The 112,062-nt window shown below is 35.5% G+C and overlaps 12 protein-coding genes and 1 non-coding gene across 20 annotated transcripts; 3 read left to right on the plus strand and 10 right to left on the minus strand.

Annotated features, from left to right (window-relative positions):
• Positions 1 to 8,461: 8,461 nt before the first annotated feature.
• On the minus strand, positions 8,462 to 16,499 carry LOC110712145 (probable 1-deoxy-D-xylulose-5-phosphate synthase, chloroplastic). Of its 6 annotated transcripts, none has more exons than XM_021890577.1 (10): positions 16,070 to 16,498; positions 13,871 to 13,990; positions 13,561 to 13,725; positions 13,244 to 13,394; positions 12,869 to 13,137; positions 12,449 to 12,728; positions 11,299 to 11,591; positions 10,470 to 10,745; positions 9,859 to 10,143; positions 8,462 to 9,116 (listed from the first exon to the last, which is right to left on the minus strand). In XM_021890577.1, exons 1-10 carry the CDS (start codon positions 16,235 to 16,237, stop codon positions 8,967 to 8,969), a joined length of 2,157 nt encoding a protein of 718 aa, XP_021746269.1. In that variant the 5' UTR covers positions 16,238 to 16,498; the 3' UTR covers positions 8,462 to 8,966. The 6 variants fall into 6 exon arrangements, with proteins under 6 accessions (XP_021746269.1, XP_021746273.1, XP_021746271.1 ...); XM_021890579.1 differs by having other exon boundaries at positions 8,995 to 9,435; positions 16,070 to 16,499; XM_021890578.1 differs by having other exon boundaries at positions 8,995 to 9,642; positions 16,070 to 16,499.
• A 2,100-nt stretch (positions 16,500 to 18,599) lies between these two features.
• On the minus strand, positions 18,600 to 24,109 carry LOC110712148 (26S proteasome regulatory subunit 8 homolog A-like). Its single transcript, XM_021890584.1, has 9 exons — positions 23,830 to 24,109; positions 22,740 to 22,837; positions 22,338 to 22,562; positions 22,172 to 22,234; positions 21,761 to 21,924; positions 21,423 to 21,579; positions 21,227 to 21,325; positions 20,045 to 20,155; positions 18,600 to 18,989 (listed from the first exon to the last, which is right to left on the minus strand). Exons 1-9 carry the CDS (start codon positions 24,008 to 24,010, stop codon positions 18,849 to 18,851), a joined length of 1,239 nt encoding a protein of 412 aa, XP_021746276.1. The 5' UTR covers positions 24,011 to 24,109; the 3' UTR covers positions 18,600 to 18,848.
• Positions 24,110 to 25,607: 1,498 nt separating this feature from the next.
• LOC110712161 (3-ketoacyl-CoA synthase 11-like) lies at positions 25,608 to 28,674 on the minus strand. Of its 2 annotated transcripts, none has more exons than XM_021890603.1 (3): positions 28,099 to 28,674; positions 27,836 to 27,875; positions 25,608 to 27,690 (listed from the first exon to the last, which is right to left on the minus strand). In XM_021890603.1, the coding sequence occupies exon 3, from the start codon at positions 27,599 to 27,601 to the stop codon at positions 26,060 to 26,062; it is 1,542 nt and encodes a 513-aa protein (XP_021746295.1). In that variant the 5' UTR covers positions 27,602 to 27,690; positions 27,836 to 27,875; positions 28,099 to 28,674; the 3' UTR covers positions 25,608 to 26,059. The 2 variants fall into 2 exon arrangements, with proteins under 2 accessions (XP_021746295.1, XP_021746293.1); XM_021890601.1 differs by having other exon boundaries at positions 25,608 to 27,660; positions 28,099 to 28,673.
• An 887-nt stretch (positions 28,675 to 29,561) lies between these two features.
• LOC110712176 (syntaxin-81-like) lies at positions 29,562 to 38,828 on the minus strand. The gene is made up of 7 exons (XM_021890627.1): positions 38,213 to 38,828; positions 37,957 to 38,040; positions 37,754 to 37,858; positions 34,408 to 34,551; positions 32,947 to 33,189; positions 32,708 to 32,839; positions 29,562 to 29,923 (listed from the first exon to the last, which is right to left on the minus strand). The coding sequence occupies exons 1-7, from the start codon at positions 38,288 to 38,290 to the stop codon at positions 29,780 to 29,782; spliced, it is 930 nt and encodes a 309-aa protein (XP_021746319.1). The 5' UTR covers positions 38,291 to 38,828; the 3' UTR covers positions 29,562 to 29,779.
• A 9,526-nt stretch (positions 38,829 to 48,354) lies between these two features.
• Positions 48,355 to 50,317, plus strand: LOC110712188 (chlorophyll a-b binding protein CP29.2, chloroplastic-like). The gene is made up of 2 exons (XM_021890642.1): positions 48,355 to 48,969; positions 49,749 to 50,317. Exons 1-2 carry the CDS (start codon positions 48,463 to 48,465, stop codon positions 50,100 to 50,102), a joined length of 861 nt encoding a protein of 286 aa, XP_021746334.1. The 5' UTR covers positions 48,355 to 48,462; the 3' UTR covers positions 50,103 to 50,317.
• Positions 50,318 to 50,554: 237 nt separating this feature from the next.
• LOC110712187 (carbon catabolite repressor protein 4 homolog 6-like) lies at positions 50,555 to 59,240 on the minus strand. Its single transcript, XM_021890641.1, has 16 exons — positions 59,095 to 59,240; positions 58,672 to 59,020; positions 57,227 to 57,390; positions 56,743 to 56,808; positions 55,992 to 56,044; positions 55,733 to 55,814; positions 55,553 to 55,599; positions 54,934 to 55,015; positions 54,193 to 54,285; positions 54,082 to 54,114; positions 53,905 to 53,996; positions 53,196 to 53,815; positions 52,955 to 53,112; positions 52,125 to 52,210; positions 51,866 to 51,950; positions 50,555 to 50,953 (listed from the first exon to the last, which is right to left on the minus strand). Exons 1-16 carry the CDS (start codon positions 59,197 to 59,199, stop codon positions 50,888 to 50,890), a joined length of 2,181 nt encoding a protein of 726 aa, XP_021746333.1. The 5' UTR covers positions 59,200 to 59,240; the 3' UTR covers positions 50,555 to 50,887.
• Positions 59,241 to 60,496: 1,256 nt separating this feature from the next.
• On the minus strand, positions 60,497 to 65,259 carry LOC110712196. Of its 2 annotated transcripts, none has more exons than XM_021890650.1 (7): positions 64,887 to 65,259; positions 62,847 to 62,889; positions 62,683 to 62,770; positions 62,534 to 62,596; positions 62,332 to 62,427; positions 62,106 to 62,183; positions 60,497 to 60,825 (listed from the first exon to the last, which is right to left on the minus strand). In XM_021890650.1, exons 1-7 carry the CDS (start codon positions 64,963 to 64,965, stop codon positions 60,739 to 60,741), a joined length of 534 nt encoding a protein of 177 aa, XP_021746342.1. In that variant the 5' UTR covers positions 64,966 to 65,259; the 3' UTR covers positions 60,497 to 60,738. The 2 variants fall into 2 exon arrangements, with proteins under 2 accessions (XP_021746342.1, XP_021746341.1); XM_021890649.1 differs by having other exon boundaries at positions 62,683 to 62,775; positions 64,887 to 65,256.
• A 2,918-nt stretch (positions 65,260 to 68,177) lies between these two features.
• Positions 68,178 to 74,050, minus strand: LOC110712162 (N-alpha-acetyltransferase 50-like). The gene is made up of 3 exons (XM_021890604.1): positions 73,728 to 74,050; positions 69,466 to 69,588; positions 68,178 to 68,685 (listed from the first exon to the last, which is right to left on the minus strand). Exons 1-3 carry the CDS (start codon positions 73,870 to 73,872, stop codon positions 68,468 to 68,470), a joined length of 486 nt encoding a protein of 161 aa, XP_021746296.1. The 5' UTR covers positions 73,873 to 74,050; the 3' UTR covers positions 68,178 to 68,467.
• Positions 74,051 to 76,154: 2,104 nt separating this feature from the next.
• On the plus strand, positions 76,155 to 79,229 carry LOC110712262 (6-hydroxynicotinate 3-monooxygenase-like). Its single transcript, XM_021890723.1, has 4 exons — positions 76,155 to 76,588; positions 77,486 to 77,790; positions 77,878 to 78,088; positions 78,502 to 79,229. The coding sequence occupies exons 1-4, from the start codon at positions 76,334 to 76,336 to the stop codon at positions 78,997 to 78,999; spliced, it is 1,269 nt and encodes a 422-aa protein (XP_021746415.1). The 5' UTR covers positions 76,155 to 76,333; the 3' UTR covers positions 79,000 to 79,229.
• TRNAN-GUU lies at positions 76,879 to 76,952 on the minus strand. Its single transcript has one exon. It is a non-coding gene; the product is annotated as a tRNA-Asn (tRNA).
• Positions 79,230 to 81,906: 2,677 nt separating the features above from the next.
• Positions 81,907 to 90,101, minus strand: LOC110712261 (SNF1-related protein kinase catalytic subunit alpha KIN10-like). Its single transcript, XM_021890722.1, has 11 exons — positions 89,917 to 90,101; positions 89,435 to 89,628; positions 88,610 to 88,794; positions 88,337 to 88,519; positions 87,674 to 87,805; positions 85,195 to 85,380; positions 84,815 to 84,904; positions 84,655 to 84,738; positions 84,215 to 84,355; positions 83,285 to 83,521; positions 81,907 to 82,448 (listed from the first exon to the last, which is right to left on the minus strand). Exons 2-11 carry the CDS (start codon positions 89,622 to 89,624, stop codon positions 82,335 to 82,337), a joined length of 1,542 nt encoding a protein of 513 aa, XP_021746414.1. The 5' UTR covers positions 89,625 to 89,628; positions 89,917 to 90,101; the 3' UTR covers positions 81,907 to 82,334.
• Positions 90,102 to 91,726: 1,625 nt separating this feature from the next.
• LOC110712173 (V-type proton ATPase subunit c''2) lies at positions 91,727 to 95,720 on the minus strand. Its single transcript, XM_021890618.1, has 4 exons — positions 95,392 to 95,720; positions 95,222 to 95,299; positions 92,527 to 92,697; positions 91,727 to 92,270 (listed from the first exon to the last, which is right to left on the minus strand). Exons 1-4 carry the CDS (start codon positions 95,505 to 95,507, stop codon positions 92,102 to 92,104), a joined length of 534 nt encoding a protein of 177 aa, XP_021746310.1. The 5' UTR covers positions 95,508 to 95,720; the 3' UTR covers positions 91,727 to 92,101.
• Positions 95,721 to 97,568: 1,848 nt separating this feature from the next.
• Positions 97,569 to 99,747, plus strand: LOC110712198 (protein ECERIFERUM 26-like). Its single transcript, XM_021890657.1, has 2 exons — positions 97,569 to 98,035; positions 98,482 to 99,747. The coding sequence occupies exons 1-2, from the start codon at positions 97,616 to 97,618 to the stop codon at positions 99,403 to 99,405; spliced, it is 1,344 nt and encodes a 447-aa protein (XP_021746349.1). The 5' UTR covers positions 97,569 to 97,615; the 3' UTR covers positions 99,406 to 99,747.
• Positions 99,748 to 112,062: the final 12,315 nt, after the last annotated feature.

Here is a 112,062-nt window from a genome sequence, read left to right on the forward strand (position 1 = left end):
GTGATATGAGTTGAATATGTTCAAAAGACATAATTTCCTGAAGCGATCAAGGATGAGTTAATAGGAACTCTTAATGAAATCTATACTCCAATTTGGAGTGGAATACCAAGCTACAGGAGTACTCTTGATAGATTCACCTATGTGAATGTGGAAGTGAGGCCGCTTCCTATGAAATGTGTGGCAGCATTTCTAGAGCATTCACTATACTGGGATAGACGTGCATGGCCGTAATAGCACGGGTCTTTAACAACACCAAGAATAGGTCGTGTGAGGTACGTTGTCAGAGATAGGGTTCAAAACTTCGAGTTACCCTTGTTAAATCTGAATCGTATTGACTATGCAGAAGTTCAAGTTGAAAAACACTTCTGTGTATGCACAATCTATATGTGTAAGGATTCTGCTCGAAAATGTTTTCAAAAAATTCAAGTGGGGGATTGTTGGAACAACAAGTGTGTAGTGTGTGAATTTTGTGTGTGAATTTTGTGGAAAAAACTCAAAGTCCCACATTGGTGGGAAATGAGAGTTTTACTCTCTTTATAATATAGAGAGTGGGCTAAAGGGGTGTGGCCCTTGGGCTACCCACATTTTGTGGAGAGGGAGGACCTATATGGTAAACCATATATCACACACACGCGCGCCGAACCGAACCGAGCCGAGCCGGGCTGGGCTGGGTCGGGTTTGGGTTTGGGTTATTAAACAAACTTAATTTTTGTTACCGGTTTGATTAATATTCAATTACAAAACGTTTTACTGTTTTGGTTTAAATTTTTCCGTTACATTGCTTGATTCTCGTTGCTGTTTTACTGCTAAACGTTGCACCGTTACACTGATTTAATGCCTTGATTCTTGCTTAACGAATACACTAATTGCAGTAAACGTTGCTAATCTTTCTCCCGTTTTCATGCTTAAGCCGTTACGTATCTTTACCTATAAAAGGACGGTTCCAGCTTTGGTTTTAAACACACGGCAAAAATTACAGAAAACCACTTTGCAAAATATATTTTCTCTTCCTCTCAAAACAGTCGAGCAGTTTCTTTCTGATTTTCTGGTGTTCCGTTGTCCGGTGGTTCGGTGCAAAACCGCCGGTATTTTATACTTGTGAAAGACTGTTTTATCCTGGGGAACATCCGGTTGTTGTACGAGCTGCTTGCACAAATTAAAGGGCAGTACCGTGAATGTTCTAAAGAGAGCGACATAGTCCGCGACTCAGTCTAATTCCCGGTAACTTTGTTCTGTTTTTATTGTTTACAGCAGTTCGGTTTATAACAATTTTAGAACAATTTATTTCTGCCTTTATAATCATCATGTCTACCGAGGAAATTACTATGTCCAATGACCTTAACAAGCCCTTCCGTTTTGAAGGCGCTCATTTTAAAAGGTGGAAACAGAAAATGCAGTTTTTCTTGACTGTTAAAAAAGTGCATTCTGTATTGACTGTCCCTAGGCCTGTTATTCCTGATAACGCTGAACAAGATGATCTAGTGTATTGGAATTCTGAAATTGAAACTTGGAATGAAACCGATTTCATGTGCAAAAACTATATTCTTAATGGTCTGTCTGATAACCTGTATGACTATTATAATCTGGAAAACACCGCTAAGGATTTGTGGGATGCCCTGCAAAAGAAATATGACACCGAAGAAGCCGGTGCCAAAAAGTATGCTGTTAGCAGGTACCTGAAATTCCAGATGACTGATGCTAAGTCCGTGGAAGTGCAGTCCCACGAACTTCAGAAAATTGCCCATGAGATAATTTCCGAAGGTATGGCTCTTGATGAACAATTTCAGATTGCTGTTATAATTGACAAGTTGCCTCCTTCTTGGAAAGATTTCAAAAACAGTCTCAGGCACAAGACTAAGGAATTTTCCTTAGAGAGTTTGATTACTCGGCTCCGTATAGAGGAAGAATCCAGAAAACAGGACCAGAAAGAAGAAGTCTTACAGCTCTCTGCAAACAATGCTCCTAAGCGTTCTGCTGCAGTTCTCAAACCCGCTGGTAAGAACTTCAAGCCTCAGAACCGGAAGAATAACTTCAACAAAAATAAACAGAATGTTCAAAAGAACGATGGAAAGCAACAAACTCAACCCCCTAAGAATGGTACTGGTCAATTCCTATGTTATAGGTGTGGAAAACCAGGCCATATGGCACGAAAGTGCAGGAACATGCCTAACCCTGTACCACAGGCTAGCATGATAGAAGAGCCACTTGTGGCTATGATTACCGAGATCAACCTTATTGGTGGATCAGAAGGGTGGTGGGTAGACACTGGCGCTACACGCCATGTCTGCTATGATCGTCGGATGTTTAAAACTTATTCTGAAAACACCGATGATAAGAAAGTGCAATTGGGTGATTCCCATTCCACTAATGTTGCTGGTATTGGTAATGTTGAGTTGAAGTTTACTTCTGGCAGGACTCTCATTCTGAAAGATGTACTGCACACTCCGGAAATGAGAAAGAACTTAGTTTCTGGTTTTCTTCTTAATAAGGCTGGTTTTACACAAACCATAGGTTCTGATTTATTTACTTTAACTAAGAATGGGATGTTTGTAGGGAAAGGTTATGCTACTGATGGCATGTTTAAACTGAATGTTGAGATTAATAAAATTTCTGATTCTGCTTATATGTTGTCTTCTTCTGTTAATATTTGGCATGCTAGACTCTGTCATGTGAACAAAAGACTCATAAAAAATATGAGCAATTTAGGCCTTATCCCTAATGTTTCCCTCAATGACTTTGATAAATGTGATTTTTGTAGTCAGGCTAAGATTACAAAAACACCTCATAAGTCTGTTGTTAGAAACTCAGAACCGTTAGATTTAATTCATTCTGATATTTGTGAATATAATGGAACGTTGACCAGAAATGGACAACGATATTTCATCACCTTTATTGATGATTGTTCTGATTATACTCGTGTTTATTTGATGAAAAATAAGAGTGATGCTTTTGATATGTTTAAGTTGTTTGTGACAGAGTTTGAGAATCAGTTCAACAAGCAAATAAAAAGGTTGCGTAGTGATCGTGGAACTGAGTATGATACTGATGCTTTTGTAGAGTTTTATAACTCACATGGTACCATACATGAAAGGTCAGCTCCTTATTCTCCAGAAATGAATGGTAAAGCTGAAAGGAAAAATAGAACCTTTACTGAGTTAGTAGTTGCTATTTCTTTAAATTCTGGTGCTGCTGATCATTGGTGGGGAGAAATTCTTCTCACTGTTTGTTATGTCTTGAACCGTATTCCAAAAACTAAGAGTAAGGTTTCTCCTTATGAATTACTTCGTAATAAACAACCTAATATTTCTTATTTCAGAACTTGGGGTTGTCTAGCATATGTTAGGATTCCTGATCCTAAAAGAGTTAAGTTAGCTAGTAGAGCTTATGAATGTGTATTCATTGGCTATGCTGTTAATAGTAAAGCATATAGATTCTTTGATTTAAGTGCACGAGTAATTATTGAATCTAATGATGTTGATTTTTATGAGGACAGGTTTCCTTTCAAATCTAGAAATAGTGGGGGTTCATCCTCTTCTATTATTCCTGTAGTCAGGTCTAACTCACAAGACTTGAATGCTGAACCCGAACTAAGAAGGAGCAAACGGGCTAGAGTAGCAAAAGACTTTGGCCCGGACTTTGAAGTTCTTAATGTAGAGGAGGATCCTTCTACCCTCCAAGAAGCCTTAGCCTCAGTTGATGCAGATTTATGGCAAGAAGCCGTAAATGATGAAATGGACTCACTTGAGTCTAATCGAACTTGGCACCTAACTGAGTTGCCACCAGGTTGCAAAACAATTGGCTGCAAATGGGTCCTAAAAAGAAAGCTGAAAGTTGATGGGACCGTTGATAAGTATAAGGCTCGTTTGGTAGCTAAAGGCTACAGACAAAGGGAGAATGTTGATTTCTTTGATACCTATTCACCTGTAACTAGAGTAACATCTATTAGAGTACTAATATCTCTTGCTTCTGTTTTTAATCTTGTAGTACATCAGATGGATGTAAAGACTGCATTCTTGAACGGTGAATTGGAAGAAGAAATCTACATGGATCAACCGGAAGGATTCGTTGTTCAAGGAAAAGAGCATCTGGTATGTAAGCTAGATAAATCTCTTTATGGTCTCAAACAAGCACCTAAACAATGGCATGAAAAATTTGATAACTTAGTCATCTCACATGGTTTTAAGATAAATGGTAGTGACAAATGCATATATGTAAAATTTGAGAATGATATATGCACTATAATTTGTCTATATGTGGATGACTTGTTAATTTTTGGCTCGAACATTCATGCTGTGAATGATGTAAAGCTATTGTTGAATGCTGAGTTTGACATGAAAGACCTAGGAGAGGCTAATGTAATCCTTGGAATTAAGATTACTAGGACAGAAAATGGAGTTTCCTTGGATCAATCTCATTACATTGAGAAAATCCTAAAGAAATATGGTTACTTTGACTGTAAACCTGCTAATACACCTTATGACTCCAGTGTTAAATTATTTAAGAACACTGGTGATGCCGTAAGGCAATCTGATTATGCGAGCATCATTGGCAGCCTTCGGTATGCCGCTGATTGTACTAGACCCGACATTGCCTATGTCGTGGGATTATTAGGCAGGTTTACTAGTTGTCCTGGTAATGAGCATTGGCATGCTATTGAAAGGGTCATGAGATACCTTAAGAGAACCATGAACCTAGGATTACATTATGAGAGGTTTCCAGCTGTACTAGAAGGCTATAGTGATGCCGACTGGAACACCTTATCAGACGACTCTAAGGCTACTAGTGGATATATTTTCTCTATAGCCGGTGGAGCTGTATCTTGGAAGTCTAAGAAACAGACTATTTTAGCTCAGTCCACCATGGAGTCAGAGATGATAGCACTAGCTACAGCTAGTGAAGAAGCAGGTTGGTTAAGAGACCTGCTAGGTGAGATTCCCTTGTGGGAAAAACCATTACCTGCTGTCTTGATCCATTGTGATAGTACCGCGGCTATTGCAAAAGTTCAGAACCGTTACTACAACGGTAAGAGACGACAAATACGTCGTAAGCACAGCACTGTAAGAGAATATCTTTCTATTGGAGCTGTGAGAGTGGATCATGTACGCACGGAGAATAATTTGGCTGATCCTTTGACGAAAGGATTAGCTAGAGAGAAAGTCCATAATTCGTCTAAGAAAATGGGACTATTGCCGTTGAAATGAGTTACACATAATGGTAACCCAACCTATAGACTGGAGATCCCAAGAAATAGGTTCAATGGGTAATAACAAGTTATGGTGTGATATGAGTTGAATATGTTCAAAAGACATAATTTCCTGAAGCGATCAAGGATGAGTTAATAGGAACTCTTAATGAAATCTATACTCCAATTTGGAGTGGAATACCAAGCTACAGGAGTACTCTTGATAGATTCACCTATGTGAATGTGGAAGTGAGGCCGCTTCCTATGAAATGTGTGGCAGCATTTCTAGAGCATTCACTATACTGGGATAGACGTGCATGGCCGTAATAGCACGGGTCTTTAACAACACCAAGAATAGGTCGTGTGAGGTACGTTGTCAGAGATAGGGTTCAAAACTTCGAGTTACCCTTGTTAAATCTGAATCGTATTGACTATGCAGAAGTTCAAGTTGAAAAACACTTCTGTGTATGCACAATCTATATGTGTAAGGATTCTGCTCGAAAATGTTTTCAAAAAATTCAAGTGGGGGATTGTTGGAACAACAAGTGTGTAGTGTGTGAATTTTGTGTGTGAATTTTGTGGAAAAAACTCAAAGTCCCACATTGGTGGGAAATGAGAGTTTTACTCTCTTTATAATATAGAGAGTGGGCTAAAGGGGTGTGGCCCTTGGGCTACCCACATTTTGTGGAGAGGGAGGACCTATATGGTAAACCATATATCACACACACGCGCGCCGAACCGAGCCGAGCCGGGCTGGGCTGGGTCGGGTTTGGGTTTGGGTTATTAAACAAACTTAATTTTTGTTACCGGTTTGATTAATATTCAATTACAAAACGTTTTACTGTTTTGGTTTAAATTTTTCCGTTACATTGCTTGATTCTCGTTGCTGTTTTACTGCTAAACGTTGCACCGTTACACTGATTTAATGCCTTGATTCTTGCTTAACGAATACACTAATTGCAGTAAACGTTGCTAATCTTTCTCCCGTTTTCATGCTTAAGCCGTTACGTATCTTTACCTATAAAAGGACGGTTCCAGCTTTGGTTTTAAACACACGGCAAAAATTACAGAAAACCACTTTGCAAAATATATTTTCTCTTCCTCTCAAAACAGTCGAGCAGTTTCTTTCTGATTTTCTGGTGTTCCGTTGTCCGGTGGTTCGGTGCAAAACCGCCGGTATTTTATACTTGTGAAAGACTGTTTTATCCTGGGGAACATCCGGTTGTTGTACGAGCTGCTTGCACAAATTAAAGGGCAGTACCGTGAATGTTCTAAAGAGAGCGACATAGTCCGCGACTCAGTCTAATTCCCGGTAACTTTGTTCTGTTTTTATTGTTTACAGCTAAGAATAGCTCCTTCCCCACTTTATCATTCTTTTTGGATATACTGTACAGGTAAGTGTACATGATTATCGTAGGTTCCGCCACACCTAAAATCAGCAGCGGCTGCCCTCCAAATATAGAGAAAATGATTCCACAAATAGCCGTGGAAATAAGTGTTTCCACTGTGCTCAAACTTCCATCTAACAAAGGAATATTAACAATTCAGCAACATGAAATGCAAAAGATCGAGTTTTATTTAAAATATCTAATGACTATAATTCACTAGGCAACATACCTGTATCCCTACTTAATTGCTCTCCAAATACAATTACAGGAAGAGCAGACGCAAAAAATATACAAGTTGTTGGAGCCAATATCCTGCATTTGTTGAGCCAGGGGATATAAATCATCTTATAACCTCTTTTTCGAGGAAAAATGGGTGAGGATCCTTTCCAATTACTGGACCATCTCGTTACTAGAATGAAATAGAAACAGCAGAAAACTTCATTTAAATAACTGAAGAGGATCTCGTTCTGAGGTATTAAGGGTCAAAAAACTTACTTTATACTAGTATCTCCAAGCCAATCATGTCTACAGAAAGGTAATCGTCCCTTAAAATCTCTAGCTATGCCTTCAAACGGGATGGTTGATGTGTCCATTACAATTCATAAAGAACACAAACTACAAACAACATATTGAATTCATTAGTAAGAACCTAAGGACTCTAAGGGCCGGGGGAGTTAAAGCAAATGAGGTCGTACGAGTACATAGTGGCTTTAACATAGGGGGCTTCAAGACAATGCGAACAACTAAAAATTACAAAAACATCAGTTTAAGGTATAAGTTTAAAATCAGCTTTAAGAGATCTGAATTTCCCTCGTAATGTAGAACAAACATCATGCACAAGTAATCCTCCTATTCGAGGCTGGTTTCGAGGCCATATCTAAAATGTGGTTATTCTAGCAAATGAAATCTATAATTTAGAAACGTTGTCTTAACCATCACTCCTAGAACTTTAGAAGAATAATTACGACATGCATTGCTTTCTAAAAATAATTTGTTGGGCTCATATAATTACATGTGTTCATGAAGATCAATATATGCAAACTCTAACAATATTCCTGCAACATAAGATGAGGTAATGCAATACCATGCAATATATTCCATACAATACATTAACATACCTTAAACGATAAACCTAAAATATACTAAACCTGCATATTTAATCTCAATGAAGATGATTACATTACTTTCAATGTAATTTATATGCAAATAATAACCTTAAAATCAATATATAAAAAATAAAAATCTTACAATTTGTTTTTTAATTTTTCAGGAAAATTATCAAATACAGCCCTCTAAAATTTGCACCCGAAATATTGATCTAAGATTGGAATCATTTTTTTTTTTTTCCTGTTTCTTGAAGTCTTTTGAGAAAGCTTGTGGGCTTCTGACACGTGTAATACTGCTACCCATCAGAGATTTTTGACTCCTTTATATGGTGGTTGAATCTTCCATCATCCTGCCAATGATTTTTAACTGTCATTCCATTGCATCGATCCTTGATTGTGTAATATTTTTTTTTTTTTTTTTATATATGGACTATTTTTTAAATTTTTTTTTATCAAAAGACGCTAATAAACCAACACCTCTCACAGGTGAAGCTAGCTCAGCTACACAGGTCGACGCTTAAAAAAAAGGGAGGTAAGAGAATCCCCTAATGCTAAACAATTATAGTTAATAAGGCTTGAACTTGAAGGTCACAAAAGGTGTCTTACCCACCAACTCTGTCAAGCATGCTTGGTTTACGTACACTTTTTGTTAAATTAGACCCCTTAATCTCAAAATGAAAAATACTGTCAAATCTACTAAATTTTTCCACTAAAAAAAATCTACTAAATTTTGTAGTACATAAAAAAATTTGGGTATTGGCTTCATACAAGTCGCGGTAAGTACGTGTGGTAATTCTCAATTCATTGATTTACTTTTAGCAAAAATTTCAATTGACAGAACATTACAACTTTACAAGGCTCATCAACTTGCTACAGACTATCATATTACCATTCAAAATACAAAATATTACAACATAGCAGACAATACGTTGTACTTCATAATAATGTACAAGATGCTAACTTGTCTATAGGAAATATAAGGCTCATATAAAAAAGATGACCAATTTAGAAGAGCAACCAGTGTGGAGCATATACCGAAGCAACTTCATTGCAGACTACGAGCCTTTTGTATGTTCATCCTTTCTCAGGTAGCCAGTAACTTCCCTCAGAACAAATAGAAACTAGGTAATCACATCGAAAAAAGTTTACAGGATGTACAGAATAAAACATGATCGTGATCCAATGGTTCAGTATGCCCTCATGAACTTTCGCCACTCTTCCAGTGTCCTTTGTAATGGCCAGAAAGTTAATATCAGTCACTCCTTGATGATCAATAACAAAATCCAGAATCTAGCACATCAAAAGAAGGGCTTCCCGGGTTCGACCAAGTAAAGACAATACAGTGGCAGCAATATGATGGCCAGTCAGCCCTGCACGTGTAAGCTGTTCGTTTGGAGATGCATGTTCTATGTAGGTGTCCGGCAATACAATTGGTCTCCACTGAAAGAGTCACAGATATCACAAAATTAAGAGCACTGACTGCATCTGCTCAAGGTTAAACACTTGAACTAGGATATGCCATTTGCACAACAGAAGCAGAGATGTGAAAGGAAAGAAGGTGACAACACATTGCTCCAGCATTATACTCCGGGAAATATATATTGTGTAAACTTGTTTCCACAAAGATAGGCTTCTCAGCTTACCCCCTCAACATCACTTTCTCTATACACCGTGTCACTGTATCTCGGTATCAATAAAAAAATTGAACTGTACAAGTGCCTCCAAATTTGTTTTGACATGATACAAGCACAGCAGTTTCCTAGAGAAGAGGTGAAATGAGGAAAATATATCCCAGCATGCAAATCCCATGGCTCAAACTTGCAATCTCATTTATGAATATTTAGCCCAAACGGCCAAACATGTACACACCAATAGAAACAGTAGGTCATGGAACCTTAAAAGTCATTCCACTCCATAAGTAATCATTGATAGGCTTGGAAATGGCTAAAGCTAAATGCAGAGGTTTCTACAGGCGATAACTGAGATAAATCAGAGTATGGTCAAGCACTTAGCTGTGTCGGAAAGAATTCCACAAACATAGATCATGTAAAGTTCCTCAAATATCATACATTCGAGTTTTAAAAGGGAAAAAAAAAAAAAAAAGTCGAAAGGGGTGTAGGATTGATTTATTAGCTTAAATTTTATCAATAAAATTTAACAGAAAATCAGTTTAAAGATTTACCTTAACTCTTCCATCAAGCTTCCCATCAAGTGCAATGAATTGGGCAACATGGGACCCAAATCCTCCAACAGATCCTTCCTCTACAGTAATCAGAAAGGCATGATTTTCACAAAGATCTCTCACAAGCTTAATGTCTAGGGGCTTGCAGAATCTTGCATCCGCAACAGTAACTTCTACTCCAAGCTTTGAAAGGAGAGACTGAGCCAAAAGGCAGTTCTGAACCATGGCTCCATATCCTAATAAAGCAACATCTTTTCCTTCAATGAGGACTTTCCCCTTGCCAATCTATTCTACAGAAAACGGTTCACAACTAAGGCAATGGTGCACTAAACTTACAAGTATCAATCACATTAAATATAGAAATAAAAGTCAAACATAAAATAACATACGTTAAGGCAGAAAAATAATCAGCAGTAATAGGGATATTAGACCAAAAGGTCTAAACAGAACAAAACAGATGCATCGCCAATCCATGTTTAGCAATCTATCTGAAGTATTTTACAGGAGATAACAAAGTGGAAACAATAATTTTATTTATCAGGTTTTTCAACTTACTACTGTGCTCATTTAATTGATAAAGTAAAGAGCACACTTTCAGAGTGAAGTACTACCTCAATTGGCGTTCTACACTTGGGGTTATCTATGCCAACAATAGAGCCTCTGGGATACCGGAAGCACACTGGTTGATCATCAATTTGTGCTGCAGTGGCTACCATACGAGCAAGTTCAAACTCATCAGAGGGAGCCATCACAATCATGTTGGGCAAGCAGGACATGAAAGTTACATCAAATGAGCCAGAGCACACTGGTCCATCGGAACCTACCATGCCTGCCTTTGTGATAGCAAAACGCACTGGAACTTTCTGTCTATCAACATCGTGAACAATCTGTCAACAGGAGAGACAAATGAGCACATGTTTTTCAACTCTCCTTTGACCAATTTGCAGCCATTTCAGATAATTTAATTTTTAGCAGCTTACAAGAAATCAATGTATCAGGCAGCAAATAGTAATTAAAATCATCATGAAGGCTAAGGCAAGGCATCTTAAGACATGATAATGAAGGGTGAGCCAAGACATGAATGAGATAATTCCGGGCACCAAGTAGGCTTCCTTGGGCGCTTTGGGAACCCCGGGAAGGACCTCGATGCATGATCTTGCCGGGTCCAAAACTGTGCTCTGGAGGCCAAGTTTGAAGGCTATAATACACAAAATTGGACTATTTTCGGAGATTTCGGGACAGAGTGTCAAAAATTCAAGGGATGGTAGGGGATGCCCAGGGTCATATAATGTTGTTTGGAATCATTTATGGCCAAGCTTGTTTCCCAGAGTCAAGCAACTGTCATGTTTTAGTATCTTTAAGATAGGCCTAAAGTGAGTAATAATAAACAAAAGATTAGACAAATGCGGGAGAAAAGGTGAGGGGGTGGAGAGACGAGACCTGGTCATAAGCTCGCTGTAGGAAAGCAGACGGAATGATACAAAATGGTTTGAGTCCTCCACATGCTAGACCAGCAGAAAATGTAACAGCATGCTGTTCGGCCATTCCAACATCAAAAAACCTATCTGGAAAGTTCTCTTGGAACAACTGAATTGATGACTCCATCCTCATTCCTGCATGAACTGCCACTATATCCTTGTCCTTCTCTGCCTCCAATGATAAAGCCTCTATAAAGTAGTGGTCATATGTTTGAGGGCCAATTCTAGCTATCAATGAATCAATATCACTTGAGCCTGAAATGTAAAGAAAAGGATAAGCATTGAAAAAATGTTGGCTATTATGGCGATTTAAAATTATATATGCTGTTACTAATAAGACGATTGGCTTTGTTTTCTCCTGAACCATTAAAATATTGCCTTCACTAAAAGATTGGAATCTGGTATATGCAAGTACATAAACAAATCTCCAAGACTCCTAGTCACTACAACTATTTTAATATTCCAGGAATTGTCAAACAGCTTAAGTGGAGAATGGACACCAAGGATTCGAGCATATATCAGTTAGTAAATGTAATCAAGATCCACACCTTCCTCAAGTTGCAACATAGTGTGCTTTTCTTCATTGCAATTGATCTCAGCTAGAGTTTTTGAGAGCATGAAAACATAAAGAGCAATAACAAATTGAAGTCCTTAAACAACAGTGATAACCTGACAGCTAGAAAAGGTCTAACCTTTCCTCATTGTGGCACATGCATGCGTAAAAAGAAAGAAATTCCAAGTTTTTTTCAATTCAGAAACCTGCCACTTAACTGAGCATTATTAAAGTGGAAACGTAATACTTTACTCAATTGAAAATCAAGATGTTATCAGCTTAACCATGCTAGCAAAACAAATTCAGTATCCATCTCTACTAGTGGAAGCAAACAATTGAAAGGCATAAAAGAGTCAAAACAATAGTATTGTATTGTATCGTATCACAGGCTAAAAAAGCTGAAATAACTAAGACCAAGACACTGATTAGAATATAACTGAGAAAACTCGTCAAAGCATTAGACGGAATCATCCTGACAGATATGCATATATATAGAATCCAGCCATAATGTACAAAACTGATGTTGAAGAGCAATAAAGGTAAATACTGAATAAATTACCTTCATCAAGATTTTCCACAGTTTCACTCATTTTCTTAGGTTGTCCAATGTTTTCATCTGTCATGACATGAATCAATACAGGGCCCATAGAATCCAACGAAGCTACTTCTTGTAGCACACAAATTAGATCTTCAATGTGATGCCCATCTACTGGACCAATGTAGTACAGTCCCAACTCCTCAAAGAGTGTTGATCCTGTAGGACCCAGCATACCACGGGCATACTCATCGACTTTGGCAGCCCATTCATACAAACCTTTACCAACTCTCTTAGTAAGACCCTAAAGGAAAAAGATAACAAAAAACTCATTAATACAACAATGGAACAAAATTATGACTTTCATTGAAACAGGGGATGCTAACTCATTCTCTTAAAAATTGTTCAGTTTATTTTCAGTAAGGACCACCAAGAGAACCATACCTTAGCAACTTCTCTGAACCTTCGGAAAGTTTTGCTGGATTGCACCTTGCTCCAAGAACTAGAGAGTGCAGTAATTGGTGTCCTGGAATCCTCATCAGGCTTAAGATGCAAAGAGTGGCAATTATCATTTAAGATTACCACCAAATTTGAATCTAAGTATCCAGCATTACTCATTGCCTCGTAGACCTGACCAGCAGTAGTTGTTTCATTGCTGATAACAGAAACTACACGCTCACGTTTCCCTTTGATATCTCTTGCAACTGCCAAACCTGAAATAAGTGGATATAATGGAGGTGTGGTTATGTTTATTTAGCAATATTTTCACTTTTCCTACAGAAATAAGCATATCTATTAGTAAGAAAATTTAAAATCTACCAAGTCCAGCAGAGATACTGTTGCATCCATGAGCAGCACCAAAGGGGTCAAATTCACTCTCAAAACGGGAAGTATAACCAGAAAGTCCATTTTTTTGTCCCAGCGTACTTATCAGGGATCTTCTTCCTGTGAGTAACTTATGTGCATACGTCTGCTCAAATGCAGAAGGCATCAAATTTAGTATAAATATGTGTTGAACTCCCTTCATAATATCACATCTCAATTATCAAAAAATGGAAGAAATGAAAACAAATGGGAGCAACAGAACAGCCGAGCCAAGAGAATTCCATAATGATAAAAAGGGCCTGATAACTCACTTGGTCCCCTATATCCCACAAAATCTTGTCCATTGGTGCATGAAAAACATAATGAATTGCAACAGTCAGCTCCACCACAGACAGACTAGCTTTTAAATTTTTCTGTCCTTTTGATACCATGAGAGACAGCTCTCCACGGATTTCATCAGATAATTGTTTCAGCTCCTGTTGCACCAGGACTCTAATCAATTGGCATAAAACTTCAATCTACTGCTTGTTTGTTTTCATCTTATAAAGACACTAAGTTTCAATATTATTATTCATAATTGTACCAAATGGTGTAAAGAAAAAGGTACCATGACTTCTCAACCTTTCGTGACAAATTTTTCATGTTAATGGGGTTCTCAACCATATCAAGAATAGGTGTAGGCACGTCTTCCCAGAAAAAGTCACTGTTATTGGCAAGAGCTCGAATTCTTCCTGCATGTCCCTGCATTCAAGAAGACAAGATATATCACATAGCACTCTGTACATAAAAGGGTGCTGTTTAGTTCACATAAAGAGGGGGGAGAGGGGGGGGGGGGGGAAGCTTCATAAAAGTGCACAATAGTCCGAAAAATAACAAGAAAAGAAAAACCGAACACCAAAAAGTTTGCCCTAAAGGGTAAAACATAACAATATTTAACAACATAAATGCTATCGTATATATCCACTTTGATTTTATAAGCCAACTAAAGTCTTCTTTTAGGACTATGGTTCTCTAATGCAGTTAATCGAAAGTTATATCACGCGGAAATAAACACAGGAAATGACAAAAAGCAACAAACAATGATTTTACATCGAAAGTTATGTCAAGGCTCTCAAGATCACCCTTGGTCCCACGAGAGTTCCGCACCCAACCTAATCATTTAAGGTACTAAAAAATCCTTATTGAATCTTCCTCATTTTTAACCCAAAGTCCCAAACACTCCATCTTGTCTTTCTACCTACCTACATATGTGCTTAAACACCTAGACTCGTATTACAGCTAGTATAAGTAATACTAATCAAAGTCAACTTCTTATATATTGATTCGACTAGGAAATAGATAAGATCCTAAAGCTACGAAATTGCCAACTAGCAACTTTGATCACTTGTTGCTTCTTGTCTCATGGGAAAACACTTTTCATAGCCCAACAAGTGCCAACCACTCCACGCAAATAGGCTCCAGCATAGAAGTGGCCCAAATTTGTAGCTTGGCTCCAAGACCCAATACCCACACAATACACAACAGCCTCCATAACCCAACAATTTTCCAACCGAAGACTTGTTTACAAGAAGACACCCATCAAGAAGAAAGCATATCACCATTGCACATCCACCTAGGGAATCATCTTCCTAATTCACCAAGGAAGATACAACTTGACCAACAGTCTACACCATGCAAGTCAGGGGACAATAACCTCACCTAAAGCACCACCATGCTCCCAAGTCCCATCCAGATGAGAACATATTATCGGACTCGAATTTGCTAGTTTCCCACACACTACCCATGTGTAGTGCCCTCACCCACAAATCCAAAAAATTACCTGAGAGCGATCATGTGTACACAAATCACACCTTTATAAAAACTCGTTATAATAACCTTGTCATTCAACCGAATAACAGAACACAACATGCTTCCATAAACCCACCCTGCAAGGACATGACAGCCTGACTCACGCATGTGAACCCCATCATTCACGGAATTGAATTTCATCTTCCAGCAGTTTCCTGATTTAAATTACCACTCGTTTAAGCTGTGATGACTGACGACAAATTAAACCATAGGAAAAATGAAGAGTAGCCCACTAACCCCAAATGTTTGTCAACTTCCTGTCAATCTTCCAATGTTGTGCCATTTTCCCTTTCACACACACATGGAACATTCCCCACATTTCTTTCATAAGCTTTGCATTCTAAAGAATACCACGAGCCAGCTCGCCTAACCACGCTTGAAGTTTGTTTCTTACTTATCCAAATCTAATTTATTGGTGGTACATACTCTTCAAGTCCAAAGGTACTTCATTGTCAATAATTCCACCCCACTCCCTATCACAATATCAATAGTCCACAATTTTTTGCAACAATAATAGGCTTTAAGCTACAATAGTCAAAAATGACTTCTTATAGCTGATAATCTACACTTTATACTATAAACGGAGTATGAAGCAATCTTTAGAGGGTGAATTCAGATGAATTTTGTCCTATAGAATTCCATAATCATGTCGAACACGACCATATGTCCAAATGCTAGACTCGGCTATATCACCAAACAATTCCATGTTTTTGACCAAATTGAAGCATTAAGTATTCGTGCCAATGTTGGAGTGTCAAGGATCAGACGGTATTTGAAATAAAATGAAGAGTCTAAACAGAACTAGTAGAAAACAACTGCTCTAATATCACCCTAAAAAGGTTGCAACAACATTAATGACTGTAATCTTCTGATGATTAAAAAAACAAACTCCATATTCATGATAATTCAGTAACTTTATAAACAAATAAACATGATTACACATAGCAAAATCGTATGAATGTATGATAATACCTTGAATGTAAAGCTGGAATTTAAGGGTGAACAGGCATGTTTTCTGCAAAACTCAAAATTTGATTGATAGCTGAAGCTTCTTGATTCCAATTTATGAAGAAAATCTTTAGAATTTCCAAGAGATTGAACAGAAATTCCAAATGGGTTTTCAAGATAAGCCATACCCATCTAGAAAATCAAACACCCCACAAAAATTGAACCAGAAATTTACCACCAAATTGCCATCAAAATACACAAGTACCCATCTTTTCAGCAGAAAATCGAGCAAGTTTTGCGCGAGTAATAAGAACTTTGAATCCCAGAAATTGAAATTGAAGTGTCACAAATTATGACAAAGAAAGAGTTCTAGTGGTATGCAGAAAATGAAAGGGTACAAGTTTGAGTGGAGACAAATGAAGCACTATCAGTTGCATAGTGTTGAGATAGTATTGGCTGTTTCTACTGCCTAGAGCTGGATGGATAAAAACTGAGCACGTTGCTGTGAACTGTTGGGGCCTGCTGATGAGCTTGTTTAAGTCGAGGTGGCAATTGGATTGTTCGGGTCGTTCACAACAGGGTTAGATTATTGTTGGATACTTGGATCTATATGGATAGGTCATATGGAGTAACTCGGTTGGGTATGTTTCGGGTCCAATTAGAATTAGTTTTTTGCTGCAATTATCAAAGAAAAAATAAGTTTGTTATGAATATATATTAAATTACAATAGAGTTTTATGGTTTTCTGAAAACAGGAGTCCAGTTTTATTTAAATTCTATTGCTAGTTTTCTGTCGAGTTAAAATCCATATAAAAGTGGTTCATCATAATTGTTAATATGCTTCGGGTTCAAGTCGTAGTAAAGTTTATGCTTGATTTGGTGATATGTAAATCTGAGTAATCGAGTATGAATTATTTTTGCACGTCTAGTTGTTAGACCATCAATAATTCAATATACAATAGTGGGGAGTATCTTAAATGGGGTTTTTGTTATCGCTCCTGTACTCTACTTCATCATTAATTCAGTATCTCCTAAGAGTCACCCTTGCAGGTTTTGTACCTCTTTTAAATTATTTTTTCTTATATGCAATCACATTCAAAACGCAACAATAAGTTCAAGTTGATGTTGTTTTATGCTTAGTTAGCAATATGTCACGAGACTAGCACAAATCTCCCATGCAGCACCTAGACTCAATCTAATTATCTAAGCCATCCCTCCTCATATGCACAACAATCTATTATAGTCCAAGACTCCAAGTTGATGTTGAGCTTGTGTGTAGGGATATTCATAGTGTAGTTAGTTAGGTATGGTTGTACCGTTGTAGGGATATTCAAGGTCTAGTTCGACGCGGTTTTGCACCCAAAAATTGTGAACGAGTCAATCCAACTCAAGTTCATTACAGTCAGGGTCAATCAGATCATGTACCTTTTTTTTTTTTTTGAAATAATCAATTAATTAATCATATCATGTACTTTAAGGTGTAGGTTTGTATCGGTAATTAAGGCCTTGATTTCTTTCTCTTGAAATAATAATATTCCCGTAAAAAAAATTAGTTTAGTAAAAACAAAATTAGTTCAGCAAAAAAAAAAAAATCAATAAAAATAAAAATAATTTTTAATGCATAAAAATCAGTAACTTTATAGAACAAAGAATCTATAACTTTACAGAACAAAGAATCAGTAAAAATAATAATAATAATAATAATAATAATAATAAAATTAAGTTTAGTAAAATTAATTTCAATTCTACAAAAATAAGGTGAAGAAAACGAAAAAATACAAAAGTTAATATCCTATCTAAGCGAGAATGAGAGATAGATCAAGTAGTTAAAGCTTCCCTCCTGATTCTAGATGATCCTAAGATTGATTCTCATTACTCTCCCTTGTGTCTCTCTAAACACCAAAAAAAATATCCGCTAGTTGTTTATGGATAGTATTGTAAATTATCTAACATTAGAGCTTCAACCATAGAGATCTTCAACAATGGAGCTCAATCTCCGCTTCTTCGCCACCACAACAACCGCCACTTATCACGATGAGAATCATGTTATGAGCAATTTTATAGTTAAATAGTCTTTACCTTCTTCAATTATCTTCAAACCCCACCGAACTAAAGCTTTCTTCAAGCTCTAATAGATGCTCCATTGTTAAAGACTTAAAACCCATGTGCCCTCAACAATACCTACCATTTTGGGTTAACCAAACCATTCCCTTAATTTGTATTTTTTTTTTTTCCAAGGGGGTTGTTTGTGGTGTTGATGAAGGAAGAAGATGCAAGTCCAATGTTTTTTGTTTTTTGATGAAACAATTGTGCTACTGTGCGTGAGTTTAAATTAAAGGAAGAAGATGAAAGAAATATGTTTTTTTATTGTTGATATTAACATAGTTTGTTAATATAGGATACAAACTGAGTCTAGCTCTGAAGAAAACATGGCCTAATTAATATGGGTCAATTTTATCGGATCTAATTGATCTTCCAGTAATGTAAATTTACTGCTAGATATACAAGCTGTGTTCTTTTGTTTACCAAATACAGTAAAATTTTCTGGATGAAATGGACAGGAGCACTGCAGAAGAACTATAACACTTCAAATAATTTACCACCAGCCTCTAGCTAATACATATTAGCAATTAAAGCTTCAAATACCAACCAACCAAACCAGAGAAAAAATATATAGGAAGGAATTCATTCATCTGTTCTCTGCTATTCAGTTTGCTAGTAACTAGTTTAAGATTTTCTTGTTTCGTCAATTTTTCAATGGGAAAATCAATGCTGCCAGAAAAAATACAAGGACATGAAGTTTTTACTTCCACAATTTCCTCAAGGACATATTCTTTTCTGTATCCTTCTTCATCACCTTTGCCACAGCCATTTCAAAATCTTCCTGTGTTACGTGAATCCTCCTCTCTCTCAAAGCAAACATACCTGCTTCAGTACATACACCCTGCACACTCCAGAGTAGAGGAATTTGGTTACATACATGTATAAATCACCGACAGGAAAAATCATATAGACCAAGATATCTATGTTTACATAGTTCAACTTCAAAAATAACTTACTACAGGATCATAAATGAACAGGGAGAAAAGAGGAGGTTGGGGGGGGGGGGGGGGGGATCAATTAGATAAACTGTTTCGATTCATATGCTAACAGGTATGCAGCCAAACACAGATTCACATATGCAAATGTCAATTCATTGGCTATTAAAGCAGTTAGTAAGATTCAATAGCTTATCACAGCCAACTTCTAGATTATTGTTTTGTAAACATTGTACTTGTAATTAAGTCATGCTAGCACAAATTCTGTTAGTTTCAGCAACTGACAATAGAATACTAGAAATTCCCTTTTCTGGGTTCCATTAAAATGAAAACTCAAAGCTCACAATGATAACATATATGCTCTTAGACACATGTTTGTAAGGAAATTTCTGCATCGCAACTCCCAAGTCTCAATTACATTTTACCAATAAACTAGCTTAAGATTCAGAAAATCAGCACAGCACAACTTTCATCACGTTTCAGGGGAAAGCAACAATAACTTGCGACTCTTGCAGACCTAAATCTCAAATTTTCACTAGTGTCGTGTTTCTGCAGGATAGCACAAAAACAAAGTATATCTACGAGACTGACAAAAATCCAATGTTCCTTACAAGCCAAACTTTGTCACCTTTCTCTCTCTTACACCCTTTTCTGGTGCCAAAAAGGCAAAAGCATTTCAGTTTATCCCAATAAACAAACAAACAAAAAAGCCTAAGCATATAATTAATGATCGGCATTTCCAATATGGAAGGAAACAGCATTGTCTGATAGCTTTAGTCTCATTATAATGCCAATGGTTTGTCTAAGTATGGTTTAGGGATGGCATGTATAGCATGTTTCATGTTGTAAGAAATCATAATCCTTTGGAAACTCTGTATCATTTGAAAAGCTCTAGAATTTAATACTCATTTTACACCGAAAAATTATATAAGATGCTGAAGGAAAATAACAGTTTGCAAACCTTTAACTCTGCACCAGAAGCGCCGTTCATCTTTTCAGCAATCTTCTTCAAATCAATCCCACGCATCAAGTTCATTCTTCTAGAGTGGATCTTCAAGATGTCACAACGAGACTGAAAAGATGCAATGAAGTCATTTAGAAAAATGTAGAAGCACTGTTAACATGTTGGGGAATTTCAGATACAATTTTATTAAATTATCTAAATTTATAAATGCAAGGGAAACAGCTCATTCTAAATTTCTACTTGCTTGGTAATGCATGTCCATAAACCAAATAACATATGTATTTCAAAAATGCATTACCAAATGCTTGGCACTACATTTAAAGGACAAAGACCACCTTGTCAAAGCAAAGAAAGGGTGAGCACCCTGAATTTGGTACATCGATAGATGTAACTATATGAGTCACTAAGTGGCAAAGTGCTTTCTTTTGATTACAATGTTCTTCCATGTCATTAGGGAATAAAAATATAACAAAATCTTCCTTCTTCCATAGATCAACAAGACTTTAAATGTTGTTTTTAACACCGCACCTAAGAATATTTTATAAACCAATGAGGCAATGAGTGCATTATACCCAAACAACTACTGCCACTTGATTCGGATCATTAATTATTTACTTGTAATCCTTTATAGGCAGATTCAAGTTTTTAAATTTACTTCGTGTTACATGCCACCATTATTTTCTCTCATCGTTATGTGAATACCCACAAAGTCACAAAAAAAAAAAAAAAAAAAAAAAAAAAAAAAAAAAATCTCCACTTAATACTTAATGACAAAAGACAGCGCATCATAATAACACTTTCCCTATCTTTCCCCTCAATCCAATCCAAAAAAGGTATAATAAAAAAAAGTTTCTAAGCCTTTCCAAAAGAAGACAACAGCATCAGCACTTTGGGTTAATCTATGAAAGGAACTTCAAGAGGAAGCCTAGAAAAGAAAACAGATTGGTGAAAGTGTCTCCATGCCCTCCAAACTTACTGAACTTGCCTACTTGGATCAACAAGGGTCCTTTCAGTCCATAAAGCAGAATACAAAGCAGGAGACTCATTTAGCTACATGATCTTCAGGGAGGGGGTAAAGCACTTGCTTGACAGTTAATTGAGTTAAAGAAGGAAATATGCAAATACGAAGCGCACCACAAAGCTGTGGAATAAAGAAAGAAGCCAATATATTAAACTCACATCTTCGTTAGGATTGGGGAACTCAATCTTCCTATCAATCCTTCCAGGTCTAAGGAGAGCTGGGTCCAGTATGTCAATCCGGTTTGTGGCCATCAAAACCTGAGGATAATTATGCCACATCAATTACAATGAAATATAAGGTATTAATAGACCAATAATACAACTAAGAACAATTCAGAAAACAACTCATAAGTACTTTAATCTTTTTTGATGCTTCAAATCCATCTAATTGATTGAGAAGCTCCAACATAGTTCTTTGAACTTCACTATCTCCATTTCCAGATCCGGATTCCATTCTTGCTGATCCAATACTATCAATTTCATCCATGAAAATGATAGACGGAGCATGTTCTCTGCACAACAGCAACATCGAAGAGTCATGCACATTGTTCATTCAGACTAAATCAGCACAAACAAATAATGTAAGTTTAAAAACCTTCTGATGCAATGTCAAATAGGATATCAACATAGTATAGCAGTCAAATAAGGATATCAACTTAGTATAGCAGGCTTTAAACAAAAAATGTAACAAACCTGGCCATAACAAAAAGTTCTCTAACCATTCGGGAACCCTCTCCAATATACTTCTGCACCAACTCCGATCCAGAAACCCTTATGAATGTACAGTCAGTGTGATGTGCCACTGCCCTAGCAAGCAGAGTTTTTCCAGTACCGGGTGGACCATAGAGCAAAACTCCCTGTACAAAACAAAAGACAGATGCAGTCGTGATTAAAAATGATGGTTAGACACCCATAGAAGAAATAAACACACTATAGAAATGAAAGTCTCCCACAAGCCCATAAATATGAAGAGGAGAAGGGGGTTGATGTCAACAAACACATGTCTTCACTCTTCAGAACCAGAGACAAAATTTTAAATCATTCAACATAATGAGGTATTGAGGTTCAAGTAGGTCGAAACCAGAAAATGTTCAGTAATTTCACCTTAGGTTGAGCAATACCAAGACTCTCAAACAATTCAGGATGCTTGATTGGAAGCTCGATAACCTGAAACAATTTTTAAAGAGTTAGACTGCCCTCTTTATTTATCAAAAGCAATCTACCCATAAACTGTTGTCATTGGGTGGGGGTGAACATGGTGACAGCTAACCTCCTTTATCTCTTTAATTTGCTGGTCTAAACCTCCAATCATGTCATAAGTAGAATCAGGAACTTTCTCAACTTTCATAAGGTTCACCAAAGGATCAACTTTACTAGGTAAGACTAGATGGAGGACATAGCTGTCATTGCGAAGAGCAACTCTAGTGGAAGGTGTGAGTTTTGTTATGTCAATGTTCTTATCAGCATCAACAACATATTTCCCTTCTGGATGAACCTGTTACAGGATTGGTAATAATTAGAAACTTCACTCTATCATTTACGATAAGACTACTGTCATGATTATAAAAAAAAAAATTGGTAAGTTGAACACTACCATTAACAGTTATTAATTCTATAGTAAAAAATATGGCGCCAAAGAAAAAGGACTCACTACACAATGATATAAGCTTACCTTGACCAACACCTTAGACTTTCCCATTACTTTGACAACTTCTCCAACATATGATCCAGGCTCTTGAAGCAGCATTAGTTCCTCTTTGAGCATCCTGACTGAGCATGTCCAATATAGTATATAACAGTATAAGTCTAACTACACTCAATGTGGGGTAAAAGGCCAAGCTTTTCAAGCATACTTGCAATAAAGCATAGTTTTTATGTAAGATTTGAAATTGATTAAACAACTACAAAGTACACCTTATTCATCACAAACCACACAAAAAAACAATTCCCTGTTTACACATACACATTCCAAACAATCAACTGCATACCAAACTTAAGCAACTTACATATAATTAAAATCTCCGCTTGAAATCTGAAACAAACAGAAATGCAATGGTGCAAGATAGAAATTAAACCTATAAACAACAGCAGCAACCATTCTGAACTTTCGAATCTTACATCAGATAACTATATCGAAATTCTGAAGAAATTAGTAAATTTTTTGATAGGCTAAGCTTCACCCAAATCACAATACATCACAAATCACAACTCAAAATTAACTCCCAGATTCTAAAACAATTACGGTAGGAAATAAATTGGCCTTCCCTCATTATTGTTCAATAATCCACCAAATTACAACTACACACAGTAGAACCACAAAAGACAATTGATCGAAATCACAACTCCAAAACCCTATGTAGAGAAATTCAGAATCAAGGCAAAGGACATTTCACAAATTCGGTCACACAACAATCGAAGGCAAAGGCAAAAGTTTCTGAAATCTTGGTATTCAGCTAATTACTACACTAAAACATCTTAATTGCAATTAAGCCGGCAACAAATCGAAACACAATTTACCCAAAAAAAAAAAAAAAAATCTTGACTAGTTAACAACGAAATTACAACCCCAAACCCAAAAAAACACTCAAAAGGGATCAAATTAAACAATGCCAAGATGAGATCAAAGACAAATTCAACCCCCAGCAAAAAATAATACAACAAATTCAAAACAATAAATAAAAATCGATAGTAAAATCAAAGAGAACAGAAATTAAAGAAAGAAGTGAGTAATTCGATAAAGTAAGGGTTAGGGTTTACTTCACCTTGAGAATTGAGCTCATTACGATGAGCTTCAAGACGGCTAAGATCAAGGGTTTTCTGGCGATGAAGATGTTCGAGTTCGTTGATCCGTTTGAGATAATACTGGCGTAAACCATCGCCGTGAGTGGTGGTTCCGGAGGCCATTGTTGCAGGGCTACTTCGTTCGGTAAGAGCAGTCGCCATTTTTTTGGGAAGAAGAGTTTGTGTGAGAAAAGAGGGATTTGAGGAGAGAGAAAATTTAATTTAGGGAAGTGGCTTGCTCAGGAGGAAAGGTAAAAACCCAACAGTAGAGTATTGTGTTTTTAGGATTTTTAAATTGTGTTAAACACCATCAACATTTTTTACTCTCTCCGTGTTTTAATAAGTGTTATAGTTTGACCAAACACGTATATCGAGACATGACTTTGACCATTAATTTATCTAATAATATGTTTAAAAATTATACAAAAATTGATACTATGAAAGTATACATTATAACGAATCTAACATTGTATTATACAATAACATTTGTTTTTTATATATTAGTGTTTTTTATATATTATGTATTAGTAAATTAATAAGTCAAAATCATTATGTGAATAGTGGAAAAAGTCAAACTGTGACACTTATTAAAACACAGAGGGAGTATTATTTAACACATGTATGTATGGAACTATGGATGGTTATATCCTTACTACTTCACCATCACTTGCCACCACTTCCACCTCTCCTCCACCAGCGACCTACCACCTCTCCTTCACCGGCGACCCACCACGCTTCCCCTTTACTTGCAATCCACCACCTCCTAATTGCCGACGAAGAGGTTGAGGTTGTTTTTTTTAGCAGCCTACACAATCGGCAGCCAAATTAGTCCAAACGGTGGCTAAACCTGTTTCTGGCGCTGGTTCAACCACCAATAGACCGATTTTGGCCTATGGTTGGCCACATTTTTCAGCCGGTTTTGGCCAAGCCACCAGTTGATTGGGTAGGGTTTTAATTTATTATTATATAATTATTATTAAGTTGTTGTTACAATTATTATTATTATTGAAGAAAAATGTTTGTAAGGGTATATTTGAAAATTCGTTTTTATTCCTTACATATTTTCTTCCACGTCCAAACATAGTACTAGCCATATTTTTATGAATTTCCAATCCTATCCTCTAATCCTCAAACTTCCATTGCCACGTGCCAAACACCCCGAAAAAGGAAATCAAGGGGTAATGTTGTCATTTTGCACATTAAGCTAAGAGTAACTGGGTACTTTTGTGATTTGTAAAAATATTTTGTCACTTATGTAAAAGTCCGTAATGATAAAATTGAACTTTGATTTTCCTTACAAATTTGTATACAAATTCGTTCTCATTACCATCATTTGTGGCCACCTACCAAATAGGTCGTCAATTCTTTGTTATAGTTCTTCGCCACATTGTTTGCAACAACTTGAAAAATTGAACAGTAAAATACTTCAATAATCAATACTCATAAGATCCTAGCATAGTGATGAAAACTGAGTCCCCCATTTGTTACTTCTTATATATGCCCTTGTGACTTGTTCTGGTAACTTTAGAAAGTTAATAGCACGACGGTCTATGTGACTTGTAACTACGATAAAACTAGATTCGAAATTAATGCTCAAGTGCGAAAAAAATTACATAGTTAAAATTTGTGCAGGCAACAGTAAACTATTGAATTTTCTTTAATGAAGGATAAGGAGATCAAGAAGATATTTATGGGAGAGAGATACTGCTGTTTGCCCTCATACAAATATCAAATTTAGGTGAGATTGAACACCATTAACTAGCAAAACCTATTCAAGATTCAATCATTAATATACTTTGGCAGAAATCACAAGCAATAGGATGGTCAGATAAAATAAAATAGATTAAATCAATCAACTACACAAAAACAGTCTACCCCAAGAAACAAGAAGAGAAATACTAGCTTAATTCCATCAATAGTTCACTACTTAAATTAGTAGGCTTTCTAATCTCCACCTAATCACACCTTCCTACTTCTCTTATCAACTCTAGACACTTATCGAGTATATAACAAATTCTCTACTTCATAAGCGAATTCGTTATCATTCCCATGCCAACAAGAGGCATATCAGCTGTATCATCTACTGAAACCCTGAAGAAAGGTTACATCTGCAAAAGAAGCAATGGAAAGAAACTAGTTTCTGCTACCATTCAAAGCACCCTGCAATTAAGAGGGATACTTAGCTGCAACTGCTGGCTCATCAACCTTGTCTCAGTTTGAGATTGACGATACCTTTGGGACATCCACAGGAAACAAATGGATCTCATCCATCCATGGGTTTTGCTCTTTTTCGGGATTCACTCCCCTCAGAGCTCTCCAGACTGCACTATTACACTTGAAACCAGAACCAAACGCAATCTGCCATATTCTATCTCCCCTCTTAACCCTCCCTTTAGCTTCAGAATAAGCCAGTTCATACCACAGGGAGCTGCTTGAGGTATTCCCAAATCGATTGAGCGTCATCCTCGAAGGCTCCATATGCCAATCAGAGAGCTGCAGGTTCTTCTCTAATTCGTCAAGAACAGCCCTTCCACCAGCATGAATGCAGAAATGCTCAAAAGCCAGTTTGAAATCTGGGATGTAGGGCTTTAGCTTCATCTTCAAGACTTTCTTTCCTATTAGAGTGGCGAAGAAAAGCAACTGTTCTGACACAGGAAGCACCAAGGGGCCTAGAGTAGTGATATTAGTCTTGAGGGCATCTCCTGCAACAGCCATCAAATCCTTCGACAAAGCAACTCCAACTTTTCCCTGGGAATCCTCTTCTTGGGTAACACAAGTGAAGCATTTATCATCAGAACCTTTGTGGGTTCGGACAGTGTCAACAAGCTGATACTTGGACCGCCATCTATCAGATCTCTTGTTTGAGAGTAGAATTGCAGCTCCTCCCATCCGAAACAAACAGTTAGAAACTAACATCGATCTTTCATTTCCAAAGTACCAATTCAAGGTTATGTTCTCCGTGCTAATGACCACAGCATAAGAATTGGGATGGACTTGTAGAAGATGCTTGGCAAGATCAATTGAAATCAATCCAGCGCTACAACCCATTCCACCAAGATTATAACTAACAATGTTGCCACGCATCTTGTAATGGTTAACAATCATTGCAGACAATGATGGAGTGGGATTAAACAAACTGCAATTCACTACCAGTATCCCAATGTCCTTAGGTTTCACATTTGTTTTAGCAAACAGCTCATCCAGGGCTCCAAACATCACCATCTCAGCTTCCTTCCTAGCCTCCTGCATACACACATTAGGAGGATCGAGAAGAACAGATTCTGGAAGGTAAGTATCTTCACCAAGTCCTGATCTTTCGAGTATCTTCCTTTGAAACTCAAGGTTTTCCTTTGTAAACGTACCAATGGAATGAGACCTATCCATGAAAATCTGCCTCGTGCACTTCCTAGCATCATCAGGTTTGTAACACGAAAAATTCACAAGGTACACAGGGCTAGGGCGAGTAAGGAAATAAAGGGTAGCCAAGAAAACGAGCAAGGTCGAGCATACAATCACCGATATTAAGTTGAAGCGAAGGTGCTCCCAAAGGACATAGACATCTTCCAAAGAGAAAGTGGAGAGTTGGGCAGCAATGACAACAATAAGAGGTGATAGGAACAGATACATTCCATGGGTAATGAGGTAATGGTAACCCAATTTGACATATTTCAACTTGATAGATTGCTTAAAATCGGGAAGCTTTCTTGAATTTGAATTGGGCATTAAGGGGGTGGCAGGATTTTGTTCACTCATAACTTCTTCAGCAACAATTCAATTTACTCAATCAGATCAAAAATACATTAATTTGGCACCTGAAACAACAAATTATTCAGAATTACTCCCTGAAAAGTAGAACATGATCAAATTTAGCTAACTGGTTATGTTTGAAAATGCAAAATTTTGCCTGATTATTTAAAGTCTAAACCCTAAGATTGTAAAAGATTTAATAAAGAGAAATAAAAATCCATTCTTTATAAAGAAAATCACCTCAAATTCAGGAACTGGGTGTCAGAGAACAACGGATTACCTGTAAAAATAAATGCAAATCCCAAGAATTAGAGAAAATCCATAAACCGACATGAAGACCCCAACTAACAATTCTACTTCCAACAATAGTTTACTTTTTTTTGGGAAGCAATAAACTATCAGATTGTCAACCAAAGCATAAACAGATTAGATCTGACTGAACAAGCATGAAATTAAAGTGAGATTATGATGCAAAATAAATGAAACCCAGAAAAGGAAATCACCTGAAATTGTAGATTTTTAGAAGAAAAATGTCGACTTTTTTTTCTTCAAAATTCGGAGAAACCAAAGAAACGTGAAAAAACAGAAAGAGAGAAGTTAGAGTTTGTTTTTTGATAATTGAAATGAAGGATGTTTGTAAATATTTGTAATGTAGCCTGTAATACGTAGAAGAACAGTGTGTACAATCTATTAATCTGTATATTATATTAAAATCATATGATAAATAACGATTAATATAATATGTAACGTTATTTAGCATATGATACCATGTGAATAAATATGATGCAGAACAGCAGAAGGGTGGGACCCAAAACTACCAGATTGTAGGGGACTGTTATTTTGGGAAATTGGAATCCAAATTGAGGACTTGTTTGGTGGAGAGGATTTAAAGCAAAAAAGAGCTGATTGGATTGGTCAAACAGGTGATGCAAGTGTTTAATGGAGGGATTTTAAAGGGAGAAATGTCATGCACGTAGACATATATGCAAATGCATTATAAAGGACATTTATGTAATTATACGTATGTATAAACGAATGCATATTTTGGTATCATTGGATGATCAAATAATACCACTGAACATATGGTGACACTATATAATGGTATTATATATGCATTTAATTGTACTAAATTTATGTATAAATAGTACCACTGAGGATTCAATGTTACCATATAAGCTTTCAGTAGGATAATTAGTATGTGGTCCCCCCATCACGTGTGACAATCTGACCAAAAAAATAGGTAAGGTCCACATAAAGACCTCTCTCTCCTCTTTTCTCTCTCTAGTCTCTACCATGTATTTTTAGAATATTTTAATTATTGTTATGTATTACAAATACATAACATTTTTCCATTACTACTTCCCCTGTTTAATGCAGAGTGGATTTATATGCCAGTAGCTGATTGGGCTAAGTAAGGTGACTAAGGTCATTTTGGAAAAGCTCCTTTAAACAGCGTTTTGAGATTAACAATTTGTGAATTGTTTCCAAATGACACCCATGCCCATACAATTTATCACTGCTGCAAGCAATTGCTTTGACTCAAAAGTCGTTGTTTTAAGAAAAATTTGTTAATTACAACCAATAAAATATCCATTACAACAATAAAGTTTATTTTTGCAAACTAGAGCAAAAAAAAATCACCAAAAATTTTAAATTACAACCAAAATCCAATTTTTGGCCACTTTCACCGGAATATGCAGAGTATACGGAATAAAAGGGCATAGAGGTAGTCTTTCACGTAGAAGGACTGTATCCTTAACCAAAATCACTTTTATTTCTCTCTTTTCGCCTCTTAAGTCTAATTTCGGCTGAATGGCAAAATTCTTCATAACAAGATAAGATCCAACATCCAAACCAACAACTTTCATTGAGCACAGGGTAGTAAACATGTTTTCTACAGTAAAAAAAATTCTATAAGCTTCAACATGTTTGCACACGGGGACCAACGGTTCAAAAAAATAATGTGTAGTGTGGAATTTCCTAGTCTGTATATGCCAGGCTGAAAACGATAGATACAAAGAATTTTTTCCATAATTACGTAGTATATTGGAGAATTGTTAGCCTCACACCACCAGTACATTTGGTCATGAACCGTGGAGGCGTGGACATATTTTCTACTGCCTTTTAGATTGATGTCTGATAATTAGCTTGCAGCTTCTGGATCCTCTATACCTACTACATACATCAGCTATACCAATCAAGAAATAAGACTGCGAAAGTAAGTACAATAAAAAACAGCCAAAGAAACATTCTGCTACTGCTGGTTCGCTGTATGGCCTGAGTAAGCTCTTTGTTGCCAAGCACCATATTATGCGTTGCTTCAACTGCCTGAATAGACAAAAGATAGCAAATGGTGTGTAAATGCAAGGTTTCTCAGATAATCTTATAGACATGTTGTTTGATAACAGTAGAAATAAGAAACACCAAAACTCAAATTTCTGAAACAAGGCTGGCGCATCATTAATGACACGGAATCCTTGATCAGCAAAGTTTTTCGCTCTAAATATGGTATTGACAAGATGACACTTTTTGAAAACTCTTGGTGTAACAGGAACTCAGGGTCTTGGGGATGGAATGGGATTAGATGGGGCCTCCAGGTCTTAAAACAGGGTTGTGCGTGGTCTCTAGGAGATGGGTGCTATGCTTAAATTCACCATCCCTGGATTCATGGCAAGCCACCAGTGTGGAAAAACCAAATTGTCATCTCAAATGAGAATGTAGCCTCAATCCGCAAAGAAAATGGTGACTGGGACCTTGATGTTTGCAAACTCTGGTTTACGGAGGAGACCATTGAGAAGATCACCACAGTTACACTCATTGATACAGGTTTTGAAGACTTAATAATCTGGAAGGGGGAAAGAAGAGGTAGTTACTCTGTAAGAAGTGACTATAGAATGCTTTTCGATGATAAGCATGGTCAAGGTAGGATGCAGGCCATTGTCAGAGGTTTGAACAACATAAACTGGAAGCTCTTCTGGAGTCATAATGGTACCCCAAAGCAAAAAATCTTCCTTGGAAAATTCAGAATGGTGCTCTCTCTGTGCGCAGTGAGAGAAAGAGAAGGGGCTTTGGAGAGAGTCATCACTGCGCCCTTTGCTTTGATAAAGAGAATCAAAGCAATTACCACTTAAAAACCCTGGAGCATCTCTTCAGAGACTGTAACTTCCCAAGCCGCATCTGGAAAGAAAGCAGACTAGGGATCAATGTCACTTACCAGGAAAGCATTCCAATTGCGGATTGGATCTACAATGGGCAAAGAATTTTGTGTGATACAAAAAGGGGCCTGGAAGATAGTTATCTCATGTTTTTAGCAGGTCTTGAAGGAATGTGGGAGGCAAGGAACAACTTGATTTTCAAGAAGTCACACAAAACCCGTGGGCAACAATCAAGATAATGGAGAGCAGAGCGGGCTTGACTGACAAAGGAGCTAGGAATAGAGAAAATGCAATAGAAATTGGTTTAGAGTCAGTCCAGGACTGCCCACCAGCTTTTGAACCAAGGAAGATCAGCAGAGATGCGCAGCAACATAACAATTGCCACACTTTAATTACAGGCAGCAGTGATTGCATTCCTGTAAGCTTGGAGATAAAGCTAACAAAAAGAGGAAGCAAGAAAGGAAGATGGCGCTGGCAGCTCAAGTCTACAGAAACTGTCATCCAGGAAGGAGAGGAACCTTTTCAGCCAGATACTAGAGAGTTGAGCAGGCTAAAGACCATCTACAAAGGATTACAAGCAGCTGCGAGATTGCATTTTTGGCATATCCAGATTTCGACCCAGGACAAAAAAACTATTAAGTGGATGCAGGATGATTATGCAGGGCCTCAAGATGCAGGGTGATACTTCAAAGGATTTCAGAAAAACAATTGATGTTTCATTATGTCAGTGTAGTTTGTAATATTGCTAGGGACTGACCTCCCTTTATGTCGGCTGTCAAAAAAAAAAAAAAGTCAAATTTCAAATCAAATATGGCTTTCTAGTACAATTATTTCTGAGATGAGAGTACACATCACTGAAGAGCCACCCAAAAGCAACTCAAGATCCCTATTTGTTAGGGTAGAGTTTGCTCATGAGTTTCTCTCCTCCAAGAGCAACATGGAGAGCTACTTGGAGAGTATCATGTACATGATCAGAAATCATCCTGGTGTCGAGCTATTTTTCCGTACAACCTCCTCAACTTGTCACCACAGAGTGAACCACAAAGGAAGTTCAAGGAACTAAGGGACCTTGTATGAACATGAAACTAGGACCATGGTCATATCAGCCATGGTAAAATGCAAATTAAGGGAATGTGCAAGTTCTAATTCCATCATACGGCAATAGCTGTTAACATTTTGAACATATATAATACATACAGCATAATTTGAGGGCTTTAAATATTAATGCACAACACTTTAAAACATAAAGCTTAAGCCTAATAAAATGCACTTTCATATGCCATGAGTACTGGCAGTAATGATAAATTACTCATCTAAATTGCTGTACAGCAATTTATGTCTTTGGTTAACTAAAGATTGCAAGAATTTCAATTTTAACAAGGAAAAACATAAAAGCTACAAATCATACTATGATGACCTAATGGGGTCAAGATAGATTTGGAAATTGGAACAAAAAAGACGACTTTTCACTTAAACATATCAGTGATGATCAGAAACTCAGAATGCATTCCAGAGACGACAGATTATGTAATAGACTAACCTAAGGAGGGATAGTATGGGTATTCTAGTAATTACTTTACTAGGTTAATAGTCCTTAGTATAGATAGAGGGGGGGGGGTGGGGGGGAAGAAATGGTAGGCAGAAATTTGGAGTAAATCCTTTGAGAGTAGTGACCTCAAGTCACTATTTGAGAGTTGTGACCTAAAATCACTAATAGAGATTGGCATCCTAAAGTTGCTAGCTTGTACAAATCCCTGCTCTTCAATATTTTCAATCAAAGATTTGATCTTTTGCCTCTATATTCTGTGTTAATGGTGTGTGTGATAGTCCAGCAAGCATGAGTCTATAACTGATTACACAGATATAATATTTAACTAAAGACCAAACAATCACTGCTCTGTTTTAGCAAAAAAACACTTTAATTTCAAGGTCCATCAACTGTGGAATCAAATCTCACCTGATCGTACAGATACTCAATCTGATGGACTTGCTGGAGAACATGTGTAGACATGAGGTGATTCAGTGCAGACATCTCCACCATTTTGGTTTCAGTTTCTTGAGCAGCATCAAGGAGATTACTCAGCTCCACCTACATTAAATTTTTATGTTATTCTGATGAATTCTACAGCCAAATGCTAACTACATAGTGTGAATTTATACAATTCAAAGTATCATGATGCATCTGCAATTTATAACCTGAAGTGCACGAGTGTCATCATCCAAAAGCTGTTCTTGGACTCTTTGGGGACTGGGTTCCACTTCATCAGGTTCCGTGGCCTCTTGATGTTGTGATTTCAAATGATCTGTTGATTTTTGATCAGGGACACGGCTTCGTTTTCTTCTGGGCATTGTTCTATTCAGAGTATCTTGAAACCGTATAGCTCTCAGCCGATCAAATTCTGATGTAACTGAATGAAGCTTTTCACTCAAAATCAAAACCTGTATATTGTTTTAGAAATAAGGGATTAAGGGAAGTGTGCCAAACCTAGAAAACATAGGCATTATCTTCTTTACAAAGAAAATTGGCAGACAACAATAAAGATGCCACACAATGCAACCATAAAAATTTAACTTCCCACTGTGTTAGTTTAGTCAATTGACTAAATCTAAATACTTGTAACATTTAGCTTCCATAAAGAACCAGTAACTTTTAATCTACATTCTTCACATCAAACAACCCTACAACAGTGGGACATGTATCACGGCTTATTTGCTTGCCAGTGAGTAAACCATACAAAATTGATTGGCAGTTGTGAGAGCTTACTGCTCAAGACACAAACAGGAAAGGTAGTCATACACCGACAACAAAGAGGGAATTCTTAAAAAGGAACAAGGCAACCTTGCAAAGAACTGATGCATAAAAGGAGAATCTCCACAGGCTATGTTCTTTTTACCTTAAATTAAGTTTCAGGACATATATATAATTTCCAATATGTTCCAACAGCTAATAGTCTAATACCCAAGAATGTTCTATTAAGTTAAGATCAGTTCCAATAAGTTTGATGAGTAATTTTCAACAAAAAAAAAAAAAAAGTCACTCTTAGGCTCTGTTCACTTCACCTTATTTTTGCTGAACCAAAATTATTTTTACTGAAGTGAAATTATTTTTGTCACTGGTATTTACTGAATTAAAATTAATTTTACTGACCTAAACTTATGTTTACTGAACTAATATTATTTTTACTGAATTTTATTTATTTAAGGTGAACTGAACAGGGCCTTAATGGTATCTCAATTTGCAAACAGGTATACGGTAATAAACTAACAAAAAATTAACTTTCCTCGTTATTTTTCATCAAGCCTTATAAGTTAGATTATCTCATCTACTTGTCCAATTACAAGTGCATTTTGGGCCACTGAGACATGAGTACATGACACATCTGTGATCCATTAACAAACCAAGGAGTCAAGGACATAAAAGCATAACACAGATATAGGAAATAGCACAACAAAAATTGCTTCTTGATTTTAGGTAGCTAAACCTAGAGGTATATCAGCATTCTGAACTCAGAAGGTCTCATGAAAGAATGGAGCAAAAGCACCAATACCAGCAAAGCCCAACCCGCACCCCACCCCAACACCCCAACACCCACCATACTGAGCTAGTTAGCAGGAGAAGAAACTAACTACATAGTACAACCGTCATAAATCACATACCACTCCATGTTTATGTGCAATTATATCAGCATTTGAACCATCTATATTCATACCAAGCCAGCCCTTCGAATTAGCTTCTTCATCACTTATACTGGCTTTTAGAACCTCTATCTGCTTTTGACACAATTTAACAAAAGAAGTAACCTGCAAAGAACAAATTTCAAATGTCAAAGAACTCAACATCAATACTATTACCTTCTCAATGAACTTGATGCGGTTTATTGATCAAATGATCAGATATACAATCATGGCATAAATAACATGTGACTAATGTGCTTCATCTTAAAAACAAGGAATGAATAATTTCGGAGATTAGAGTGCACACACTGAGGAGTATTTGTACAACAATGTATAGAGAGATTAAGACTAGAATTAGGCAAAAGTATAAATGTGATAATTTAAGAGCAGATAAAGACAAGTGGAACAGTCTTGTAGTAAGTTTTTAGACTTTTAGATGAGCAATATACACTGAGCATTTGTTGGGACTGAATGAAGTGTATTCTTTTTTTTTTTTTTTTCCTATTTTGCCTTAGTATAATTAGTACTCCCTCCGTCTCTTTATTTAGAACCTATATTCCTTTTTAGGAGCCCAAAATTAAGAACCTATTTCTAATTTAAAGTTGTACTATTTGAGAATATTCTCCACTTTTTGATGAGTTGTCATCACTTTTTTGTAATAATGATAAGACTTTTTACATTAATTCCCAACATTTTCTCTTTCCCTCTCTTCAATTATTCCCAACCACTTTTTTTTCCCTCTATCTCTCTCTAACCCCACATGCACTTATATACTTCCACCAACTTTCTTAATTCTCGTGAAAAAACCCAAATAGGTTCTTAATTAAGGGACAGAGGGAGTAGCTTGACAAATTGAAGCTCAATGTAAGCTCATAATTAAAGTAAGCAATGGGAAGTCCCTTGATATAAGATCAAGGTTTGTTGTGTTTACTTGCTGTTGACGATCAATTATGAATTACCAAGGTTTTATTTTTCTAATAGCTAATTGTGAATTTCAGCTTGGTGTGTTTGTTATAATTTGAAGGGTTAATGTGCTTCACTTAGATAACGTTGAATGGTTTAGCTTGAGAGCTTAGGAGGGTATGAAGTGAAGAGCATTGTATAACAATGTATAGAGAGACTAAACAAAGAATCAGGCAAATATTGCCATGTTGATGGTAAATTATGAAGAGCAAAGGTCTTATATGTTTCTGAAGGAAAGTTATGTTGCAGGAATTTGATTATTTTGTGAAGGTGGTAATGATTTGATACCTGTTTTCTACCTTTAATTTTTATGTTAAACTGTGTTTTCTGATCTGACTTTTTCTCTTTTGACTGGTTACTCCCCTAGCATAATTGTGTATAAGCATTAAATTATTATTGAACATACAGCAGCCATTATCAAATCAGCCACACATTCAAAAACCACGCTCTTCAAGTGGGATTAGAGTAAGATTGAAATATCGATTTAGGGAGTTTAAACCTTAGTGGACTTTGCAGAAAACAGCAACAAATATTTCTGGCAATTTGAGGTATAGTATTTGCAGATAATTAAAATTGGCATGAACACAGGCTCAATTAGCATCATCCAGATTTTTATTTATCATTTTCACGCCATGACAGGAGTAAAATGTTTACTTGACCTATTTCTAATCCTAACTGATGAGAGACATGCAAATGTCCAATGGTGTTCAAGCCTCAAGACCACTTACGCTTGAGAAGAACCTAAGAGGTCATATTCTACCACCCTTTTTATGAATCAACTCTATGGAATCCTCATGAGTTCAGAAATGTATTAATTTCTAGAAATTGAAGTTCCAGTAAGACCCCTTGAGCATAACATATACTTCAGTCACGCATTAACACTCATTTTACCTGCAGCTGAAGCTTTGAAAAATATGTGGATCAAATCTTGAGTGCGGTGCATGATTGCATGAAGCTCGCAGTTCAGCTTAATGCAGCTGGGCTCAATACCTTTTGACTTTTTTTCCCTCATTTCTATCAAACGATCTCTGCTTATCTCGACTACTTGAGGTTAATTTTCTATACATACCCTTTAACACTTCTCACCAACAGATGTATGCTTAACTCTACTAAGAAGAAATAGGAACTTTCGTATTTTAATTATACTAGGGATTCTAACGCGCGCGATATGCGGGATATAGCTAGCCATTTGAGAAGAATTATTACCGATGACCTTTATGCCCTATGGCTATTTGTGAAATGTTTTATCAAAGCTATTTGCATATAGACAATAAATGTGTTGGATGTTGTATAGTTGTGCAATGTTCAAAAATTTAGTTGAGTTACTTTGATTTAGCGATTGAACGGTAAAAAGATATTGAGTTCGATGTAGAAATATAAATGTTTAATAAATTCTAAATAGAAAAATTAAAACAAAATGGAGAGAGTAAAAGATGACTTTAAATGTTGAAATAAGCATAACATTTAAAATCAATTTAGGGAATTCAAGACATGATAAGGCTTTTGAAATCAAATAGGGGAAAATATATAAGAGAACATTTTTAGGGGTATAAATGTCCATGCACAATTCATATGAGTTTTGTTGAACTTTTTATAAGGTAGGGATAAGCTGTTTTACTTTGTATTGAGCTTGCTCCCCAAAAATAAGGGCAGCTTCCACTTACCAATTGTCAGATCAATGCCCAGTGTGTGCACTCTAATCTCCGAAATTAATTCTGCTTCTTCAAGTCATTATAAGCAACCAAACTTTCATTTTTTGCGCATGTATGTGATAAATCAGGTTAATCCACCTGTCAAGTTCACATATGCAAGACGCCAAAACGTATCACAGAAGGTGGGAAGGACTCATTGAGGGAAAAGACACCTGACTACTGAATTGGCAGGAGGCACAACAGCTACAACAAGAAGACAAGAGTAGCATTCTAGGGAATTGCATTTAAATAGCAGAGAGATGGGAGCAGTAGAGAAGTGTATTCAGTGATTGTGGGAGAGTTTGTGAGGCTCTCGAAAGCTCACTACTTGTTAACTGTATGAAATCCCAATATCTATCAAAAAGCTTCACCTTATCAAGTTTGTGTCTTTCCTCTTGTTTATTTGTTGCTGAGCTCATTTTAATTACAGAAACGAGCTCGAATTTGTTACTTTTAATCCAAAACATGAGTTATTAACATTTAAACCACTACCACAAACTCGTTAATACAGTAAAAGAAAATCAAAAAAATTTGACATAGCCAGGTAAAGTATGAGGTTATAAGACTTAACATGCTGTCACAAGTACTTCAATGTTCAATTAATTCTAGATAAGCCGAACACAAAACAATAGTTATACACAATAAGTCCAACTTAAAGATAGCTTAGAACTTACTTCCTGTTCAATGCTATCTCTCTCCTGTTCAGTAGTCCGATGCATATCAACATAATCGCGCTTATGTTTCATCAAATACTTTTCCAACTCTCCAATGCTCTCAAGCTATAAATTCAAAAATGCCAAGCAAATTCAGCACATTACAGCATCACAATGCATCAAAAATCTTTGTCCAATTTCGAAGATTGAATCGATCCGCTTACTGTTTTCAACGAAGATTTCATGAACGGAGTCCTTTCGCGAGGCTTGTGTATAATGAATGATGCCATTATAGCAGCAATTTTAGACTAACACACCAAAATTGAAAGTTGACAAGAATTAAAATTCATTCTATGGAATCAATCAAGATACAGTTATAATCTATATTATTATAATTCAAGTAATTTCAATACAATCAATCATCAATAACAATTTGTCAATAATTTGAATTAGACCTAAAATAGAAAATTGGGAATGTACCTCATTGTAATCGAAAGAAACGGCTTGACGGCGAACAGCATCTTTGAAATCCTCAGTCCTATCCCTAATTTTCGCCATTGTTGGATCATACAATACACCAGCGGAAATTTGTATGAATTGAACTACAATTTGACAGAAGATGAAGTAAATTTGCAGCGAATTAAACAAAATTTCCAAAGAATTACACCAAATTGATGAGAGTATTAATGACGATTTGAAATTTGGAATTGAAGCAAATTCGTAGGCTTTTCCAGAAGTAGAGAGAATGATAGAAGTCGTATAGAGGAAATTAAGTGTGAAAGTGAAAGAAAGAAAGATTTTGGGGAGAGAAAAAGTGTGTTACGACAGCGGTGTTGTTACACGCCGCAGCCGATCGCAGTGATGATGGGCGGTAAACGGGCACTAGTTGGACAGGGGAGATACGATCTGAAGATTAACACTTTTTTTTTTTTTTTTTTTTTTTTGGGTGAGACGTATAAAAGCCGGCCTCACAGCCAAGCCACGGGATATGAATACTTGGCAAGTTTTTCGAATGCAGTGTCGAGCCACGTAGGCGACAAATAGGTATTATTGTGACAGCTAAGTAAGCGAATTTTGATTAGATTTATTTAGAATAAAATTGTTGTATAGTGTTTTATTATCGATATACTTCTAATATTTCATATATACAAAATAAATTATAACTTAATAATAACATAGATATCTATTTTTACAAATAAAAACTACAAAAAGTACACTATTATATACGATGTATTTAATATTCAAGCTAAAAAGTTTAGGACAATTCGGGCATCCCCCGGGCACAAAACTAGTAACTAATATATAAAGCTAAACTTTTAACCAAGCCATGAGACGACGACACTTGGCGTTGTAACACTCACCAAGTGTAAACGCCAAGTGTCGCGCCACGTAGGCAATAATTAATTATTAGTATTACACATTATTTTAGTTTGATATATTTTAGTTTGATAAAAAAGTTGGATACATTTAGATAGATTTTTAAGGATAAAAAAGCACTGTTATATACTCCCGGGAGTACCTTAAGGAAGGTGCTCCCGGGGGTATTTTCGTAATCTCTCAATCATCTTCCTCTTCCCCTCACCACCCTTTGACTTTGGCTCCACCTTCCTCCTCCCCTCACCACTCTTTATTTTCAATTATGGAAATTCAAGTCCAAAATCAAATACTCTTACCTTCTCCCCATCTCCGACTCATCTCCTTCGTTCACCTCGTAAAATCTGCACACACGCATAGTTCCACCTCTCAAAAATCCTCAATATTCACTTACATTCCAACATTTCCTCCATTAAAACGCTACTTATGCAATCAATTCTTCACATTTAACTCCACCTTCATCCCAAATCACAAATTTCAAGATGAGTAGAACTTCTTCAACTCACCCCTCAATTAAGTGTTCTCAGCAACTTATACATTAATTTTTTTATTTTTTTTTTCATAAATCAAATTAGCCCCACATCGTAAATTTTCATTTTAATTTCTTAAATCTTTGTTTTATTGAATTTTAATATATGGGATTGCAGCAAATTAAATTTAATGAAAATGATGTTGAATCAAATTATAAAGAAAAGGAAGACGATGATGGTTCTTGAAGTTTCGTAGAGCTAATCGCAATACCATTGATGACGACGACGATGATTCAAATAATATTTTGCTCATTTAATCAACAAATGAGCAAATAATTTTTGCTCATTTAATAAACGAGCAATAATTATTTGTCCATTTAAGTAATGAGCAAAAAAATTTGCTTATTTGTTGATTAAACAGCTTAAAAATAGTTATTTAAAGCAAATTTGCAATTCTAACTCAAATTTGCTAATGAATATGAAACCAGAAAAGAAAAAATCAAAGCCAAACTACCTAGATGATGCCTCCATTGTTATCACCTTCACAAAAGTTAGCTTTGTTTTGGATAAAAAAAAAAAAAAAAAAAATATGAACTATATAATGGTGAAAGAAAGAGGCAGGAAGAAATTGAGAAAAAATTGAGCGAAATATAATGAGCAAAAAACATAAAATAATTCACCTAGATTCCACCATTGTTGAATACATAAAAATAAAAAGAGAGAAAAGTTACATATATTCCAACATTGTTGAATACTGTAAACAAATCTGAAGCAAAAAATTGAAAATCGAAGACAATAAACAAATCCAAAGCAAAATATCAAAAATGTAGATGAAAAATTTCGGAAATTGAAGACATGCCCATGAAGAGAGAAAAAGAAGAAAGGAAGAGAAAGAAAGAAGAATAGAAAAATTATGTAAGAATGAAACCTCTGGATATCACGTGCAAAGCAAACTAATTGTAATATGACAGTTATTACCTTGGGTGTACCGTACACCCAGGTATATAACATTATTTCCATTAAAAAAGTTAGTTTAAGGTTTTGTTTTCAATAAAATTTGAATAGATTTTTAGGATAAAATTGTTCATTCAAAAAACATTTTTCGATAAAATTCCAATATTTATGTATAAATTGAATTATATAACTTTCAATAATTATCTTATAAATTTTGTTTCAAAAAAATTAAAATAATTATCTTATAAATTTAATATTTTTATGTGGTATTGGTTTTTCAAATATTTCAAAAAAAAAAAGCAAGAGTGCTTAAGCCACGATATAAAAAATATTTCAGCCATTATTAAGTATATACTTCCTCCGTTCCTTTTTAGATGACACAATTTGACTTTTGCACTATTCACAAACAACACTTTGACTAGTTTTTGTGATTTGTAGCTACGATAAAACATAATCATGTGGGATCTTGTTTGAATCGTCTTAATGTATATTTTATTAATATCCACTTTTTAAAATTTTATAATGTTGATAATGGGATACATAGCTTGTGAAAATTGTGCGTTGGCAAACGTGATAAAAGAAACGTGTCATCTATTAAGGAACGGAGGAAGTATATATAAAGTTGTATGATTAGTCAAGCCAGGGTGGGCCCTGATGGTAGGCCTGGGGTGCAGTCGCCTAGGGCCCACGCCAGAAAGGGCCCAAAATTATAAAAAAAAATTCCAATTAGAATAATAGTTTATGGGCTTGATTTTACTTGTGCAATGCAATGCATACTTATAAATATGTCCAACAGTATTAGATATCCTCCAACAAGTTAATTAAAAAATAGATTTATTAGTTTTTATTAGTTTTTATTATTTAGCTCTCATATCACTTAACTAGGTTAGAACCCGTGCAATGCACGGTTTATATAAGACCTAGATAAGAATTATGCACCTTGTACCGAAAAAAAAAAAAAATTAGATTTTCATTAAATTTTCATTAAAAATTATGATATAGTGCCGGTTCAACGTCACCTAATACATATTTTAATGTATGAGGTCATTAGTTTGCTATGTAAAATTATATCAATTTTCTAAGATTAATTAATAGGTGATTTTAGTTGTAATGTAGAAGCTTCCAAAATTTAAATTTCAAAAATGTTAAATATGATAGCTCCACAAAAAAAAAAAAAAAAATAAATAAATAAATTAATAAATGACATCATCCTTGTATTTAGGCGAGAAATTTTTTATTGAGAGAGCGACATATAGGCATTGGTGACGTCGGCATACTCAGTTTTAGTAATAGTTAATAGATTAGGTGGAATTTACAATATGTTTATTAACCTCTTCACATCCTTTTACTCCAGTTTCCCATGATTAACAATTCCAAAAATACATAATTTTCAATTACACCACTTCAAATCTTCTCTAATAACCCAAATTTAAGCCCTTTATATTTGGCTAATTAATATCATAGCAATGGTTTTAAAAATTAGCAAGATAAATAGCAGCAAAAATAATTCTCTATCACAAATTACTCTGATGAATTTTATGGCTTGTTCAACTTTTTTTTTTTTTTTTTTTTTTGGTTGCCAATTAGACAAAGGTAATAGAACTATTTCTCTTTAACTTTTCTTGGAGTACTCCGTATTATTTAAATGAAATACGGAGTACGTAAGTAATTTTTATTTGTCTTTTATTAAAATCTATTACGTCAATAGAAAATTTGGTTATGTGTAGGCCCCTTTTTTACATTATGCCTAAGGCCCATAAATTATCGGGAATGGGGCTGAGTCAAACCACGATACAACAATACTTAACCATACGATTAGCCAAGGAATATTCCAACTTTTCGTAAGTGTAGTGCCGGTAACAACTAACCATACATGAGTACGTGGCTACGAGAGATTTGAGCCAAAAAGGAGGTTTCATGCAAATAGGGTTTATAATTTGAATATTGATTTTTTTTAGCAAAGCTTAGCAAAATTTGTGAGTTAGGGAAACCTACATACGTGTCAATATCAATAAACAACCCGGCCATCGCCCGGGGCACAAAACTAGTCTATCTATCTATATATCTATATATATATACTATAACAGAGGACGCTCAATTTTTTTTGACACAACCACGTATCTTATTTTTATCTCACTTCTATTACGTTTTTTTTTTATTATTTTTTGGGTTTCTGTGAATCGACTAAAAAGTGATTTTAATGCCGAATATGTAACACGTGACACCTTTTAAATTAAAAAAATTGCTTTCAAAAAGACCAATAAGTATTAAGTTACGGAGTACAAGTCTTACCAGTTAGCACCTTAGCTAATCCCTCCGTATTTTATTACTTGATTCATTTCTCCATGCGCGGAGTTTTTTTGAAGAAATAGTAGAAAGTAATAAATCATAAGGAAGTAATCAATATACTCCATATAAAGGACATTAATAGAGTAGAGAGATTGATGGTCTATGTATGCTCATGACCAAGGAGAAAGTTGCGCATAAAAATGGAGAGAAAAAGACTTGCTAACAATAAGTAGGTTAATTCAAGATCATTCTTATTACCTTTAATTGGCAGATATGTATTTCACGAAGGTTACTGCATCTGCAAATTCCATTTTCTCCTTATCTCTACGTCAAGTTACCTTATGCAAGTCCCAGCAGGGGGATCACACTTCTGCCTGGTTGAGAGCGGTCCCAATATCGGGTTTGGGTCAGACCTATGAATGGTCAGGCTTACCATTGTGTTCTTTGCTACCGGTTGGATGTTCCTTTGTTCTTCGTTTCGACACCGTGTTCATCTTGCTCAAGAGTTTTTGATGGGGATCATGCACTGTCTTATGTTGGGATGGTAGGTATTAAACATCGGCATAATGTTATTCGTGATACCCTTGTTGATATTTGTTTTCAATCAGGGATTTCTGCAAGAAAGGAGGTTAACGTTGGGTTGTCTGAAGGTAACAATGTGACTCTTCGACCTGCAGATGTATTGCTTTATTCCTTAATGTATGTATGGACTTTGACGGGGTCTTCAATTCTCCTTTAACACAATCTAGGTTGTTTGACTTTGTTCCTGGTCGTGTTGTGTCGTCTGCAGCTCAGCGAAAGCGAGATAAGTATGAAGCGCATTGCAGGGCTATTGGCTATGGTTGTCTTCCTTTCTCCTTTTCTTCATTAGGGGAATTAGAAAAGGATGTCGTAGCGTTGCTGAAGCGGTTTCAAGTATTCGCTAGGACATAGGATATAGGTGCTCGTGTAGCTGCACACATATTCAGCAGGATCGCGTTCGCTATAGCTCGAGAGGTGGGGGCCCAGATTGTATCTCGGCTCCCTACTAATTTTTTGGTAATTCGGATGACTTTGTAAGTTTTTGTTAATTTTTTATAATAATAATAATAATAATAATATCATATCAAATCATATCACATCACTAATAAATAAAGCCGGTCTCGCAGTCAGGCCACGAGATAGCGACACTTGGCATTCCAGTTTTTCGCCAAGTGTCACGCCACGTAGGCGACAAATAGTTATTATTGTGACACATATATATGATGCTAAGTAAGCGAAGTTTGGATAGATTTTTAAAGATAAAAAAGTTGTATAAAGTTTTATTATCGATATACTTCTAATATTTCATATATACAAAATTAATCATAACTTTTAATAAATATCTTATAATTCGGTACTATTTCTATCATAAAATTCGTTTTAAAGAGTTTTTAAAAATAAGATCCATTTATAATATATTTAATTTATTTACAAAATAATAGAGAATTAGTGAAAATAAGTTTTAATCATGAAAAATAATTTTTGTTTTGGTAAAAATACTTGTAGTTTAGTAAAAATAATTTCTATTCAATAAAATATATTTCAATTTAATGTCTAAATATCCTGCATTATCAAAAGGGATTATATGATCGTATTTAACATTCAATCCAAAAAGTTTATCCTAAACTTTTATCAACCATTTGGGCATCGCCCGGGCACAAAACTAGCCACTAATAAATAAAGCCGGTCTCGCATCTAGGCCACGAGACAGCGACACTTGGCATTCCAGTTTTTCGTTAAGTGTCGAGCCACGTAGGCGACAAATAGATATTATTGTAATTAAATTAGATGTCACATTAGATTTGATTAGGATAAAAAAGTATACATAATAATTTATAATTCTCTTGAAAAAAATTATCTTTTTATTGACAAAAGAATTTTACTTATAACAAAACACCACATATTACAATTAATATGAATATCCAGTTAACAATAGGATTTTACTCCTATATGAATAACCACATAATTACAATTATAATTATAAATAGGAAAATGATAAACATAGCCCTAAGGGCTATGTATAAGAAGCTAAAAAAGGAAATATTTAGAATAAAGTAACATTAATTACATCGATCTGTGCGTGATTTTGTCATGAATTCCCAACTTAATTCCATTTTTGGAAGCATATTTAATGCTTATATATAGCCCTAAGGGCTACATATATCATTACCCTTTTAAATATGGCGATATATCATTAATTTTTTTACTCAACCTTTTATTTACCATCAATGCTTTTGAATCATATATTTTTAAATTCGGTTGTAATATTATTTTTCATTTAACAAGAGTTTCAATAATTTTTTTTCTTTATAAGGTACTACTAAATTTAATGCTACAATTAGTATTATTACTATATTCACAAAACACTCACTAAAATGGGTATTCGGGGCAACGCGCGGGGGCACGTACTAGTATATATACAAAGGGGAGTTTTTTCCCAAGATTTTAGAGCGCCACGTAGGATTTTAAATTTTTAAAAATTATTAGAGCACCACGTAGGATTAGTATTTTTAAAATGCTACAATAGAATTATGCCACTTAAGATTAGTTTTTTTAAAGCGCTACGTAGGTCGTAGGATTATAATAATAATAAAAAAAAAGCACCATGTAGGATAAATATTTTTAAAACACTACAATAGGATTATGCCACGTAAGATTAGTTTTTTTTTTTAAGCGCTACGTAGGATTATAATGAAAAATAAAAAATTAATAGAGCGACACATAAGATTATTAATTTAAAAAAATTATCATAAGTAAAATTAAATGATTTATTTGGGTAATCAATGTAACCAACATTATGACAAATTTTTACAAAAATTACATAAAGGAGAGTTTTTTCAAGATATTTTGAGCGTCACATAGGACAACAACAACGTGGCTGATCCGAGTCTCCATTCTTCCACCTCTATTGAATTGGGTCGTGGTCAAAGGCCACGGCAAGCTCTTGGTTGGCATCGTGGTTACATCGCACATACTATATCTCTTCCATGTCCATCTATCTCCCCAAGTTCACCGTCTACTCCAAGCTCCTCAGGTATTCCTTATCCCTTAGCACATTTTGTGAATTGTAATAATTTTTCCTTGCAACACCTCGTGTTTATTGCAACTGTGGATACGATGGTTGAGCCTTGTAATTTTAACGAGGCAATGCAACATGAGGGGTGGAGAGAGGCAATGTAAAAAGAAATCACAGCTCTGGAAAATAATGAAACATGGGTGATGAAAAAATTACCTACGGGTAAGAAAGCTCTTGGGTGCCGATGGGTATACAAGGTCAAGCTGAATTCAGATGGAACAATTGAAAGATTGAAGGCTCGTCTCGTAATATTCGGTAATCATCAAGTTGAGGGTATCAATTATAACGAGACATTTGCTCCCGTAGCTAAAATGGTCACTGTTCGTGCTTTTCTTGCTCTTGCCGCTGCGAAAAAATTGGGAATTGCATCAAATGGATGTTCATAATACCTTTTTACATGGTGATCTATGAGGAGGTTTATATGAAGCCCCCCCTGGATTTCATGGTACCCAACATGGCATTGTGTGCCGTCTTCGGAAGTCTTTGTATGGACTACGACAAGCACCTCGTTGTTGGTTTTCTAAATTGGCAACTTCTCTGAAAAGTTACGGATTTTTGCAATCGTACTCTGATTACTCTCTTTTTACTTTGAATAATGGGGCTATTCATCTTAGTGTTCTGGTGTATGTTGATGATTTGATAATTTCGGGTAATGATACTTCTGCAATTTCATCATTCAAATCATATTTGAGTGACTGATTTCATATGAAAGATTTGGGTGTGTTGAAGTACTTTCTTGATATTGAGGTTGCACGGAGTCCGGAGGGCATATTTTTATGTCAACAGAAATACACTGTTGACATAATTGCAGAGTTAGGATTACTAGGGGCACGTCCGGCAGGTACTCCTATTGAGCAGAATCATACTCTGGCAAAATCAGACACGCCTCTTATTGCTGATCCTGAAATGTATAGTTGTCTTGTGGGTCATTTGATCTATTTGTCTTTCACTAGACCGGATTTGGCTTACACAGTTCATATCTTATTTCAATTTATGCAACAACCTCGTCAAGGTCATTGGGAGGCAACGCTTCGTACTGTACGATACTTGAAAGGCTGTCCGAGTCAAGGGATCCTATTGAGTTCAGATTGTGATCTTCATTTGACAGGTAGTGTGACTCGAATTGGGCTAATTGTCCTTTGACGAGACGTTCGATTTCTGGTTGGTTGGTGTTTCTTGGTGGTTCCCCTATTTCTTAGAAGACTAAGAAGCAACATACTGCTTCTAAATCTTCTGCGGAGGCAGAGTATCGTTCAATGTCGACCATAACTTCAGAGTTGAAATGGTTGAAGGCTCTACTCAACAGTTTGAGAGTCTCGCATCCACGTGCGATGAGCTTGTTTTGTGACAATCAATCAACGTTGTATATTGCGCAGAATCCAGTCTTCCACGAACGCACTAAACACATTGAGGTTGATTGTCATTATGCTAGGGATGTGATTCAGGAAGGAGTTATTAGTCCGTCTTATGTGAAGACAAATGATCAACACGCAGATATATTCACTAAGGCCTTAAGCAAGAACCAATTTTTGTATTTACTTGGCAAGTTGGGCATTTGTGATTTGCATGCTCCAACTTGAGGGAGGGTGTTAAGCGTATTTAGTGTATAGCTCATGGGCTGATGTTATAAGCCCTAATCTCTACAGGTTGTATATATACTTGTGCATACTCTAATACAAAATACATAGTAGTATTCTCTCTATTCTTGACAGTCATGAAAATTTATAAATGGAATCAATTGTCAAAACTCTTGGACTGAGTTTTAAGTCACACTTAAGAGAAGTGCCAAAAGACATACCACTAGTCCAATTAGGATTTGATTATACTCATTCAAGTGATATTCAAGCGATAAGTTATAACGTAGTAAATTTGTTTCAAGACTAGTTGTAAACTTATAAGTAACAATTGAGCATGAGGTTAATTTTGCAAAATTGTGCTTATGTGCAAATATCCACTATTAAAGAAGAATAAAATTGTGAATGTCAACGGTTTAGTTGGCTAAAGTCTTAAAAAATAGTATCTAAAACACAAAATTAAATCTCAACTACTACCTCAATTTCAAATTATTTGCATTAATTAGACATTCTCTATTCACATTTTATATCAAATCGTCATAAATAATTTAAAACGGAGGTAATACACAGACTCCATCATTGCCCTTACGACTCCTTGCGTTTACATCGTTTTCTTTATTGCTATCTTCACAAATAAAATTGAGGATTTTTATTTAAAAAAAGACAGCTACGCTACTAAAGTGGGCCAAGGAAAGTGACATGTACTGATGTACATCTGCTTCAGTAATTAGATTACCAAAATCAGATAAGATAAGGCCCAAACTACATCACCCGTTAGATAGATATTCTCCCTCCATCTAACGCCTTACAAGTGCCCACATTAGATAGCCCATCACCCAAACATCAGAAATAAAACACCCCCACCAAAAACATTTCAAACCACTAAACCATTTAATTTGCTTCTAGTCCTAAACTCTCAACACACCTCCCATAACCACCACCAATCCATCTAACAACTAAATAAAATCAAACATGGCTTCGGCCTCGGCCTCGGCTGCTGCCACCTCATCTTTCATCGGGACTCGTCTTCCTGACGTGCCATCCAACTCAGGAAAGGTCACGTGCCGATTCGGGTTTGGAACCAAAAAAGTAGCCAAGAAGGCCCAGCCCAAATCAGGCTCAACATCAGACCGCCCATTATGGTACCCTGGTGCCAAGGCCCCAGAATATTTAGATGGGAGCTTAGTAGGTGATTATGGGTTCGACCCATTTGGGCTAGGAAAGCCTGCTGAGTATTTACAATATGACTATGATGGTTTGGACCAGAACTTAGCCAAGAATTTGGCTGGTGACATTATTGGGACCCGGACCGAGTCGGAGGATGTTAAGTCCACAGCTTTGCAGCCATACAGTGAGGTTTTTGGGCTTCAGAGGTTCAGGGAGTGTGAGCTGATTCATGGCAGATGGGCTATGTTGGCTACTCTTGGTGCTCTGACTGTTGAGTGGCTTACTGGTGTCACCTGGCAAGATGCTGGCAAGGTAAGTATAATATGATTTCTTGTGTTTGTATTCATTGTCAGAAAAATGTCTTGCTTGGTTGTCTAAAATAAGGAAATTGTAGTATGATGAAATCTAGATGTTTTAACAGGAAAGCAAAGTAGATACACATTTACAATTTCAGATCAAAATGGTCGTTACAGGTTAAAGTTGCATATTTCTGTTGTTTCTAAAAGATTGACTCATTTATAATAAAATCTTGTTTTTAGAAAAGTTAGTTTAGAAAAAAGAGAAAACATAGAAGATACTGTATAAAAATAATTTCAGGTCAGTTAAAATAATTTCAGTTCAGTAAAAATAAGTTCATATCAGTAAAATAATTTTAGTTGAGTAAAAATAAATTCAATTCAGAAAAATTTAGTAATTATAAAGAAGAAATATAATAGATAATCAGTAAATATAATTTTAGTTCAGCAAAAATAATTTCAATTCAATAAAATTAATTTCAATTCGGTAAAATTTAAATTCGACAAAAATAATTTCGGTTCAGTAAAACTAATTTTAGTTCAACAAAAATAAGGTGAAAAAAAAAAGGTATAGGTAAAAGGGGTTTGCCAAAAATAAATATAAGTTCAAATGAGTTGAGCTTTCGGAAATACCTCAAAATAGAAAGTGAATTGAAAGTGAGTTGAAGTTTTAGGAATGAATAAAATATATTAACGGGTACTTTCAGTTTTTTTTTTTTTTTTTTTTTTTTTTAGCACTGTTGAGGAAATTTTTGAATTTCTCTTAACAATTTCTTCTGTGATTAAATTTTATAGGTGGAGCTAATTGAAGGATCATCATACCTTGGCCAACCACTTCCCTTTTCAATGACTACATTGATCTGGATTGAGGTGTTGGTCATCGGATACATCGAGTTCCAGAGGAATTCAGAGCTTGACCCTGAAAAGAGGCTTTACCCAGGTGGAACCTTCGACCCATTGGGTTTGGCATCTGACCCAGAAAAGAAGCCAATCCTTCAGTTGGCAGAGATCAAGCATGCCAGGCTAGCTATGGTTGGTTTCCTTGGCTTTGCTGTTCAGGCTGCTGTTACCGGTAAAGGCCCGCTTAACAACTGGGCGACTCATTTGAGCGACCCGCTCCACACTACCATCTTGGACAGGTTCCTGTAGAATGACTCTGGTTGGGGATCCTATACATTAAGCATCTTAAAGTGCCCATAATATAGGGTTCATTGTGTAGTTTCAGAAGAGCCTACTGTTATCTTGTATTAGTACTGTAAAGAGTGGATTATTGGGGCTTGAAGTAGAATGAAGAATGCATTCTCTAGACAGGTTGTATGATTATTATTGGAATATTATAAATGTAGTATCAAAGATTAACTAAACAACATATATCACCCGAATAAAAGGGAAACAATAACTAAAACTTGTTTTCGAAAGAATCACTCGGTTCGGATAGAAGGGATAATGATTCTTTGCTTCAACACATTTTGGAAATAATTTTAACTAGAAGCACCCATTTTTTTTTTACTAGAAGCACCCAAAAATAAGAAATATAGAATATGCTTTCCTAATATACTTCCACAAACAATCATGACTTACAGCACCAAGAAATTATCATGGACACAGTTAAAGAAGAGCTTTTATATCTCATAATTGGCAGCAAACAATTACAGGCAATATAATCTCATCGCCTCCACAAAAAAGAGAGGGGAGGAGATTTCAAAAGTAGCAAAAAATAAAAGCAAATGTACACAAGTTATAATGCATCATGTTGTAAAAAACCTAATTCTGTAGTTTCTAACAATTTGAAAAGATCAGCTTTCCTTATGTGTTCTTGCGGTGCCCTTCAATCCCAATCACCACAAACAGGAAACATGTAAAGAGGACTATCCTCACAACAGGGAACAATTAACTGGAAGTACCAAGATGTCAGCTACTCAAGCTCAACATTATCATCCATTTTGTTTTTCAGCGAATGCCAATTCCGAAACCAAAGCAATATGATCACTTCCCCATTTCTGATTAAAAAACCACATAAAAAAAGGTATTACAATCAAATACCTGTATAAAATTTTACCTACAAGCAACTTCAACAAAGTGAGACACACACTATAAATATAAAATTAAAATTTATCAGATCTGTTAAGCCTGTGCTATATGGAAACAGGAGCAGACATTCCCTACAAAACCTGCAACTAAATTCTGGCTATTGAATTGTTCAGCTCCTCCACCACACCCCCCACAAAAAAAAAAAAAAAAAAAAAAAAAAAAAAGACAAGCTGCCTGTTCTTGTCCAATTGTCCACCAATCCATAATGATCTATCAAGATTCTTTTTGGGTGCATGATGGAAAACTTAGGAAGATCTTGACCTTCTATTTGTAAGGTTTATTATTTAAAGATGGAAAATGGAGACTGAGAAGACACATACATATATGATACATCTACAATTGACTTATTCACTGAGCAACACATTTTAAGGATAAGAATTAATATTTTCATGTGCGCTATTACTACTATACTAAAGAACTAATGTTGGTTGCTTCTCATAAACTGAAGTCACACTACTCACTACTGGTTCAAACTTGAAGCACTAACCTAGCAAATTAGCCATTTCAGAGATCGAATATCAACTATCAAGATCAATTTTTATATCTGCAATTTTCATAAGCATATTAGGAGCTATTTGGAAGTAAAGTGATCATATCCATCAATTTAGTGTCTGTTCTTTTCATCTGAAATCCACTATATTGAACAAATTGGAATCAACTGGCACAAACCAGAATTAATCATAGTTATGAATGGAATTTGGGTAGCCCACATTAAAACTTATCAGTACTTACTAGCAGCCTTTTCTGACCTTTGTTTTCCTGGAATAATATCATTTTAAGGTGAAAGAACAGTACAATATGCATATTGACAGAAAATATACCTTTGTTGGGAATCCCCCACTACGTTGCATTACATCTTTTCGAATTGGAGCAAGAACTTTAGTGGTGTAAAGACCTTCAGATCGCCTGTATGCCACAGAAGCAAAATATCACTTATACAGCTTTAAATCTGAGAGCTGAAAATTGTGTTCGGAACAAAACGCAGCTCAAAAGGTGAGCAAATACTATCACACAATTCTTAGCAAGTCATTAATCAAACAATAGGACAAGCAAATCAGATAGATTAGAAGTATAGCTCACCATATGTAATCAACAGTTCCCAGAAAACAAGTGTTACAACTAGTTACCAGTGGCTCCCCATTTGAGTCTCTTGTCCCAGAAGAATCCTAGAAAACCCAAACAGAGATCATTAAAAGGTGACCGCAGACAATATCACTAATACAGAGACCACAATCACAGCAATTGTAGCAGCAGCTTAGTATGAATCTTAAACATTCTCAGGGTCTGGAGAGGGCAAGACGTGTTCAAACAAACACTAAATCAATCAGCCAATTATCAGGTAAAAACTTTCATGATTTTGGTTTAAAACAAAGGCTCAAAGAGCTACCTATGTCCGAATGTTGAGAATCTGACACGAGTAGAGGTAGAAGAGTCCAAGTAGCATAGGGTCAAGAGCATTAGGAGACTACATTTATGAGGTGTAATATTTTTTTTTTTTGAAACATTATGAGGTGTTATATAATATTACACAAAAGATACTTGCATTTTTATTTGTATGTGTGAAAAATTTGGAATCCATTTAAAGCATAGAAAGAACATTATATATAGGTTTTTTATCAGCCAAGTAAACAAGAAAATGAAGTGTTTAGTCAGCAGCATCACTTCATCAAGTGGATACATGTCACTATTAATGAAACAGACTCTCACTATGACGTAGGTAGACTATCTCGACAAAAATATTTTTAAACCAGTTCATATAACTACCATATAAGCCCAAGCTAGTACACATAACTTAAATTATTCCTGCCCATGAAACAACATGAAAGCAATCACATATACCGCACCTTTTCCAGATCATGTCACATGTTTTCCTATTATGAATAAAGCCAATAGTCGAAAATAAAACCTACCACCACTTCTGTGTACACGCTCCTGAGCTTTAAAGGGTGCTCAAGAATGCGGCTGTTGGCATCCCCAGTAGCAGTAGCTATTTCCATTGTGGTCCACAGAGATGGATCATAATATGGTATATCCATATCAACTGTTTCAACCTCAGGGGCCAAATCACCTAAAATAGTAAAAACAGGTTATCAGAAGCTAACTTAAGTCAAATTAACAATTAGTCTGCCACAGAGGAATTTACAATCTTACCACCATTTAATGGTACCCCATCACAACCGTTGCTAAAATCAGACAAAGATCCCTCAAGATCTTCATGTAAATCTTCATCCTCAGAAATTTCACCAATCTCATCAAGTGATAGCTCATTAACCTTTTCAGTTATATCAAGGTTCGAAGCTGAAGTTTCATCTGATTGAGAAACGTTTGAGCTATAGTTGTTCCTAGTCTCTTTTTCCACAACATTGTTGTCAGAATTACCAGCAACAGAGGAAAATCTATCACTATTGCCCATTAAGCTACAGACTTCAGATATTGGAACTTCTTTAATTTCCTGCTCATTCAGCGGCAAACCAGAGATAGCAACATTTTCAGCTGAAAGCACTGAAGTAGAATCAGGACCTTTAAGTGTCTCATTGAGTAACTGATCAGCATTTTCAGCTGAGCTTATATCAGTGTTTTTCTCAAATGAGTTTGCGGGTACATTTTGCAAAGAATCAGCAGCAGGAGGTTGCTGCAGGCTAGCAGGTGTTTGAAGTTTGTTAGATAAGCTTCCTAATCCGTTCTTATTTTCAAGGGAATTACTCTGTTTTCCGTCAATACTCTTGTTCTCAACAGTTGCTGGACTAGCGACATCACCAGCCGGCTGTTCCCTAAGAAAATGGGAAATCATTACAGATCTATAACCAAAGAATAGAGTGCAAAATTGATTCAGCAGAATTTGAGGAGGGAGAAAAATAACCTGGGCTGAGAACCATATTGTCTGGGAGGGGGACTAATTACAGCAGAGGCTTGTCCTGAAACCTTGTCTCTGTCTACTCCTGATATATCTAGCTGCCAAATCACAGATTTGATAGCTTAACAGACATTTATAGAGGGATGCTAGTCATTCCAAAGAATAAGGTGGTCCCAACTTTACCTTCTGCTGAGATATGAAGTTGTACAAGGGACTCTGTCAAAAGGAAGTCACTTAGTTTTATTGATAAGTGCCCCAATTTAATTTGAGAACGGAGAAAGATAAGCTGTATACCATTGGAGTGCAATTGAAATCACCACATAAGACCACAGGAGCATCATCCCACGTCTTCGATACCGCTTGAGCCCTTTCAATAAGTGTCCTCACCTACATACAACAACAAAAAGACTCCAATCAGCAAGGCTGCAAGGACTCCGTTTACATACACAATGGAGCAAGAAAGACCTGGTCCTTTTGACTTTTGCAATCAAAATGCAAAATTCAAATCCGCTCCACACATAACACAAAGTCACAAAAAAAAAAAAAAAAAAAAAAAAAAAAAAAGATTAAATTTCAGAGTGCAAACTCCAGATAAGGTGTTTATGGCGATGGCGTGCCATAAACAAATGAATTTAGATAGCCATCAAGGAAATAGAGATGCATAGTTGAACGCTTGAGCATAACTGGCATTTACCACATTAAATATTAGCTACATGCAATGAGATTAGCTTCTCATGAACTATTCCAATCAAGTAATATAACAAGCAGAAGCAAGTACACACTATATTTTTTAATTGGCCCTTTCTTTCTTTTTTCTTTTTTTTTTTTTCTTTTTTCTTTTTTTTTTTTAAATTCGTATTTATAGTAGCAAGAAGGTGAAGAGGAAGCAAATCAGTTTTCTATACATCTGCTACACAAGTAAAATATATGCCAACATACATTGCAAAAATGCCTTTACTAAATCTCTTCATACTCATACAAAATTTTGTTGCACAAAGGACCTTTAAGGGTGAACTATCAACTAAGTCCTGATACCTGTCCAAGCTTGATTTCTCCTCTTCTTGGATTGTAAAGCACGTGAATGTTACAAATGACGACTCTATTAGGGGATTCTGAGCTGCAGGGGTAAAATAAGATTTCATTTTTTAGAGAGCAAAGTAGCAACATAGCATATTAATAATCGATAGCCAAGAAAAGAAAAAGGAAAGTAAATATTACGAAGGACTCCTATTAGTTTTTCATGTAGATAAACACCTCCAATAATTCACAACTATAGTTAGTCTACTAGCTCAATGTTTTGACATGATAACCTAGCTAGTTACTATGCCTATCTAACAAAATCACAGTAGATAGAAAGATTAAAAAATTAAGGCAAAACTGATTCTAATAATCCAACCTTTTGTCGGTTAACCGGAAATAATTTTACCTTCCGATAATTATGTAATAATCTAACCTTTAACGGGTATTATCTTATAACAAACCTTACCGGTAAACTACCCTTTGTAGGAGATCATTTATACACGTGTCACTTCTGATTGGTTTAAATTTTTTAATCATTGATTTTAAAAAAAAAAAATTAATTTTTTGATTATAAATATTAAAATTAACTAAAAATAACAGCACAAAACAAATGATATTTGAAAACAAGAATTACCTTGTAGATGATGCCATCTGAGTTCCATTCTGACTTGGACTTAATGACTGTAAAATAAATGATAAGATTATTAAAAACGCATTTTAACATGGGCATGCTGAACAAAATATTAAGGTTGACACTTCTTTTTTCCCTACATAACTCCAGAGAAGGAAGAAAGATTCAAGATCAGCAGCATACCTCTAGAACACAAATTTGAGCAACATTATCCCGCATTCCATGTTTATTATACTCAATGCACTCTTCATACATCAACCTGAACCTAAACCCATGAATTTCAAACAAATGTCACGAGATATCCCACTCAAAAGACACATTTCTCTTGGCCAGAAACGCACGGCATCAACAAGAACAAAAAAAACTGCCGCAAAATGAGAGCTAAATGAAAGTGGCATCATCACTTACAAGTTAAAGCATTAGGCTTTTAAAGACTCCTTACCTTGTAGTTCGCCAAAAGATAGCACACCCATCAAGTGGATCACCAGTTCGCATCTGGTATATTTGGCAAATAATTAGGCCTCGTCAGCATTTTCAACATATATCTGCATCAAACTTCAACCATTCCATGGAATTATACAAACAACAGTATTCAAGCCCCAGGGATCTACTTAAGTATAAAGAATTAAAGAATAGCATGAGCCTTTGGAAACTAAGAATTAACACCAGCTCAAATCCATACACAAGTACGTAATATATGTAGCTTAAAGTCTTAAACTTCTCCATGAACAGCAGCATAGGGACATTAATTGAAAGCAACATATTAGTTTCAGGAGCTTAGAAACTTGAAAAAAAGGACTAAATAGTTATCCTCCTTACCTCTTCCAGTGCTTTAACACCATAAAAAGTAGCACAAAATTAAAAGGCAACATGCAGCAGAAGTTAATACTCACCATCATTTTCCTAGAAAAGAAAACACCTATGGAGTTATGAATTATGATGTCAACGTGCGTTATAGAAGCGCAGAGGAAAGGACAACAAATTCCCTCTCTTAATTATTAGCCTATTCAAACAAATGAATTTTTTTTCCCAACCTTTCAAGTGAAGGATAAAACTGTGTATTGAAACAACAAGGTTTTTATTAACAGAAAATATCTCTCTTCTTTTAATGATGATAAACTCAAAGAGAAAGCAAAAACAGCAATCAATAATCCATAAATCAATAACGATAGTGTGCTTATGTTAACCACAACCTTCCAAATTCCGCTGTATCCACGACGCCCCAAGTCCTCCTCCAAGTCATGAAATTTGTCAACTTCCTGAAATTGGATCATAGGCTTCTCAATCTCAAAGTTGAAAGCAATATGAATCAAATAACAGTTATTAGGACTGCTGTATGGTGGCAGCTGGGAACAACAAAGTATCACATGCCTACCATGTTAAAAAATAATAATTAGTATTACAGAGTAAAAACTAGCTATTGCATAAGGAAGCAAATTGACCAATAAGCCAAGACACACGAAAAATAATAATATAAGACAGAATGAGACAAAGGGTGGACAATAAACAGCAGCAGAAAACAAAGATAGTACAAAGCAGTAGTAAAAAGAACAATGACAAACAGGGAGAAAAGTTTAAGCAGCTCAAATACAAACATGCGAATCAATTAAAAAAGGAAGCTCCTGTTGATCATAAAACACAATAGGTATAGCTGAGTAAAGACAGAAGGGAAGGGACCTGAAAGCACATAATGTCAGGTGACCACAATTGAAGCTCAAAAAGTATCTTGCCCTTCCGCCACTCCCAATTCATAAAATAGCGTCGGATGTGAAAGTACAGCTTCCGATGGCTATTAGCAAGGTAATCAGCAAGTATATTATACGAGAGAACAACAAACCGTTCTGCAAAAATACATAAATTTAGGTCGGCTGTACTAACATTGATTCAAAACCATGCTGATGTTTCTAAGCCTTTTACAAGAAGCCCAAAGAACATAATGGCAATAAATACAAACTCTAATTAATGTGTGAATATGCTAAAATGGAAAAGAAGGCTGTCAATAACAACCTTCAAGATCGAACTTCCAAAGAATGTTTTGTAAACATATCAAAGGTAACCAAAGATCAGTATACGCAAAAAGTAGCAAGAAACAAGAAATGTGCAACCACTCTACTCATTTACGCTCTTCAAACATTTCTAATCAATTATGCTCTACTCCAGCCACCCATTTGGCATTTGTGTCGAGGTGGTCGGTAATAGTAATAAAAAAAATAATACATGTCATTAAGGACAATAACTATAAGTCAAACATCTATAATCACATACCCATAAGCAAACATGCTTTTATTCACTAATCCTAAATACATTTTTGGCAACAGGCAACAGAAAAAGCCTGAGATCAGAGTCCAGTCAGTCAACTTCTTTAGCACATGGTACTGATGTTTTAGATAAGGCTCCAAGATTCCAGGAATCTAGAGATCTTTATTTTCCTCCCTTTGATTTTTTTTATTTATTTTTAATCTTCCTCTCTCAATTAATATCACCACAATAATTGATGCAAAAAATTGATTATTAGTTTGCACAATTTATTAATTTGTTCCAATGTTACACATTTGAAAGTTTTTCTCATTAGTAAAAATTGGTTTATCTAACTCGGGGAACAAAGCAATACTACAATATTCTTATTCTAGGCAAAGTTTACAACTTCAAGCGCAATTCCCTTGTTCTTTCCCTCAACCGACACAAGGTGCCCTCTATACACCAAGTGTAACATGCAGATGCTACCCCCCACACTCAATCACTCACTACTTTGTTAATTGGGAATTTGGGAGAATGTAAGCAATCCAAACAAGTGAATGTGAAAAAAAATAACCTTGGTTGTATAATACGCCGACATGTATAATCAAATTTAACCTTGGTTGTATAATAGGCCATGTATAATCAAAATTGCTACCCTCTTCTAATTATTTTTTCTTGGTTACGATTCTAATAATCATTAATAGTAATCTTTAAATTCAAACTCAAACAAAGCATTACCATTATTTTTTTAAAAGAACTTAGCTTTGCAAACTTTTTTTTACAAAATTCATATATTCCCGCCATTCAATTCATCACAACTACCCTAATTTAATGAACTACTAGTAACAGTAAAAATACTAGTATATGAATAAGAGTGAAATTACCGGAATTAGGAGGGGGAGGAACCTTTGCCAACTCCCAAACCCGATGATCATCCGGCTTCCGCCGCTGAACCCTAACTCCTGATTGTTGCCGATTAAACGACGGCGCTCTACCTCTAAAATTACTACTACCACCACGATTATTCGACGAAGAATTATAATCATAATAACAATTATTATAGTTATTGCGATTGTAATTGTAATTGAAGCTATTAATTGGGCGAAAATCAGCACTTCGCTGGAAAGACGAGTTCGAGTCACGAACAGATTGAACATTAGCGTCGCCGGAGACGGAGGTCGGGTGGTCGGAGAAGTACCGGCGACCTCGACCTCGACTTCGGCCTCCTCTGAACTGCAATGGAGGAGAGAGAAAGTGAGATGGTGAAGAAGATGAGAGAGAAAGAGAGAGGAGAGAGAAAGTTGTACCGGAGGTCGGATGTTGGCTGACATGGCGGCGGAGGTGGAGGTGAGAGGGGTGTCGACGATGGCGGTGGCGATACGGTGTAGAGAGAATGAAGAGGATTGTCGCATTTTATATCGTTGGTAAACTATGTGATTTTTAATTGTTCATTCATGCAATTATATTGTATAGTTTCAACTTTCAAATTATTAAAACTTTTCATTTTAGGATTTTACCTTGACTAATCTTGGATTTAACATCTAATTTGAGAATACTTTTTTCATTATATGGAGAACAAAATTTATAGACGGTAGAGTATTTTTTTAATATGCGGATTTATGATTAGATTATACACTCGAGAGCATGATGCGCATCATACTCTTCACAGAATTGCGCTATTTAGAGTGAACATTTATTGAAGGACGAGGAGTATTGATAAGAATTTTTTTATCTATAGAACATGGGACCATGGAGGTGATATTTTGTTTATAATTATGTGTTTCTTTAATTTGAATTGGATGTAATTTTGATAGTAGGATTGGACATCATGCATTGGTATATACAATCTGATTTACGTATGTTGTAAATTGGATCCACTTAATATTTATTGTTGGTATCTGATTTGCGTATGTTGTAAATTGAATCCACTTAATATTTATTGTTGGTGATTAAAACATTGAATTCTATTAGTATTTCGTATTAAATTATAAATATGATAGTATTTGCCAATACTTGCCTTGGCCATAAACATGATGAGGTCAAGTATTCATACAGTACTCTAAAGAGAGGTGAAAGTGTTAAAAGTCATAACCATATTCTAGTGTCTATATCTCCTAATGCTACTACTTCTATTGCGGTTAATGGTTAACCATGATATCTTCGACAAAATAACCTATTCATTCATAAGACAATGTTTCAACTCTCAACGTATTACTCAGTGCTTCCTACCATGTTTTGAAAACCATGTCTCCATCATGGCATCACTTTCACAAACCATGATATCACGCATTACTCAGTGCTTTGTACTCCATGCATCGACTATCTTTATAAAAGAAATGTATTCTATGTCTCAAACAATCGAACAACCCTAGATAAAATATATGCAAGTATTACACTGCTCAATTTTCTAATCTTTTAACCATCATCGCCTCATCGGATGCATCAACAACTACTTAAAAAGTAGCATGTAAAAAGGCCTGTTGCACAACTTTCTACTTCATTTTAAGACTAAATGGAACAGGAGCTTGATTTCAAAGCTCAAAAACAGAACAAAAGCTGAAGAGCTTAATTTTGAAGCTCGGGAAGACTTTCAAGGCAAGCCTCTAATAACGGCTTAGTATTGAATTTAAAGAATCCACTTATTTGGTTCCATATTTATCCTTAATTAAGCACTTGATTAAATATATTTACATACAAGAGGATGGATATGATAATAGCAAATACTCGAAGAGGAAGCCAGGCCACACTATTGCTTTATTCACAAGGGTAACAATTTACAAGTATAATTTAGCAGAACAAGTAAAACAGTTTGGACGTTTTTATGTACAAAATTACAAATTCTGAAGGTGAGACAACACTGTAATACCATGCTTTGTTAAGAGTTGACAAGGAGTAATCACATTGCAGCAATTATGTGCCACCATATGTCTCGACTCTCTCAAGAGGGTTGTTCAATAAGCCATACCACCGGAGAAGCTGTCTCCATCATGATGTAGAGTCTCAGTGAGCCAGTAACCATCCCAGGAACCACCAAGCCTCTGCTTATCAAGATAGTTTTATCAAAAATATGCAAAACAGGACTGAAAAAGAGAAAAATCAGCAATTGACATAACTGAAAGACTTTAAGATAAAGAAATAAACTTGTGTCTGACATTTTCTGTTATTATTTTCAAACAATTAGCGGGGGGACTTGCACAGCATCCAGCTGCCTATCTCAGGAGAACTGCCTAAACGGTGAGAAATTGAACCCAGATATCAAATTTAGAAATTAGGATGTGCTCCACTGAGCCACCACATTCTCCTAAATTTCATCTTTACATAATCAGTAAGAATATTAATCTATCACTTTACAGAGATCCCAATATTCCCAACCAAACTGATCCATGCAGATCATTGCAAGTCAGTTGTCCAGCCTAATAACAGGTTTAAGAATTATACACAACTTTTACAATACAGTTGCATAGTGGTTATATAACTCCTTGATTAAAACTCACCAATCTAGCTTGTCATTGTGACAATTTCCTACTGGAGTCGGGTGACACTTCCCCTCAGATGAATAGAAATATAACAAAATCAAAATTAAATATTCAGCAAAGGCACATAACATATACAAATAATCATCTTCTGTCTGAGGGCCTGAGGAGTACATGTGGAAAGCTAGCAAACAGCAATGCCCCTAGAAAGGAACTACATTTCCAATCATTGTACTACGTATGTTATTTTATTTCATTGATGTCGGAGGGTGATCAAAGGACGAATTCTTCAATTCTGACCTGTTTTGATTATGATCAAAGATAAAAAATCAAAGATTAAGTATCCCTCCATTTCATTCCCATTATATATAATTGAGGATTTCCGATCAAAGATTAAGTATCCTCCATTTCATTCCCTTTATATATAGTTGAGGATTTCCCATGTTCATATAATCATATAAGGCCTTAATTTTCGATAATTTTATGTTTATGCTCATATATAGAAATCTACGGAGTAGCAATCAGCACTGTCCCTATAATAGGAAATGCCTTTTTTTTATGTCTTTATTTAATTCATTTCTGTTACCAGCGAAAGGTCAAATTCCTCAAATATGACCTATTTTGATTATGATCAAAGAGGAAAATCAGATATTTAGTTTCCACCCCTTTATATATACAAAACGAGGGAATCCCATCTCATATAAAATAGAAATCCATACTTATGATGGTATGTTTAGCTAGATGATCCTGCCAGATTAGTGAAGGATGATGCAGAAAGCTAGAAATATGACTTAAGAGAACAGATACCACAAAAGAAAAGAGGTAGTAGTGATGAAACATCAAACCTGCACCATGGTAAATTCAAATATCTCTTCTTCAGCTGGACGAGCTCCTTGCACCCAAACTCGTTGCTTGAAGCGATTCTGTGCCACAATAAAACCAATGAAGTTTAGAAGCTATAACAACATTAAATTACAGGATCAGATTTTCAAATAGCAAATACCCCTTGCTGAATAAAGCAAAAATAACCAAGATGCAATTCTTGGTATATGATGGATTTTCCAAGATTACCTCCTTAACCAATAAGCTGCTCAATATTTTCCTTTCCTTGTGGCCAAGCAACACTCGGTAGCTGGAATGGTGAAAAATTCGCCTGAAGCGTTCAAACTGCAGGAGACACAGAAAACTCAAGCATGTTATTCTGCAGACGTGCATCATTAAAAATATAATGAAGCTAAGCTTGGATGACAAGTTGTTCAGGGAATTTACAGACCTGCCCTAAATCAAAGTGTGGTCCGAAATAAGTAGATCTTTCAAAAGGATCAAATCCAGCAAACTGTAGATAGCAAAGAGAAATTAATGTCACAAAATAAGAAGGATAACACACTGAAAAGGTGAAGCCCATCAGTACGGAAATTTTACCCTATACATAACCTCAATCCCATAATCTTGACGAGGTTGATCATTGTACTTCAGGGCATCTAGCTGCTGACTAACAGCTTCCTCTGCACTAAACTATATGGAATATTAAAATAGATTTTATAACGAATTAGAGAAAGATAACAAACTCTGCAGAATTTTGTTACATGTAGAGTTGGACCGAAAGGCTTCTTCTTGCGAGCTTCAAGCCTACACAAACATGATTTCAGTGAAGTTAATAAGCAGCTTCAGGCTGATACAAATTATTAAAAAAAAAAAAAAATAGAAAAAAAAAAAGGTAATATTCAATCAAAATTTTCAGTAAAAAAAAAAAATAAAAAAATCCATGAGTTTCAAGACTCAAGCCGTGACCATCATCATGAACACTTTCCAAGTTTCCAAAATATAAGTCCTTATTTAACCGATGCAAGTGTAAGAATGACTGGACCAAAAACAAGTTGCAAGTCACCAATGCAAAATGGATTTTTTGACATTAGCAAGGAATGATACATTTACCAAAATACAAAAGGGGTTTGCTTTCTATTCTTCATTGTACCCTGAAAATCGTTGAGAGTTACAAACAACTTGTGATTGTGGAGCTTTAATTCACTCTGGATACATGACCTGAAATCAAGTTGGTGACCTTTTTGGCTCTAAAACAACCATTGGATTCACTCATATAAGCTAATGAAGTGGCCTAAGAAGATAAACACTCTTTGGAAGGTCAAGTAATTGTTAAGGCATAAGGGTAGTACAAAACTCGGAGGGGTCGGGCAAAGCTACTTTTTTGCGAATTTGATATATTCTTTCGAAGATTTTGGAGGTCTCGGTTCAAGACTGATAGGGCGCCTTTACCAAGAGGGGTCAAGCAATGGCTTGGCTAGAAATTCTCAGATTTTCTTGTATACAATGAATTGATCTTGACCATTTAGTTGTTATCTAAGGCCATTAGTAGAAGTTATCAAGGTTTTTTAACTTATGCACTATTGCTTCATTATATAAGGAGCTCTTTTAGATTATATTATGGAACTTTTGACGGATTATGAATATATGAGATTTTCTATCCATTTGCATCTTTGTGAGCACTCTTTATGGAAAACCTTAATCTTTGTTATTAATCAATCTTTAGTCAAACTATGTGTGAGATGAGTGATTTAAACATTATATTCTTCAAACTTTGTGACTAATGAAAAAAGATTAACCTTGTGTTGCTTGTTTATTTCCTTGCTCTTTCACAAAACACAAAATTCCAAAAATAGCTTTTTCAAAATTGAGAGATTTATGATGTATTGAATGTTTGGGGTGACGATTACATATCAGTCTATGCTTAATTTATAAAGTGGTTTGTAATACAAGGTCTAGGGAGAGGTGGGTTCAGAGATCACTAAAGAAGTATAGAGAATTATTGCTCAAAAGAATTATACGGAGTAGCACATAAGTTAGGGGTTTTCCTTTAAGGGTGCATACATTTGAATCGCCCCTTACCCAACTTAGAGTGGGGAGCCTCTTTAGAGACTCTAGGGTAATGTTATACCTATTAGGGCCTATTAGCATGAAAATGAAAACCCTATTGTAGACCCTACGATGACACTATATTTTTTTTCATTTGCAAGTATACCTAATGATCTATAGCCTATTAGACTTCGACTAATATGGATTCAAGCTACGTCCCCAGGTCTCCAACTTAACCTTGGTTAAGCTAGAACAACTCCTTACTATTTGATTCAAACAATTGTTGTTAGTCCATGGTAGACACTAGGAAGGTCCAAATATGTCATTTTGTTCGGTTAACACAATGATGGACACATAACGAGCCACAATAAGCACTAACGTACATGGGTTACCAACTGAACTAGCTTACACGTCCAAAAGAGTACACCTTTGATTAATTATAAAGCAGTCAAAATACCATACTTACTCAAAATTAAATCAAATTGGAGAATCAGCTAAACAACTTAAAACTCAACTTTTCCATTTATTAGAATCCTTTTTTGGACCAAAATTACCTTAATATAAGCTTTCTCGATTAAGGCACTTATGTAGACGAAATTCATACATAACTATGTTTTGGGTACCACCCTAAAGACGTTATCAATTAAGCTAGCGAGTATCCACACAAATCAAATCATTAATCACTAGCTAACAGTTGTAACAATAACAAATTACATAAAGTAAATATTAAATAAATGAATTAAGATTAAAATTACCAATCAGCAGAGAGAAAATCAGGGATATCAGCAGAAGCTCTGAAACGGGGAGAAGCCCGCCTATGTTGCAGTTGTCCATTAAAGGATTTGGAAAAGAGTGTCAGAGATTGAGGACTTGCTAAAGATGAACTGAACGACATCGTTTTTCTTCTTCTTCTTCACTGAATTTGATTATCTTTTTCTGGGTTGTCTGGGTTCAAGATTATGGGAAAAAAAGTTGATCAAATTATGTGAAAATTGTTGAATGGTTTGTAATGTTCGTACTAGTATTTGTAATACTGGGTTTTTGGTCCAATCTTTTTGGGATGCTTTTGATGTTAAGACTGTTGGATCAAGATGATTGGATCAGCATCCGACGTGGCAATAGTTAGAGTGTTGTTTTAGATACGTGAACAGAATAAGTATTGATTCACAGTCTAAGTATAGAGTATATAACGTATAGGCAATGTTTTTCCTAAGCCTAGTAATATATAACTTGTGTAAGGCTAGTACTAGAAGTGTGCTTTCACTGTAAGTACTCGGTGAATTGCAAACTTACCATTCTTCATTCATATGTATTTGCAACTATATTACAAATAGCGAAATCTACTTTTTTTTTTTTTTTTTTTTTTTTTTAAGAAATAGTGAAAACCATCTTTACTCTCTCTTTATATTTATTTCACAACACGCCCTATAAAAGATGTACTAAAGGTTTAAAATTTTGTTTGACCAAGGCCCCCAAGAGTCGAGACTTCCTGATGTTCATCTATTAGTAGCGGTGTCAATTCGGGTAAACAGTTCGGGTTTGGATTGGGTTTATCAGTTTCGGTTTATAATGGGTTGAAATGATTAGCGGGTCGGTTTGGGTCGGTTTTGAACATCGGGTCAGTTCGGTTTGGTTTTTTTTTATTGTGGTTTCTATTCGGGTCGGGTTGTAGTTGGTTCGGGTCATAACCAGTTGGGTGGAACCGTGTCGGTTTGAAAACGGGTTTAGCCAGTTAAAAGTGGGTTTCGGTTCAAAACAGTTCGGGTTCTAATCAGGTCGGGTTATAATCAGTTCGGGTTAAACCGGGTCAGTTTGAAAACGGGTTTCGGTTCAAAACAGATCGGGTGAAATCGGGGGTCTGGTCATTATCGGTTTAGGTTATAATCGATTTGGATTGAACTTGGTTGGTTTGAAAACGGGTTTACCCAATTTGAAGCAGGTTTCAGTCCAAATCATATTGGGTTAAAATCGAGTCGACTCGATAATGGGTAGGAACGGGTCATGTTATAACCAAGTTAAGTCATAAATAAGTTGGATTTATCGAGTAGTGGGTTGAAACGGATTAAATCATAAACATATTGGGTTACGAGTTGTAAACAACTCGGTCATAACGGGCTACCGGTCGTAAACGGTTCGGTATCAACGAGTTACGGGTCGTAAACAATTCGGTCTCAACGGGTTGCAGGTTGGAACGGTTCGTTCATAACGGTTTATGGGTTATAAAAGGTTCGGTCACAACGGGTTACGGGTTGGACCGGTTCAGGTTTATCAGATTTTTGCCGGGTTTAAACGGTTTCTGGTTGAAAATGGGTCGGGTTACTATCAGGTTCAAATGTAATCGGTTCGGGTTGTTTTCAGTTTCGGGTTGTAACGGTTTGGCTTGATAATGGGTCAGGTTAGTAACGGTTCGCACAAATTCGGTTCAGTTTAGTTTTGGGTTAGAAAAAATTGGGTCGGATCGATTTTTGATTTCCAAAAAACGGGTTTTTAACGGTTCAGTTCCTTTTTGGATTGGTTCGAAACAGTTGGATTTAATGATTCGGGTCAGAAACTGACAGCTCTTTCTATTAGTTGTTGGACTTTGAAAGTCCAAAGACTTATTATCTTGACAAGTAAAAAGCATGCTGAAGACCCAAGACTAAGTCATGATATAGAAGTTGTTGATCCATGACTAAGTCATAGTAATACAGAAGTTTCTTCCTCAGCTTCACCTATCAATTAAATCTACTTTAAGGTCTTCAACTTCACCAAATAAAATTAAGAAATTCAATATATTACCTCTCAATTTAACTCCTAAAACTTGCTTGATCTACTCAAAAATACAAAGAAATGGCAAACTCTAATGTCACACATAGGCAAGTCTCAACCTCAGACTCAGCACCCACCAAAACAGATGATCATGAACCAAAAAGCCCACCCTCAAAGCCAGAATTCAACATTAACATCAACATCTCTTTCTCGTCTGCCTTCAACATACCCTCGACTCCGGAAGCAGCTGCTGCTAGAATTCTAAGAAACTTGGGCTCTTTCCTACCATTCTATGTTATTTTCATAGGGGTTGTCCTGTTAATCACCCTTATTCCACAGCGAAAATTCTCATTGTTTCTATCGCTTGTAAACACAAATTTCACTGTCCTGTACTTGTTACTGTTGCGCGCGTTTCCTAGCTCAGTGATACTCCATCGATGGATCGATAAGCGACTTATATTTGTTGCACTTGCAGTAGCCACCATGGTTGAGATGATCGTCAGTGATGCTGGCCTGCATCTTTTTTTTACGCTTGTTGGTACCATCCCTGTCATACTTATTCATGCTGTTTTGCAAGCTACTGAAGGGTATTCTGTCATTGAGGATCATGTAACAGGAGCTAATGATTATATTGCTGAGACTCTGTGAGTATAATCTTGTTGGCTTGGGTGAATAAATAGCTGAATAAAGCTGATATATTTGACACATTAGTAATGTTAACTACCAATCCCTTTTTTTTGTGTATTAAGTTGTATGACTATGTAATTGTATTGATACAATGAATAAATATTAATGTTCATACCAATTCAAGGGTTCCATCATTTTCATCATCATCGAATCATCGTTAACAACAATGAACCATACAATATCCGGGTAAGTAAAACATAGAAATTACAACCCTGTATTGACATCAGAATTACATGCCAATAAAAACCATGAACTGTAAGAGCTATAGGAGCAAGCTGAAATCCGACGAGAATGGAAAATCGTTTTGAATGTTTAAACTACTCAAGGACTTTTCCTCAGAGATTCTAGGGTAAGCAAGCTTTCTAGGAAGGCTCCCTCGGTCTAAGCTCGAGAGACATACCCATGGAATAAACACACACAAGCACTACAACCTTAAACAGAATGAAAAGCAGAGGTAGTTGCCTTCCTGCAATCCTTGTGTCAAATAGTCAGTTCTGTTACGTAGTACTAATGTACTATATGTTGTTTTCAGAGTCTTACAAAAGTAACTAACTTGAGCAAACTAACTAGATGGGCAAAGTATACTTTAACTTCTCAAACTAGCTACGTAGAAAAATTAACAAAGTAATAAACAGGACCAGCATCATCCCATTTTCCAACACAGGGAAGTTGATATTTGCCACAGCATGGTAGTTTTGGTTTGTATTAGAATGGACAATAGACTGTAGAAAAGGTCCTACAATTGTAAAATCACAAAATCTCAAGATTTTGCATACAAGAATGGTATCACCCCCTCATAGTCCCATATATGATAACTAATACGGAGTACAAACTAAGTTTGAGGCTAAACAATCTTCTGAACTTCAAAACCCAGTTTCAGCTACAAACACAAGAAAAGCGGTCATTTCTTCTGTTGAGGAGGAGAAAGGTACTTGGTGACAACGTAGCAGTCTGCTGGAGTGATATTTGTGTAATAGTTGTGGATGGTATCTGTGATATCAAACCCGAATTTCTTGTAGAAATTGAGAGCATCCTCGTTATTGGTTTGAACATGCATATAAATCTCAGATATGTTTTGCTTGGAGGAGAGTTCAAGTACATGGTTCAAAAGCTTCGTACCTGTGCAAAACCACAGAGAACCCATTAGACAAAGAATTCCACAGAGCAGCACTAAACTAAAGAGTGGTAATTTTTATAGGCTCAAGATCAGACGTATAATCTTTACGGAAAACTTGGAGCAAACAAGGTGCTCCAATATTAAGGGAGTACAGAAGTCAAGGGTTAAGAGTTCAGACTTCAGACATACTATCAGATGGAAAAAACCGAGCATCTATCACAATAGAACAAACTTAAGGGAAATTTTATTTTTGGATAAATGAGGTACGGTAAAAATTCTACCATGATGACTTCTATTATAGATAATCTCAGTTTGGGTGTAGGTTCATAATGAAGTTCATCAAGGATATCTAAAGTCCTCAACCCAAATAGAGACAGCACCATCATTTGGGTGCTGACATGGAAAATATCAAACAAAGCAAGTCACAAGTGCTGACGTGGAAAATATTTCAAACAAAGCAAGTCGTAAGTGCCGACGTGGAAAATATTTCAAACAAAGCAAGCCGCCTTTAACATGATGTTTCATTTTTAAGAATAATTAGAACTTACTTCATATTTAACTTGACAAACTAGCTGTTATGAGCAATGAATTATAAAATTTGAATCAATCCTGGGGCCATTGGACCGAAGTTACCATCTTTATTCAAACAATTATAAATTCACATTCTGAATCTAACAAAAGAGCAAAGCAGCATATATCTCACTAACAAATACAAATTATTATTATGATGGATTATAAGATCCATAATTGATTTGACAAGAAAGATAGCAGTATATACTTACCAATACCTAGCCCACGATAGGGTGCCAAAACGCCCAATGTCATAATGTAAACCCGAACAGCTCCAGCATCTTTCTTCTCAATACGACATGCAATTGCTCCGACACATATATCACTGTAGTAAGCTGCGATTGGAAAACAGATATGGATGAATATTTCATATAATAGTATTAATTAGTTGACTCAAAAAGAGAAATTATGAGGCTCCAAACAGAGCCTTTAGAAATGGATACCTACATATTTCCCCCTCTTTTTGCCCTACCCTATAAGTTTACTAATACATACAGATAGGTTCACCGTTGTTTTTACTTTTTAATCACAATCAAGTTACTTTCACTACCCAGCTAGTTTTTCTTGTGGCCATGAATCATTGTATAGTGTATACTAATTGGGATATAGCTTCACAATTTTCATAAGATTAACCATTTCATTTTATTACTAGCATTTTCGTTATTAAAGTCTTTTCATGACTAGAATTGACAAAAACAATAAATTATCCCAAGTGGGAATTAATAATCTGTTGTGACATTACTGTTCCAGCCAGCAATTGCGTCCATGGGAGCGTGGACCAGTATATTACCACTGACAGAGTAAAGAACAGAAGTGCCTCTAAAAAGAACAATCCTTTTTGTTAGAAACAGATAATGGTTCTTTTTATATCTGCATCAACAAACACTGTGCCATAATAAATCTACAGCAATAACTAAATCTTTTTCCAAATTCTTTTATGCAGGAAAGGCTACTTTTTATATCAATAGGTTAAAAAACATGAAAAGAAGTGACACATGAAAGCAAAAACAGTAACTAAGTACCCAACAATTAATGTCTACAATCTAACAAAGACCAGAGCGTTGGTAATTTCAAATTTGCCATGCACAAACACCATCGTTTTTGTTTTTCAAAGATCACAACAATCAGCAGTTCAACACCGATGCCATCAATACTCTTCATCATAGAACGATTAGGTACTGAAATCTGTATGGCATGATCTTGCACTAATCTACAATTTGGCAGACACAATTTATACATGTACTCCAAGCCACCCCATGATATTAGTACTCATTCTATTCTAGTGGTTATGATGTGACAGTTCACAACGCAAAGAAGTTCTGCATTCACGCCAAAAAGGCATTGGATCCAGTATCCTCGGACCTCTGCCAATACCTAAATCAAAAGGGAGATTGACACTATAAAGAAACACCGACAGACATCAAATATAGAAAGTCAAGCTCCAAAATCTTAACACAAATAAGCAGTGTATCAAATGATATTTTTTGATTGAGTAATGCTAAGTCAATACACGGTCTAGAGTTTATAGATGGAAATTAAAGCTAACGTAATAAGCTGACCCAAGAATTGCTACCTTTCATACCAAGTTTGTCAGCATCAAAAATCCTAACCGAAACAGGTAGAAGGACATCTAGGATAGGATCATTGAATCATTTCAATAGATCATAGGTCATTTCATTATTGACTTAACAATTTACTAAGGCTCCTTTAAATATTATATTTAAAAGACAACAAGTGAAACTTTTGTATGATTGCAGATTCAGCAACATGAAAAATGATGTTAGGGGCCAAAACAAAATGGATATAACTGAGCTTATGAACTAGCAATGGTCTAGCGCTTGTATGCTCGAGGTCAACTATTGAACTATGTGAACTTTCTGACACATTCCATATATTTTTTACAAAAAAAATAATAATATACCAGACAGGCCATAATTCCAAATTTTGAAAGAAAAAAAAAAGGAAATGGTTAAAATGAAAGATTTAGGAAAAAAAAAGAAAAAGAAAGCTTGAGATGAACCTTCAAGTCAGGGGACAGTTTGATACAACAGATACAATTAGACCGAGATTTGAAATCTATTCAGAATTTCAGATTACATCTTACACCACTACAGAAAAAAGAGCACTGGAACAAAGGTATAGTTACTGCACGCTGAGAGCTTAAGGTAACAAACTAAATACAGAAGAAACGAAGTTAAAAGGGAAAAGCAGGACTCAAGTTTTGCATTTTATCTTATATAGCTCATAACAAGCTACCTAGCTGTTGCAGCTTTACCAATAAGTAGTATAAGATGTAGTTGCACGACGGCTACAGCATAGTGTAATGCACTGTATTATATCTTCAAGAAGGAAATTTAACAGATTGAACACAGGTTTAATATTTATAGTCTATTACTCAGAGTACTGGAAATAAGACTTGCATATACACTAAGCTAAGAAAAGAAAAAAAAAAGTATAGAAAAAAGTTTAGAAGAGCAAGACTTGAATAGACACCAAGCGAAGAAAAAAGTAGAGAACTAAGAAAAAAAAATTGGATTCATCTGGCAAAAGAATCAACCTGATCAAAAAATTAAAAAGACCATCTAAAAGAACAGAATTGCGCAACGATACGATGTTCCCATTCTACAATCAAGTACATAGGACCCTTTTTCAGCTAAATAAAAAATAGAGGCTGGAAAAAACTTATATGGAAATACTTCTCTCCACAATTTTCTAAAGAGCCCCTTTACAAACCTCTCAACAATGTCAGCTCTTTCCATCAAAACAGCAATAGTTTCTGGTGAGATATTATTGTCTCCAAAGGAACAGTACCCAAAGGAAGACAGCTCCGAATAGTTCCTGCTACCCCCTCACAGCCATACCCCCCTCCCCTCTCTTTCCCTCAAAGAATACCTTTTCTGGTAAAAATGCATTTCCAGTTCTATCCTAACATAGATCACACAGAACCAAAAAGACCTAACCCTTACTGCCGTGAGCAACTAAAAACTAATGAACAAATCAAAAATTCAATCAAGTTACCTTTTAAAATATTCCATTAAAGCCAACTAAAGAAGCATGTATGCTAAGCAAAGAGAAAGAGAAAGAATAAGACTCGGAAAAATGGGGTGAAAATGCCATGGCAGGCTATATCCAATCAACAGGAAAAGAAAGGGTCGTGAAAATGACATAAAAGACAAGTTGACAACTGTACTTAATCAAAATAGACCACATAGAACAGCAACATAAAAGCTCCCCTCTACAAAAAAAAAACCTTCATAATACTACTATATAATAGTCACGTTTTCCTCCCTATTATAGCTTGCTTCATCTAGAATTATCATCAGTCATCACAGCAATGAGGATTACCTTCTTTCCAATTCATAAAATATTAACAAAAGAAAACAAAGCTGATTAGTCATCAATCCAGCATAACTTCAACAAATTTTCACACATCTAAAATCCATATATAGAAAAATCTTTCTTCAACTAGCTCAACTTTGCAACAGCAAAAACTCTGTTTCTGAAAAAAATGCTTCACTTATCTTACAGATATATGCCTCCATTTACACTAGTAGCATTCAACCTCCCTCCTTAAACCCTACCCCTCAAAGGCTCAAACCCATGTTTGCCAATCAATCCCTTCTGACAAGGTTAATCAGTACCTTCACTAGTTCAAAAATCTGAAAGCTCTAGCATGAGACTGCATTCAGAGATGATTGAAGTGTAACAACCTATCCTTAAGGCCAACTGCTCACAAGTACTTTCAGAAGCCCTCGTCCGGGGCTAAGGAAATTCAAGCAAACATAGATAATTGATACAACAAGTCAACAACAACAAAGCCTTATTCCCAAAATGATTAGGTCAGCTAACATGAATTGTCATAAGTAACCGTCTGATAAACGCAGATAGTTGACATAGCAAGAAAAATCAAAGGCATAATGGTTTTTAACAATGACTCCCCTATGTAAAACAAACAGTTTCCAATGTATAAGTTCAAAATCAACGAAACGGTAAGAATGTTTGATCAATACTAACAACACTAAGACAATACTCATAACTCGTTCCTAACTAATTACCAAATCGATCCCCTATATTTGTGCTGAGAAAGCTCAATAGTTAGTAGGCTTTACCACTATTAACCTGGTTCCATGACTTCCATTCGTATAAACAAATACATCAAAAACTTCAACTAGGGCAGAAATGAACCCATTTAATTCTAAGTTACATTCAATAATCAAATCGAAGGAAATCAACAAGAAAAGCATAAATTCCACAAAATCAATATACAAGAATGTAGCAAATCACCCAAATAAGCAAAAGTGGAGAATTTTCATATAATAAATGGACAAAAATCAACATTATTTCAAATACCCAGAATAAAAATTCAACAAAAACCAACAAATAATGTGCAATTCTACAGAAATTCAATCGAACAATCATATTAAATGCGACAAAATGGAGAAACCCCAGATGAAAAAAGGGGCAAAAAACGAACCTAATTTGGTGAATTCACCAGAAGCAAGTGCATCAACGTAGTACTTATCATTGTATCGAACAGGAAAGAGGGTAACATTGAGCTTTTTAAGCTGCATTATATTCTTGTCCCTTACTCCATCCAACGAAATTGTCACTTCTTTCATCCTTTCTCTCTCCTCAACTAACCAGAAATTATACTGTTCGAAGAAAAATGTTCAAGATATGAACCCAGAAATCGCTAATTACTGTACTGAATCCTACGATTGAGGATTGCAGGAAGGGAGGAGAGAGAAAGAGAGAGAAGAGAAGGGCGAACAAGGGCTATTATTTTTGGGCATGGGAGGAGGAGTCAATGCCATCTTACAAGTAACTACTTGTATACGGGTCGGGTTTAACCCTTTTTCCACGGGATCAGCATGGATGACCGAGCCCGTATATTGGCTTAGAAGGACTAGAATTCTAGAAGTAGAGGTGGTTAACGAGTCGTTTTATATTCGCCCATTTAAGTGTGAAATATTTTGGTTCAACAAGTTTGAAGTTTTCAAAATTGTAGGTTATTATAGAGATTAAAGCAGTATTTTACCTATATCAGGTTTCGAGTTGAGCATGATATGTTTTAGGGGTGAGCAAACCGAGTACCCGGTCAAAATTTTAGGATCCGGACCCGGAATTGGTTGGGATCGGGTCCTAAAATTTGGAACCGGAATTGGAACTGGTACAACCGGGTCCTAAAATTTAGGAATTGGAATTGGTTCCATCGGGTACCGGTTCTGATTCCGGGAACCCTCTTATATATACAAGTGTTAAAATATATTACAAATCATAAAAAAAAAATTTGGTTTATTTTTACTTTTAACGTTTAATACTTATATTTTTATATACATTAAGCTATTTTAATTATATTAAATATTAATATTTTTTTTTTATTTTACTATTTAGTTACATTCAACATATTTTTGTTTTTTAAATATATTTTGTACAATATATGTTGGGTAACCGGTATAGTAGAGTGAGAGAAAAATCTAGAAGTTTTAGGATTTTGTTTGAAAGTGGGTTGAGAGTTTTATAAGCAATTGAGCTTAGAAATTAAAATGGGTTGTACATAACTCTTTAGTTTCTTAAAAACACAAACAATCCACATACTTTATAACCGGGTCCGAAATTTTGGACCCGGTCCCGGAACCGGTGAGACCAGTTCTGGGTCCGGACCCGGCGGGTCCTAACCGGTTCCGGGTTCGGTACCGGGTACCTTGGATCTTTGCTCACCCCTAATATGTTTGATTAGATTTGGTTTGATTAAATCAGTTTTGTCAAATTTATTTGGAATTGAATCTTGCTTAAATATTGTCTTTATAGATTTAAACTTTTAATGAGCTACTCCATATTTAAAAAAATAAAATAAAATAATAATAATAATAATAATAATAATAATAATAATAATAATAATTATTATTATTATTATTATTATTATTAGGAATATAATTTATTGATTTTCACGAGTATAAATGAACATGTAATTTTGTCTTGAGACTCATTTAATACAAATAAACATAAAGCAATTCATATACTTGTATTAGATAAAGTGATAAACAAGTGATATACTATTCCAAACACAAAAATAAGACCACTTATAATTGATCCTTTTCATTTCTAGCCACACAAGTTGATCAAACTTAAAATGCAAACAACTTACAAAAGCTACAACTATTAATCAATAAAGGACAATAACACATATAACTAGATAGCAACTATTAGTTGATATTAATAGACCTGGTAAATGGGTCATTCGGGTCGGGTTACTTTCGGGTCAGCTAATATTCGGGTTGACTATGGGTCGGGTTGGGTCTATCCGGTTTCGGGTCAGGTATCAAGTCAAGTTCGGGTCGAGTCAATTTCGGGTCAAGTATGTTCGGGTCATATTCGGGTTAGGTCAAAATCTGGTCGGGTTATGTTCGGATTGTTTCATTTGTGAATCAAGCTCAAATGAATAATTTTATACGGAATATATATTTTGTTATTGTTATAATAAAAACTATCAATTCAGTTTATGAGCTTAGCTACGGTTGAAGATGAACAATTTGAGTTACTTTTGGTACAAGACACTTTAAGTTCAATTATAAGGTAATTTTAGTTCAAGACATTTCGAGTATCGGGTCTGTTTGGATCAATTTTGGGTATCGGGTCTGTTCGGGTCAAACACTTTGGGTCTATTTCGGGTTGGATTAATTTCGGGTCGGGTCAAGATCGGGTCAACTCCAATTTTGAGTCGGGTCAATTTCGGGTTATTTTCAAATCAATGTTTTTGGATTAATTTCGGATCATGAGTTGGATCATTGGATCTGGATCAAGAATGCCGGGTATAGTTGATAACGCATTCAGTTCCAAACTCATTTGTTGCATACGAGTATTAAATTAGTTAATTGTCAAATAAGACCACAACTTCAAAAGTCGAGAAATGTTGCAAACAAGTGGCAAACTCCAACTCAAACTTTGCACTTGGTGGGTTTAGAGACAAAAAACTTTTTATTTTTATTGTTGTAGTATCTTCTTCAACTTCTAGTAGTATCTTCTCACTAACTTACTAACTTAGAGAGAGAAAGAGAGAAGCAAAAAACAATAGACAAGATGATGAGTAGAAGTGAGAAGGGGCAACCAAAGGCAGTGGTGGTGGGAGGAAGCATAGCTGGAATATCGTGTGCTCACGCGCTATTATCCGCGGGTTGGCAAGTTGTTGTGGTTGAGAAATCAGTTGGGCCCACTTCTGGAAGCCCAACTGGTGCTGGGCTGGGCCTGGACCCTTTGGTTTGTAACATCATCAACTCTTGGCTCGGTCATTCTGCTCTTCTTAACAAGGCTACCTTGCCTCTTACCTTTGACCAGGTCTTTACAGTTTATATCATTTGTCATTTGCTTTGCCTTTCATTATTTTTGTATCTTAAGGTTGTTATATTGGTTCGTTTTTGCATAACGTTACTGCTTTGACGGAAATTGATTTGCAATAATAAAATATTTGTATTTTCTGTATAAATACGAGTATATGGTTTTGTGTGATTTATTTACGCGTAGATAGAGTACATTTTATATAAAAACGCTAGAAGGAGGGGTCGAACCTCCGACCTTGTGGTTAAAATATTCGTATTTCCTGTATAAATACGAGGAAAAAATAAAAACGCTAGAAGGAGGGGTCGAACCTCCGACCTTGTGGTTAACAGCCACACGCTCTAACCAACTGAGCTATTCCAGCTTGCTGATATGTAGAGTGTAGTTAAAATATTTATATAAATAATTATTAATGGTTCATTGATAGTGTAATCAATTAATCCCCTCTATTATCAATCATGATACTCCATAACTCCATCTTTCCTGAATTTTATTTCACGTTGTGCAGACACATAAAAAAGGATTCACCACAATTTCAATAATTTTCCGACTCCTCGAGGGTTCGAGGAGTGATTAGATTTCATAATTGTTGTGACTTGGGAGTGTTATTATTCCCTCCAATTTGTTTCAAGTGACACCCTATGTTGTGTGCGGAGTGATAGGAGCAAACAAGTTTTTGGAAACTTTGATAAAGCAATTTCTGAACATTTGCTGTCATTTGCCAGTTTTCAAATTCTTTTATCGCACAAACATAGTAAGTTAGTAACTACACTACTCTCTTGATTCGAAACTACTTGTCACATTTTCACAACCTTTTATTATTATGGTATGATATATCCCACAAATCAACTTCAACCTAAATAAACGCGTTTGTTTGGGTTTTGATACTTGATACAGAACCAAGTAACAAACATAGACAAGAAAATTACTCGGACATTAACAAGAGACGAAGAATTCAACTTCAGAGCAGCTCATTGGGCTGATCTTCATGGCCTTTTACTAGGATCATTGCCTTCAGAAATATTCTTATGGGGTCATCAGTTTCTGTCATTCTGCATTTCTGATGACAAGAATACAGTCACTGTGAAGGCAAAAATACTTAAAACAGGCGACATCACAGAAATCGCCGGTGATCTTCTTGTTGCTGCAGATGGATGTCTCTCTTCAATTCGACAAACATTTCTTCCCAACCATAAACTGAGGTTCTTGTTTTTCATTCTATCTGATTGCATTAATTTTGTTACTTCAATAACGATACGAGTTTGTTGATGTAACCATCAGTTTTGCAGGTATGCAGGATACTGTGCATGGAGAGGGGTGCTTGATTTTTCAGGGAATCATGATTCTGAGACTATAAGAGGGATCCGAAGGGTGTATCCAGATCTCGGAAAATGCTTATACTTTGATCTTGGACCGCAAACTCATTGTGTTTTTTACGAGCTTCTGAACAAAAGGATGAATTGGATTTGGTACATTAATCAGCCAGAGCCAGATATTAAGGTAGAAAATCAAATTTAAGCAGACTTCATATGTTCAACTTCTTCTTAGCAATCATCACTTAGCAAATACTCATAGTAATTAGTGAGTTCGTGACAATTAACTAATTGAATTATGGTATTGATTTTTGGTAATTATCTGATCGGCAACTAATAGTAGCATGTAGCATGTTACAGTTACCTCAATTACTTATGTCAGATCCTTAGATTTTCGATTCCTTAATATACTTGCCAGATGATCGTATTGTGAGTTACCATTTCTTGCAGTCTGGTAGGCAACTAATAGTAGCATGTTACAATTACCTCAAGTACCTGTGTCGGATCCTTTAGCCAGATGCTCGTAATGTGAGTTATTTCTTGAAGTCTAGGAGCCATATTGAATTAATAACATTGTGTACATGTGAAATGTGCTTTCAGGCAAGTTCAGTTACTTTGAAAGTGAGCAAAGAAACAATCAAGCAGATGCAAGAAGATGCAGAGAAGATATGGGTTCCGGAGTTGGTAGCACTGATGAAAGCTACAGAAGAACCTTTTGTCAATGTGATTTACGACTCTGACCCTCTAGACCGGATCTTCTGGGACAACGTCGTACTGGTTGGAGATGCAGCTCATCCCTCGACTCCTCATTGCTTGAGAAGCACAAATATGTCTCTTCTTGATGCAGCTGTCTTAGGCAAATGTCTCAAGAAGTGGGGTTCAGAAAATCTACAGTCTGCTCTAACAGATTACCAGTCTGCTCGATTGCCTGTTGTTATTAAACAGGTTCTCCATTCTCGGCGTGTTGGCAGGATCAAACAAGGTCTTAGTCTCCCTGATCGCCAACCTTTTGATCCGAAGAATGCTACTCCTGAAGATTGCTCTGAAATCCAACAAAAGAATGTACCGTTATTTAGCATTCCTAATGTTAACTGCTAAATTAGCAACTGAAATTTGGTGAAAAATATCCACTGCATCATAGTAGTGCAAACAGAGCCTTGTTTAAACAATAAATTTAGTATGTCTTTTAAACCATGAATTAAGGTTCTGATTTTTCTTCATTGGAAATTGGACGCTTGGTTTAGCCAGCATGATAATATGATATACATATACTGTATGTTTTTCTTTTATGAACTATAAGGCCCTGTTTGGTTCACCTTATTTATGTTGATCTGATCTGATCTGATCTGAACTTATTTTTTCTGATCTGATCTGAACTGAACTTATTTTTTCTGATCTGATCTGATCTGATCTGATTGTCTGATTTGACCAAACTTTGACCTTAAGTGTACGATAATCTATAAGGAAAAAATATATCAAGTGAGATCTTGTTAGATTCGTAATAATGTGTAGTTTATTAATATGTAATTTTCACAATTTTTTTCATTACGAAATTAAGAATATTTAGCGATAAAAAACCGCACATAAAACGATGTTCTGATCTGAACTTATTTTTTCTGATCTGAACTTATTTTTTCTGATCTGAACTTATTTTTTCTGAAATAAGTAAAAATAAGGTGAACTAAACAAGGCCTAAGTATCAAGTATGGTCATAATTTTTTAAAGTATTTATTTTGAGAACATAAATTATAAGAAAATTTGATGTTAGGTTACAAATAAAATTTAAGTCGTGTATGATCCCTCGCAGCAACAATTGGGAGGGAGATGGAATCTAACCACCCAAAATTGATCCCAAATCCGAATTAGCCCAAAGGGTTAACTGGGTGGAACACCAAATGCCCAAATAAGAACAAATAAAATTTAAGTAAAGAAAATTTGTACTTCATATAAGTTAATACTAAAGTAGTAAAGTGTAGAGATGGAAATAAATCTGATTTAAGTTGGGACTGGACATGTCTAGCAAAGTAGCAAGACTCGGACCTTTATTTTTTGGGCAATTGCTTCTTCTTCCATTTTTCCTTAAAAAAATGGAGTAGACGTGTTCATGTTTTTTTTTTTTTTTTTTTTTTTTTTTTTTTTTTTTTTTGGAAAATAATGTTTATGTTTATTTATTTAACCTAGTTATCTTTAATTTGCTTTAATTTGTTTAAAGATTTATGTATCGAGTTTGGTTTATGAGTTTATAATATTTGATTAATTCCTATATTTTGAAAAGGCTAATGCGTGACATAAAAGATTCATCATCTATATAAGTATACTAATAAATATAATGACAAATTGACAATCATTCTATAAATTATTAATTAGATTAAATTAGTGATTTTAAACAAAAAGAAAAATCCTTTAGGGTTCAGTATTCCCTTAATTACTCTTCTTTTTTAAGGATTTTCTTTTAAAAAAATATATTCATATTTTTTATTGTCTTAAAATTTGAATGTATGATATATATATATATATATATATATATATATATATATATATATATATATATATATATATATATATATATATATATATATATATATATATATACCTTTGGCACCTATTAATGGAAATATATTGCTTTCATTATGGAATAATCTGGATTTTTTGACTTAATGTACATACATAAACTTAAAATTTTTTTCCTTATAACTATGGAAAATATATATGCATTAAAAAAAAAAAAAAATTAATAAGAGTGCAAACAAAGATTGCCATAGATAAACTCATAAACACAATTAATAAAGTTTAAAAAAATTCCAAGGGGTTGCAATAGTTGAGACTAATAAAGGTAATGTTATATATTATAGAAAGACTATATAATTATAAAAATGTATACTAAAAATATACAATATAGATTTCATAAGAGGTTTATGTATGGAAAAATGAATGAATCAAAAACAATTTTGGAATCGAATGACTTTACCTGCTTTGTATTAAAGGAAACCCTACAATTATGCATACACGTAAAATCATTATAAATTCTAATTCAAATCTTTTAAACAATAATATGAATCGTCATACCATAAAAATTAACAATGATGAACATTAATATGGATCGTCAGACCATTAAAATACTGAAAATAAGTGGAGTTGTATTTGTGTTTCTTGCTTTAGTTTTTGTGTATTGTTATTGGAGGAGTCGTATGAGGAAATTAAAGGAAGTTAAAAAAGTTTCGGAGCAGCCGGCACCATCACCATCACCATCTACAACCACCACTGAACCATCAACTACAGCACCTGATTCACCACCAATGCAACTATCAGCTACTTGCTAAATCGCCTAATCCTTCAACTTCACATCAAATATATACCAACAATCTAGGCTAGAGTTTATGTATTTTGGCAAAGTTTAATTTAATTACAGGCTAGGTTTTATAATGTTATTTTCTCCAAGATTCTAAATTAAAATAATGTCAAGTTTATTTCACGTATAAATATTACATTGTTTCATTTTGTTAAGTACTCGCTGTTGTAAAAATAAAAAAAAATAATACAAATAAATATACATTCTGTTTTTCCTCCATTGAATATTTTACGGAGTTCTTTGCTTCTTGATTAGATCATTTATATGCTCCATTGTACAAGTATTATTTATTTATTTTATTGAATATAATAAAAAAATAAATAATTTACTTCATCAAACGTTTTTTCTAAAGAGCATCAAAATTTATTCTTCAAAATTAAAAACACAGATTTTTTATTTGCTGCAATGTGAATGCGCTTTAATATCAAAAGTTGTCATTACACAATTGATTATAAGGTTTAAATTAATGAATGATTGACTTAATCAGTTAAATCTGTGAAGAGTATATTTTTAATAAGATAAAATTAAAAACTACAGCTATATTGCCCCTTATTTATGCGACCTGAAGTGTCTCTCAAATGTTGCAAGCAAAAATAGGAAGAAATAAAAAACATCAAAACAAGTGAATATGCATCTCCTAAAAGATAAACTCAAAATGAAATCAGTAAACGTTAATTTCGACACTATTGATTAAAAGTGGCAATCACATTTGAGCTAGTGGAAATACTAACATTGCCAACAGACCAAACTTCATCTTTAATCCTGAATTATGGGATGGTCATTGACCAAATTAGAGATTCAAAAGACTAGAGAATAAAACATTTCAGGCGAATTTTGCCTTTCTACTTTGCATAACAAGAGATGGTGGCTTTGTAAATTCAAACTTAGCCGGACCATGAGATGGGAGAGACCACAATACTCCTCGAATATCATGATTAATCAACACCTGGTAAGCACCTAGGTCAGCAATAAAACTCGCTCTATCAAGAAAAATAATCAAGAAAAATAATGCACATACAGAACCATAGATCATATATACAAATTATATGACTGCTATGACAATTTGATAGCTGGTTATTGCTAACTAAAGCACGCGGAGTTGAGCAAGGAAAGCTGCGCATAGATCAAGGAATAGCATCTGTGGTCCCTGAACCCTTTGTAGATCAAGTAAATACTTCTCCTCACGGGTCTTGTACAGCTGTGAGACAATCACAGCAGAAAATGCGTTAAAAATTACACTTATAAAGTAAAAGAGCAATGCTAAATGTTACTTGTATTATAGCCTACATCACATAAGCAGCGATATTAGATTGCAAAAGCCTAGCGAGAAACTCAAATTGCAAAGGTGATTAGTGACAGTGCTAAAATGTTGTGATCGAAAGATTATCTGGCGATACTGTACAGTTCAAATTTTGAATGAAAGGTATAATGATTTCCACAAAAATTAGCCCCTTCTACTTCATTTTTCTTCAACCATCTATTATGATGGCAAGGCACCTGTTTTCATAGGTGAAATATGAAGTGCAGATACAGAGACATTACAACAAAAAACAAAGCATTTTCTTGTCATCAATAAACAATTTTCAACTATCCCAAAATTTTCCATCTGAATCCCGTATTAGGTTTTCACCTTTTCTTCATCACCACATGATTTGGCAAGATGAGATGAGACAAGACACGGAGGGAAATGATCTAGAATTAGTGAAACAATGATAGAAACATATCAAGTGTTTAAGCTTCCAATTCCTACTATAAAGACAATTTTAACTACTAATATTTTTTTTTCTTGTTTCAAGGAGACAATTGTCAGGCATGCATCAGTTATGCTCACAACAACAATTTTTTTTTTTTTTTAAATCTACAGTAAAAATAAATGAAATTCAAACTCAGTCACTACAACTAAAGCATTTACAAAAACACAGGCAACTTATAAGTTATAAGCGATAAAAATCAGCAAATTTTAGAGAGTTAATGGATTAATCATATAAAGCAGGAGCCACCAATCAATAATATGTACAAAGACATGACACATACCTGCACCTCAAACTTCACAACATTGGGAGACCTCAACACTCCATCATTTTCAACTATGTTGGACTCGTCACCAAAATAATTATGTACAGGATTATCAACCATCCCTTCATGTTGACCAGGAATGCCGGGAATCCATCTGCACTTCATGTTATAATGCCCAACCTTCTTCCAGCAGACATTCAACTCTTGCAAGGCTTTAAGAACTTCAGTCATAATCTCACGAGGATGGGCTCGAGACTGCATCCAAATAGAAAACACAACTTACAGATCAAACCTAATGGGGAAGCTATTCTGGAAACACCCATAAGAGAACAAATTTGGTGAAACGTTAATACAGTAATAATGCCAGCAAATCCCTATTTTGTTTTTGAGAGATAGATTATGGAATAAGAAAAAACATGTTTGATGTTTCCATAATATAATGACAATTTGGTGAGAAAATAAAAAGAAAATTTTCATTAACAACACTTATTTCCAAATCATACCCAAAAAGACACTTAAACCAAACATGGGAAAGTGACATTGTCCCTTTCAATTCCATTCCCATCAATTCCTTTCCAACAGGCCTTGATACACTTTTTTTTCTTATCAACTCTAGACCTTATAGGCTCATACAATTTTTCCACAATTCACATTGATTGATTACTTTTCTTCAAGCAAAATATCCTATTTGAAAAAATAGGTCCCCTTCAAACAAATCAAAATAAATAAACCAAGAATAAACCCTGGCAGAAATACAAAAACTCAAATTGCCAAGCTTCAAATAAGGTTATTCTAATAAAATAAATGATATGGGATATAATTTTAAGGCATAAGCAACAACAAATGACAATAACCTTCCTACCAAAATGATTCATAAATTACTGGATACCCAACAGAGGCTGAACATTTCAGTCAAGGGAGAAAAAACAAATGTACAAAACAACCAACCTGTAACCCCAAAGCCCATTTCCGCTCAACAGGGAACTGTGGTCGCAAGCCGATTCCCTGGTAATCAACATAACCATGATACTGGTGCCCAGCAACAGGAGAAGCAACTTCATTTGGATGCATGCGACCAAAATTGTTCTCCTGAAAAAGCGAAGGAAAATATATTTTAAAGGGAAAAGCAGACAAGGCTAGATACAGAAAACTGCTTTCAATTCAACAGTAAAGGAAAAAGAAACCCAAAAGACACAAAATGCTTAACTGCAAATTTTTCAAGTAGCATGAAATCTTCTAACAGTTACAAGAAACATCAACAGATAAAAATTAAAGAATTTGTCAAGCTCAGAAATACTAGTTGCTCCAACATACATTCATAACTTTAAAGCAAGTCGCTCATGGACTAATATCAAGCTAAATAAATCTGCAAGAAAAAAATAACGCACCATTGTTTCTTGAAATTCAGCCCCAAGATAGCCACTTGAAGCTCGGAAGCGGTTATCAAAAAGCAAATAGTACGCAACAGTCCCCTGTGAATAAATTTGAAATTAGTTTCTGTATTTACATTAAAATATAAGATGGCAGAAACACTACACATATTAAGACCTCATTTTGGAGCCGATTGCGGAGAGAATCAATTAGCTGGTTTCTGTCAAATCCCATCCTAACAACTTCTTGAAGTATATCTTCGTCAATCTGTAGGAAGTAAAAGGTCAATTCACATATTGGCTACAAAAAGATCAAAGAGCAGAAACATAGCTTATGCAAGTAACAGAACATAATCATTGAGATATTTCTCAGAGATCTCTCAGGTGTATTGCACTACCCTCAAAGGCATAAATAATGTGAGGTTAACCAATAGAGATTTTATGCACAACGGGATCCAATCTGACAGATAGTCACTGATGTCTCCCACTCTGGAATCCAGCATATCCAACAATTACAGAAGCATATACTTATTCTGACAGAAAGATTCATGGGCAAACCTTCTTTGCCTGTTGCATTGTATCAGGAGGTGGCACAGCTAAATAACGAGGAAGATGAGCTTGAAACCATGTATGTTGACGGATCTCTGGGATTGTAATCCTCTTCATAGGATCAACTACAAGCATCCTGGGAATCAGATCTCTAGCTCCAGGTGATAGATGACTTGGAAGGGTGTATATCCCACCCTACACAAAAAAAAAAAAATCACATGATACCGCAATTACTCTTCATGATATAATATAAGCTTGATTAAAAAAAAAAACCTTTTGTCCCCAGCTCATTACTGAAAATGTACTCAGTACACTCAGTTCAATTGATAATAAACCTCATAGTATTATGTAATTTATGGGCAAACAACCATGACATGACCCAACTTCCCCAACCACTCAACAATTTTAAATAAAATGAACAATTAAAGCAGGGAAAAAAAATAATAATAATTCTACACATAAGATATTGTATATACTCCAGATAAGCTTGTGCAGTGATATTGACTAGTAGAACTCGTTACATCATTCTGCTTCAAACCCATTATACAGATTTGAATATAAAGGAAAAAATCTCTAATGAAGAACAACTATCCCCAGAAAAAAGGTAAGCAATTAGAGAAAGAGATTATAAATAAATAAAAACATGTTAAAAAAGACTTTGTGACTCTGAAAAGGTTCGTGCTGCTTGCCCTTATTCTTCTCCAAAAAATAAATCCCTCATCTTCCTTTCAGATGAATTAACAACTATAACAAAACACCTCCCTTTGTATTTGATTCTCAATTTGATATGCATGAACAGTATCCTACCACACAATATGTAATAAGTGTAGATAGTTAAATGAACCATAGGATTCATATTTCCAAGTACAGTTAGAACACCTCAGGACTTTCAAATCAAAGATGAGGATATGAAACATAGGGCTCCTGCTCTCATCTTCTCTCAAAAGATAGGCCATTCAGCAATGTCAATATAATAAGTATCCAATCAAAGTCAAAACTTTTCTTTAAAGAACCGGTAAGACTAACATCATGTCATGTACCAAAATTATTAACCTAAGACGTATTTCCTTAATCACTAAAAATGACACTTAGAACATTGGATCTACTATCCTCCATTCCTCCATCATAGATTTGGTTTCCTCAATACCCAGAATAAAGTATCAGACTGTCCTTACACACATTTCAAGAACTATTGACATCCCAAACCATCACAATCGACATCCTCACTTTTATGCGGATTCCCTACATGTACTAGTCAATTAATAAACATCATTTGAAGATCTATAAGAAGAACTTACCCAAATACAATATCAGACTGACAGCTAAATACCCCATACAGCAGCTAAATACCCATAGCAAAGTGTCTATCACATGTGCCTTAAAGCATGCCATCTCATCTGCTCAATCTTTTTCCAAACGAAGACCTAACTACGTGTAATTCAATTCTCTAGCCAAGCAATGGTGAAGCCTGACAATAGCAGCCAAAACTCTCTATTTCAATCTAGCCTCCCAACTATTGTAACACATTCTGTGATAGCCCAAAAATCATAGCTGATTAATTTAAATATAAAGGTTGCAGCTCAGACTTCTTTTTAGTTAAATACGACAAAGTGGGGGACTTTCCTTGGAGATGTACCTTCATGGATCTAGAGAACCAGTAACAATAATGAGAGAAAGCAAGAGAGAGGGATGTGGAAGTGAATAATAAAAAGAGGGAGAAAAGGCCACAGAAGAGAATTTTAGAGAGATGTTAAACAAGTAGGTTGCTGTTACAAGGAATTGAGTGTGAGAAAAGAAAAAGAAACATCTTAAAACATTTTTCATACTTGGTAAGAAATATATAAGATACTTAGGAACAAATTCCTCCTGTATTTGATCAAACAAAGTAGGCAACTTTCTTTTTTCTTCCTCAATTTTTCATATTGATTTCCAAGGATCAGTGACACAGCAGTTTGAGGGTAATATTGCTCTTAAATGATATGCAATTCTCGCTTAATTATATACTGTAGTAAGGACATCTCAACTCTACTTTCACAACTTATTACTAATAAATAAATAAATATTAATATAAAAAAAATTGAGCATTAGTAAATGAATTAAAAGGCAAACGCACAAGAATCAAGTCACATCTCTATTCCAGCTCACGTTCACACTTGCCGACGCAAAACTTTGATATATATATTGATACAAATCTTGTAAGAAGACACACGACTATGCTTTTCCTTGAGTATAAATCACCAACGATGGTCAAAATGGAGTACGAGAATAGTAAGAAAACAACGAAGTGAGTAGATTAATTAGAATCAGAAAACCCCAGTTTCATGTAGTAGCCCCCCCCCCCCCCTCTTCTGTTTCTCCTTTTCTTGGCAATCACATATAAACAAAATACAAAAATTTAAATAAACTACAATATTGACACTAAGCATACATGCAAAAAACCACACGGCCTGGTGGTTGTCAAGCAACAAATATTCAGAATAACACATACCTTAATTTTCTTGAAAAGGTTTGGGATGTTTTCATCATCGAAAGGGAGAGTACCACAAAGAAGAGCATATAAGATAACACCACAACTCCACACATCAACTTCAGGACCAGCATAGAGTTTTCCAGAAATTACCTAAAGGTACAAAGAAAGGCAGACCATGTTTCAAAGAGGTATCATAAACGTCTACTGATGACATTAGCCGCTAGGCCCACTAGTATTCTGACAAAGCACAGTTTTAATAACGTATTCTGGACAATGAAATGACAAAATAAATGTACGAGAATCAGCTCCAATAACATGCAGACTCACTGTATATCATCGTGCAATTCTTTTCACATATCCTTGAAAATTGACAATATAAAACCAGGAAAGGCTAGACAATTTAAACAAAAATAAGAAACTTTACAAGAATCAAGGATATAGTGAAGTGATAAAAGAACAATAATGTGGCAAGACAAAATCAATAGAAATTTTCAAGAAACAGCTAAATGCCAAACTGGAGGCTTTGATATTCAATCTCCGCCTTAAAAAAAACAAGCGGTATAGGATAAATCAGCTTTGGAGCAATGTATATAGGCTTGCTAAGGTCAAATAATAAATTGCACACTCTGGGAAAAAAAAAAAGAGGGGGGAGGGGGGGGGGGGGGGGGGCAGGGGGCATACCTCAGGGGCTGCATAATTTGGGCTTCCACAGCTGGTCTTCAGAAAATGACCATCTCTCATAATGTTGCTCAAACCAAAATCCGCTATCTTCACATTGTGATGCGAATCTAATAGAAGATTTTCAGGCTTCAAGTCTCTGTGGACAACCATATTCCTGTGACAATACTCTACTCCTGATATAATCTGCTCCAAAAAAGCAACAAAACAACTTAAAAATGACGATAAATTTTATTTGAGAGATATGACAAGTAATATAAGAAAAGTAAATTCTACCTGTTGGAAAAAATTTCTTGCTTCACCCTCTTGTAACCTACCCTTTTCCACTATGTGGTCAAATAATTCTCCAGACTTGACATACTCCATCACAACATAAATGTCTGATGGTGTCTCAATAACTTCATAAAGCCGAATAATATGGGGATGCATGAACAGTCTCAAAATTTTGATTTCTCTTCTCACTGCAAAAGCAGAAATAATGATTCCATCATCTTAAAATGATCTTAGTTAAGCCAAAGAGCAAGTAAAAACAACAATGATCTAGCAATCAAACATCAAGAGCCTACATAGTTCACAACATGATGATAGCGCCTGAAAACAAGTCAACATAGATGAAATTCAACTCAAAAGGGGATTAAATTGTGGCAAAGAACAATAAAATTAAAATCAATATCATCAACATACATTGATAAAGGGGTTTCAACCATTGGAAAACAACCTTATCCCCAACGGTTTACATAATCAATCATGCTAATTAAGTAGATTGAACCACTATAGTTGAACTCAAGCAAACTAGAATGCCACGCCTACTGAAGAAATCCAACATTGACTCGTTTAAGCTTTCCTAGGTGTTCGATTGCTTTTCAAACACAATACCCACACATATTCATCTAAACTAGTGAGCACACAACTGTTGAGGAACAAACAAAGTCCGAAGCATGATGAATATAACAGTAAGAATAATTTTAACATTACAACATACAGTGACAGTCTAGTGAAAAAACACATCAATCATAAAACATCTAAAATACCAATAAAATCTAGAGCATAAGAATGATGATAGCATATTCAAGTAATCGAAGATAATAACAAAAAACATACCTTTCTCCTCCATCTCCATATTTTTAATCTTCCGGCGATTCAATATCTTAATGGCAACTTTATGACTAGTCAATTTATGTTCAGCAATCTTCACCTTACCAAATGAACCAATGCCAAGAGTTTTACCAAGATTATAATTTTGCAAGAACACATCGACACTACTGCCGCCTCGGCCGCTATGTCCGTCCATTTCCCTGCAAAATCCTCAGGTATATATAAACAATATATAGGTCAACTTTAATAAATTCAACACTTAACAAGCACTCCACCATATTGGATCTAACCCTAATTGCCACCACCACCAAGCTCACTATCATGAAATCAATTTCCGATCCAAATTAACAAAATTCAATACAATATAACACAAGATTAATACGCGGAAAATTCCCCAAATCTGGAAATTAATTTGACCTAAAAAAATCGAAAGAGATGAGCAATCAAAGTATAATAAGAAAACAAAAACAACAAATGATTGAATTTACCTGGGGACTGAATTCAATTATCTGCAAAAATTAATACCCTATATCAAATTGATCCTCGAATTGGGGAAAAAATTGTAGGGAAGGAGGACGGACACCCTTTGGCTGTATTTTGTTTGGGTTGATACTTTTTATTATTTCAGAATCTATTAATCTCATCATATTTTGGGGTTTGCGGGTTTTGGACCTGAGGTTTGTTAACAATCTACGGCTTAAAATCCAAGCGAAAAAATAAATAAATAATTGTGTACTCTGTAATAAAAATGCTCGATCCGTTTAATTCATTTGACCGATTTGAAATTATTTTTACTGAACTGAAATTATTTTTATTAATTATTTATTTTACTTTTTCTTTATTATTTTTATAGAATTGGACCTACTTTTAATGAACTAAAATCATTTTATTGAATACGACTATTATTTTTTAAAGACGAAGATTTTATGGTTTTTAAAGTGAAGATGATTAGGGGTGGTAATTCGGGTCAGCAGGTCGGGTTCGGGTCAGATTTCGGGTTATGCTTAGAAACTATTAAAAATAGTGTAAAACTTAATATTATTACGAAATATGAAATTTGGGTCAAATCGGGTCGAATTCGGGTTATTCGGGTTCGGTTCAGGTCGGGTTCGGGTCTCTCTCAGTAACTTCGGATCGGGTTCGGGTCGGGTTTTCGTGTCGGGTCAGGATTTGCCAGCCCTAAAGATGATGAGGATTTAAATGGGATTTAACCATCAATCGCAAATGAAAGGTTTGGATGTTAAGTCTCAGTCAAGAAAAATTAAGCTACACAAACGCTTACATAAAACTTTACGGAGTATTAAATTCAAATCAATTAATCATCATCTATTTCATTAAACACCATCACGTGTTTATAAGCTAAATAATTAGCCTAAAACACGTGTATAACAAAATCTAATACTAGAAAAACTAATGATATCTTGTAGAGATAAAGTTTTGCAAATCTATCCTTTTATAACCGAATTGTACTAACAATTATATCCTAATTAATTATAGAAATAAACAACTAAATCTTTTAACCATGTATAAATTAAAGAAATTAAGGAGTACTAAAAAACAATCGTTTTATCTCTTAAAAATTACAGGAAAAAAAAGGGGTAATTTCACTAGCTCGGAAAAGAATTATATTATGAGAAAAGATAATAAAAAATTATATTATATTATAAAGAATTATATTACAAGTTCTTTAGATTTTTGGTAAATGAAATTACCATCTTTTTATTATTATTTACTCCGTATTAATCTAGCAAGGATGTTAATACTTCGTATTATTTACTAACAGATTATATTCCGGATATTCCAGGAAATGTAACCGATGTTCAGAGAATCCCCTGAAAATTTCTCTTAGTCAGGGAGAGCTTGCCTAGTTGAACTCCACAAATTTGTGAAGGATCGGAACAACCAGTTCCATGTTGAGTTGTCCGTCTGCACCTCGGCACCATCTTAGTCTTACTCGGCGGAACCATTCTGTTTTGCTGCTCCTCAAGTTCCGGGTTATGTAGCCCACTGGCCCCCCTCACGTTCTAGTTGGGATTGCCATTTTCATGTAGCTCTGTGTTTTGCAATTGTTTTTAATATTGAGGCTTGGCTAAAACTCATGCGTCTTTGCGTACGTGACTTACAGCAATAAGTATCATACATTGTGACATGGCTAATTACGTAACATGGCTAGTAATATTCAAAATACAATTATACAAACAAGAAACTAACACAAACATTGCGAAGACAGAATTTTCATAGTAATCATAATATGGCTAATTATGTAATCCAATTAATCGCACTAAAGCCTCTATGCCATCATAGGAAATGTGTGGCCTAATGAGCTCAAACATAACTTTATTTTTGTGTACATGAATAAGAATTACAAGATAAATAAATAAACAATAATCTCTTCCAGCTGATGAGTTTTCCGGAAACAAAGCAGCGAATTCCTCCCTTATTATTCATGAATTAGAATAACAACATAAAGCTACCAAAAAAGGCAATAAGTATCATACATCAATCTGCTATTATGATCTCAATTTCAAGGAGCGAGACAAGATGTTTTAGATTTACAAGGGAATAATAGTAATTCCACAAAATGAACTGCATTTCAGGCTTTTCAGCTTACTGAACATGGAAATGGAGCGAGGTTCACTATTTTACACGAATTTTTCTGCTGGATGGTGCAAATCATGCAGCCTTTGGCCATGTTGCTTGGGCTGACATGATGATACCAACAATCACACCGAACAACCCAAGGGCACTACCAAAAATCTCGATAACCAAAATCTTCACAAACAGCGAGGAGTTTTGAGCATCAGATAAAGCACAACTGCTTCCAATTATACCCACGCATAACCTGTTGCAGAGTCATAAGTTTTATATCAAATAAATGGGATGGACAAAATCCTTCAGAATACAGGTGGCCAGTGGACTGGATCCGATCCATTGCAGCCTGGCTACCAGGCTACTTGGATCAGTCCACCAGGTGGATGAGTTACCCATCAAACTTTAGACGAAAAGGTGGCAAACCTGGGCTGCCCCCCAGCATATCTAACTCAATGGCCACCTCTACTTCAAGAAGAATCATTCAATGTCAAAGAAAGTATACTCACCCACAGACAAGGTTTGCAAAACCAACAATAAGTCCAGATGCAAAGATTGCATATCCTGCTCTAAGAGACTCTGGTTCATAAATCAGAGATGATGGGACACTTTCTAGCTTTGTCTGCAGAATGATAGCCACAATTACTCCATATATAGCTACAGCTTCACAAAAGATTACACTGGAAAAAAAAAAAAAAAAGCATTTTGGTTACTCAAAAGAAGCCGACAAGTAGATGTAAAACATATAAAACATTTCTTACTAAACATGCCACTGATATGTTTACTATTTGACCAATATACACATTGATATCATTGTTCTCTAATCGAACAAAATCAGGATTATGAGTGCATTCATAATCATTAATCATCAAAAAGCATATACTCCGCAATATATATATATATATATATATATATATATATATATATACAAAGTATATAAGTTTAGAGCAGCTTTATTGATCCTCTTCACATTTGTACAGATTGAAGAAAAATCAATGAAGAACTGACCACGAAAGGAATTTGAAGGAGACCATAATGAAAGTACAGTAAGTAAAAAGGGGAAATTTAAGCAGGCAGTACAAGACTAAATCAATCACTATTATCGGAATTCAAAAATCCACATCTACGTTATACTTCAGTTCTATCCAAATTATGAGGTCAACAACAGCATATTAGAATCACTCCGACAAAAGGTTCTATAAGAGAACATATGATTTCAAAAAACTCAAGATAAATTTGATCCAAGGATCAAATGCAGATAGATAATGTTTCTGTCTATCCAATGTTGCTCTTAATCAGTCTTTATCCAAACATCCTCACTTTTTCTTAGATTACTTTGTGATCTTAGATTACTTTTTCTTCCTCTCTTTTTCTACATACTGTCATGAAGATGAGCAAAATCCTGCACTTTCAAACTTCATGCTCCAAAAAAAGTCAATATAAACTACAATCCTCATTTTACTTATAATATTACATATACTTAATGCCTGCCTCAACAAGAACAGAAGAGCATATATCTTCAACTCTTTCTTATTAAAAGTAAGATTTCTAGTCATTTATATACATTGACCATCCAATCGCGGGGGGCGGGAAAGTTGATGTAATGGTGTTTTTGTTGTCTCGTAATATGGAATTTTGTGCTGTTTTGAATAATTGTCATTGCCTGCATTCAAAAATTAAATTAATTATAGTAGTAAGGATGCTTTCCATGGTTATTGTCTCGAAAAGTGACTTACACTGTTATTGTTTATAAATTAGGGAGAAAGTTTTTGTATTTTATGTAGTGATGTTTTGCTTGGAACTTTCATTAAAAGTTTTTTTTTTTTTTTTACTGTGAGATACTTCATTTTCTATCTGTGCATTCTTTTATAGTGAATATTATGATTTTAATTCATATGCTAAGAGGTAGATTGGAAGGAGAATCAGTGATGCATCAATTCAGGCAGACATGAAGTTGTGGCCATTCAAGGTTACACCAGAACCTAGGGAGAAGCGCATGATTGTTGTAAGCTACAAGGGTGAGGACAAGCAATTTGCTGCTGAAGAAATTTCCTCCGTGGTGCTTACCAAGATAAAGGATAAATGCAAAGTATACCATAACATAAAACACAGTAAGAAAAGTAATTTATTCAGAATCTTACAGTCCTATGCTACCCGAACTCTTCATTTCAACAAAGCCGAACTCTTCATTTCAACAAAGTAAGAACCTCAGAATTTTAACAATTTGAACATGTGGGTATGGACACAACACATCATTTTGAACAAAAGTCATCAAAACAATTCACAAAAAGTCAAAGAGGACAAACAAAATTACATAATATACCCAAACAAATCATTCTAAAGAAATACAAAATGAATCAAAAAGCAACAACTTTTATCTCAACAACACATTAACAACAGCAATCTATCTCCTCGTCCAAACATCCTCACTATCTCAATACCTTGTGATCTTAGATATTTCTTCCTCTCTTTTTCTACATACTGTCATGAAGTTGGGCAAAACCCTACACTTTCAAACTTTATGCTCCTAAAAAAAGTCAATATAAACTACGATCCTCATCTTACTAATAATAGTACATATACTTTGCCAAATGGCTGCCTCAACACAAACTGAAGAGCATACCTCTTCAACTCTTTCTTATAATAAAGTAAGATTACTAGTCATTTATGTAAATCGACCTCATCATCTTTCCATGGCAAGCGCAAAAACAACAAACAAAACCATGCTTCTTCAAAGCATACTCACCAATTGCTTTTAGTCTGAGTAAGAAACTGTCTGCTTGTACACAAAATTTCTCAGCCCAAGCACCAATTTTTACAATCTAAACATCCAAACCGCTGTCACTCTATCTACATACTAAACTTCAAATTTCACAACCTAAACCTAGCATTGAACCAATTGACTATTGGACTACCAAATGATCGATTTCGATGATCTGATCAACCTAATCCTTCTAACCCTCTCTAACCCAAAGTACAATGTCAACTACAATACATCAATCTTCCACAAAATCAACCATAAATTCAAAATTAATACAAGATCAATGATTTCCATCACCCAATCCAAATTAAATCAAAAACAAAACACAATGCTGATTAACAGATTTATAACATTGTCAACTGATAGCATAAACATCAAATTAAACTTGCAAAATTAACAATTTAAGAGCTAAAAAATTACAAGGTAAAATTATAAATAATCACCTGATAAGATTTTTGGAGGTAATTCTAGGAGCTTTGATTGCCGCACCAATTAAACTACTCCCAGTAATGTAAATTCCCCTAAAAAATTCCAAAAAAAAAAATCAAATTAAAGAGAAAAATCATAATTAAAAAAAAAACCAGAAAAAAAAAAATATGAATTAGAAATTTACCAAGCAGCACCAAGAACAGATATGCCAATAGAGAGAGCAATACCAAGGGCAGAAAAGGTATAAGGGGAGATCTGAACCAGAGCTCTGGCCCATGAACTAGTTACTGGGTACACCATAACTATACCTTAAATTTTCTCTCTCCTAATTTGGTGATGAAAATTGGGGGATTTGATTTACGGGTTTTTGTGATCTGATCTTGAATTTTTGAGGGTTGTTCGTGGTGGTGGTGTCAGAGGAGAGAGAGAAAATGCTAAGGATTTGAGATTTGGGAATTGGGATGATTTTTGTTTGCTCGTATAAATCTTGCGGGCTTGTGTTTTTGGTGAGTGGTTGAATGGGCTTATTGCTTGTTTGTATGAGTTGTTTCTTATGGTTGGTTGAGTTCGGCTCGACTTGACTTGACCTGAACTCATGGTAATACTCGATCATACTCGATCGATATAAATAATCGTGTTATATTTAGGGAAAAAGAAATATAAATAGTGTAAAAATTAAATTTTTGCATTTGATTTATGTAATATGCTAATTGTTGAATCTAATTATTCAAATGGATTAATTTAACTATTATTTCACCTAAAATTTAGAACCAATGTATAGATTATTAACACGAGGTAAATTTTATGATTACATACAAGTATTATAAAAAAAATCTAAAATAATACAAGTATTATAAAAAAAAATCTAAAATAAACCAAGCTTCTTACAGATTTAAAAAAGTTTTAAAAGGTAATAAAGTATTAAAGCTATTTGTGTGCCTAAACGAATTGAACATCAAGAAGCTGTCTAAGTTATTCTTGTTAACTAAATGAGCCTAAACAATGCAAATTTGTAGTTGTATTATCTTCCTCAATTTTTGCCAGATTATAAGGATAAAGCTAATTGTACGTGTTTAAAAACATTTTTAATGTAAGCTCGGTACATTATACATTCAAGGTTACCTTTTTGCCTATTTGTTCACAAGTTACAAGCATAGCAGAGCAAATGTCACCAGAGCAAAGCAGATGTCAGGGGGACAGCGGATCATTAATACTAAGCAGAGGGCTCAGTAGAGCAGAATCACCAGAGTAGAGCAGAGCAAAGTAGCTCAAAAGAACAGAACCTAACTTTGGTTGTACGGTTGTACCTTACAACATAGAACCGAGTAAAAGAAAAGGCCTTGTGCTTAAGTCACTAGTATCATCTTAATTCCCAACAATCAATCAAAGCCTTAATCCCATAAGTGGGGGTCGGCTACATGAACCAAATTTGATTATTCCGTGTAGTCATTGACCAAAATCTTCCTCCTCATCCCTTACGATCCAATGCATCATTCTCATGTAAATCCATATACTTCATATCCTTCCAACCAAGTCGTTTTCGGTCTCCCTCTCCCTTGTTTAACCCCTCCATGGTTCCCCTCTTCCCCTCTTCGTACCGGATCACCCTCGGGTCTTCGTCTTACATGCCCAAACCAACACAGGCGATTTTCCCTTAGTTTGTCTGCAATGCCTGTCACACCTACTTTTTTGCGGATAACCTCATTTCAGGTTCTATCTCTTAGAGTGTTACTGCACATCCAACTTAACATGTGCATTTCCATAACCTCCATCTTTTTAATGTGCTCCCTCTTAGAAGTCTAACATTCGGTACCATAAAGCAACACTGGTCTTATGGCCGTCTTGTAGAATTATTTTCCCTTCAACTGTAAAGGAATGATTCGGTCACATAACACTCCCGTGGCTGCTCTCCATTTAAGCCAACCCCACTTAATCCTGTGGGCCACGTTTTGATCAATGTCACCATTTTTCTAGATGATCGATCCAAGATATTTAAAACATTCACTCATGATCAAGTCCTTTCCATCCAAACTCACCACATCATTGCTTGTCCCCCTTTGAGTACCAAAGTGGCATACCAAATATTCAGTCTTACTCCGACTTAGCTTAAATCCTCTACATTCCAACTTTTGCCTCCATTGCTCCAACTTAATTTCTTATGAGTTGAAAAAAATACTTAAATAAGGAAAATGCTATGGTTAGCATGTTAAGTGTAACACATAGATCATCAACCTTGAAAATTTTCTTAACTGAATTAGAGTTGTTAATAAAATCATGCAAATGATATTTTCCTATAAAAATGGAGTTTGTTTCTTCAAGTACCTTATAAATACCCCCCAAAAAATAAATAATGATATACTTAACATTTACTAATACAAAAATTAGCAAGCTAATTAAGCTAAGTATTCATGGGTGAATTCACATCTTTTTGCAAAAGAATAGTATCAACCACAAAACCAGTACAACCTGGTAGAAAAATACAATTATCTAGCCTTGATCTTCTTATGGAAAATCAACACCTTAAAATGGTGATTTATTATAAAACTCCAAAATTAGGGTTGCCAATTGGTGAATTAACTACTAAATTTAGAATACTTCTTGCAGAAGTTTTATCATATTTTCCTTTAATTACTGGAAGATTAGTAAAAAATGATGAAGAAAAATGGATGATTAAGTGTAATGATGCAGGGGTAAGAATGGTAGAGGCTGTTGCTAAAGGGAGTGTTGAAAGTTGGTTAGAAAATGTGGATGAAGAAAAGGAAAAAAAACTTATTCATTGGGAAGATTGGTATCATATACCATACTATTGGGCCACTTTTTATATTATGGTAAGTATTTTTGTTAAAAAAACAACTTTAATTTTCGATTTTCTATTTTATTTGAATATTTGTTCTTTCATATTATATTTTCCAATTATTTATGCTTTTTTTAAATGTTGTATTAAGAAAAATATATTGTAACCCGTCTTCTAATATTTTGTATAATATGTTAATATTGATCACGTATAGTTAATGAGTCCTCATTTGCCAAATATTTATAACTAACTAACTTATGGTTCAATTAAACTTTAACTATTTGACTATCATTTTACTCATTGTATCAATTTGTATTAACGAGTAAGATTTAACGCATTTTTCGAGATAAATATTTGAGAGAGCCAGAATGACAGATAATGTAGACAAGACATGATAAACTCGCATGTGTCATTGCAATAACATAGCTCAATCTTTTCTTTTGTTGTGCTAATTTCTTGTGTACTAATTTTACATTGTAGGTGACAGAATTTGAAGAAGGTGGAATGGCCATTGGCTTGAGTTGCTCACATCTTCTAGCTGATCCATTTAGTGCAACCCTACTTATTAAGGCTTGGGCCGACAGAGTACTTCGAGGAAACATCTTTATACCGCCTTTCTTTCACCCTCTACCCAAAATAACTTTGGCCCTTCAAAAGGCCCATAATCAGCCCAATGACCATTTGATCAATCACTACAAAAGCCTCATAGAAGGCCCAAGCCCATCCAAAGTCCAACATTCAAAAACTGTTGCTCTTTCATTTACAGATCATATGGTCCAAGCTTGTATGGATTTGGCCCACTTGAATGGGTCGGATCCTTCGCCTTTTGCCGTTCTTGTTGGGTTGCTTTGGGTTTGTATTAGTAGAGTGAAAGGAGAAACAAATGGGCTTGTAGATATATCCATGGGTTTGGATGTGAGGAAGGTTTTAGGATTGGATCAAGGGTATTTTGGAAATTGCATGGTCTACATCAAAGTTAATGGAGATGACATTGAAGGGGATGATCAACAATTAGCAACTCAAGTAATAGGAGAAGCAATTAGGAAGGTAAACAAAGAGGGGATTATTGACTTAATTGAATGGTTAGAGCATTATAACAGCTTCTCCCCAATTTCTTCATTCGACAAGAATAGTTTGGTCTTTTTGAATCTTGAGAGTGTGGACCCGTATTCGGCTATTTTTGTGGAAGGGTATGAGCCATTCAGAATTAGTTATTACAACGAGTCAGCTATTCTGAATAAAGGGAAAGTTTTGGTGCTTCCATCCCATCCTAGTGAAGGGAAATTAAGTAGAATAGTAATTGTTACACTTCCAAATAATGAAGCTATTGAATTATGTGAAGATAAACTTCTTGCTAGCTTCTCTCCAAAGATTATAATGGCAGCAAGAATATCCACTAATTAAGGTCACACTATATGAAATTACAACATAATGTTGCGTAGCAAATAGTATAATTAGTCATTGGTGATAATATCATGCAATAATAATGCATTCCAACAAAATCTATATATTTTATTTCAATAATTTGTCAAATTTTGGTATAGTTTTGTCACATTTTCTTTCCTAATTAATATGGAATAACTTTTTATTTTATTTTTATACTTCTCTCCAACTCTCCAAGTGCGGCTAAAAAAACTAGTATAGATAATAAGTCATAATCACACACAGATATGTATGTACTTGCATTTGAATATGTCATTTGTCCCTAAATAATACATTTTATACCTTATATTCCGTAACTTCTCCTTTTTTCGCCAAATCTCTTGTATTTAATCATAGATATACACAAAATAATGTTTATTAGCTCCTTGTTACGGACGTTAAGAAAAATAACGTAAGTCCAACATATCATGTTGTGCAAGTTTGAACGTTAACCCAACAATATTTACCTCACCTAGCTCACTCCCCTACACTAATACAAAAGATCTACAATTTTTTCTAGTTGAAGCAAACTCAATATGTTACGTAACATTATATTGCATGCGTGTGTTATTGAGTGTATCACACCTAGGAAGCACAACTTTGCACTTACGTCTTTTCCTCGACATGCCATGTTAGTTGTGCCATTAAGCACGAGTTGCACGATTATTGACTATGGTGCATTGTGCTGTATTTCTGTAGCCTAATAATATGCACTAAGGCCACTAAAGTACTAAACCCTGCCATACATATATAACTACGTAGTCTACAATTAGTACTTTTATCATCGAAACTTTTCCTCTGTTTTTCTAATTGCAATGTTGGAGTTTTAAGCTTGGCAATGTACATTTTATACCATTTATATATATCTTTAATCACTCATTAGTAAAAATATATATATATATATATATATATAAAAAACTAATATTGTGAAAGTATATATTGAGACGTATATAACATATTCCGCATGACTATATTTTTCACTAATTTGAATTTATTTTTCATAAGTAAATTTACTTTATCTAAGCTACTGATAACTCTAATTTGATCTATTTTGTAAGTGAAAATAAGGAAAACATATCGAACGTACAGGGGCTATGTCTAAAGCTCTAAACTGTTACTTTATAAGAATAATACAAGAGGGGGGTTGAATTGTAGTATGGGAGGAATTAGACAACTTTTTGCGGAATATTAAAAACTAAGCTAAATGAACTTATATTCACACAGATAGATTTAGCGTGGAAAACTTTTTGGCGCTAACAAGAAGAAAAACCACGACCACTTGGGATTTTAGGAAAGATTTTTTACTAAAATAGGACAAACAACCTATTATAAGCTAAATACTCTATCTCCAAGTTCCTTAGCGAACTTAGAGTTCCCAGCAATAAATCCCTCAACTTACTGCTCTTCTCTTCTCTTTCTTTCTCTCTCTTTCTCTAGAGTTCACTCAAACTCCCCAATCCCCAAATACAACTCTTGGAAGAAATACTCTAATGAAAGAAAATAAGAAAGTCATCAACTAAAGTAGAATGCGACTCTTAACTCTTTGAAAGCTTAGAAAATAGAATGTATGTTTGCGCAAGTTGAATTTTTCCAGAAAACATCTTCTCTATTTATAGGAAAAATCGTAGCTTGATTAAAACGCAAACACTGCTCCATTCTTACGCCACTACTGCTGCAATCCAACGCCACTAACCTCCACCACTTCCAGTGCTTCAAAAATGTCCTAAAACTCAGGACACGTTAAAGTAATAGGAAGAAATTTCCTAGCTTAGTGGAAGAAGACTAATTCAATTTTCCTGTAGCGCAAGTTTAGGAAATTAGTTAAGGATATTTTTGAAAAATATTTAACCGAAAATAAAATATATTCTTTTAACCAAAAATCAGAAAAAGATATTTTTCATAAATAACTAAACTCCGATCCTATAATTAAGCAACTTCAAATTCTATCTTTTTAAAACAAAACATTTAAGCATTCTACTAAAGTATCAAACTCCTATTGACTCTCACTTACATATATCCTAAAATAAAAATACTTTAGTCTTTATTAATTCTCCGAGGAAGCCTCTAATCTGAGTCTTCGTTCTCCAGCTTCTACTCCGAAGCTTCTATTCCTTCAAAGGAACACTGCAATCAGCCTTTGCTTTTGAGCTTCAGTTCCTTTGATTCGAATAACTCTGCAACTTGTAGTTAGGCTACAGAGTCATGATAATTATTAGTTCCAAATATAAGTTTGACTTGTGTTATCATCAAAACACCAAGGGCAACATAAAACAAGTTGAGGATCCTTCTCATCTACTCATATTTATGGATTCTAGAAGGTCATCAATAATAGTAGAGACGATTAATTTAGGATATGATTAAATAAATTAATCATATCTACACCAAGATCGACTTGCTACATTATTTATACTTTGTATTTTAAATTTTATTTATTAGATGTTTTGTGAAACATGTGGTTTGTAGCTTGTTTGCCTTGATTGCACCTCATAATGTAGCTGCATCGTATGTGAACGAGGAAGATTCGGATGACCATTCAGCAAATGATAATATTAGTCATGTGCATGCAAGAGTGTCATGTACAAGATTTATAAATGTTCATGTATACGTGTACACCTATAAGTAGTACTGTACAGAGTAGTAGAAGTTTTAATTTTTCGATACAATTATATGAAAATCAACGTGTGAGCTAGGATAAATTGTCTCATATACAATGAAATAAATGAAGGAAAAAAAAAAAAGAAGATACTACTAATTGCTAGTAACATATATATGTACGTTGGGGTGTTCGTTCGGTTTGGATTTAGGCCAAATCTAATCCAATTCGAAATAAATTGGTTTTCAATTTTCAAATGCAATCCGATCCGAATTTCTCACCAAATCCAATTCGAATTAAAATTTAGTTATTTGGATTCGATCCGAAAAATTCAAATTAAAATACATTACAAATTTTTAGCGTTTAACGTGATTATAAATTAAAAATAAAAATTCAATTATAAAAACTCAATTCTTGAAAACATGATTGTACATGATTAATACAAGTGTTGAACACATAGTTTTACATGATTAATATTAATGTAATTATAAACATATTTTATCATGATTAATGTTAAGACTATTAACAACTTATTTGTAAAATCACGATTTCATATTTCAGTTTTTTGGATTCAAACAAGGGCAATCCGATCCGATCCCGAAATTCGAATTATCAAAAAATTCAATCTGTTCCGATCTAATTTAAAGTTCGGATCCGATCCAAATTAATAATTCGGCTTGAATTGGATTAGATGATTTCGGTTTTAATCTGAATAATAAACACCCCTATATGCACGTGTGAAGTGCTTATATATGTTTGACGAGTTACCACTTACCTGCATATTGTTAACTGGTTTTATGATTGATTTTTGTAGGACTTGAGATTGGTTAGATTCTCCTCTAGCCGGTATAGCTCATTGAAGATTATCGATGACCTCACTTATATTGATCTATACAATATGTACAAGTTAACAAGTAGTTGTTTAAACTTTCCAACAAACTAACACCAAAAAAAAAAAAAAAAAAAAAAAAAATTCCAACAAACTTCGTCTACACACTATTTACATACTTTATTGAAACAAAACTTTGACATATGTTCGTTGTTGTTAATAATTTATTGAAATAAATTAAAAGGTTGGACAGATTAGTTTCATGGAAAAAATATTCATAATACAAGTAATGACTTTTTTTTTTACTCCGAGTAATAGATATTTAAAGATGAATAATTATGGTCAAATTTGTGTATTCATAAGCTTAGCTTGTGCTATCAATTTTCTTGAAGCAAAGAATAAATTATTACTGTTTTAATTTTTTTTACTGAGTATTGTATTACTTTCACATAACAAAATTCAATAAATACTTTAATTTATTAATAAATTATTCCATATAGACCATTGTTAGCTAGTCAATACATTTAGAAAAATGAAAAGGTCAAACTTATTTTAAATTTCAATTTAAACACATGATCAAGTGTAGAAATTATAAATATAAGAAGTATATATAAAACTTAAAATCATTTGTCTCTTACCTCTAAAATATAGTCTAAAAACTGTAATGGCCGTACTCAAGCATCTTATTTGTTATTTCAAACTTCAAAGTCTTGGTTGTGTTCAGAGGAGAAGGGACTAGCTAGTAGTACATACGTACGATCTCTTTGTATTTCTAGAATGTCTTTGCTCGTCGTACGTAGCAGTTAATTAGGGTATAAAATAAGAAGTATTTCTAAACTACTTTGATTTCTTTTAAATAGATCAGATTGTCTGTTTGTTTTGCCAGTTTGCCTACATACAAGCAACTTGGCCTAGGGGATGAGCAAATTGGGTATCCGGACAAAATTTTAGGATCTGGACCCGGAATTGGCTGGGAACGGGTCCTAAAATTTGGAACTGGTACAATCGGGTCCTAAAATTTAGGAATTGGAATTGGTTTCACCAGGTACCGGTTCCGATCTCGGGTACCCACTTATATATATAAGTGTTGAAATATAATACAAATCATAATTTTTTTTTTGGTGTATTTTTACTTTTAACGTTTAATACTTATATTTTTATATACATTAAGCTATTTTAATTATATTAAATATTAATGTTTTTTTTTTTAATTTTACTAATTAATTACGTTCAACACATTTTTGTTTTTTTAAATATATTTTGTACAATATATGTTGGGTAACCGGTATAGTAGAGTGGAGAGAAAAATCTAGAAGTTTTAGGGTTTTGTTTCATAGTGGGTTGAGAGTTTTATAAGCAATTGGGCTTAGAAATTAAAATGGGCTATACATAATTCTTTAGTTTCTAAAAAACACAAACAATCCACATACTATATCATATACAACCGGGTACCCAATGGGTACCGGGTCCAAAATTATAGGATTCGGAACCGGAACCGGTTACAACCGGGTCCGAAATTTTGGACCCGGTCCCGGAATCGGTGAGACCAGTTCTGGGTCCGGACCCGGCGGGTCCTAACCGGTTCCGGGTTCGATACCGGGTACCCTGGATCTTTGCTCACCCCTAACTTGGCCAACAGTGTGCCGAGAAACGACAAGGGATGGTTATATTAAATGGATATGTGAATATGTGATGCATTTAACATATATATACGGATGAAAAATTGAAGTAAACAAATGATAAGCGAGTGATAGATAGAGCGAGAAGCATACCAGATCAAACTGGATTCCGGACTTCTGGGTGGTGGTTCATCCCACTCGGTATCCATCCATCCGCAAGCTTAATGTTCTACTTCCTCTGTTTCTTTATAGTTGCAACACACACTTTATCACAGTATTTAAGAAAAATGGACCTCACATGATATAACACACTTTTGTTTTTTTTTAAACCAATTATATATATAATACACTTAAAATGGGGTTAAGAGGTTCTTAGGAATATAATCAAGTGGACCATGAGCTTTAAACAAATGTAATAGTACAATTTTCATCATAAAAACCTTTCTTTTATAGTGTGTTACAACTATTATGACAAATCCATTTTAGATACGTGTTGTAATTATAAAGAAACGGAAGAAGTATATAGTTCATGAATTTTGCAAGCAAAAAAAAAAAAAAAAAGAAAAAAGGAACTTGATGAAACTGTTTACATTATCAGGCGCAAAATTCTTATTTTTCTTTCAACTTCAACAAATTAATGTAAGTAAAAAGTTAATGAAATCTTGATGTAAGTAAAAAGTTAATGAAATCTTGATTTATTATAAATTATAAATAAAGTTAATGAATAATTTGAAATCCACAATTGGTTATAGTATTTGGACCAATACAACTATACATTTGGTCATAGTATGACATAAACTAACTCGACGGCTATAAAAATTTGAAGTTAAGGGTGACAATGAAGCGTTGGTTGTGATTTATATTTATCATAGCTCATTTATTTATAAGCTGATATTGGGGTTTTCAATGACATAAGTCACCTAATCATATACTTACGTATAAGGTAGTATAAAGTATTTCAATTTTTTTTTTTATTGTTTCACATTAATTTAAAATTTGTGGATGTATTATTTTAACTATTAATATCTCTAATTTTATTTATAAAATTAAGTTAACAATGGGGAAACTTCATTATAAAAGTAATATTGTAACTTCTATATTATTCTTTTATATATAGAGAATGACCTATTCTTTGTCACTTAATATTTTGACCTTAATTGTCTAAAGTCTAGTTCTAACTCTATTCACGCCTTCAAGGTAACTATGAATACGCGAATTGAAAGTGACAAACCAACCAATAGTTGGTGTAGTATGTGCCGTCTTAAATATTATATCTTATGCTCCCCCGTGTTTTAATAAATATTACACTTGATTAGCACATAGATTCAGACAATTTAATTAACGTAAATAAAATAAGAGGTGAGTGGGGTAGTTGGAGTATTAAGAAATTGTAAAAAAAAAATAGTGAGGTTAATAGTTTATTGAAAAGTAATGAATGTGAGAGGAAAGGAATGATAAAAACGTAGTAGTAGGTTTGGATGGAGACCATAAAAAGAGAAATGTATAATATTAAAATATAACTTTTTGCCAAAAAGGGAAGTGTAAGGCCTTGTTTGGTTCAACTTATTTTTACTTATTTCAGAAAAAATAAGTTCAGATCAGATCAGATCAGTAAAAATAATTTCAGATCAGATCATCATTTTATGTGCAGTTTTTTATCGCTAAATTATGAAAATTACATATTAATAAAATACACATTATTACGAATCTAACAAGACCCCACTTGATATATTTTTTCCTTATAGATGATCGTACACTTAAGGTCAAAGTTTGGTCAAATCTGACAATCAGATCAGACCAGATCTGATCAGACCAAATCAGATAAGTTCAGATAAGAAAAAATAAGGTGAACTAAACAAGCCCTAAGACTTATTAAAACGCGGAGGTAGAACATGTAAGTTACATTTAAAATTATTATGCGCATTTTGGTCTCGATTTAAATGAATTTCCAATTGCAAACATTTAGTTAATATAGTTCAAGTTAGGCCCTGTTCACTTCACCTTACAAAATAATATTAAGTAAAAATAATTTCACTTCAGTAAAATTAATTTCAGTTCAGTAAAAATAGGTTGAATTCAGTAAAAATAATTTTAGTACCTTAAAAATTAGTAACTTTAAAGAAGAAATAGAATAGAGAATCAGTAAAAATAATTTCAGCACAACAAAAATAATTTCATTTAGTAAAATTGATTTCAGTTCAGTAAAAATAATTAAAGTTCAGCGAGAATAATTTCAGTTCAGTAAAATAATTTCATTTCAGCAAAGAAGGTGAAGTGAACAGGGCCTTATTATGAACAACTGGCTCATAGGGTGTGATGAGCAGTTATTTTAAAAATTATGGAATTAGATCATCTCTAACATTGGTTGTAATTATGGACTTGCTTACAATTTTCAAAATTCCCTAATTAGTTGCTTGAGCATTAGAGCTAAAAAAAATGAAAAATGAAATTAACTTGGCGAACCACGACTTTTTTTTTTTTTTTACCATATAACCTTCTCTCTCTACAATTGAGAGTTTCTCTCACTAGAAAGTGAGTCTCCTTTTGGAGTTCTTGGTTTTCTCAAACCCTAACCCTAGGTTTAAGCTTCTGTCCTTTTCAGAAGAAGTTTGCCTTTTGATTTTATTGGTTTTAGAGGCATGCAATATCTACTTTTCCATTCTCTTTGCCATAATCTTTCAAAAATCTTTAAATAACCTTTCATCTTCTATCAACTTTTTAACTTGCCCAATTGAATCAAAGCAGAGGTTTTAACTATTCTTGAGCCCTTCAACCAGTTTTTTTATTTACTAAAACAAGTAATCAATGGAGCATTTATGATAGGACACTTGAGCCCTTCAACCCCAGTTTTTTGCTATTGGGGTTTTTGTTGGTCCTAACCGACCTCCTGTCTCTTTTGTTCTACATATTATTAATCAGAGGTGGGTATCAAGGGCACATGTACGGGTGATTATTTTCTTTTTGAATGTCTCGATACAAATGATTTGGATGGCCTAGTGAGACAATATACGACAACTTTTGAAGGTCTCCTTATTAATTTAAGGCGCTATGGAGTCAACCTTATCCCACAACAAATCAGTTTCACTACTTCAAGAATCTGGGTCCGAGTGTATGGCCTACCATTTCAGTTTTTGACTGAAGCATGGGCAAGAAGGATATTTACCATTTGGGATATCTGGACGAGCTGGAACCTATTACTAATGGTAGGCTCTCAGATAGAGCTGAGCTTCGAGCTCGAATGATAATAGATGTGTCTCAGCCTTTAATTCCGGGCTGCTACATACCTCTTGCAGGTGAACGTGTTATTTGGGTATATTTCAGGTATGAAGGAGTCTTTCGCTAGCTTCTGTAAAAGGTGTGGGTGTGTGGGGCATAACTCAAGCAATTGTAGGTTGCGCGTTGATGTGGCGGCAAGGCGTCTCTCCCGACGTCTTGAGGCTGTGGAAAGGGATGGTCTCAGGGTGTTACATGGCCCTTTAGATTATCCCTACTATACTAACTACGTTCAAGGTCTGCTTGATGTTTTTAGGTATCGCAATTGGGTTGTGAATTTGACCAGGAGGGAGGAGCAACAAGATGGGCCTATTGGAGAGCAGCCTGTCACGACTCACACATTCCCACCCCTCACTAGAGCCACTAGGCAGCAAGTTATAATCGTGGCCAGGGGGAATGCCCTTGGTGCATGGCTAGCAAGGCCAGTACACCTTTCCCCCTAAAGAGCTTTATTTAGCACCCTGCCATTAACTCTAGTGAACACGCCCATGACAGTAACACAATAACGGGCCATGGGCCGGGCTTAATGGACTCCAAATAAGCCCAAACTTGATGGTCCACCATTTTTGGGCCCAATAAAGATGATGGTGCAGCCAGAATTTGAAGATGAGGCCCAGAACTTTCCAGAATGCACGAAGAGGTTCGTGAAGCATCCGAAGGTCTCTAGAAGCCTCTAGGGACAACTTGTACATACTTAAGATGCTAGAACTTTGTAGATGGTTCTAGAACATTGTACATAAGTCTATGTAATTAGAAAGTGTATAGAGTTCTCTAGGACCTTCCATTTGAGGAGGTTAGGAAGCATCTAGATTAGAACACTCTAGAAAGGGGATGGTGCCTATAAATAGGAAACCTCCCACCCATTCTTAACACATAACAAACACTTGTATTCTCTCAAGCATTTATAAAAAGCTTTCTTCCTTAAAGCCTTCTCATATATTCTCACTTGTGCTTTCCAAGCAAACCACACTTAACTAACAACATCAATATTTAGCTTTGCTAAGCAATTGGGGAGCCTTGACTAGTAGTCTAACGGGTGGTGACTCTAGTAGGCCGCGTGCTAAAGACTAGGGGAATTAGTCAGCGCGTGACACGTGGTATCAGAGCAACGTCGATCGTAGGGGCGGTCTGTTGCGTTTGTGTGCTAGTTGTTGTTAGAAGATAAGTGCGGAAGTCAGGAGTATGGCACAAAAGGAAGATGCCCATGCCTCCGTGGTGGAAGAGGGAAACACCAGTAAGAAAGCTAGCCGTACCACCTTGCTTGAGGAGAAGATGGTTAGTATGGTCCAGGCCATCTCGGAACAACGAGATAGCATTAATGACCTCAACGAACAGTACGATGATGTTGAGGCTAGGGTCAAGGGTCTTGAGTCAGGGACTGAGGAGGCGAAGGTGGAAACTCAATCCTTGGTCAGTCAAGTTGCTGGAGATATTAGGGCAGAGATGGCCCAACTGAAGGATCTCCTCATGTCCACCATTGACTCAATGGAAAATAGGATCGGCTCGATGGAAGATAAGATCGAGTCCTTACTCGCCGACGTGGTGTCGTGCAAGTCGGCAATGGCCGGGAGGGCCGCTGTTCGGGAAGGACCTAGGTTGAAGGTCCCCGAACCGCCAAAGTACAACGGAAGGCGCGATGCTAAGGAGCTTGAGAACTTCCTGTGGAGCATCGAGAAGTACTTTGGCGCGATGCATTTGAACGACGATGCATCAAAAATCGACACCGCTACCATGTACTTGGGGGACGATGCCATCCTTTGGTGGAGAAGGCGTGAGACCGACATCAAGAAGGGTGTTGTCCAACTCAACACCTGGGACGAGTTCAAGAGCGACCTCAAGAAGCAATTCTATCCAGAAAACTCGGAAGAGGTAGCCATAAAGAAGCTGCGTGGGTTGAAGCATACGGGGTCAGTCAAGGAGTACATCAAACAGTTTACTTCACTCATGCTAGAGGTGACCGAGATGCCGGAGAAGACTCAACTTCTCTACTTTATGGATGGTCTACAACGATGGGCTGAGCAAGAGTTGAAGCGCCGAAACGTCCAAACTCTCGCTGATGCCATCGCTGCTGCCGAGTCCTTGTACGAGTTCAAGCAAGAACCAAGGAAGGAGAGAGGCAACAGGGGCAGCGGCAACAAGGGGAAAGGTGGGGGAGCCAAGCCCACCGAACGAAGCCACAACGGTAGCAAATCGTCTGAGAAGAAGGACAAGGAGAAGTTCCACTCAGACCGAAAGTCAAAGCGTTTAGATTGCTTCCTATGCGGGGGTGATCACTGGGCTAGGGAGTGCCCACAAAAGAGGAAGCTCAATGCTATCATGGCTACATCACCTGGGGAATCGTCAGGGGACGAAGCACACATGGGGACGTTGCGCCTGTGCAACAGCGTGAAGGCCACGGTGGAGGAGCCCAAGGAGGACAAGGACCTGGCCAAGGTATGTACGCTACCCCGGGACAAAAAGCCATATCTTATGTTTGTTGAAGCCATAGTTGGGGGAAAGGCCTCAAAAGCATTAGTCGACACTGGTGCTACCCACAACTTTGTGACGCTCAAAGAAGCCACAAGGTTGGGCCTTAAGTTCACCAAGAAAAAGGGTTCTTTGAAAACGGTGAACACTATTCCTGCACCCATCCACGGTGTGGCTCGTGGGGTCCCACTTCAGTTGAGTAAATGGGAGGGGGCAGTAGATTTCACAGTCGTCGACATGGATGATTTCAACTTGGTACTAGGACTGGAGTTTATGGACTCAGTAAGGCCTTTCACATTCGAAGAGGATGGCTCGCTGACCATCAAGAGGGGACAAGGAACATGGTCAGTCCCCGTTGCTCGAGAGGGAGCCGAAGCCAAGATGTTGTCCGCAATACAACTCGACAGGGGCATCAAGAAGAAGCAGACAACCTTTTTGGCAACAATGGTTGAGGAGAAACCCGAGGTGCAACAAGAGATCCCCGTGGAAATTGTTAGGGTTCTCAAGGAGTTTGAAGATGTCATGCCCCCTGAGTTACCCAAAAAGCTTCCCCCTAGAAGGGAAGTAGATCATGAGATCAAGCTGGAGCCTGGGGCAAGGCCTCCAGCCATGGCACCTTACAGGATGGCCCCACCGGAGCTTGAGGAGCTACGGAAGCAGTTGAAGGAATTGCTCGATGCTGGTTTTATTCAACCATCTAAGGCACCATACGGGGCACCTGTTTTGTTCCAGCGCAAACATGATGGAAGCCTGCGCATGTGTATAGACTACCGGGCGTTGAACAAGATCACCGTGAAGAACAAATACCCCATTCCCCTTGTGGCAGATTTGTTCGATCGATTGGGGAACGCCAGGTACTTTTCTAAACTTGATCTGAGGTCGGGGTACTGGCAAGTACGCATCGCCGAAGGGGATGAGCAAAAAACGGCATGCGTAACTCGCTATGGGTCCTTTGAGTTCTTGGTAATGCCTTTCGGCCTTACCAACGCCCCGGCAACCTTTTGCACTTTGATGAATAAGATCTTCCAGCCTTTCTTGGATAAGTTTGTGGTCGTCTATTTAGACGACATTGTGGTGTACAGTAACACTTTGCAGGAGCATGTGCAGCATCTGGCGCAAGTGTTCAAGGTTCTACGGGAGAACGAGCTATATGTCAAAAAGGAGAAATGCTCGTTTGCCCAAGATGAGGTGTCTTTTTTAGGGCACCATATCAAGGCTGGCAAGATTATGATGGAGCATGACAAGGTGCGCTCCATCCAAGAATGGGGTGAGCCAAGGAATGTGTCCGAGCTACGTTCCTTCCTCGGCCTTGCCAACTACTATCGGCGGTTCATTCGAAGCTACTCGGCCAAGGCAGCACCTTTGACCGATTTGCTCAAGAAGAAGGCCCAGTGGTGTTGGGACGAGAAGTGTCAAAAGGCATTTGATGGGTTGAAGAAGGCAGTCACGGAAGAACCCGTCCTAGCCTTGCCCGATTACTCAAAGCCATTCGAGCTGCATACGGATGCCTCCGATTATGCCATAGGTGGGGTCCTTATGCAAGAGGGGCATCCCATTGCTTACGAATCCCGCAAGCTAAACGATACGGAGAGGAGATATCCTGTCCATGACAAGGAGATGACGGCCATAATTCATTGCTTGCGGATATGGAGGCACTACTTGCTCGGGAGTCGGTTCACCATCTACACCGACAACGTTGCGACAAGCTACTTCCAAAATCAGAAGAAATTAAGCCCCAAGCAAGCTCGTTGGCAAGACTTCCTGGCCGAATTTGACTATGTCATGGTGTATAAGCCAGGCAAAGTAAACTTTGTCGCCGATGCGCTAAGCCGCAAGGCCACCTTTGCAGCTATTAGTCG

The sequence above is a fragment of the Chenopodium quinoa genome, unplaced genomic scaffold (assembly GCF_001683475.1).
Source record: "Chenopodium quinoa cultivar QQ74 unplaced genomic scaffold, ASM168347v1, whole genome shotgun sequence".
Lineage (NCBI taxonomy): Eukaryota > Viridiplantae > Streptophyta > Magnoliopsida > Caryophyllales > Amaranthaceae > Chenopodium > Chenopodium quinoa.

Coding starts and splice junctions, on each gene's coding strand:
- LOC110712176 (XM_021890627.1), bottom strand. CDS start 38,290: ATGGCGAAAATTAGGGATAGGACTGAGGATTTCAAAGATGCTGTTCGC. Junction 33,190..34,407: donor TTGCACATAAACATGGAGTG/GTATGTGATTTA, acceptor AACAATATACAG/GTTTTGATTTTGAGTGAAAA. Junction 29,924..32,707: donor TTGAGTATCTGTACGATCAG/GTGAGATTTGAT, acceptor TTGTCTATTCAG/GCAGTTGAAGCAACGCATAA.
- LOC110712173 (XM_021890618.1), bottom strand. CDS start 95,507: ATGGTGTACCCAGTAACTAGTTCATGGGCCAGAGCTCTGGTTCAGATC. Junction 92,698..95,221: donor ACCTCCAAAAATCTTATCAG/GTGATTATTTAT, acceptor TTTTTTTTCCAG/TGTAATCTTTTGTGAAGCTG. Junction 92,271..92,526: donor TTTGCAAACCTTGTCTGTGG/GTGAGTATACTT, acceptor ACTCTGCAACAG/GTTATGCGTGGGTATAATTG.
- LOC110712161 (XM_021890603.1), bottom strand. CDS start 27,601: ATGAGTGAACAAAATCCTGCCACCCCCTTAATGCCCAATTCAAATTCA.
- LOC110712196 (XM_021890649.1), bottom strand. CDS start 65,026: ATGTCGTTCAGTTCATCTTTAGCAAGTCCTCAATCTCTGACACTCTTT. Junction 62,890..64,886: donor GATTTTCTCTCTGCTGATTG/GTAATTTTAATC, acceptor ATGTTTGTGTAG/GCTTGAAGCTCGCAAGAAGA. Junction 62,184..62,331: donor GCAGCTTATTGGTTAAGGAG/GTAATCTTGGAA, acceptor ATTGTGGCACAG/AATCGCTTCAAGCAACGAGT.
- LOC110712162 (XM_021890604.1), bottom strand. CDS start 73,872: ATGAAAGAAGTGACAATTTCGTTGGATGGAGTAAGGGACAAGAATATA. Junction 69,589..73,727: donor TGGTGAATTCACCAAATTAG/GTTCGTTTTTTG, acceptor TTCCAATCGCAG/CTTACTACAGTGATATATGT. Junction 68,686..69,465: donor CTATCGTGGGCTAGGTATTG/GTAAGTATATAC, acceptor GGTTTTGCACAG/GTACGAAGCTTTTGAACCAT.
- LOC110712188 (XM_021890642.1), top strand. CDS start 48,463: ATGGCTTCGGCCTCGGCCTCGGCTGCTGCCACCTCATCTTTCATCGGG. Junction 48,970..49,748: donor CCTGGCAAGATGCTGGCAAG/GTAAGTATAATA, acceptor TAAATTTTATAG/GTGGAGCTAATTGAAGGATC.
- LOC110712187 (XM_021890641.1), bottom strand. CDS start 59,199: ATGCGACAATCCTCTTCATTCTCTCTACACCGTATCGCCACCGCCATC. Junction 57,391..58,671: donor TCCTCCCCCTCCTAATTCCG/GTAATTTCACTC, acceptor GTATTTTTGCAG/AACGGTTTGTTGTTCTCTCG. Junction 54,115..54,192: donor ATTTCAATTGCACTCCAATG/GTATACAGCTTA, acceptor TCCTTTTGACAG/AGTCCCTTGTACAACTTCAT.
- LOC110712262 (XM_021890723.1), top strand. CDS start 76,334: ATGATGAGTAGAAGTGAGAAGGGGCAACCAAAGGCAGTGGTGGTGGGA. Junction 76,589..77,485: donor TGCCTCTTACCTTTGACCAG/GTCTTTACAGTT, acceptor TACTTGATACAG/AACCAAGTAACAAACATAGA. Junction 78,089..78,501: donor AGCCAGAGCCAGATATTAAG/GTAGAAAATCAA, acceptor ATGTGCTTTCAG/GCAAGTTCAGTTACTTTGAA.
- LOC110712145 (XM_021890577.1), bottom strand. CDS start 16,237: ATGGGTATGGCTTATCTTGAAAACCCATTTGGAATTTCTGTTCAATCT. Junction 10,144..10,469: donor AGTGTAGAACGCCAATTGAG/GTAGTACTTCAC, acceptor TCTGTAGAATAG/ATTGGCAAGGGGAAAGTCCT. Junction 9,117..9,858: donor AGCTTGATGGAAGAGTTAAG/GTAAATCTTTAA, acceptor TGACTCTTTCAG/TGGAGACCAATTGTATTGCC.
- LOC110712148 (XM_021890584.1), bottom strand. CDS start 24,010: ATGGCGACTGCTCTTACCGAACGAAGTAGCCCTGCAACAATGGCCTCC. Junction 22,838..23,829: donor TAATGAGCTCAATTCTCAAG/GTGAAGTAAACC, acceptor GGACATGCTCAG/TCAGGATGCTCAAAGAGGAA. Junction 18,990..20,044: donor CTTCTGGTGCAGAGTTAAAG/GTTTGCAAACTG, acceptor TGGAGTGTGCAG/GGTGTATGTACTGAAGCAGG.
- LOC110712198 (XM_021890657.1), top strand. CDS start 97,616: ATGGGTGAATTCACATCTTTTTGCAAAAGAATAGTATCAACCACAAAA. Junction 98,036..98,481: donor GGGCCACTTTTTATATTATG/GTAAGTATTTTT, acceptor TTTACATTGTAG/GTGACAGAATTTGAAGAAGG.
- LOC110712261 (XM_021890722.1), bottom strand. CDS start 89,624: ATGGACGGACATAGCGGCCGAGGCGGCAGTAGTGTCGATGTGTTCTTG. Junction 84,905..85,194: donor CAATGCAACAGGCAAAGAAG/GTTTGCCCATGA, acceptor TACTTCCTACAG/ATTGACGAAGATATACTTCA. Junction 84,356..84,654: donor CTGAATTTCAAGAAACAATG/GTGCGTTATTTT, acceptor TCGCTTTTTCAG/GAGAACAATTTTGGTCGCAT.